A 144,179-nucleotide genomic window follows, 5' to 3' on the forward strand; every position below is an offset into this window, starting at 1 on the left:
TGTCAGTAGCATGGCACGTAAAGCAGTGAATGACCTAGAAACATTTTAAAACTACGAGTCATACAGAATATAGATGCTCCTTTTAAAAGGTATCTTTCAAAAAATGAATAAATAATTAACTACCGTATTGTCTACATTTTAATTGGGCAATTTAGAGTTTTTTTACATCCTTGAACAGACTAGTTCAAAAATGAAACCCTGGAAAAAATTTTGTGTGCTCAATCCAACCCAGGGGAATGTTTTGATGTAAAATTGGACATTCTTCTTAAAATACAAACACGGAACTCATTTTAAACATTTTTTTAAATCAATAAACGAGGTACTGTTCAAAGACAAATGTAATGCAGATCTAAGTTCGTGTTTTGTGAATATAGGTTGAAATTACCTGATCAAACTGCTGTTTAATCATCACAAAATTAAACAATTCAGGATGTTCTTTGATAAAAATAACGTGACCGTTTACAGAAAGTATCCACAGACATTTTCTATAACGGAGTTTGGCTACGTTCACGTCTTTCATCAGGAAGGAACTTGCGACAGTCGACAAAACATGATTCATACCATAAATAAATCTGCTTAATGCAGTATTTACGTTATAAGCACGAATCTTGCCTGATTCATCATAGAAGTTGAATGAAAAGAATAATATTTTGTTACAAAATTCCTTTCGGGTGAAACATTATTAAATATTTACGTTAATCCATATTTGAATAATTATTTTGCAAAGTTTATATTGTTTAAATCTTCACCCAGAAATGCACCCTGTCTTTGTATATATATCAAATAATAATAGTTTTTATTTATTAATTTTATTTATTTATTTAATTTTTAAGAAGTTTTTTTGTAGTTATATAACAGCTTTTATTAATTAATTTTATTTATTTATTTTATTTTTAAGAAGAAGTTTTTTGTAGTTGTATGATAATAATAGTTTTTATTAATTAATTTTATTTATTTATTTAATTATTAAGAAGTTTTTTTGTAGTTGTATGATAATAATAGTTGTTATTAATTATTTTTATTTATTTATTTAATTTTTAAGAAGTTTTTTTGTAGTTGTATGATAATAGTTGTACGATAATAATAGTTTTTATTAATTAATTTGATTTATTTATTTAATTTTTAAGAAGAAATTTTTTTTGTAGTATGATTTAACCGTGTTTCACTGGACTTAGTGTAATTTTTTTTTCAATCATTTTCAAATATGGATTGCAACGAGAAGGAAAAAAAGTCCAAATATAAATTACGAATGATGGAGTGAGGCGGTGTTCAATCCTCTTAAAAAGATAGTTCCTACTCTCGGTAAGTTGTTTTTAACGATCCGGATTTCGAGCTTTTAGCTCATCGTCAGTTGAAGGGGTTCTACAACCACGTCTCTCGACATGAATTGCAAAAGATAATAAAACTTTTGATTAACTAATTAAACTAATACTTTTGCAATTCATGTCGAGAGAGGTGGTTGTAGAACTCCTTCAACCTGATGATGAGCTAAAAGCTCGAAATCCGGATCGTTGAAAACAACTTACTGTCAGTAGGAACTATCTTTTTAAAAGGATTAAAAGCCCCGATGACAGATTTTGGAGAAGATTTGAAGTATAAAAAAGGACCTTAACCCTCATTATTACGATTGTGTGAAATAAAACACTTTCTAATTGTAATTAAGGTTTAAAAGCTCAGATCCACTGGAATAAATCTCAAATAACCAACAAAAACGCCCCTTAAAATTGTCAATGTTTTAACACGCCATGTCAGGAAAAATAGACTTTACTTTTTCACTTTTTGAAAAAGATAGATTCACAGAAGTTTTAGCCAGCTAACAGGATTTCGTGTATTAGAAAACTGATCATCAGAGCATGTCTCTCGACGTGAATTGTAGGAAAGGCTTGTGATTCCAGAAGTGGAAGTAATCAACAGTCAATCAATCTCCCTGCTTATACTCCGACAATTTTTAGTAAGAAGTATTGTCATAAAATTGATATGTTTAATTATGATAAATGAAAAGGGAGGTTTTTCAAAATCCCATAAAGGGAAACAACATGAAGGAATCAGTGTCTTGTCTCTCCCTGCTTATAACCCTGACATTGCTTCTGTCTACATGTACGGTAGATGACTCATTGTTTGAACATAACCCTTGAAAATGTCTAATGAATGAATGAAACCTAACCCAGGAGTCTTTTTCCCTACCGGTTGAAAAATTAGAAAAGTGATGAAAAGTATAGTTAAATATTGAAGTAGAGAGATCAGGGATGAAGCCATGTAGGTGAAAAAAACCAACTTGTTTTTCTGCTGTCGAGCTTTCTGATGTATTTGACGCCTTCCTCAGGACTTTGAAAAACTATTTAAAAAAAAAAAAAGATCAAACCATAAAATCGAATCTTATCTGTGTAAGAAAAGGAAGATTTCGATGTAAGGAATCAATGTCTCCCTATTTATAACTTTGATATTTGGTAGTAAGATGTAATATTTTCGTCAAAGTTAGATATTTTACTAAGTAAAATATTAAGCCAGTTGTTTTTCAATGCAGCCTACGAAAAAACAAAATCCCGCAAAAAGAAACTGCCAACCTGGAAGAAATCAGTGTCTTGCCTCTCCCTGTTTATACCCTAAACCTAACTTTTTGTAGTAAGGAGAAGTATTATCACTAAATTCAAATGTCTTACTAAGTGAAATAGAAGCGAAATGTTTTTCAATGAAACCAAGTTTCTGATGATCGATAAGGAGAAAGCTCATGTTGTAGGTAAAGACGTAATCAATAGCCAGCAAATAGAAATTGCAGAAATGAAAGGAGTATTTTGCCTCTCCCTGCTTATATCCCTAACATTTTTTGCTTATTGGCTGAAAAAGTGACGAAAAAGGATCAAACTGTACGGTTCAAAACTTACCTGTGTAAGAAAACGAAGGCGTTCGATATAAGGATCGACGGTCGCTTTCTTTCGAAGAATTGCAAGAACAGCAAATCTCTTCCTCGCATGCCGGTCCGTGGCGACTTTTGTCGAAAGCTGAAAAATACCCTTTGTAAAAAATCTATTTTCTAGAGGTGTTATATGGACAGTCGTACTTGTATCGACGTATTGCACGTATTTCAACGGCCTTTCCAAAGATTTTGGCGCTATTACGCAAATATCCGAACCCGTTTGTAACGACCTCAGGTTTCGTCTTAACGACATGCACTTCGTCCCGGGAAAATAGTATACTTCCTTTCGACACCGCATTATAAAATTCTACCAATACTATCAATCAATTCTTACTCTATCTTAAAAACCATGGTAACATAAAAAGCTTACGGTTTATACGATCCTTGATCATCCTGATCTTCCCACTCTCGTTTTATATTTCATTAAACCTTCAGAAGATGTCCGCATGTTGTCTCTCGCTCTCGTTCCCTCTTTCTTGGATTCTTGGGCATTTTTATTAATCTGCTTCCTGCATCTTTCAGGCTTTGCTATCATGCGGGCATTTCAACTTGGGATTGACAGAAAAAAGATGTAAAATGAACCATAGAAATCTGGAAAATAAGGTGGGCGTGAAAGGATAGGAAGCAAAAGAAGGAAGTAGAAAGCAAATTAGTCTCAAGAAAAAGAAACTATATCAAAACTAAACCATTAACTTTAACTTCAACTTGCACAAAATAGTAAATTAAGTTTCAAATAATCAAGTTGACCTAAGGAAAGGTCAAATCTTTAAGCTGTTTGGACTTTGATCGCTTATTACTGATTCAATAACCCTGCTATTCTTCGTTCAGAAACTTAGTATTTTCTCAGGCATATTCAGTAAGGCAGACAAGTGGTTCAAGATATGCTTATCTTTTGAAAACAAATATCTGAAAACATACTTTATCACTTCTGTGAAAACAAAAGCTTTCCAGAGCTTTGAAAAAATATTGGGGATAATCAGTCTCCCATATTTCATACGAAGATTCTAAAAAGAAACCATGTGATGTTATTGATTTATTAGACGGCCAATGAAAATGTTTAATTTTTGCCTGTTCTCATTTATATAGATTTTTAAAAGAATGTCTGTGTAGATATTTTGTACCAAAAGCTGGTCGTTATCTGGTAGCACTCAGCATGATCCTTCAATGTGTCTGTGAGATATAAATTTAGCGAAAGATGCTAACTGATAATTTTATATATAATGAATTATGAAATCCCCTACTTTGGTCAGATGGAAAAGGGATTGAAATTATGAACTAACATGTGCACAAAGAACCTTAAGCTTACCACCCGCAGTGCTCACAAGCTATACATAGAAAAAAAGATTTAAAGGAATGCCTAGTTTTATCTTTAGGTGATCCGTTCATAGAACATTGTTCGTATTAGGATGATGGGAAGTTCCTTGGGTTTGACATAATTTCTAGCGTTACACAACATCCATTTTCATGCGCCACGTGTCAGCACGTAAACTGACTTGCCACTCAATGTTTTCATATGCAGATTAAAGTGACTAATGCTTTCTGACTTAAACCTCTTTTTTGTTAAAAGAAGTAAATGAAAAAATGCAAAACTGTATAATTGTCAATTCAGTTACACTCATGGAAAAGAAGAGAGGGGGGAATTTTTCTGTGAACGACAACCGTTTGGGTTATGGCAGTCCAGTATCAGACCTTGTTCTTAACCGTCACGCTATCAAAGGTAAACAGCCCATTTCATAAAAAATCAGAACAGGGGATCCAAATACTCCTAAAAGCAAAATTCTCATATCAGGTGGTAGTCCTACACTCTCAACCCTCTTATTTTTGCCAAGGAAAGCCATCCTTCAATTAAACAGGACACATCAAGCAACCCCTCTCTACATGCTAGACAAATACTTGCTTTGCTTAAAAGTGTCTGTGTTAAACACCTTACATCGCTTATTCTTAATCGGGTGAGGGTGATCCCTCTTCTAATGTTCAGATCTTACTGACCATGCTTTTGATACATAGTTGCTTCTCTGCCAATCTAACCCACTGACCCCATTTCCTTTTGATTACATTTTTAATTGTATTTTTAGTACCAGAGGCTCAGCCTTCATCCACCTTTTCATTACCCTTCAGACCTGTGTGTCTTCCGGGGACCCATACTACCATCGTATTACCCTCCCTTATATTTTCTAGATAGTAATTTGTATTACTAAAATATAAAAAAATTGTTATTAGCATTTTTACCCCCCCCATTATATAAAACAACATTAAACTATGAATATTTCACTTAATATTCATCAAACAATAAATAGCATGTTTAAGAATAAACCCAATTAATCAAAATAGTTAAAGGAAAAACAATTATTCACTGAAAAAAATCATAAATAACTCTAATGACAAATCATAAGTATTTTCTTATAAAAACTTTCTTCTTGTTTGGTTAAATTTGTGTGAAATTTTTAAAAAACTGTTTTAACAACCAAGTGGTGAAAGGTTTGCTAATTAGATAGGAGATAACATAAGTAAAGGTCATAGTTTACATTCATAATATTCTAAAAACTAGACATTATCAAGGATTAATAATAATAATACTTAGACTAGTGAATGTCGATTTATTACAAAACAGTCTTTATTTACACTAAAAATTCAAATATTTACAAAAAACATATTGATTTTTTTTTAAATGGCTATCAGCTTTTTCAGATAGTCCATCTTGTGAATTGTGCTCACCCACGGCCACTCCATATAATGAACCTGAAAAAATACACTTCAAACACTTAGAATTCAGAACAAGTCACTTTCTTTTCATGCTGATGAATAATCAACAAGAGTCACAGTTTATGTTTATGTGCTGTTTTCAGCATCCTGGCCTGATAAGAAGAACAAGTTTACACCATGAGACTATCGCAAGCAAAAAGTTTATAACTATTTGTTTGCATTTATTCAATTAACACGTCACTCCATGAGGGAATAAAGTTGAAATTATCAGTTATCACAGAGTACTTGTTTTTGGATAAATAAGAGCAAGATAAGATAATAATACCAAGAAAAGGCTGCGTTATATTCAATAATGATTAAAGGTTTGCATTTTAAAGTTTACAGTTAAAAAAATTAAAATAAGTTCATTGAACGTCTTTCATTTTTTCAATCTACATTAATGATTGTTTTGTGAATAAAATTGGCTATTCCTTATATTTGCACCTTACTTTATATATCATTTTTCAGTCAAATGAAACTATTTTTCAATCAAATGAAACCTTTTTCAATCAAATGAAACAATTGTCCAAGAAAATGAAACTTTTTTTCAAGAAAATGAAACTTTTTTTCAATCAAATGAAACTTTTTCAATCAAATAAAACCTTTTTTCAATCAAATGAAACCTTTTTTCAACCAAATGAAACTTTTTTTCAACCAAATGAAACCTTTTTTCAATCAAATGAAACCATTTTCCAAGCAAATGAATTCTTTTTTAATGAATCAATCCTTTTTTAAAAAGATGGTTCCTACTCACAGTAAGTTGTTTCACAACAATCCGAATTTCAAGCCCTTAGCTCATCATCAGGTTGAAAGGTTTCTACAAACATGTCTCTTGACATGAGTTGCAAAAGTGAACCCGCTGATACCCGGTTGAAAAAAAAAAATTCATTTGACTGAAAAATGCTATATAAATTTTGAAGAAATATAATATAATTCATGTCCTATGTGAGTGTGAAATACGTAAATAAATATGTGTGCATTGATAATACATTTTTAAAATTTTAGTAAAAAATTTTTTCCTAGAAAATCTTACAAAGTACAAAGTATTGTTTAAATTAAAAAAAAAAGTCAACAGTGTTTACCTGGTAAACACGGTTGCCAATTGTGACGAGTGATGCAATAACTAAATTATTTTTATTTCTGCAAATAATGTCACAAGGTTGTTTTCGAGCACTTTGATATCAAATGAATGAATGTGGAATATGTATTTTTACAAAAATGCGAATAATAAATAATAATAATAAAATAAGATTGTAAAATAAGCATATAAGTGCAGTGTATTTCCTGGCTCAAATTTACTCGTCAGGCATAACAAAACAATTTTTTTACGTTTTGTTTGTCAAACATTAATTGCTTTAAATTTGTATTTATGAACTGAAATTTGATTAAATTGTTTTTAAGGAGCTACATCCTGCTTAGTCGATGTTATTTGAGGAAATAGTTACACAATTTTGAAACATGTGTGACAATTAATTTACTATATCAATTAAAAGAATAAATAAAAATTTGCTTCTTGGTTGAAGAAGTTGTAGTAGATTTTGTTTTTACACAAAAAACAATGTTCAGAAATTGTTTTGCTAATAACTTGAGAACGGTTGTTTCAAATTAAAAACCTTTATACCGTTAAATTCATTGTCAAGAAAAACCTTTAAAAATAGGCATTGATGAGTATCTTGCTTAAATAGTTAAGCTTAAAAAAAGAAAAAAGAGGGAGGAACAAAAGTGAAACTCATCTTGTATATTTATTTTGAGCACAAATAATAAATCATAAGTAAAATGTGACTGGCTAATCACTTAATAAAAATTCTTTGGCACATTCATTAGGCTTTTTAATTACGATGGCTTTGACATTATTCCAAGTCAATGATAGACAGATGTAAAACCCATGCAAGGTGCTGTCTTTAAGCAAAATCTTGGCCTGGATTTGTAGGACATTAATTGCTTTTTTAGGGGCGTCGGTGGCCGCAACGGTTTAGGCGTTGACATGGCGCTCATAACTGTATGGTAAAGGTCCCAGGTTCGAATCCAGTGGCCCTGCATTCGAACCTGACATACAAATGGGCTTTTTTGCAAAAACACCGGCACCCCAAGGTTGATATAACCTCTGCTGCTGTTGCGAACCCTCGTATTAAAAAAAAAAGTTTTGAATCATTATTCTTATTATAGTTTTAATTAATACCTGATTGTGTGATTCAAACAGTTTTTTTTTTTTTTCAGTTTCATACATTTAATATGCATTTTATGATATTCCTCGCCTAAATTATCTTCTTTTTTTTTAAATTATTTTTATTATAAAGGTTGTTTCTTTTTAAGGTTTAGATTACTTTTTGTGTTAAGAATTTATAAGTAATACATATTTTGAAGCAGCCCCGCTTTCTTTTCAGCATACAAAATCTACATAATTAAGTATTAAGAGGAAAACCAGGTAATAAATTGTTAGTTAAATTTTAATCTTCAATTTTAAACCATAAATAAGTTTTATGGTGTTTTGGTAAAGTTTCTTTCAAACCATCATAATTAAATATTTGAATCAAAACTCATGAATATCTGATCTTGATTAATTTGGTTTACGTTAATATAAGTATGTTGTAACTAATAAAACGATTAAAATACATATATATAGTTTGAAATAAACAACAAAATATGTATGTTTGTTTTTTGTCTTTGAGTGTACAATAAAAATTATTAAATTAATATTTGTCTGTTCTTGTTAATTTTGTAAACTGTAATTAATTGTATTTTCATAGCTGAAAGAGATTTACTCCTTGAAAGCTCAATGCACAAATCGAGTGTTTTATTTCTAAGTAGCCTTATCCCCGGTTTTTTAATGTAAAATTATATTGAAAACTGATATTAATTACATTGGAGATAGTCAAACACACTTGTACCACGCATAATTTAAGATGAGAAGACAAAGACAATTAAAAAAATATTTTTATGACTCTAATGTCAATATGTCAAATATGAAACTTTGATGCCTTAACAGCCACAGACTCGGTGATTCCCGTTTCGTAATGAAAGAAAACTGATCTGAAAAATGGTCACTTCTTTAAAGTCAGTGATTTTTATATCTTTTTCTAAAATTGAATGTTAAAAGCGCTCAAATTTCATCACTTAAATTAACAGTTATTATTGATTTTTCCGATAAATACTCTGTGAATACAATTCAGCAATAAAGAATGACTCTTTATTGGAGATAATTAAACCTGTACTGAATTAAGTATAATTAAGTTTTTGGAGGAAAAAATATAAACTTTTGTTACTTCTCATTATACGTAAGTTCCTTTACTTCTGTTTTAATTTTTGTAATTTTTTAAATTTGTTTTATTGACATTATTGATCGTTTTTGGTCTGCCTACGCTTGCTGGTTTGGCCATGGTTCATCACCTTACAGACCACATGGAGAAATTTTATCATTTATTAATTTCAAGATTTTAAGTGGATTTTATAAATTGCATTTATGATAAAATTGACCGAGCATTATAATTTGCACTTACCAACAGTGGAATGTATCCTAAAAGTTTCAACTGTCTCAGCTTTAAATTAGTCTCGCCTGATGGGATGTTGGAGTTATGGGAGAACATATTCCTGCTTCCGACCACAAGTACGAACCATTTTCCCTCCTCAGGTGGTGGAATTATTCCGGTAAAATTTTCGCTATTTGCGATGCTGTCGGGCAAAGGAAAGCTTATGCCGTTCTCATATCTGAAAACAAGATCTGCAAAACAAAATTCGCACCGATTTAAATTTTATTAATTGGAAAAAATTAAATACTAACCTGCTCGAGGGTGATTCGGTAATAAGTATTTGCAAGCGTAGTTTTTACCAACCATCGCTTCTAGAGTTTGCTGCACATCCATAAAATACTGCATATGTTTCGATGGCTTGTTTGCTTGTATAGGCTGGGAGTACCTCTAATAATTAAAAAAGTAAAAATAAAATAAAAGAAATAACAAACAAATAAAATTAAATTCAAATCAACCAGATTGGAGATAATACCTTAGAAAGATAATTTCTGGTTTTTTCGTTCAGCTTTGGTCCCTTGTAATTTGGACATTGCAAGCGAACAAATGTATCAAGGCAAAGAATTTCTCTCCCAATATTGAATTTGACTTTCCCTACAAAACAGATAAAGTTTAGTTTGATTGTTTGAAATTAGTCAATGAAAAATGATTAAACTGACCGTAAACTTTTAAAATGAAATTTTCATCAAGAACCTTGGCGATAAGAGGTTCGAGAACAAAATTCCTGATGCTCAAATAGTGCAAGAGTGCTACATACGTCTTTGGATGTGTTTCAATTTCCTCCTCCCTCTTTGGGTTCTGAAGTTCATTCATGACTGTCTCAAATATACAAGGATAGGTATGTGGGTCAAAGCTAACCAATACGAGAGGGTAAATGACTTTTTCAATGTCCTAATCGGAAATTATACATTAAAATTATTTAAAAACATGAAAATCCTCGTTAAACTAGTTATTATACCTTAAGTCTAGCATCAGTTATATTATCGACTAATTTTTGGGCGATTTTTGTAAGAGAACCTTGATGAAATGTAAGACCCCTTGAGACTAGAAGTGATACGTGAACACAAGTCGTTACACTAAGCCTGCTTATTTCTTTCTCCAGGACATCCAGAGTAGGTGGTACTTGATCAAAAACCTCATAAGTCAAGCTGAGACGTAGTGCCTGTCAAAAACAAATAAAGCGATTATTCATGCAATGAATGTACACAAGGGTCGACTAACTTTTAGTATCGCTGCGAGCGTCACTTCAGGTATTGTGCTTGCTTGTTCCCTCAACCGTTCAAAGATCAAAGTCATCAACTTGTGATTGTGTAGTACATGTTTTGTCTTGAAAAACCCCATGAGAGCTACGCCGATTTCCTCGATGGTAAGAGTGTTGAACACCTCTAATAATCGGTGCTCAAGATCGTAAATGGATACTCCTGTCATTACTGTCCTGAGGGTGTTGAGGTAAAACAGCACTTGCACAACTGCTTGAGCATCAAGCCTGCAAAAAAAAAAAAAAAAAAAATACAAACAGAAAACAAAAACTGACTGAAGTTTGATAAACTTCATGAATGCATCATCTCTGTTGGCCTGACCATCTCAGACGTCCCAACTGCTATGCCATTGTGGTTTATTCATACCGATTAGTGTGATCAATTTGATCTATCCTGTCAAGGATATGTTGTTTATCCTTGCTATCATGGTGTTCCATTTGTCAACCAAAATTACAAGGCTAGGCAGATTGGTCAGAAATGAGCAAGTGAAAAAATTCTTACTACTATAAAACCAGGCATGAGACCTAGGCAAGTGACTATTGTCGCAACAACTTGAAAGAATTGTGAAGGCTTCGAATATACAATTAAATATAAAAATTAGGGGTTTAGACAAATAAGGAGTACTTACTGATATACAACATCAACTAAACAAGATGCATTTATCAATCACAGTAATTTCTCAAGGATGGAATACCAGAGATACTAACAGCCCCAAGAAATACTCATATAACTGCTCCGATTCTTGTGTAAGCCCAAGGAACCTAGTACCACATTATGTTGGAATCACTGGCATTACAAAGAGGCTACACGCAAATCCATTACTTCCTGCTCCTACACCCCCACTAAGTAGATGGAAAACTCTCATCCACATCAATAAAGGCCAAACCCATTACCCACCAGCCTTGCTTATACATTACAGACTGTTCATCAATACACATTACTTAGTCGACACTGGTGCGGCTGTTTACTATTGATAGATATGACCAACTTCTCTACACCGGATTGCGAAGAAGCATGGCAAGGCGTTTTATAATGGTCAACATCACTTTTCCAATCTTGGGGCCAATTTTAAAAAAACTTTTAATATAATAGTAGACCTTAGAAATCACTGACTCCTTGAAAGGACCACTGGGTTTACATCTTAAGGAGGCTCCAGACATGTGGTGAATGTTTTCCAAGTTTCGAGATGATTGTGTTGGCATTTGCCAAATAGGGTGCCTATACACACATACGGGGTTTGTATAACCATCCAGTTGTGCAGAAACAGTGAATACGTATTTGACTTGCTGAAAAAGGCATTGCCAAAACATCCTGTACTTCATTTAGGATCTGGTGGGCACTATGGAAAGGATTCTGTCTTGCAGCAGTGACAATATTTCTGTCCTCCCTTAATGTCGTAATGCGCTGAGATCCACTACCAGGCCTCCTTCTGGCACTTCCAGTCTCTCAGAATTGGGCTAAAACCCGTGAGATCATGCTCTAAGAAATGCCAACTGCATCTGCAATATCCACTTGCCAGTGACCTCGATGACTCATTCTCACAATAATATTGAAATCTTCTTGTTCAAGATGATGTCTTTCTATAGTTTAAAGAGACTACAACTGGATTAAAATGGAGAAAAGACATTTTACAAAATGAAAAACAGGAGCCCTTGAAAACCCAGGGTCTGGTAAAAAGCCTCAAGCATAGCGAGGAGCTCTATTTAAAAGAAATGGAGATGCACAATACACCAATACTGGTCATGGTGCACAGGTCGTAAAGTAGCCAGCTCCTATATAACCTAATCTAATCTATCTAAGGTCTTGGTTGAGAAGAAATGTTAGTGTCACGAGCAGGATACGAACCCATGATAGTTCAAGTAGTTAGAGCAGCAGTGTATTGTGCCCAGAGTTGGGCAAAATCTAACTAATTCAATCATGATTAAGAATTTTGACTGAAGTTTAATCATGATTGAATTAGTCATGAGTAAATTAATCATTATATGATTTAGTCATGTTTAATTCAATCATGAGGTATGACTAAATCATACAATGATTAATTTACTCATGACTAATTCAATCATGATTAAACTTCAATCAAAATTCATAATCATGATTGAATTAGTTAGATTTTGCCCAACTCTGGCTACAATGAACAATTTATCAAAATCCAACAGACTCCGGATAAAAATTTTGAGATGAGAGTCGGCCGATCCTCAAAAAGTGTTATCATAAACGAAAACCAAAGTTACATAATTATTCTACATGTCTATTTTATTACAATCAAGACCCCTAGATGGTGTATTTTTCCAAATAATGTAGAAATCTCTCCTTTCAAGTGGAATAAATTTTAATTCAAAGAAATATTTTTTCCATTAATCGGTTATGTAAACATATTTACTTTTCAAAGCATAGCTATATAGTTCGAAGATTTTTTAATTTTATTATATTATTATTATTATCATCAAATTCACTAATTTTGTGTCCGCTTGACCAATTAATATTTTACAATTAATTAAGGATTTTAGTTGAGATAAAAAAAGTCAATGGCACGAGTGGGATTTGAACCCACGATCTTCGGCTAGATACGCTGCTGCTCTACTGAGTGGATCGAGTTCACGATAGCTCAAGTGGTAGAGCAGTGGCGTATCTAGCCGAAGATTGTGGGTTCGAATCCCGCTCGTGCCATTGACTTTTTTATTGGTCATTAGTGACTAATGATTATATTAGCCACTTACTACCAATCATGACTAACGGTCTGAGTGATCAATCAATCATTAGACATGACTAATTTTTGCCCAACACAGATTGTGCCGAAGGTCGTGGATTCGAAACCCTTTAGTGACACTAACTTTTTCAGCTCAACCAAACCCTTAGGTAAAAAGAATAATTAATTGAAATAATTAATATGGTAAATTATGACCGATAAACATATATGGTATAATGAAACATTACTTTGTTCTTGTAATTTGTTTGTGTAGTTAAACCAAGATTTCAATGTAGTTGGCAGAGAAGGGTATTGTCAAGACCAGTGATGACAATGATAATCGAACCCATGACCGTGGGGGTTTATGAGCCGAGAGTCTATCATGCTGACCAATAGGCTACCGAAATGATCCCATCATTCCAAGCAGGTGTTAGTTGGGTATTTTTAATAAAAGATCACTTACTTGTCAGCCTTATTTGTTAATTTCTTGATGGCGAGGTAGACGAAATCGCTCGGCCTGGCCAGCCGTGCGAAGTACCAGAGGTCGATGAAGTAAAGCAACTTCTTCGTGTCCCAGTTTGTCCGGCGTTCCATGCACCTCTCGTCGAGGGCCTTCCAGTAGTCGTGGAATCCCCTTTCTATAACAGAATTGACGAAGGGCCAAAGGGCGATGTTGGAAATAAGCCCGGCCAGCTGGTCGTCGTCCAGTTCTGCACTTCTCTCTTTCACCGCCTGGAACATGGACTTGAATCGCGGGTCGTCCATGTCGAGGGAGGACTTGTGCGCTTCGTGGCTCATCGCCTCTACTTTGTCGCAGAGCTGTTGGATCGTCATGGCTTTCCAGTCGGGCACCTCGTTCGGCGACTCGACCGCCTTCGCTTCGTCGAACTTCGGCAACTCCGCTAAGCAGTATTTCCCCATCTTTTCGAGGACTTGGTGAGAGAAGTTGTTCTCCCGGGGGATGAATTTAGAATCGGTGACGCGACCCAGGCATGTAGTCAAAGCTGAAGTCGACAAAGAACGCGGGTCGCTCCTACAACGCCAATTAAGACAGAATTGCCGGATAAAAATCGTTCTAAATGCCATTTCGGCTTAATTAAAAACAGTCAACAGTTGTTTGTCAGTGGTTAGCGGCACACAAATCGCGTGGCGATAACTCAAGAGAAGGTTATAATCTTTTATCAAAGAAGGTTACTGCTAGGTTACTGCTATCAATAAACTTACAAAACCAAGAGGAGCTCAACATTTATTACAATAAAAATGTTAATTTCATCCTGTAAATCGCGAACAAACAACAAATCTATAGATTTTACAACAAAAAATCTCTTTAGTAAAATTGATCAATTTTTCATTATATGAAACCGTTGTTATGAATTAAAACGCAATCGATCCGTAAATTATTAGACGGCAGTTCGATTTGTTCATTTTTACTATTGACCTTCGTAGACTTAAACTTGAAGATTTCTGATATCAAATGAGTCAAGTTCGGATTTCCTGAGTCCTCTCCTTTTATAAAAGCGCACAAAAAGGTAAACTGACATCGTTAAGTTAATATGCTTAGTTGTAACTATGGACGACCTCACACATTTATTCGATTGGGTTTTCTCCTTTTTTTGCTTCTCTATTGCGAAAGAGCATTCACAAGACGTGCTGCCTCAGGTTCTGACATTGTACTGAGCTCCTGTTGGAATAGGGGATGATGATGATGATGAGGATAGTAGGAAGTGGGTTTTTGTGCTCAACAGCCTCTGCATCCTTCTGGCTTATTGTACCTTCCTAGTACCCTAGTTCAGTGCTATCAACTCAATTCTTCTTCTCAGATGTATTAGGTCTTGGACTGTTCCTGATACAAATTCATTCCCTAGGTTTTTCCTGTATGCTAGGCCATATCCACATTGAGACGTTGCTTCACATTCAAAGATAATATGGGTGGCTGTTTCTTCGCTGCCTGGGGTTCCAGAAGATTCTGCGCAAGAACTTGGGAGTTTGTTTGCTCATATTTTGAGCTTGTACAGAACACATCCGATCTGGTTCCTTTGTTTTGGAGCCATCTGTATACCATATAATTGTATCTGATGTTCTCCTGAGTTCTTCCTCTCCTTTATAGTCTATTGTGTCTTAACAGGATGTTGTAAATGTTTCCAGGATCATGTAGTCAGTCCCCATAATAGAGATGGCCACAAGGCCTCCTCCTGTATTTTTCTGTAACTCACTGGCCAGCTTTGAAGAAGATACAGTTTGATTCGGACCAATCATTTTGGTCTGTCTGTTGTCGATGGTTTGGTCTGTTTTCTGAAAGGCAGACTCAAAGATCTGTAACGGCCAAATTAAATTGTTTAGTCACTGTGCAGTAAGCCATTTATCTATAAAAAAAGTTGATAAATTATAGTGCAATTATTCAAAAATTTTGTCAAACTTCTTCAAATTTATTGAGTTCATATTTTACCTAGTTACTAAGGAAATCTACCTATAGAAGACAAATACAGTATGAACTAGGGGTCAGTTGGAATCCTTCCTGGCCAACCCTAGCCACATACAAAAAAAGGGGGGAAAGTAAATACCATCAGGCGGAATCCTCAATGAGTAAAATTACTGGTTGATTAGCGCCCCAGGAATGTAACAAGTGATGAAATTCTAGAAGGACCCTAGGCAAAACTCATAAAAACTGGGGAGCAAGTGAAATGGAATTAGAGTTCTGCTAGGCCTGCAGAATAGACACTGCCACTTGAGAAAGCGTGCACTGTTGTAGTCTATCCAGGTGCAAGTTTTTACAATTAGATGAGGAAAAACCGTAACCAGTCTCTAAAGGAAAGTTAGGCTATTGGACCAGATTAAAAAAGATATACTGAAAGAAAAACCAATAAACTTTATTATTCCGGGGCTTAAAACTACCTTGAATAAAAATACTACATAGTAGAGCTGTATGTAGACTCTTGCCCAACACAAATACAAAAGGGTCTGTTTATAACAAAATGTATGTATTATACTAAACATAACCTAGGGATAGGGATAAAAGAGGTGGCCACAAGCCTACACCATGGTGTAGATCTATTGTGCTCCTCCATTTTTTTATAACTCACTGGCCAGCTCCAGGTTGTTAATCAACCTTCGTAGCCTTGCCAGCGGCTCCTTAGTGTAGGATCTTCCTTGTAGTTTTTCCTCTCCTAGTTGTAAGAATCTGCACCTACAAAGAATTTCACAAAAACATAAAATGTGTTCTGTGATCTCCTGCAAAGCGTTTCTTCTGTCTGTACTCCTACCAGGTGCATGTGCCTTATCAGGTGGCAGGGCCCTGTCAGGAATCCAACCAGAATCCTGGCTTGGTTGCGGTTGCCTTCCAGTAATTCTCTTACTACTTTAGCAGATGGCCTTCTATGAACTCGATCCATTTTAAGATGTATCCTCTTTTGTGGCAAAATGCTAGGCCACAGTAGAGTTCAGGACCTAGAGGGTCCATGTTGGCTCCCTCTTTGACCTACATGTCAACCTTTTCATTGCCTTTATGCCTCAAATGCACAGGGACCCATGCCAGGGTAAGGTCACTGGTGTCCCTGACTTCTGCCAGAGCCTTCATGCAGTTCCAAGCACTCATTGCCTTCACTTTACATGAGGCTAGGGCCTTTAGAGCTGCCTTACTGTCAGGGAAGATGGCTATCAATTTATACTTTTTTAATTAAAAAGTGGAAAATTGTAGCATATTTACCTAAGTTTAGAGCAAGTTAAGCCATGGATTCATCCTGAGGAATCCAGCCCCTGCTCCCTTGTCAGTTTTGGATCCATCAGGATACCAGGTTGGTGGGTCATGGATTTGGTCCAAACATTTTTGTTGATTATAAACTCCAAAATATCAAACACATATACACTATTACTTGGGAATAGGCCCAGGTTTCGCCTTTTTTTTTTTTTTTTTTAATATAAAAGTTGAAATTTTCCATTTTTTAATTATTTTTATTTCCCCTTTCGACTTGCCCAATCAACTATGTGAATAAATCATTTTACATCTTGTTTTATGTAGATTGCAATAAAAAATTAGTAAACGCTATCAAAGTTTAGCAATCACAAAATATTTCTAAAAACCAAATATTTTTCAAGTAAACTAAATAATTTTTTTTTGTGAAACTAATATGAAATTTTGTTTTAGCACCTGACTCATAAATATAAATTTTGTTTGAATTTAATTTTTTTAAAATTTTGCTTTATTGGCTTTAAAAATATATACAGCCATATTATTTGAATTTAAATTTACACATTTTTGACCCCTAAATTTTTTCCAATTTTTAAAAATTTGTTATCATAATATCTGGTTGAAATGGCTTTAATTTAACAAAAGCTAAAAAGATCTTAACGCCAAAGAGACCATTTGAAAGAAGAGGAACACAGCTGTTTAACGTCTTTGGGCCATAAAAATATATAACATATTTCTATAAGAAAATTCACAAAATAGAAAAATTATTTCTCAGAAATTAACCTCTTTTTTTTCTTTTTTTTAAAATGAAAATAATAGTCTGATTTTAATGTTTGATTCAGTTATGAAATGCACTTGACAATTCCTTTTTTGTTTTTTACAATTTAAAACGAATTCTCAACTATGAAAATTGGTCCACTAGCTTTCGATAAAATCTTTTGATTCTTTACCATAAAAATAGTGGGTCAAAAAAAAGCATTCATATACTTGATTTTTAGAATTTTCTTCTTTTCTTTTATTTTATAACAATTTTTTTTTACAATAAGCTAGACTAGTTTTAATTGTTAAAAAATAATTATGTATTAATTGAAATTAAAAAAACGAACATTTTTGAATAAGAAAAAGTTATTTGCGAACTGTTTGGAAAAACAGTCTTTAGAAGAGTTTTTCACGAATTTCTGCAATTGTGCCTTTTTTTTTTTATGGTTGTTTGGAATTTTTCAAAAGGGGTTCGGGTTCTGAGTGCTCCTGAGGTGCCCTCCTTGGTTAATTTATCAGCTTCACCATTTCTGTTTTGCTCTGGGTTCCCTGGGACCCAGAAAAGGAACAATTTGTTCTCTATTCCCACTATAATCACACAGGCTCATACTGTGATCTTACCTCAGCTTGACTATCAGAATAGAATGTAGTCCTTTTTTCTTCTATTTCTAGATTTTAAAAAATCCCTTTTGCCACAATTTTTGCCTAAAATAACCAATTTTTCATGAGAAATTTACATTTTAACTCCAGATTTCCTTCCTAAAAATCTCTTTCTTTGCCTTGTTTGGTTTTTGAGCTGTTCATAAACTCATTTATATTTGGGCATACTCATTCATCATTTACACTCCGTAAGTTCATGTGTGAAACACTAACTTTTAGCAAGTGCACTGCAACATCTACAAACCAGGTCAGTTTGGGGAGTCAGGTGTTTAAACTTGTCATATCGTTTGCACTCCTGCAACATTTAACACTATTTTACTTTTAATTAAAAAAAGTGATAGTATTTGCTTAACTGCATTTTATGTATAAAAAAAATTGCGTTTTTGACTCATGTAGGCTGTTTTTCCATGGCTGAGCTTGTGGTAAAGTTTTCATACTGAGGATTTGTGAAATTTTTGTTATGTTGCTTATATTTGCAACTAATATTAAATTTTGTATCAAATTTATTAAATTATTGGTTGTTATTACTGAGGCATTATATTATTATGACATTTTGTAAGCCTCGAATACTAGAACGAGCAAAACCAAAATTTTTTTTGGTCGTTATCTTAAGGAGACAATTGTTTATTATGCGCTTTATCTCTTGCCCTCAATTTGAAATATTTACGTTGAAAGTATGCTAGAAATAGTGAGGTAATTTTTGACAAATCAATGAGAACTTTTGTATGAATTGATGCACATATAAAACTAGAATGTTTTAATTAACTACAATTATAACTATAACTCACACAATACATTGAAAATTGTAATTTTATTTTTCAGTGATTAAAAAAATGATGACGCTCAACTTACGAAGCCTACGGAAGCTGGCTGGTTTGAGAAATATTCACACAACACCTGTTTCGAGAATCGACGCGACAAAAGTTGAAGAAGTGCGAATACCTGTGCCATGGGGCCACATAGCAGGTTCGTTTTGCTCTGTTTTATTTCTGAGGAATTTGTTTAAATCGATCTTTCTTGATAATTCGGACATTAGACCATTACTGTTAGACGAGAATGGTCTGACTGCGTGTAAATGTTCAACTAATTTCAGGCTGATTAACTATTCACAAGGTTTAAAAAAAAAAAAAATTACTTTGACCAATATTTATTCAAGGCATTTTAAGTGAAAAATATTTAGGATCGTTTTAAAATTGTAGTTCTTAACTGTATTCTTCTTGCCCCAGATTGTGGGATGGATGCGGACTTTTCCATGGGCCCTAGGTGCTGTGCAGATGGTTTTTATTCGCATCCATCTGAAACTATCCGTGATAAAGTAAAAGGAAGGTAGGAGGACCAAAATTGGTGGGGTGCCCTGCCCTGTCGGTGCTTGCGTGGCCTTGGTCTCGGCAGGATCCAGGGTCAAGCTGTGAACTGGCTGTGGGACCAATTAACAGGGGTTAATANTATAATATATAGAATATAATTATATAATTCTATATAAAACTTTCTCTACAAAGACAATAAAATCTGTAAAGATCCGAAATTTAACAAAACGTTAAAATTTAATTTTTTATTTCTCAATTTAAAAGTGAGTATCGTATTTGTGTTGAAAGGCATTGACAATAATATACATGCTTATATAATAGGAGACTTTTTGAGCCAGTATTTATAACAAACTAAGTCCTGAATTTACAAACAGAATTTGAAAACCTACTTTTTTTTGAGGTGGTACGGCTTTTTTTTCTGTAATGTGTTTTATTAAAATAGGGAATAATTTGGAACATTTTGTGAGATTTGACTTCTGTGGGGTGATGGACCTGTAATTTGATCGTTTTTGATCATTTTGGTCTGCCTGTAGGACATTTCAATTAAAAAGGCTTACTTTTATTCGATTTAAAATTTAAAATTCAGGGATCAGACTTTTCTCTCAAAAATTATGTATTTAATACTTAAATTTAGAATTTTTAAAGTACGATGGAAATTAGTACTGATGGCTTCCTTTTTCTTTTTTCTTCTCATTCTTGTTTTCCTTTATTAATTATTAAGTAGGTTTTTTAAACCCAAAATAGTAGGTTTACTTTTTTTATTTATCTAATTAATTAAGGTTTTTAGTTGAGATAAAAAAGTCAGTGTCATGAACGGGATTCGAACCCACGATCTTCGGCTATATACGCCGCTCCTCTAGCACTTGAGCTATCGTGACCTCGATCCACTCAGACACCAACTTCCCATCCCAACCCCACCTTTTGAATTTTCCCTCCTTTTTGCCATTTTTCAAATGTCGTGTAATCTATTTGATTCTCGGCGACAAATGAAATAGGCACGGAGAGCTTGAGTGAAGATGTACTTCATTTTACTTATTAAATCCATTAGATTTCGTGGTCCAATTGACCAAATAACTTCTTTCAATTAATTAATCTTTGTGTAAGGTATTGGTTGAGATAAAAAACCAAATGTCACGAGCGGGATTCGAACCCACGACCTTCAGCTAAATACGCCGCTGCTCTACCATTTGAGCTATTGTGACTTCAATCCACCAATACCTTCCCTCCTTGAAAAATGGCAAAAAGGAGGGAAAAATTGAAAGGTGGGCTGAGGTGGGAAGTTGGTGTCTGAGTGGACCGAAGTCACGATAGCTCAAGTGGTAGAGCAACGGCGTATTTAGCCGCAGGTCGTGGGTTCAAATCCCGCTCGTGACACTGACTTTTTTATCTTAACTAAAAACCTTAATTAATTGTAAGATATTAATTGGTCAAGCAGAACGAAACTAGTGAATTTTTTTATTTATAATGACGTTTCAACAACTTTTGTGCCTTATTCGTGCGATAAGTAATATTTAATAAAATAAAAAAATATATCCTCATGTTATTTAAATTATATGCATAATAATTTCAATTAATTTTTTTCATCTCAACAAAGACTTTACATACAAATAATAACTAATTGAATTATTACCGCTAAACATATATCGATTATACGCATAATATTCAATTGGGTTCTGTCGATAATAATAATAGGGTGATCCATTTTTTCAGACACCTGGAAAATATTTTAGAGCATAAAAAATTTATTGATCAAAAGCCATTAGAAAATGCGTTTAATTTAATTTGTTAAAAATAATGCTCATATTTCTATTCAGGGGTAAAGAGAAGTTGCCAAATTGGGAAAAGTGTATTGAGAGTGATGGAAGGTATTTTAATTAATAAAAAAGGTTTAAAATGATTTATTTAATTCTTTTTATTTTATAACCATAAGCCTGCATTATTTTCCGGTAAACCTGATATTTTGGATTGAAAAAAAAAAAAACCTTTATAACATATAAAATATTTATTTTTGTTAAAATAAATATTTTTGTTTATTTTTGACAAATAAACAAATTACAAACGATACCCTAAGAATTTTCGTACTGACTTTTTAAATATAAAAGGGGAAATAATATTTGGTTGTTCAATGTACTTGATGGATTTTATTTATAAATTTAAAGGCTTAAAGTTATTCCCTTGTTTCAGGGAAGTGGTGGGGAAGCAAAGAAAAACAGCCCATATTAGCTATCCATGGTTGGCAAGACAATGCCGGATCTTGGGACCCATTTACTAGTGCCTTACCAGAAGAATTTTCCCTGCTGGCAATCGATTTGCCCGGAAATGGGCTTTCTTCACACATCCCTCCATTCCAGAATTATTATTTTATCGATTCGGTGCCGGTGATGAGAGCTGTAAAATTGCATTTTGGCTTTGACAAATTACATTTACTTGGCCATTCGGGTGGCTCTGCTTCTTGTTTCCTCTATTCGGCCATATATCCTGAGGAAGTTTTGAGTTATTTCGGAGTCGACTATCTTGCCTATGCGTATAAAAATGAGGCGAAGAGGGTTGCCAATTTAGGAAAACTTATCGACAAGAAACTTTCCTTGGCACTCAGAGATCCAAACAAATCGAAAACGTATACATGGGACGAAGCGAAAAATATATGGGTAACGGCGACTATAGGTTCGATTGGTCCTGCCTCGGCAGAAATTCTCATGAAACGTGGAGTTCATAGAATGTCTGATGGAACTGTACTCTTCAGTAGAGACCAACGGCTCAAGGCAGGAGACATGTTCCTCTTCAATTCCGCCCAATCCTACAAATTAGTTGAAAATGTAAAATGCGATGTCGCTCTGGTCAAAGCTACAAAAAGTCAGTTATTCGAAAGCGGGTTAAAAAACATACCAGATATATTAGACCTTTTGAAAAGGAGTGCAAAATCTTTTGAATTTCATTCCATTGATGGAAACCACCATGTCCATATGGATTTGCCTGATGTAATCGTTGATTTATACTTAAAATTTAGACAAAAAATTGAAAAAGAAGCATTAGTTGTGTAAATAATTTTGAAATTCTTTAAAATATAGTTTATTTAAATAGAAAACTTATTGTTCTCCTAATAAACAAATTTTAATTTATTCGTGTAACAATCCAACAATCTTTGGAAAAAAAAATTGCCTAGAGAAGTACCTGTGTAATTTTAATTTTATAATTGAATAAGTAACATTAAAAGCCTAACACTATTATTGAATTTACCTTTCTGTTCTTACTGTTATTGTTTAGTGATTTACTTTTTTCATCCAAATACATATGACAAATTATAAAAATTTATTTTTTATACTGGTTAATAATAAAAAGTATAATGTAATTAGACAATTTCATAAGATGATAAATCAGTCTTCAAGGAAACGCATTGAATCTTTTCTATCCATTTTATTTTTTCACGCAATTTCAGGAAAGTGGTGGGGTGACCAAAATAGTCAACCTCTGTTGACTGCACACGGTTTGCTCGATAATGCAGGCAGTTTTGACAAATTGGTACCAGAACTGGATGTTGAAAGTGTCCTTTGCCTTGATTTGCCTGGACACGGACTCTCATCTCACAAGGCCAGAGGCGCCGGTATGTTTTTCTTAGACAGCGTCTTTGTCATTCGGTATATAATCAAGAATCACTTCAATTGGGATAAAGTCTCACTTCTGGGCCATTCTTACGGTAGCAGTATTTTTTTCACTTATGCTGGCTGTTTTCCCGACGGAGTGGACAAAATGATCAATTTAGACTGTGCCCGGGTTCGCAATGCCGACGGATTGGATAAGACAGTTCAGTCCTTTAAAAAGACAGTCGATGAGATTTTTGCCTCGACCAAGAAAATCCCGAAGGAGTCGAATGGATATTCAATCGAAGAATGCGTAAAAAGAATGTTCGATTTGAGGGTATCTCTGAAGCTACCATTGTCTGAAGAAAGCTGTAGAATTCTTTTAAAACGAGGCACGATCAATATCGGAGGGAAATACAAGTTTTCACATGACTATTTGCTCAAGATTAATTCACTGGGAAGAAACACACACCAATTCTATTCCGCTCTTACTAAAAACATCAACTGTGACGTTCTTAATGTAAGCGTCTCCGAAGGAGGTCTACACTTTGGCCAATATCTTGCTGAAATAGAAAAACAAATTGATACACTAAAGAAGAATGGCAAAAATGTTATACATGCAGTTATTGGAGGTGGCCACCATGCTCACTTAGAGCATCCTGAACTTGTTCATCCTATTATAAACAGTTTCTTGAAAACCTAAATTTTGATAAAAATTGTGGGTTAACTTTTGTTTGTTCTTAAAAGCTTCTTATAACATGGTTATATATTGTTTTCATGACTTTTCTTTGGAAAATTGTTTCTTCATTGAATGCCTGAACATCAACAAGATATTTGTAATAGAACGGCATTAACAATACTTAAGAATGTTTGGTTATAAATAAAATAAAATAAATTCTGTGTTTCTTACTTTATCTTTCCATGTAAAATCCATTGTAAATAAAGTTCCAGATTAAATGTAAATAGTTTTCTTTAATAAAATTTATAGTAACTTATTGATATTTGTTGTAAAATATCTGTTATATTTTTAATTGATTAACTTTGTACAATTGTTGGTAATAAATTTTCTATTCTCCCTCAGAATGGGGTTTATATTATTAAAATGAAATGAAAAAATGCATAAGGCAGTAATAAAAATAACTGAAAGACAAAAGAGGCACTCCACTCTGAAATTATTATTATTATTTGACAAAGATAACTAGATTTTTTTTTTTTGTGATGAAAAGTGAAATAATAATAATAAGTTTATTGCACACAAGAAGAAAAAAAAAAAATACATATAATTCACGCAAGCAAATAAACTTAATACGGCAAGGTAACTGGAGCTTGGATTAATTATTGACTAATCCTGTAAAATAAAGGTACAAATGCATTAAACTAAATCTATGCTAAGTGTAATATCTATAACAAAATACTAAATCAAAAGGATACAAAACTGAGAAGTAAAAATCAATGAGCGGAGCTAAGGCCGGAGAAACAGAAACACCAAATATCATGGGAAGAGCGTGGGCAAAGAGATGGGCAGTAAAAGGGGAAAAGAAAAGAGAATTACTAATTAAATTCGTTTACTATTAGCCTTCGATAGGCCCAGGCCGCTTTAGCATAATTTACCAAGTTTGTCCAATCTGGTCCGTTGAGCAATCTGATGCATCTGTCCATTGATACGGTTCTTTCGCCGAACGCAGACAAATGATAGGGGGACAGAATGGGGCATACCGCGACAAAATGTAATATGTCTTCCTTTACCCGGTAATTACATAACTCACACTCCTGTTGGCTGAGGAGATCATACGGCTTATGCCGTAGGTTCAGCAATTCTCCCCTCAGTTTTAGGATCCAACGTATGTCTGTAATTTTCTTATTTGGCTTTTGGTCCCCAACCAAGCTGGCACATCTGACTCCGTGATCCAGCATCCTATATATACGATATCGATGGGAGGCTTGCACTCTCTCTATGTTGCTCACCATAAAACTATCTTTCAGTCGACTAATAATAATAATAATAATAATAATAACTCGCTTTGGCGGTACATATACTAAAATTGGAACGAAAAGTGAAATAATTATAACTTTAACTTAACTTTAACGTTTGTAACTTTAAATTTCGTATACTGTAAAATTAAAACAGAGATGGTTCAAAAGATACAATAATCAATGGAATTTCAACAGACTCATACATTTGCACAAGTCATGTTTCCTACAAATAGTTTCATGTTAAAAACCTATCGACCCGATAAGAATTTGGTCAAATATCTACCTTAGATTTACGTATTAGGTTACCTCTACTTTATAGATGATGACAAAATGCCGAAACTTGCTAGAACTGTTTCTGTATTTTTTGTGTTATTTCATACGTTTATTCACTTTCACATTCACATTACAAATGTATAAAAAGATGCCCATGACAAATTAATAAACATGGTGCCTGAAGACTGGTATACCAAGAAAGACTTTTTCTTCAGACTTCAGTATCCTGTTGCTTTTCGGTTTTGTATCTATCGAATACTTGGATGATTGCATTTTTTATTAAAATGGTAATTTGGTAGCCAATTAGAGAAATATTGTGCAGTAATATAATGCAGTGGTTACATTTGAAATAAACCATAATCAGCTTTGTAATATTAAATTGTATTCAGTAAACAAACAATGGAAAAACAACAAAAAATCAACAAAAATACCCCACTAATTTCAGTTCCATTAAGTTAAATAATATGGTCCCAATATTTTTTGGTTGAATCTGGGATTAGTCAGGGCTGGTCTTAGCCCTTTTTTTCACTCTTTATTATATTCTCCATGATGCTCTAGATTTCAAAAAAATTATGCTCTAATGTCTTAGAAATTGAAAGAATTACATTAACTCAATTAATTATACACAATTTTTTTCTCGAAATGAAAAATTGTGTATAATTAATTGAGTATTTATATATTTAATAGAAGCTGATAAAATTTAGTATTAATCTAAAATCACACCTGTGAATCGTACACAGTCCCGCTAATCTAGAATAATCGTTAATAAAAAGTGTTTCTATATGAAGCTGCGATTTGCTTATAATTAGAATAAAATCGGGTAGTCGAAATGAGAAGTTTGTGGCATGGGCGATCGAAGTCACGGTAGCTCAAGTGGTAGAGCAGCGGCGTATCTAGCCGAAGATCGTGGGTTCGAATCCCGCTCGTGCCATTGAATTTTTATCTCAATTAAAAACCTTAATTAATTGTAATATATTAATTGGTCAAGCGGACCACGAAATTAGTGAATTTAAACCCAACAGATTTATGCAGTACACGTGAGCCGACCAAGTGCCTGACCTTTTAGGGATGGGGTACGAGTCTACCCAGGCATTTAACCCCTCGGGTCATGGTCGCCTACCCTGCGTAATATAGATAACAAGTAAATTTAATATTAAATTTTTTATTTTATTTCTTTGGCTCTGAAGAACTGAAAGAGTAGTTCTCGAGTTCCTACATTGACCCTTATGTGCTAAAGGGCCAATAATCATTTTATGAGAACTTAGATTGATGGAAAAGCAAATTATTGCTTCAAAGGGGTTGGAAAGCTGATGGTTTTATTTTCAGCGGGGGCAGTGTCATGGTTGTGCAGGGATGATCCTTGAACTCGGGGGGGTTGTCTCTTTCTTATCACGCTTCTAGAGCTCTCGGCCAGAGCCCAAAACTAAAGGACCTACTGTTATCGAGGTACTCCTAATATATTGAAAAAAAAAAAAAAAATTATACAGCTATATTTTTATGTTGATATTATTTCTTCATTTTCAACCCTAGCCAGCCATCCCAAAACACAGGGAAAGTCACTAAGCGGATGAACCTATTGTTCTGATAATTTATCTGTCCATTATCGCTGAATCAGCTACTCGCTATCTTCATATTTTCAATTTTTAGACAACCTCAGACACAGTTATCACCTTACAAACCTCAACACAATAAAAATTTATTTTTGTTTTACCATTTAGTTTCTAAATGTACTATACTTAATAATACCTCTTAGATATAAAGTGGCTTAAATGACCCGCAAAAAAACCCAACATATCGTTATTTTTGCAGAAAGATAAAGTAAGAATTGACTTTATTGCTTACAATGGTTGGCTTGAGAACCTTGAGCTAAATGCATCAGGTACCAAGGAAGCAGGTAAATTGAGAAGATTCATTATGACAAGTGCTGAAAAACATGTTCATGCGAAAGACATCACTCATTCTGCTATGAAAGATAGCCATCACCACCATGAAATAATAATATGCGATGAATGTCTTGTTTTTCAAGCCAAAGGGTAAAAAAAAAACTTTATATCATTTTAACGTTTGGCTTTAACCAAATATCAAATTTCAGGTTTCATTTTGCTTATGAATCCATCCTGGAAAGGCCGGAGATGTATTCGTGGGGCACAATTGACCAGTACGGTCCGATTTCCTTTCCGTTGAGCTTTCACATGACAGTAATGACAAGCCACAACAAGACAACGCTGAAAAAGGACTGTACAACGACGCTGGAAGATATTAAAATTTCCAATGATCCCAAAATATCCTCAGGCGAAATGTCAGTCCAAGAGCTTGGATCAAAGTCGGGTTCGTTTTCATTCTTAGCGGATGACATTCAGTCTTGGTTCGGAAACCACTTCAACACAACAGTTTTGAAGCATCTCCAGTTGAAAGTCAATGGTTTTGCAAGCACGTTGATCAAAACTAACAATATTTGCAAGGATTTTCTGACAGGAGGGATTTTCATCAATGTAGATGACAAGTACTGTAACTGATTTTTCAATTTGTTATAACATTAAAAGCATTAACTTTGAAGTTTGCATTTTCCTTTTTGTCCTTAAATTTGTTAAATATTTAATGAGTTGATCACTGTATTATCACTATTATAATGAGCTTAACTCTTAAGAATTTACAGTTTCAATAAGCTTTTAAATTTTGAATTTATAATTATCGAAATGGACAATTAGAGAAAAGAAATTCCTTTCATAGTGATGATGAGGAGGATGAGGATACTAGGATGTTAAGGTTTGTATTCCAGTGGTAAGACAACTTGACAATACTTTTTTTCTTCAAATTATTGGAAAATAAATATCGATGGATTTGAAAGCAAAATCGCTGACGTGACAAATACGAGTCGGACGCCCTTGACGTCTTGACCACTGCAATCAGAGGAAATAATTAAAAACTTATGTCACAAAAAAAAGATAAGCTTTAAAAAAACACAAAAAGTTATGACTTGATTTAATTACATCTTTTAGTCACAATATAAAAATATTGTATAAAAGCCATTCTAACAACAATGATTTATTTTTGATTATAAATTGTATTATTAAATGCAAATATTAAACAAACATTTTTATGTATATATATGTTTTAATATCACTAAGATTTAGACATTACTTATATTAATTCTGAGATGATATTTATAAACATATAAACTAACAGTCACTATTGATAGTCATTAAGTGCTGAACTAGTTCAGATTTTGCAATTCGGATATTAATTTGTCGACAAATAATCACAAGATGCAAATGTGTAAAATGTATACACACATAAACCAATGGCAGAAATGGAATAATACATTAAAACGAAGAACATTTAAAATAAAGACGTTCCCATTTGGCAAACAAGACCATAAAGATTTGGATCTTAATTTTAAAAAAATAACTAATAAAATAAACAAAATATTAAAATATATTTTTTTTTATTCAGCACATATTCATCCCTTAATTATTATCACCAAATATTAATGAAATATCTTGAGCGAATAATGCAATCTATCTCTTTTTTTTCTCTTGATACTTTCCAAGCAAAACCGNTTTCTATCACAGAAAGTTGTCGCTCGCTCAAAAACACTTTTCTATCCCACTTAATTAAACTTCGACGGGGTGGATGGAGAAAAGTTTGATGAATACGGATCATCACAAAAAACGTTCTTGTACCTAAGCCTTATGATTCAATTATTGTAATATTAATATTGAATCATCATAAAAATTACTGTTAGTACTATAATGTCATTAGTTTATTCCTCTACATAATTATTATCATTACGTTTTAGGTTTCATTTGCTTGAAAAAAGGTTTCATTTGCTTGAAAAATGGTTTTATTTGATTGAAAAAAGGTTTCATTTGATTGAAAAAAAGTTTCGTTTGACTGAAAAATGCTATATATATGTGTGAATAATTAAAATCATATTATTTTAAATCTTACATTTTTAGGTTTTAAAATTGACAAAAATACAATAATTTATACTATTGACATTGCCAACAAAAGGCACGTAATATTAAAGAACACACAAGTTTCAGATTATACTTGAGGCTTTGTTAAAGGCACATAGAATGAGAGAAAAGAGATTTTACTTCTCCAAAGAAACTTATATACAAAAATTATACTATGTCAAATCTAAAGGAAATAATAAATTAAAACTGTAACATCAATATCATTCGCACTGATATGATTTGTAGAATAATAATCACAAATTGTAAGTATAAAAATAGTTATTTCCCAGTGAATTCTGAGACAGTTGAAATAGAACGATCTAAATTTTGTAAAGTTGAAAAGATTGAAAATTAAATCCACAATTGGTGTTTGTTGATTGTTAAGGGACTTCCCAGACAGTCGATGTGTTGATCGTTTTGTGCCTGGAGGTCTGGTCCGTGTCGTCCGATTGCTTGCTGAGCCTCCTGCCCCACGAGCCACGCTTGATCACATCGCTAAGCCTGCTGGTGTTGTGAGTGTCTCTTAAAGCTGTAAGCATTTGGTCATACTCGTCTTCTTCTTTCGCATTCGTGCCGTGTTCATACTTCGCTTCTTTCTGCAAAAGGCGCTCCCTCTGGATCTGCGTGCGAATTTCCAAAGGCACATCGGGAATTGCATAAGCCATAATCCCAGTCAGAGCGAAGACAATATGCTTCAAATAAAATTTTATTTAAAATTGAAAATTAATTATTTAATTTGAATCAAGTGGATACCTCGAATACGACAACGAAGGCAAGTCTGGCTGCAAAAACATGCCAATATTGAGGAGATAAACCGTAAGGCTCAATAGGATGGTCCGGCCCATTTCTGTATCCTCTATACTGGCAAATATCAGCCTCAAGATCATCATTTCTGTCCTTGTCCACGCCCATATTATCAGCGTAATCAGATGTGTTGAAAACTATAAACACAAAGAGTTATTTTATAGGCTATAAAATTAAAAAGTCATCAAATAACCTGATAATGAAGAGTCAATGTATCCAACCAAATCATTGGTTTTTGAATAAACCAGCTTGTACACCATCCTTGGTATGTAATCACTGGTATAAGCGATAACAAATGCCTGAAATAACAATTTATTACAACAGGGAAAAAATATAATATTAAAATAGAAATTACATTTGAAACAACTGCACAGTAAGTAACGCCTTGAAGGATGCCAAACCATGCTCCGATGTCCTCTACTCTTTCTGCCAAAGGGCGTCTGGATTGTGCGACCATTTTAAATGCGTCCAATCGTATTTCCCAGATGTTGTTGAGCAAAGCAAAAAGAGGCGCAAGGGGGAAAGCAGCAACAAATAAAGTTACAAATCCATATTGAAGCACTGGAAACAACAAATATAACAGAAAAACAGCTATCAGAGAACTTGTTTCTCAATAGACTTGAGCTTCATAAATATCCTCTTGATTTTCTTAAACAGTTTACAATTAAGTTATTCACTTTGTGCATATTACCATGTATTATCAGACATTGGGGAAAACAAAACTTGATAAATTGGCCAAAGGAAAGTTTGATGAAGACACCTATTTGCTCTGAGTTCTTAAAAAAAAGAAAAGAAAAGAAAAAAACCTTAGGTTTAATTTCACTAATTTCGTGGTCCGCTTGACCAATTGAAAAATGGCAAAAAGGAGGGAAAATTCAAAAGGTGCGGTTGAGATGGGAAGTTGGTGTCCGAGTGGATCGAGGTCACGATAGCTCAAGTGGTAGAGCAGCGGCGTATCAAGCCGAAGGTCGTGGGTTCGAATCCCGCTCGTGCCATTGATTTTTTTCACTGAACTAAGAACCTTAGGTTTAATGAAAAACTATAGGTTATAAGCTCTAGAAGCACGGTTATAGACCAATAACTTTAACATCCAAAAGTAAGACAAATATAAGGATATTATACCCATTTCTAAGTATTCTTCGAAAAGGGCAAGCCTCCCAGGGTCTTGCAGTTGGTAGTCTTCTTCCCACCTGGTATAGGCTCGAGTCCTGTCTTTTGTCTGCGACCTGTGACTTCTTTTCCGCCACCAGTTTATAATTGCCCTGTTTCAAAACAAAACGGTCAAACTCGCTCATATTTCTTTGTTTTTGGATCGATTGTGGACCTACGGGTAGGCCAATTCTAGGAAATTGTTGAAGAACTGCTTCCCCACCATTATAATGGCGAGTTGGATGCACAGCTCGAATAAACAGCCCGCAGGGTCACACACGTCGCCTTTTATCCTCGAAAATTCCGAAGATCTAGAATCCTGATCCCCGGGGTAGCTGAAGAACCGTCCCTGAAAATAAATGCATACTCAATTGTGTATTTCGTTAAAAATAGTTTATTTTTACCTTGAAGAAAGCAATGTAGATCAGTGATGAGTAGAAGTTCATAAATTCAAAAAAGTATATTTTAAAAGTGTAAGAATCTTCGTATTCAATTTGCGTTCTCGGGTTTTCTTGGTTGGTGAGCCATATCGCAATTTCATGGTAACACTAAAATAAAATTTACTTATTACATTTAAAAGTATGTTTTTTTTTTTGTTTTAAATAACTTACTCTTGTCAGAATCATAATAATTATAAGATTGATCAATGCACCAGTAATGGAAGTAAAGATTTTAGCGTGCCTTTTCACGAACATGTTGCCTCCTTCGTATATGTAAGTCACGACTGAAAGCCGGTACACGATCGTACCCAAGACAGCGCTCAGCACAACTAAAATCTGAAATTAAGAAGTGAGTTAACTGAGCTCTGATTGAAACCGGGTTAATTAGGCTACCATGAAAAAGACCGTAGAAGCTGTGATGGCCATCCTCCACGCTTTCTGGGTGGGCGGCATGTACGGCTCCTTCTGCCTGGTCACTGGGTTCGTCCTGTACGTGTTGACAGAAGATTCGAATTCCGGCCTGGGTTCTTCATCTTCTTCCGTGTACTGGAGGTCCCACTCCCAGGCGATCACCGCCTGCTTTCTTTTCCAAAGCTCGAGAAACGTCGTCGCTGCAATTACCGTGGTCGAATAAATTAAATCTTTTTGAGTTTTTTTTTCGTAAGGGAAAAAAGTGAAACGATTGCAAATTTTACACGCGAGTTTGTTACACTATAAAATTAAAACTGAGATGGCTCGAAAGATACGATAATCAATGGGATTCCAACGAAATCGTGCAGTTGCATAAGTCATGCTATCTATAAATAGTTCCATGATAAAAACCCATTGACCCGATATAAATTAGTCAAATATCTACCCTAGATATTGGTTTTAGGTTACCTCAGACACCGAAGATGGTAAAATGCCGAAAAGCGTCTAACAGGCCACTGCATCATTCTGCGTTTACTTTGTCAATCGTGAACTTTTATAAGTTTGCTCATTTTCATATTGATAATTCAAATTAATAAATGGTAAATGCCTAGCTAATTACACCTAGAAATGATCCCTGCTTTTCCCGTTTATGAATAAATTTGTTACAATCGTGACCAAATATTTCCGATCTTCTTTTGAGTTTAGCAGACATCCTATTTACAATCTCACGAATACACCAAGTGGGTTTGGATCACCCATCATCACAGACACACGCCTGGCAGGCCAAACCAGGGAGGAATCTGCCTATAATAGCCGTGGGCTGTTAGACACGTTTCGGCATTTTACCATCTTCGGTGTGTTTGTTTGAAATAACCTATATTTGATCATCTTTCACCTACAACAATTTCTCGTATATTGAAACTATTGTGTCTGAGAGATCTCCGAGAATGAACTAAAAACAAAGAAATCCGAGCTTAGTAGTTGGTTTTTGTGTTAAAGATCCCTCAACTTTGTGTTTGGGTTATTTAAAAGGTAGGAATTTTGTTAAGGTTGGCAGATATCCAAGAGGCCCTGAGAATAATTTACTGATAAGGCATACCAATTTTTACCTCCTCAAATTGTAAAAAAAAGGCTCTTACCCCAGAAAGACATGAAAATCGCGAAGAACACTGTCGCCGGGTTGTCGAACAGATAGGTGATCTTTGAAAAGACGCACGAGTCGACCAGCCTCTGGTACCTGCAGACCTTGTCGCACAAAGGGCACAGCGTTATATTCCCAGGGCCCGTCTCGTCGCAGATCTCCTTACTGCAGACAGAGTTCCGTTAAAGCCTGTACATCGACAATCTCAGCTGGTTTACCTTGGTATGTTGTCTGTGGAATCCATGGATGAAAGGCCGTAGAGAAAGCATAGAAGACCGACTATGGCTGGAGGGATGAGCATTTCGGTGTAGAAGCCGAGCCAGGCGAAGTACAGTGCTATCTTGTCGCCGAAATACTTCCTGACGAGCCAAAGGGGCTGTTTCTTATACCACCTTCCAGGACGGGCCCATTCCAAGTATAACAACTTCAAAGCAAAACGTAATAATAATTATACGTTAAAACGTAATATTTTTTTTCTGACTTCATTTATTTGTATTTACAACTGTACATGTATTATATACAACCAGCAGATTGGGTAATTTGTGTTTGTGGTATTACGGGCCTTATAGAGAAAGCTACCCATTGGCAGCCGCTCTGGATTAATGAAAAAGTAATCGTATTTGTGTGTTGGTGTGATTTTGTAATTTACTATGAAAACGTCTGTAATATGTTATGATGGATGAAAAACTGTTTGGATTTGAAGATCTCTGTGAAGTGTGTTATTATTTACGTAAAAAGGGGCAGAAACAATTAGTCGTAAAATTTTGGATCGAAAACTTTGTAATCTTTGAATATTGGAATACTTGGCCGATCCATGTACTTGGCACCCGTACATCCAAATAAGTTTGAGTAGGTATGTGTATGTCGAAAGTTTTGATTTTAATGGTAATTTTGATTGTAGGTTGAGTAGGTAATAAAGCATTTAAAATTGTTGAGTGTCTGTTTTTTTAATCGTGTGTGTGGATTCCAAGTTAGTCTTCTATCAAATGTAAGTCTTAAATAGTTAACTTTGTCGGATTGAGGAACAGGTTCATTGTATAAGTAGGACAAGTCTCACGACGGAGTGTAAAGGTGGTGTGTTGTGACTTTGAGGGATTAAACTTTATTTTCCAAAGAGTGCTCCATTTCTCAATTGCTGAAATGTGGTTTTGTAACATGAGTGAAGCTTGTGTAGAAGAGAGATGGCTTGTTAATATGGCGGTAAGTGTATTCTCATTTGTGGGCATATCAGAAGTAAAAATTGTGTACAACAGCGGAGCGAGTATTGACCCTTGTGGCACACCTGCAAGCACTTCTTCCATCCCAGAAGTCTCCGTACCCTGGTTTACTGCGAAAAATCTCTCTTAAGGTATGAATGTATAATCAGATAATAGGCCTGGGGTAAAAATAATTTTAATTTGTATAATAATCCCTCATGCCATACTTTGTCGAAGGCCTGAGAAACATCTAGAAACACTCCAGTCGCGTACAGTTTCTGCTCGAGACGCGAAGTAATGAAATCTGTGAAGTTGATGAGTGGTGGAACGATGGGTTCGAAAGCCAAATTGATGGTCTGGTAAGATGTTGTTGGAAGTAGCAATTCATTTGTAAATTAATTTTTCGAATTAACGGGTAACAAACTAATAGGACGATAAGATGATGGATAAGATGAAATTTTTATGGGGCTTTGGGATCATTTTAATGTAAGAAAGTTTCCATTGTATGGGAAAGTGTGTAGTCCTCAAAATTGCGTTAAATAAAGAAGTCAGAAAGACGACTGCTTTCTTGGGAAGTTCTTGAAGAACTTCAGCTGTTATCAAATCATGACCAGTTGATGCTTTTAGGAAGCTGTCGTATTTCTTGTGATACTTGTTTTGGAGTTATTGGTTTAGGTGGCAGATCTAGTGGTATAGGTGTCACAAGTGAATCTATATAAATTTATCGTGTTCGGTATTCATTATGTTATGAGGTTTGAATACCTCGGAGAGATGTTTCGCAAATGTTTTGGACTTTTATTTACCGGAAACGATCTAAGTTCTATCATCATTCCTGAGAGGAGCTGAGACAACGCTATGGCGCAGGATACGTTTAGTACTGCGCCAGAGGCTCCCATCCTCTGTTGACAAGCTTTTTAAATGTATTTCGTATGATTGTTGTTTAAATTGTTTTATTTATTTTTGATGTAATGTACCAGATTCTCCGCCTTTCCGAAAGAAAATCCCCAGGCCATGATCTAATTACCCCTAAAATCCTCCGAAATCTACCCAAAAAAGCAATAGTGTACATTATCTCTATTTACAATGCAATATTTCGCACAACCTATTTCCCTATCCAGTGGAAACTATCTTTAATAACTCCAATACAAAAACCACACAAATCCCCCAGTGCCCCATCCTCTTATAGACCAATAAGCCTTCTTCCTATTTTATCCAAAATCTTTGAACGTATCCTCCTTAAAAGATTAATTCCTATATTTGACTCTGAAAACGTAATTCCGAACCATCAATTTGGGTTTCGACCTCTCCATTCTACTGTTCAGCAGTGCTTCAGAGTAGTCGACACGATATCTTCGGCTCTAGAAAACAAACAATACTGCTCAGCCGTATTTTGGACGTCACGGAAGCATTTGACCGAGTATGGCACCCCCGGGCTCCTCTATAAGTTAAAATGTATCCTCCCTCAGGCCTACTACCTTATCGTGAAATCCTTCCTCTCAGATCGATGGTTTAAAGTAAGAATCGGCATCGAGTTTTCACCTATCACACCAATCAAAGCTGGCGTTCCACAAGGAAGTATCCTAGGCCCAATCCTCTACACCATGTACACTGCTGACATACCCACACATCCAAACACACAAATCACAGCCTACGCGGACGACACCGCAATCTTATCAACACACTCCAATCCTATCCTAGCAACAGAAGCACTCCAACAACACCTGAACCTTATTACCAACTGGTGCAATCTGTGGCGGATCAGGTTAAACGAACAAAAAAGCCAACACGTTACATTTACGCTCAAACGACAAACCTGTCCACCAGTGCACATTTCCAACAAAATAATACCACCATCGAACCAAGTCCGCTACCTTGGGCTTTACTTAGATAGTAGACTTACTTGGAACCCACATACACGATTAAAACGGCAAGAACTTAACAAAAGATATGGACTACTCAGACACCTTCTTGGACCAAAATCAAAACTAAGCATACATAACAAACTAACCGCTTACAAAACACTCATCAGACCTATTTGGACCTACGGAGTCGAGCTGTGGGGCTCGGCCAAATCATCCAATATCCAACGAATTCAGTCTTTTCAATCTAAAGTTCTCCGCCGTTTCCTCAATGCTCCCTTCTACGTCACAAATCAAACGATCCATAAAGATCTTAAAATCCCTTTCGTGAAAGATCTTATCCATACACGCTTCTTCACTTTTCACTCTAAACTCTCCCTCCATCCTAACCCACTAGCCCTAACTCTTTCCTCAACATCTCACCCTTACAATCCTCCACGCCGTTTAAAACGACGATGGCCTCGTGACCTTCTATATAACCCACCAAATTAACTTTTACTCCCCCCCCAATTAAATAAAAGTTGGTTTCTCTCCCCACTGCCTTCTGGTCTGACAGGTCTGTCAGATTAGTTTATAACTAACTATTTGCTCAATGTATATTATGTACAGATAGCAATAAATAAAATAAATATCTTTAAAAAAAATAAAATATTTTTTCAATGTATTCAAAAGTTTGTTGTAATTTTGTAAAACGTAATAATAAATTAAAAATTGTAATTACTCTTCTGTCCAATTGGAGGTTGTTGATGGCATCTCTTTCATAAGCGCCTTCGTGCAATGGAAACACTGAAATGTAAGTTCCGTTACTAAGGAGCCTCCTGATTCCACCCTATAAATAAACACAATTAATTTGTTAAGTTAAAAAAATACAGTGAAGTAGTCAAAATGTTTGTCTTCAGAAATATGTGAATTTCGTTTATTATCCTTCTTATAACATTTTTTAGTGTACAAATAATGTGGAGATTTCAATGTCAGATGCATTGTTCGATAAATAATATAACATAAATGAATCTTTTTGAGTCTAAACGGACGAACCTTGTAATTTTCTGTTCAATGTTGCAAAATATACCGTGTAAATTTGCTTGAAACTGAAAATTGACCCAATAATAAATTTCCTTTAAAATACCGTTTATCATATACAAAATTAATGAAACGACTCAAAAATTAAAAAAAATTCATCAACCGTCATGATAAACAACCGTGTAAATTGATTGAAATTTTGTGAGACATGAACCCAGGAGACCCAAATATGTTATAGGATTCACCCAATATCACATTTCCTATCAAATCTTGCTAATCGATCTACAAAATTTAATGAAACTAAAAATGTCTGATAATCAACCATGTAAATTTGATTGAAATTTTGTGAGGGACATTAATCCAGGAGACCCAAGTATGTTATAGGATTCACCCAATATCAAATTTCTCATCAAATCTCGCTAATCGATCTACAAAATTTACCGAAATTAAAAATGTCTGATAATCAACCGTGTAAATTGATTGAAATTTTGTGAGACATGAACCCAGGAGACCCAAGTATGTTATAGGATTCACCCAATATCATATTTCCTATCAAATCTTGCTAATCGATCCACAAAATGTAATGAAACTAAAAATGCCTGATAATCAACATTGTAAATTTGATTGAAATTTTGTGAGAGACATGAACCCAGGAGACCCAAGTATGTTATAGGATTCACCCAATATCACATTTCCCATCAAATCTCGCTAATCGATATACAAATTTTACCGAAATTAAAAATGTCTGATAATCAACCGTGTAAATTTGATTCAAAATTTTGTGAGAGAAATGTGTGGTACTGAGTGACTGTTAGGCAATGATTATTTGGAGGTCGTGAGGTGCGGTGACCTCAAATTTTGTAGAAATGTTAGCTTCTCACAGAACCCAAACCGTGTATTAAGGGATCCCCAAACGAAACAAATTTGAGGCCCTCCGATTATTATCTTCAATATCTCGTTTATTAATCGAAAGATTCTGAAGAAACGTGTCGAAATTTTCTGTTAAATGTTGCAAAATTTACCGTGTAAACCCCGAGGCTCAAAGGTGTGTTGACACCCATCGAAAAACCCAAATCCGTTACATAGGCAAAGCCCTGGGTGTGCCGCGCTCTACCTTCCACGATAGTCTACTGCGGTTTAAGGCCATCAGAAGTCACGGTCAAAGAAAAGGTAGTGGTCAACCGCGAGGTTTTATTGCTCTTACCGCATACGAAACCGTCATAAACGACTTCCTTGATAGGTAGTCAACTCCAAACTGTACGTAATGTAAAAGTGAGCTTCAAAACAAAGCTCAACAACAAATCAGAAGGCTTCGTGAAAATAGCCTAGCCTCTAGACGTCCTTCATCAGGTCCTCTACTACTGGTTTAACTTTAGTTTAAGATTTACTTACTCGATGCAACGCTATGCGACGCTATCCGATGCTACCCGTCAGCCTTGTCACGTTTCGGTAGGGTGTGCTCATCTATGCGACGTCAAGCACACGCCACGTAGTCACACAGCGTGTATCACAAATCAGTATCACAATCGCAACCCCTCATTTTTTCTTAATGCATTATTTTGAGCAATACCATGTAATAAATTGTTAGTTAAATTTTATGAGCTGTTTTAAATAAAGTTATTCCGGTGTTTTGATAAATTTTCTTCCTAACCATCACAAATAATTTTTATAAAAACATGAATTTTTGATCTCGTTTAATTTGTTTTACAGTAAAATAGGAATGTTGTAATTAATATAACGACAATATTACATGTACTTAGTTTAAAATAAACTACAAAACTATGAGTGTCCTGTTCTCAAGCTACTCGACGAAAATGGCGTAATTCTATGAACAAAACCATGAAATAAATTGTTAGTTAAATTTTATGAGCAAAACCGTGTAATAAATTGTTAGTTAAAATCATTATATCAAAAAATGGAATTCCGATGTTTTGATCAATTTTATATCAAACCATTAAAATTAATTTAAAAAACTAAAGAATTTTTGATCTCGGTTAATTTGGTTTATATTAAAGAGTTATGTTGTAATTAATATAACGACAATAATACATGTAGTTTGAATAAAAATATGAGTGTCCGGTTCTTTTGTCTTCGACTGTACTCGATGCGACCCGACGAAAATCTGGACAGTAGGAATCGCAGAGCGTAGAGTAGGGTAGCGTTGCATAGCATCGGGCAGATGTGCACGGGGGTAATACGAACTTATGGAAAATTTGGACTTTGGATTTGCGTCGGGTAGCATCGGGTAGCGTCGCATAGGGTAAGTATGTTCCGGGCTTTAGACACTTGAAAAATGAGGGCTGTTCTCTTCACAGATGAGTGGCGGTTTAGTTTGTGGAAATCATATGACCGGGACCGTCTGTGGAGAAGACATGGAAACGTTTTGCTTCATGAGTGATTCACAGCCTTTTTAAAAACAGTATGGTATAGTATATAAACGTCCATGCCCGTACCGAACTAATTATCATACAATTGAATCTTTACTGCAATAACGTACGTTGAGGAAGTTCTTCTTCAAGGTGTGATCCCATTCGCTCTATTTATTGGGGACAACTTCGTTGATAATGCATGATAATGTTCGACCGTATGTAACACGATTTGTCACATTGCTTGGAGGATGTAGGGATTACTACATTGAATTGGCCAGCACATTCTACTGACATGAATCTTATAGAACAAATGTGTTAGAAAAATGAACACGAATGCTACGAAAGAAAGTAGCAGAAATAATGAAAGCAATCTTTACGATTTATTTTACCATCATCATCTAATATAGCTCGAGTTATTATTAATGACCGTTATTTTCAGCATATCTACAGTTCAGACCACTATCTCTAACAATGTTTCTTTTATTATTGTTATTTCTTTTAAAAAGGTGTTTTACTTTTCGTTCTTCGTCGTATTTCGTCCTCAGGAGTATTTGCCAGGCTATCTGCGATCTCTGGGCCGATGTGAAGAAAGTCTCTCTATCTTTGACGACAAACTGTTCTTCACGGTCTCGGCTGAAAGTGGCCGTGTAGAAGGACGGCTCTTCTGCGATCTTCGATGGGTCCAGTTCGAAGATCTTCGACAACGGGAAGGAGTAGGGCTCCGCATCCGCGACCTTCTCTTCGCCCTCCTGGTTATAAATTTATGTAGTCGCGGTTTTTTCTCGTTTAAATCGAATATAAGACTTACCCAAGCTTTTACGGAAATGGAGAGAAACCTCTGAAATAAAAAACAAAAAAACAAAATTAAACACGAATGATACCGTTGAGTGAGATTTTAAAAAAAGTTTAAAAATATATATGTCAAATCAAAGATCACTTTTAATTTTCATGCTAGAAACGTTTCAAAGAAAGAAAAGACACACAATAAAACATTCATTTTAGAAAAAACAAAGTAAAAAATCTGTTTAAAATGGTTTCAAAAAGGACCGTAATTTCGTTCTGACCCAACTTCGTACCAAATAGAAAAGTGCTTTACATGCTTATAATCACACTAAAAAATTTAAACGTGTTTTCTCAAATATAAAATCTGTCAAAAGATCGTGCGGCCACTTTTTTGCTTCAAGTTGCCATATGCAAAATGTAAAAAGTAAGAAAACAATACCAGGCCTTTCGGACAAAAATTGAACGTGTACAAAAGCGAGAATTTTGTAAAGCGATAATAAAAATATTCTTTTCGAATAGTTCCGTTAAAACTTTATTTCTTTGTCTGGTTTTTGTTCGTCTTTTACCGGGCGTTTGTTTGATCGTCTTAAATACTGGCCAGAAGCCGGGGTATCTGTGCGCAAAAGGCGCTTGAAGCTCTGTAAACAACGAGACGTATTATGTATAACAGAATTTTCCTAAACGGGCTTGGAATGAAAAGTTTACCTTTATGGGCATTTTGAGGTTCATGACTTCAGCGTAACGTGTCAGCACTTTCCAGGGGACGTGGACTTTCAGGAAGGAGGTCTTTTGATCGAACGAACTCTGGAAGAAGATGGCATCAGTTAAAACTTAGATAATGTTTTGTATCTTTGACGAGGCGTTTTACTTGTTTCCCCTCCAGTTCTAATTCCAATCCTTCTTTTTCCAGGTTTTTCTGGAATTGCCTTCTCGCTTCGAGTCGCTGGGTGTCCACCTCGGACAGGACGCCGACTTCGAAATCTACTTCTTCGTAGACGATGACCAGGTCGATCCTCCTCTTGCCATCTCTGAAGAACAAACTCTCTCGATCCTTTCAGGACACAAAATAACACGGTTTTTAACAACCTTCCTGGAAGGAAAATGAGACGTTTAAACAAGATTTACCGGATTTTTGTCATCTTCAGGAATCCCTCCGGAGGAGTCTTCGAGAATGGTCTCATTCGACCTGTCGAACGATTTGTAATCCGGTAGTGAGATAGTATCTGGCATCGGCGTTTCCGGCCATATCTCTGCCTTAGAATTGTTATTTCTTGAGCCTGTGTTAATAAATTATTTGATTGGAAATGATCGTAACGCAAATTGATAAAAAAAATCCGTAATTGAAAAAAAAAACTTACTACGAATTGAAGGTAAGAAGAAAAGAATAATAGTAAAACATAAAAAAGGTGAAGTGAAAAGAATGAACAAACCACATAAGTGAAAAAGCGACATTAAATGCTAACAAGTCAAATACAAAACAAAACAATTAATTTTATAAAATTCATACGTTAAAATGTTAAAATAATTTAAATAAACCGATCCAACAGCAATTTGATTGATTCGTGTACGCTAAATTTTGAATATAAACGGATAGTCTGTCAAAAAATTATTCTTAAACTTGTTTTTGGGAAATTTTCTTTTACTTTTATGTCCTTAAATTTCATGTAATTATTTGTTGAAAAACCTGTATAATATCCTCAAATTTAGAGATCTAATGCACCCAGTGTACAGAGACTTAAGGTAAGGTGTAAAGAAAAAATAATATATCGGGAAAACACTTGTTTTTTTATGTCTTAACCTCATTTTCAACCTGAAGGAAAAAAACTCGTGAGAAAAAACTTAAATACATTTGTGTGGTGATTAGTGACCGTTAATCGATATTTATTTAGAAATCGTGAGATGCGGTCTGGTGTGATGTAGGTTTCAGAAAAACATTTTCTTTATCGTGCCAACGTTTCGATCTTTATTGAGATCATCTTCAGGGCCTGGGATTTACAAACATCACAACAAAAACACCTTACAGTGATGAGCGCCGTGTCAACGCCTAAACCGTTGCGGCCACCGACGCCCCCAATGAATGTTTAATTAGTGAAAGCTGTTTGTATTTTACAGGTTAAGATTAAAAAAAACTGACCTCTCTCGTAAGTTTTCCAATGCTGATGCATTGGTGTAATCAAATTTACGATAGGTTTAACATTTTATGAGATAAGGCGGAATTTATGGATTAAATTTGTAAAAAGGTTGAAGTAACGTGAAAAAGTGAAATATTTCGATTACAATTGTGAATCTGACTTGGGACAATAGGAACTTTTCAGTCCAGTTTGACGTGTAGGATAGCCTTCTCAAGAATTGACGTCTGTTCTCGAGACAATATATATATTGGGTTGTCCGGAAAATAATGCAGGATTTTGGTATTAAACAAAAAAAAAGAAACTAGTTACTTTAAAGCAATGTTCTTTAATCAAAATAANTGAGAATATAATAAAATTTTATTGTTTTATTGTAAAATCTGACTATGTAACATGCGCGATTTGCAATCTTAAAATCCAAAAAACTCTGCTGTATTTATTTTGCCAGTCATGGATCAACTTATGAAGACAATTATTAGAAACAATTTATGGAAATATTGTTATTTTATAAATTAATGTGTGGAGTTTAGTGACCGTTAGTTAATGGTTATTCGGAAATCGTGAGATGCGGTCTGGAGTGACGTAGGTTTTAGAAAAACATTTCCTTTATCGTGCCAAGTTTCGATCTTTAGTTAGACCATCTTCAGGGCTCAAAGTGTTTGTTTTCCGTGTAGATGTGTCATTCTTGTCTGTCGTGTTGAGAGATCCTGAAGATGATCGCAATAAAGATCGAAACGTTGGCACGATAAAGAAAATGTTTTTCTAAAACCTACGTCACACCAGACCGCATCTCACAATCTCCGAATAATCATTTATAAATTAAGTTGAAATTGTTTTTCAATATCTTTCAGAAATATGCATAAGAATATTAACTAATTTACATACAATCCAATATAACGATCGTTGTTTGTAAACATCATATCGTCCTACAATTTGTCATTTATTAGGTTTCGTCGCAACCAAGTAAAAGCTGATTGTGTTTATTTGTTTATTAATGTTCGCCGGTCGATGATTCAGAAAAAAATATGCACTAAGTCAGACTGTGACAATCGATATCAATCGTTATTTCTCATTGCCGACGAATACAAAATTCTTAGCGTGTCAGACTTGTGATTATTTGTACAGCGGGGGATCGATGAGGTCTTCGTTTTTTTCAAACAACAGATTGTCATTTTCATGAAAACAGTACGTTTTCACTTTTAGTCAAGCGGTCCTAGAAATTGTCGACAAAGAGAACTAAGTTGTAAAGTCGGTGGGAACTTGAGAATAAATAGTTTTTGCATTATCTTCAATCTTATCGTATTCCATGATAGTTTTTTAAATTAATGAACTAATTGCTCTAATATGATTTTTCAATCTTTCATGTGCTATTTAATATTTTACGACACTACTCCGTAAAAATTATCTTTATGTATTGATGATAGAGCAAAACCAATTAGACCTTCCAACCATTTTCAGAAATAAAAGTCCTGGCTATCGCCAGCTATTAAAATGGAATGTCACAATTTGTTCCTTTATAATTTTTTTTTCGTAAAGAATAAAAAATACAATAAAATATAAATTTGAGAAATGGAATATTTTTTATTGAAAAATATATCAAGCAAAGTCAAAGATAGAAACATAATTATGGAATTATTTTTGATCCTAAAATATTTCCTCAATACAAATTTCAAAACAAGTGAAGACTGTATAGTGATAGTAATGATAACTCATAAGAGTTCGTGGTCCGATTGACCGAATAACATTTTTCAATTAATTAATCTTTATATAAGGTATTTGTTGATATAAAAAATGGCAAAAAGGAGGAAAAATTCGAAAGGTGGGGTTGAGATGGGAAATTGGTGTCCGTGTGGATCGAAGTGACGATAGCTCAAGTGGTTAGAGCAGCTGCGTATTTAGCCGAGGGTCGTGGGTTCGAATCCCGCTCGTCACACTGACTTTTTTTATCTCAACAAATACCTTATATAAAGATTAAGTAATGATAACTTTTCTTCACTAGGGAGGAACTCGCGAGTCCATGGCGTCTCGGAGAATTGTCGGTTAGCGTTCAAAGTTTTATGAAGGCGTCTGTATAGATTTCTTGTGGTTTTGAGAACAAATGGGGTTGGAAGGTCTGTGTAGAAAGGTTGGATAGAATTTATACTCACACCTAATCTTTCCTGATTCGTACATATAGGATTTTTCAGTCAAATGAAACCTTTTTCCAAGCAAATGAAACCTTTTTACAACCAAATAAAACTATTTTCCCAAGCAAATGAAACTTTTTTTCAATCAAATGAAGCCTTTTTCCAAGAAAATGAAACTTTTTCAACCAAATCAAACTTTTTTTCAATGAAATGAAACTATTTTTCCAAGCAAATGAAACCTTTTTTCAAGCAAATGAAACTATTTTCCCAAGCAAATGAAACCTTTTTTCAACCAAATGAAACTTTTTTTTCAATCAAATGAAACCTTTTTCCCAAGCAAATGAAACCTTTTTCCAAGCAAATGAAACCTTTTTTCAAGCAAATGAAACTATTTTTCCAAGCAAATCAAACCTTTTTTCAATCAAATGAAACTTTTTTTTTCAATCAAATCAAACCTTTTTTCAACCAAATGAAACTTTTTTTTTCAATCAAATGAAACCTTTTTCCAAGCAAATCAAATGCCTTCTCCACATCTAGCTGCGGCAAAACCAGTCCATCCCGACGGCCTCAGTTGCGTATGCTTCGCATTAGCTCGTCCGGGATGAAACTGTTCTCAAATGTCCCATTTATCGGGACAAAGGCCTCTGTCTGATATCCAGATTTGCCACGCACGATATTCTTTTAGCAGTATGCTGCTATAGAGTCTTACCGTCATGGGGGCGAGCGTAATGAGTCTCCATGAGCCCGGACTTGTTGGATCTTTACCTAGCTTAGGTATCTTTACAGTCATATTCTCCAGCCATTTGCGCCAAAAGTGGCGAGAATTGTATATAATTTAGCAAGGGTAGCCCTCATACCCGCTACTCTTGACAAGTCCTCGCGCAGGATCCCCTCCGTCTCCGCGCTCTTCTGCTTACCGGCATCATGGCCGCGTGCACCTCCTTCGGGCTTATGCATGCAAATGCAAAACCCTCAGAGGTGTCGCCAACCACTTCATATGCGTCGTCAGACTCTCCGGGGTTCCACAATCTCAAATTTACTTGCCCTAATTTTAAAATCCTATCATACCCCATAATCTGTTCTCAGTATCCTACCTTGTAAAGGTAGTCTGTAACTCATGCATTTCTTATCCCCTAATCTATGATTGAAATCCCTAGTCGTCCTTTTGCATGCAGGACACTTGTTTCCATCCTTATCCTTACAACTTTTAATCATGTGGCCTTCTCCACATTTTCTGCACGTCCTCTCCTTCCTTCCATATACAGCCTGCATGTGCCCATATTCGTAAAGAATGTTGCATCTTATCACCCCCACATAATCAGTCACTCTGCACGAATAAAATTTAATAAATACCCTTTCTATCCTTAATAATATTCTCCTTATATCTGCCGTAACTTCTATTACCCAATTTACCACATCCCTATCCTTCCTTCCCGTTTTAAATCTGCATATAAATTTATTTTTAAATTCCTCCCAGGTACCGGTGTTCCACAATCGTTCAAAGAACGACTCTACTGACTCCGGAGAACTGTTCATTTCTTCCAGTCCATTTCCTGCGAGCCTTTGCAGGTCGCCGTCTTCCACCAGCGTGGCCAGCTTCCGAGGACAATCTTTATACATATTTTGCGTGGCAGTGTACTCTTTTCTTAGTCGGGCCCCACGCCCTCTCGCCGTTCTATCCGTGCGACTTCTACGAGTCGGAGGGATCTCCCCCTTCAGAACGCCATTGCATGTTTTAGCTGCCCACATAACTTCCTCTACGTCCCCGGGCACATCGATCTTCAGAGCATAATCGATGGCTCTGGCTCTCCAGTCGGTCAACGACGATCTGCCGGCGCGCGGTTCCTGGACCGGTTGGGCGGGCGACGTTGCTTCTGGTGGAGGTACGCAGGCACTGGCTCCGCCAAGTCCAATCCCTCATCCGCGGGAAGATCTCTGTCAGTGAGAGGCTCTAAAAGCGGCGCACCACCCTCCCCGCATGCGGCCCTCCCACCGTGCGCCTTAGCCCAAGACCGGGCCTTCTCCCGAATTTGCTTCGAGGTCCGGCCCGGCATGAGCCCGGCAATAACGGCGGAGTAGCCGCGGGTCGGGTAATGCACCGACATCAGCCGGTCAAACATCGCCTCCTCTTCGACGGTCCATCTTCCACTGGCCCCCCCTTATACAGATGTGACTGCTCCGGGAGGCCCGTGAACAGCCAGAGGGTTGCACTTCTTCATATGGATGGACCGTCCAGCCTTCGTCGTAAAGCACCGAGGGCAGTTGGTACAGGGGAATTCCCTCCGGACAACATCGGAGGGACCTGACACAACCGGCCCTGGGCAACGACTCAGGTGGCAGGAGGCCGCATGCGACCCGCCGAACCCTGCCCCACACCTAGCACAGTTGAAGCGGAGCTCAACCGTCGGATGGGATCGCTTGAAGTGTTTAGTCAGGCCTCCCGATGCCTCGCCTACACTCGTACACATCGACCCGCAAAGCGGCCAGATTATACGACAAGGTTGAGACACCAAGCAGCCCACCGTCGTTAAATCAGGTGAGACGTCAAAACCAGTGTTATCCTGCGCAGTTGGAACGGCACTATCGCTCATGGTTACTACCTTAAAGGTTTCTTACCACATTTTTTTTCATAAGCGATATTGCCAGTTTCCAACCTCACCAATACTTTCGCCAATCTCCCCTCCGATCAAGCCATGGATACATTTCAAGATCGGAAAAAAAGTGCGGTGGTAAGCCGGCGGTATCACGAGGAGGTGGGGTTGTCTTGATCGAGAGAGGCTAGGTCATCAAAGATGATATATTCGCATCTCGACCCATTCTTTACCATTGGACTCTCTTTCTTCTGACCTCTAAAGAGAGTCTTAGTTACTCCCGCCGTTGACCAGAGCTTTTTTGAATTTCTTCACGTTGACGTCCAGAGCACTGGGCAGAAATCACATTGCGTCAACACCCGTTAGGGCCATCCCAATGCTTTGTTTTAATTAGACAGTCGGATTCCCCTGGTCATCAAAACTGTGAAGGGTCTCTTGACCACCATATTGACGCTCAAATCGTTGGCGCGTCCGAACATCCAACAATCGGAGCGCATATGTATATAACATGAATCCTGATGGATCCTGCAAGCCAAGGTTTCTAAATGACTGCGGTCCTTTCAGTACGACTGAAATGAAATTTTACAAAGAGGGCAGATCATTTCGTGAAAGTGGTTTGAAATTGTAAATTTTCACCAGATAGTTGATAGCGAGAATCCGTTTGCTATCATACAAGTTAAGAAGTAGGTTCCAGGCTTGGGGATATTCTAGCTCTGTAATAGGAATGGGTGAAATGGCTTGGAAAGCCTCTCTTGACCATGAGTCTCGCAAATAATGGAATTTTCGGATAGTGTCAATGTACTCGTTAGTATGCACAAGTGATAGAAAGGTATCTTTAAACGATGGCCATTGGTTGACGTCACCATCGTAGATTGATGGTGGGGAGCCCAGCTTCCGCCCGACGACTCTTAGAACCTGCTGAGATATCTAGGTTTGGTAATTAGGTGGTTTCGTTCTGCTCGGGAATGTTATGAGACAGAGCTTCATAATAGAACTCACGAGTTTCTTGTCTGAGCTGACCTAACTCATCTATGTTAGTAACCTTAGTAACAATGACCTCACTGCAGACCGTTATAAAACGATCGTGTGTACTATCCAAACGCGAGAGTCTGGCCTTAAACTTGGGAATAATTTCAGGGTCAAGAACCTCATCTCTCAACTTCAAACCAAGATCTGAGGTCGTTTTAATGTCGTTAGAGAGGTCCATCAGGTCGTACCTGTATGCATCGAGATCGGCAGTCAACTTTGCTCCAGAATCGATTCCAAGTCACCTAGTAAGGTAAGGAACGAAGTGGTTGAGATGATGGGCAGAAAAGGGACAAAATAAATAAAAACCCAACTTTAAAATCGACAAGATCCGGCCCGGAGGACCAAAAATCTGGGGGGGGGTCTTTCTAAATAATTGAAAGGACAAATCTATAAAGTATAAGGCGTCGGCTTCTTTGAGGTGAAAGGAGCCGACGAAGGGAAAAAATGTGTTGGTAACGGTTCGGCCAGATTATCCTTTCAGGATTATATAGAAAGGGATAAATAGGAAAAGGAAAGCTGAATTGTTGGGAAATTAGACTATGTGAAAAATATTGGATGTGTGGAATGTAATGTGATGATATAGGTATGTTATCTGTATTCAATTTGATTAATGATATTGGCGTAGCTGCGACTGAGTTTACATGTATCTGTTCTGTAATTGATGCTGTGTTTATCTCGGTTGATATAAACAATTTCTAAGAAATTACGTTTATATTTGTTTTGTTCTGTATGTTTTTCTGAAACCTACATCACACTAGACCGCATCTCACGATTTCTAAATAAATATCGATTAACGGTCACTAATCACCACACATTTCTAAATGAAATTAATAGTGAATATGACTAACAATTTATTAATCCTTGTGGAAATTATCTGAAGCAATGTAATGTTATCGTTTGACGTGAGAGTACATAGCAAATGAAATAAAACACATGCAATATATTCTACCGAATAAAACACTCAAATTAAAATAACAAACTGGGTATAATCAAACAAAATAATAAGTAAATTATAATAAATTAAAATCTAACCTGTAAATCAAAATATTGTAATCGATTGATTAACAAAAGTTGACCACGAAAAAATACCGGATCCGGATAATCTTAGATCAGATTTGAATTTAGTCCATTTTATCGAATATGAACAGAAATTAACAAAAATAAGTGTTAACTATTAAAATTTTGTAGCAAAACTAAACAAAATAATCTAAAATAAGGGGGTGAAATCCTTAAATTATCCCCTGAGCACATTTGAGGTGAAAGAAAAAAAATGATTAAGCAAGCTTGCATGCAAAAGTATAAGGAAAAAATAAATACAGATTTTGAAGTACGATGTCGATGAATGGTGGGTTCACGTTGATGGATCGATGGACGAAGGAGATTCGAAGTCCCTGCGGTGAAATTCCAGATGTCCTGTAGGCGAAGATCGAACGAAGTTCCTGCTTCTGTAGGTCGAGCAGCGAGATTTTCTGCCAGTGATTCTCACTATTTTGGCTGATTCGAGAACAGGCGATACCAATCACTCGGGACGATGATTTCCCCGAGTATCGACAAAGTTCTCCCCTTTTTCCGAAGACAAATGAACGAAAATGATTTAAAAGGGTGAAGCCGAAAAAACAAAAATGGAGTCGAAGTGGTCAAGGCCTGGGAACCGAATGATCTTACAGCCGAGCGGAGTGTTATTGTTGTTCGAAGGCGGATTATTTCGGTCAACAACTGGTACATTTAGCGTTATCTATCTCTCTCTACGCCCAACGATAAATTTATAAGGTTTAAAATAAATTGAAATGGAAAAAGGGGAATGAAAGGAAAAATTATAAAGGAAACATTTTCTTGAAATTTTGATACCCTTAAATATTAAGAAAAATGCACGAGTTCAAACAAGTGCCGCCTACCCCTCCGCCTGAAAAGTTCACTCCCTTTCTGTCCTGGTAGGTGTAAGGAGCAGTGGGAAAAAATCAGAAAATAGTCGGTGTGCAATCACATATCACAAAAATTTTGACCTCAAAATAAATATCAAAATGCCGAAATAACAAAATAATCATATAAAAAATATTGCATTTTAGTTTTAAATGAGGGATTTTAACAGGATTCTTTCATTGATCTTCTCTGTAGAAGGTGAATTTGGTTTGACTAAAAGGGTTATAATTTTGTGGTATGAAATGTAAAAGGATTTTAATTTTAGTTCTTTTCTTTATAAAAAGTTAAATTAAATCTAATTTGAAATTTGAAATTTTCATTTATTCCAATTGTTTTTTTATTTGTGCCTAATTTTGTTAACTTTGGTTTTGGTTTGAATATTTATTTAGTAAAAAAACGATGCCTGATTGATAGATTTTATTTATTTTCAAAGAACTTATAACAACTGGGACCTTGTTTTCCTATCTTCTGGGCCCAAAACAAATCGTTTACACATATATTAACCGATTTTAACGTTTCTAATTTTGAAAAATGCAGAGGGAAGTTGTTATAAACTGTTTATTTTATGCAAGACTGCATTAACACTTCGAGATATTTGCTTTGCTGAAGTTTCCAATGACAAAGTCGTAACACAATAGGGTTTAACTTACTGTGAAACCTTGGTTGTGTACATTAAATGAACTTTACACATCTATGCACAAATCTTTTAAACTTTGCTCCGCGGTTGCCGATTTGTCGTAGTGTGAAGTGTGAGTGAAATTCCATGTTCTATGTAGCGAGTGAAACACTAATTGTGTTAGCTCGAGAACATTTGTAATAAAAAGTAATGTAATGATGTAAAAATAAGAAGTGGCTAACGTGTATTTTTATGTATTGTTTTCCAGTCCTCAGGCTCGCTGGTTTTTATTTATAGTCGATTTCAATTATCCCGGGAAGGCAGGTGCAACATAAAATTGGCACGAGATGGTCGTATATTTCGTTCGCCACTTACTCTATTTGAAGCAGTATTTTATACGTAAAATACTCAATTACTTTTGGTTTCTTTTTTAGTGTCTTTCACGCCTATTTTTCAACCTGCAGCCATTTGAGCGTCTCTACCAGTAACTGACTTTTACATGTGCACTAGCCTCTCTTTTGTACCTCAGGTTGCGAACTGTAGAATAAAAAAAAACAATACATATATAATATATATATTTATTTATTTATATTTATACATACATCACCATAAACATAGAGGTCTGGTCACATTCACTTCCCCATAGTACTGATATTCCTCGGGTAGGGGTTGAACCCACTCCATTCTCGCTAATAACTTACTTTTACTTAACAGACGTCACACTCACCCCAGTGTACCCGATATTCCTCGGGGCTGGGTTAAGCAACCACTATGGTGTTATAAATTGTCGCACATTTTTCCTGTTAATTCATGTTATTTTTCCCGACCAGTATATTTTTATGCTTAATAGTAAAAATTGCTAAGGAGAGAATATATAAGCATGACATTGACAGGTTTTTTTATTTTTAAAAAGCTGTCTATACAAGTCGCCCAGGATATAACACGAATAGTTCATTTTTGAATTAGAAAAACCTCGTTTAAGCGTGATCTACAGCCCCGAAAAATCAATCCGTAAATGAAGATGGACAGGAAACAGGTCGTATAAACCACTGCTTACATACGCTCTTGTCAACCGGCTGAGCATCTTATGGCAAAACAAAGTAGGCCGAGTTTAGGTTGTAATTGGAAAATTATCCTCCCAGTCTACAAATCAAATATTGTAATTAAAAAATGCTTTTCAAATTGATTCTCCTTTCCTCTACAGGTATTCCTTCTGATACTTCTTGATTTTCATACGTTATTTTTCTTCTCCACCCCCTATTCATTTCTTCATTATAAATATGTATTGAAAACGTATGTATCTCAGTTATTACACCCATCTTAAGAATGACCGAAGACAAAATAAAATTAGCGTATTTTTCAGTTTTATTAAACTTAAACAATCCGTAAGATATAACATTAGATAAACTGAAAATCTTCAACAAAGAGTGCACATGCCGATTATCATATGAGGCCGGGCCGACACAATCGTACGTAAAAGAAATGTTTACATGTGCAATGAAAGCTCTCGTCCGACAGCTTGGTCGAAAAGCGATTGCCGCCGTCCCACATTTTATGAGGCCAAATTTTATCACAAATAAAACCCTTGTTTTTATTGGTGGTCGCACCGTAACAGAAGATGACGGAAAAGTAGGTTTCCCTGTGGGGCGGGGCAAGGATGTGGCTGATTGAAGCCGAATCTAATAAGTTTGATCATTCTTGATACGTAGCGGACGTAAAGCCCTTGAGAGAAGTTCTTTTATTATTATTTCCTGCTCCTAATTATTAATTTGGATCTCTCTTCAACGCCCTATCCCCGACCAGGTTATCAAGGTGAGCTAATAAATGCTCCTTCCTCACGGAGACGGCCTTAATTAAAAAAATTGCAATCGACAAACTGAGGCCTCACAAGTCCCAAATAATAATAAGTTTAATTAATTAATGGGTAAGCATCTCTAGTTTGATCGTCAATGTTTTCTTAATCATCCAATTGCAATTTTTGCTTTAATTAGTGAGTGAAAAATCTGAAGCCGATTTTGTTTTGCTCTGGTCTCTCAGTACGAATTGAAGTAAGACGATTTCTATTTATTTATTGCTATCTATACAAAATATACATTGAGTAAATAGTATAGTTATATATTTCAATTAATTATTCTTTCTATGTAAGGTCTTGGTTGAGATAAAAATATATAGAGTATAGTTATGTATATACAGATCTGACAGATCTGTAAGACCAGGAGGCAGTGGGGAGACAACCAACCAGTGCTGTAACTCTCTTTTATTTAATTGGTTGGGTTGAGACAGAAAGTCACGAGGCCATAGTCGTTTTAAACGGCCTGGAGGATTAGGGGGTGAGTCGTTGAGGAAAGAGCTATGGCTAGTGGGTTATGGTGTAGAGATAGTTTATAGCGGAATTTTAGGAAGCGTGTTCGGATAAGATTTTTCACGAATGGGATTTTACGATCCTTGCGGATCGTTTAATTGGTGAAGTAGAAGGGAGCATTGAGGATACGGCAGAGAACTTTAGATGAAAGGATTCAATTCGTTGGATGATTTGACCTAGCCCGATAGTTCCATTTCGTAAGTGCAAATAGGTCTGATGAGTGTTTTGTAATCGTTAGCTTGTTATGTTTGAGGAGTCCATATGTTTTGTTAAGTTCTTGTAGTTTTAATTTGTATGTGGGTTCCATGTAAGTCTGCTATATAAGTAAAGCCCGTAGTAGCGGACTTGGTTCGATGGTGGTATTGTTTCTTTGTTAATATGCCCTGGTGGGCTGGTTTGATGTTCGTTCGCCATTGATTGCACCAGTCGAAGGCCACTCCCTCTCTGCATATTTACCTATCCATGCTACATATTGATATATGTAGCGTTCTGCCCCCCACACTATGCCAGGTGTTCACAGCTGACATGCTATCACATCCCGAAACCACCACATTCACATTTGCAGACGATACAGCAATTCTCTCTAGCAACTCCAACCTTGTCATTTCCACTCGAAACATCCAACAACGCCTCTCACTACTAGAGTCTTGGTGCAAAACGAAAAGGATAAAATTTAACACAGACAAAACCACCGACATCACTTTCACTCTCCGTAAAAAGATCACCCCCCCGTTTTCTTAAATAATATTCCCCTCCCAACTCGGACAAGGTGCGGTACCTCGGACTGTACATCGACAAACGCCTGACGTGTTGTAATCCTCACTCAAGACTGACACGATATAGACCTCTTGCATGAATTCTTGACAAACGCTCTAATTTACCTCTCAAAAATAATAGGCTGCTTTACAACCTCATAGTTAAGCCAGTATGGAGTTACGGACTGTAAGTGAGGGGTTCAGCCAAGCATTCCAACATCCACCGCATTCAAACTGCCTAGTCGTTAATCCTACGAAAAATACTAGATGCTTTATTTTATGTATCGAACCTAACTACACATACAGACTTACATATCCCTTTCGTTCAAGATTTCGTTCCCGTTACCGCACGTTTCATAAAAACCTCCCACTACCGTAAATCAGCCCATCAGAAACCTCGCATCCCGACGAATCCCTCCCCGCCGACTGAAGAAACAATGGCTTCGAGATCCCCCAGGAAATGGGAGGTGATGATAGTGAAAGTGACAATGTCACAACTATCAATTAAACACAATATTTTAGTAACATTTGGAGTAATACCAATGGCTATTTTCTCCACTCTTGTTTTCATTTGCTCATTGTTTCTTGTTACTTACTTGACGGTAGTTGTAATGTACTACAAATTATATTTTAAAAAATTAAATGATTTGATTTTTCAAAAGGAAATGCCATACGAATGGTGCACTTATCTGTTTAATAGTTTGACCATGATTGGAGCGCAGAGATTTTGGCAAGAAGAAGTTGACGTATTGGCAAAACACAAAAATGCGTTGATAGAGTTTATGAAAAACCATTTATTAAGTTATGACTATGACTGTATGTTTAACTGCAGAGTCAATAACTACTTCAGGCATATACATAACACCAACTTTGAAGAAATACATTAACCTTAATGTCCCATTAGAAATTATAAAAGATTAATATCAAATCGGAACAAAACCAGCAAAAAACAAAACGTTTCCAAGGCTTTACCTAACAAATTCATTCAGTAAAATTGAACCATACCATGGTCCCCATCATGGCAGAATATTCCGGCAACTTTAGTATAAATTTTACAAATCGATTGGCTAACTTATACCAAAGTACGTGAAAAGTTTGTCCTCTGGGCTGAATTCAGTTTTTCTTGGATCCGACTGCATTAAATCGTATTCATAATTTCTACCATCCAGGTTCAAGTGCAGGTATGTCGCTTATCATATTCCAGTGTTAATTATTTTGCAGCTGCAATCTTAGGAATATATTGCATTTTAAATTTGTATGAAACGAGCCCGTTTTATAAGCATTCAAAACACACCTGGTGTACTTGATATATCTGGGAATATCATATTCGGCGCAATATACCTGAAAATTCTGGCAGTGAGATTGGAATGTATTAAACAAATAAAAATTCAGCCTAACAAAAATATTAATAACCACATAAACTTTCTTTTTTGTACCCTATATTTGTTATTTATCCAATTATTTTTAACCCTTCCATCCGTTCAAATGTACATTCACAGCGAGAATAGGCGGACAAGGATAATCAGGGACATAACTGCATACAAATGCACAACAATTCACAGAATAATTAACAAAAAGATAAAAACATACTCATATTATTTAAAACAATAAAATATTTGATGTTAACATATATTACTAATAAAAAATAACTTCTTGATTTACTACTTTATAATTTCTGTTGAATATTCTATTCATTTAACTTCCTCGGTATTTCAATAAAATCAGCTTGATTGTTTTTGAAGTAATTCGAATTCGAATAATTTCCAAGGCAATTTTAGTTGTGCCAACTCTTTTTGCAGCATACGTTTGGAAAAGATTTGTAATCCCACGATATCCTCTGAAGCCTTTATTACATCTCTAGAGAAATTATCTTTTGAACTAGAGAAACTGAACAAATTTTGTTCAAATATAGTAACAAACCAAAGATTTTTTTTTAAATATATTTTTTTTAAATATTCAAATATAACGCAATATTGATTTTGTCTCAATCCGCATGACGTATTGAAAGCAAGTATGAACCACAGATTTAAGCGTAAGAAAACAGTAATTTTGGTATGTTTGTTTGTTTAAACGTTTGCAAAATGAACATTTATCATGTATCATACCCTATGTAAATGTTGAGTTTTATTTCTGTTGTCACAACACGTAAACATAAACACATCAATTGTACAACATGATTAGCCTTATCAACTTCAACTGGACATTACATTCAACAATAGTGCGCATAAAATCATCTCAGTGTTTGCCTTAGCTTCTGTGTTAATTTTGCAAATGTTTGTTTATTATCTCGGTTCTACATAGCATAATATGTAGAAAACAGGCGACAGTATTGATCAAAAGTAATTACAGTTTGACAGTCCAATAACAAAATGCTTTTCGAAAAATTCCTTCGCAAAAATTAACTCTATCGGTTCATTTCAAGATTAAATCATAAAATTGTAGGTTTTGATGGGGAGTTGGTGTCCGATTGGAATGAAGTCACGATAGCTCAAGTGGTAAGAGCAGCGTATTGAGCCGAAGGTCGTGGGTTCGGATCCCGCTCGTGACGCTAGCTTTTTCATTTCAACCAAAACGTTACATAAAAAGCTTAATTAATTGAAAGAAGTAATTCGGTCAATCAGACCACTAAATATAATGGATTAAATCATAAGGTTGAGCAAGTGTGTAAGTTGGGTTATTGAATTCCAATATTCAAGCCCTAGTATACATTTTTTCCAAGTATGGCTAATCTCGTTTTTAAACGTTCGGGAATCTTCAGTGGAAGCCCGCATGTTGTCAATTGCGTTATGTTTTCACCATATGAGCCTTCCCCAAAAAGCTTTTCATCCTTCAAAGGTCCAGCATATTATCAAAAAACTTTCCAAAAAGAAAAATCCTGGAACCGACCTTATAACAGCTCAAATCCGTCGAGTTATAAAACTATTGATTTTCTCTTACAATAGAAGTTTTTCATTATCAAGATTATCTACCACAAAAGCCCCATAAACTTCACCACCTACCTCAAACCTATCGACCGATAAGCCTCTTACCTATCCTAGGAAAAATTCTAGAGAAGAGCATTTTTAAAAGAATCCTTCCCATTCTAGAAGAACAAAACATTATCCCAACCACCAGTTTGGCTTCCGTAAACATCACAAACCACTAATGCCACCGTGTTAGACGCTGTCTCTTCCTCTCTTGAGCTGAAACAGTACCTCTCGAGTGCTTTTCTTGATGCATCTGGCATCAGGATATGCTGTGGAAGGTAAGGAGCATCTTCTTTGGCCTACTTCCTTATTCCCGATCTTACCTGACTGGGCACTTCTTTCAAGTCAGCCAAGGTACATCCGTCTCTGACTACCGTAATGGAATAATACCACCGCTATACTTATATCACATATCTATTCTTACAGTTAACGGCGTCCGCTCTCTTGGGCTGTACTTACAAAAGATTAACTTGGAAGCCACATATAAATCTAAAAAAACAGGAATTGACTATCCATTAAAAAACACTCCTTACGACTATAGACAAACGGTTAAAACTGTCGCGTCACAACAAACGACTGATATACGATAATAAAGCCAATTTGGACGTACGGCATTGAACTGTGGGGTTCTACCAAACATTCCAACTGCCAACTTATACAGATTGCCCAATCCAAAATCCTCCAAAAAGAAGTCAATGTGTGTCCCTTATATGTATCCAATCCGTAATGACCTTAACATTGCTTTTGAGAAAGATGTCATAACATTTCGTGTATACAAAATTCCACAAATCCCTTTCCTTGCATCCCAATCTGTTTGTCCCACCTTACTATTACTACTATATTACTTACTATATCCGTACTATATCCAATAATCCTCCCTGGAGAATACAGCGGCAGTGACGTCGCGACCTGTTGGGCAGTGAGACTAAGCCTAGAAAGATCATCGGAGGATGATTGTTCGCATTCTAGTGTTAGATTATTTATTTCATTTTTTCTTCAATTACTATATTTTGTTTTAATTTATTTTTAAATTTGTACATATAAACAATTTTAATTGTGATAAGTTCAAATAAGTACAGTTGTAAAAAGAAAAAATGTCACTTTTGCTGTTGCTGTTGATATTTAAGTCATGTCGAATGCTTATTTATCACGTTTATGAAGTTAATTCGTCGTTTTCTCCTTTGGTGTGGACCGTAATTAATTTTATCCGTTCGTTGATTCATGATATTGTTAAATCTGTGTAAACTATCTCTTTGACTTTACTTGTGTTTATTTATGTTAAAATGTTAATTGAAAAATATTGTGTTACAGAATGCCAAAGCAAGCTACGACTTCAGCAGTAACGATCAGTTTCCTTATCCGCGATACACGGACGACTGGTTTAACAGGTTAGTCGAACAATACATAAATTTTGTTTTTATTGTTTTTGTAAATTCTTTCATGAAAATATATGATTTTATCTTAAAAATATTTAATAAACAGGCCAATTATTTGTCGAAAACTATGGAATTCCAATGACTTTTATTAAACAAAAATGTTTATGCGTGTGGGCGGCCCTTTTCTCTACTAAATTAGTTTATATATAATTCGGTCAGCAAATTGTAAATGAGAGTATGGGCGTTGCTTTACATTAAACATGAGCTTGTATCAACGCGTAAACAAATTGACGCCATTTCTGAATTAATGAGTTGAATTGGACCACATTAATCATGATTCTGATGAGTCCATCCAAACATAGATCTATAATTAAACACGCTGCAATAATAATGATTAATGAACAGTAATAAGGAGGGAAATGTTATCCTGCTCAAGTAGAGAATTTATTATTATTAACATCGTTATTTTCAAGATTCATATGAAATATAAAATAAAATATTATACAGGGAGACAGAAAAAACCACATAAAACTTGGTCCGATTCGCAACCCTTTCGCAGATATTCAACTTTTTTATCCAACTGTCTACGGTTTTCCCCACAAATCTACTTATAGCTCTTGAACTATTCATTTGCGTGGAAGTAAAAAAAAATCATTGAAAAGAGCGTTAAATTTCCTTTAAAAAGGCCCCCCCTTCTAGAACTTCCCATTTAATCTTTCAATTAATTAAGGTTTTTAGTTGAGATAGAAGAGTCGGTGTCACGAGGGTGATTCGAACCCACGATCTTCGTCTAGATACGCCGCTGCTCTGCCACTTGAGCTATGTGACCTCGATCTACTTGGACCCTAACTTCCCATCTCAACCTCACCTTTTGAATTTTCCCTCCTTTTTGCCATTTTTCAAATGTCGTGTTAATTTTATTAAGGATATTCGACTCGCTGCTGTGCTCGAGAATGTTTTACGGATGTATGACGTATGGTTCTGCAAGGAGGTCCCGCAAGGTCGACCGTTTCTATTATCAGGGTCTTCGAGCGGTGTCAGGCGCCTTCAGGACCACGCCATTGGCCAGCCTTTGTTGCGAGGTGGGTGTTCTCCCGCCGGACCTGAAGCGGGAGCAGCTCGCCTACGGATACGGCATCCATGCTGGCCGAACCAGGCAATCCGCTGGCGGTAATGATCACGGGCAACCCTCACGAGGATAAATATTCCAGGCTGCCCACCCGGACGCGACCTCTAGGGATCCGCTTTGCCGAATCCCTGGAGAGGGAGGGGATGGTACTGTGGCCGGAAGGATCTGGCAGCCCTGCCCAAGTCGCGCACCATGCCGCACCAATATAAAGCGGAGTTCCTTGAACTCCGCTCTCAGCTTCCCGGATGTAAGACCGTCTTCACGGAAGGCTCTAAGACCGGGGCTGGTGTGGCATGCGGGGTGTACACGCGGGAGGAGAGCTCCTCCCACCCACTCCCTAGAGAGTGCAGTGTGTACACCGCCGAGCTAAACGCGATTTGGCACGCAATGCTGGGGGTGTCGGGCATGGAGGACGAAACTGTTCTCATTGCACTGACTCCCTCAGCGCGGTGAGAGCCCTGAGAGACCTCTATACACGGGATCCACTGGTCGGCAAAATCCAATTGAAATATGTGGACATTGTGCGCGCCGGGAAAAGGGTGGTTTTAGCCTGTATTCCAGGACACGTCGGACTGGAGGGGAACGAGAGAGCGGACCTGGCCGCGAAAGAGGGTACTCTCTTTCCTCACAGTGATGATGTTGAGACCACCCCGATTCGGCCTGACAACGCTAAGAGAATAGTGAAAAATATGATATTAGACAAGTGGAAGCGTCGTTGGGCCGACTCGACTGACGCGCTAGTGTCCGTTAAGTTGACGATCAACCGATGGAGCCCGGAGGGGATATCTCGAAGGGAAACCGTTGTCCTGACCCGCCTGCGGGTCGGCCACACACGTGCGACTCATGGGTACCTGTTGGTTGGCGCGAGTCGACCTAGGTGCCCAGCATGCCAAGATGACCGACTCACGGTGTCGCATGTGTTGGAGGGGTATCGCAGCTTGGCCCCGTATAGAGACCGAAATGGAATATCATTACTCTATACTTGTTCTATTGTTGTTATCAGTGTCCGGGGACTTGGATAAAATCATTTCCATTGCATCCAAGGCACCATGGAATAGTCGATGCCTCCCACTGTCCGGGATAAAACGCGCCTAGATACCCATTCTAGCGGCCCGCGGGAAATTATTTTCCATAGAAACATAGGTGTTTCAAATTATAACTGTATTACCCGGAATCGTCCCTCTCTGTCTCACAGGGTAATTTCATTGTTGTGTGTTGGCTAACCGGAGGGGTGAAACAGGATATGGCGCCCATGTAAATTCGAAGAAGCTAGTAGAGCTTCCATAGCCTAGGTTTGAGGACTCCAGTATGATCATGCGGTAGGTACCTATTTTGTAAACAGTAACGGGATCTCTCAGACCCAGATTGTTGAACGCGCAGTATATTTTGAAAGTAACACTTTTCTTCTGGGTCTATTTTAATTTTCTAAATTTTCAATGTGAATATCTCTTTTCTTGATATATGCAGAGACAATGGACCAACATGATCCAAGGTCCAGATTTTTCCGAACGAATTTTAAAATTGATGAATGAATTCAGTGAGGAAGAAGCTGGTTTTGGCGATAATTCTGATGATGAAGAGACCAAACCAACTGTACCTACCTGCGTTCGCTTTAGCGACATTTGTGGTTATAGGAAATTTGTAAAAAGCTAACAGCACACCCATGACGGAATAAACTAACGTATGAGGGACGGTACGGATTAAAGAAGAAAAATCAAAATTCAATGGAAGAATAATAATATGGAAAGATTTTTTTCACTTGGTCATTATGGCGGAGCTTAAGAATAAATATGCTAAATAAGACGGCATTTTAGAGACCACGAGTTCCTATCTGAATAGTTTAATATATAATAACTAGAGACAGGATTTTTATGGAGTAAAAATTGCCAAAATATTCTATAAAATATGCAATTGAAAGCCCTGAAATATGCAATAATATGCAGTATTAATACGTTAAAATATGCAATGATATGCAGTGAACCAGTTTTTTACTGTCATAATAACTTTAAACAGAAATATATATTAAAAGTCTTTAAAACTAATAATAATTAAAATTAGCAAGTATTTAGAGTTTATTTACATTTAACAAAAATATTTTCTCACTTACATAATTAAACTAGATATTTTATACTAATTGAGCATAATTGATGTTAATGAACAAATACTTCTCTAAATTGGCTTCCGTGAAATTATGCCTACGGTCAAATAAAATTTGGGATGATATTGAATATTAGACCTAAGAAGGGTTTTATATTCTTTTGTCGGCATTTCTAGAATCTTCTCTTCCCGTCGTTTCGACCTGTTTCAGTTTTCTTTGAAATAAACCTACTTTTCGCCAAATTTTTATTTTTTACAGATTGTTTTATGCTTCCCCCCCCGAAAACCAATACATTTTAAATATTTGGCGCGATAAATGTGATTTTACATTAAAAAAAATATCCAAATATGCAATTTTATGCGATATTCTTCAAATATGCAAAAATGGGCTCTTTAAAATTTAACCTTCGGCTTCCTAGATGCATGATTCGGATATGTGATTTCCTCGATCGTATGTGGTGGCAAACAAAATATGCAACTGCATAAAAATCCGGTCTCTAATAATAACCCTAGACAGAAATGTATTTATTATTACATAGTACATGTAAATGCGTAAACCTTTTCGAACTATTATAAATCCTGGTCAAACGATAATGCTTGTGCTCCTAATTTGTACAAATTTGGCTTCTTTTTTTCGTTGGCCCGAATGGCTTAGACTGATTAATTTTGCAAGTCGACGATGTGAATGTTCCGCGCGAGACAAATATATTGGCCGGGGTGACAAACACGTCCCAGTACAACCACGAAATATTTTTTTTATCTTGAGCTCCTCGTTAAGCTTGAGGCTTTTTACCAGACCTCAAAGCTTTTTCAAGGGCTCCCGTATATCCTCCAGGCCCTGGATTTTCCTCTCCCAGGATTAGGAATCTCGGCCTACATAGGCCTTCGCACCAACACAGAATATTGAAGAATTTTCTTCTTCCTGGCAATATCTGCACAGGCCTGTTTCTGCCACTCCGAGTTTATACATATGCCTCCGGAGTCTGCAGTGTCCAGTTAGCCGTCCAACTATTATTCTAGTCCTAGCACGTCCGAGCTTTAGTAGTTCTGCCGTTAGTTTCTGCGATGAACCTTTGGTAAACTTTTTCGCATGCCTCTGTCCCGGGCTACATTCCCATTAAGCGGTGGACTTATTATTGATCCATTGTGTAATGGATCGGCGTTTTGGCAGTTTGGTAACCACAAAAGGGTTCAGGGCCAATAGGTGTCTTCATTAAACTTTCCTTGTTCAATTTATAGGCACCCAGACAAGGATAATTTTGTTATTTTCTCCAATGTCGGACAGGGCTCTACTGCAGTCGCAAACTACTCTGCACTTTACCGAGGATGCGGCGATTGCCTTCAGTGCCACCTGGCTGTCTGTGTTGGTGCCTTTTCTTTTTTTTAACGATACCTAGTCTTTGAATCTACTTGGCACAGTGTTCAATAGCCACAGTCTATGCTTGACCGACAGTGATATATCTTCCCAAGGCTTGATTTATTTTTATAAATACCATTTTCTGACCCATACCGCTTTTGGAGCCATCTGTAAATCAGATATGATCGGCATTAACTGGGATTCCTTTCTGCCCTACAAGGTATTTTGATTAGGAATTTTTTCTCAAAACTGAATTTAGGGGTCATGGCATCAGTAGGCATCCCCAGAGTCATCAAGCTGAAGCTCCTCTCGAAGCTTTTCTTCCTCCTTGTTATTTGAGTAGGGTACTGGAGCCTGTCCCTCCATTAGCATGCATGAATTGTGGCTCTGGTCTCTCCCTGGATAAAGTGTGTAGTGGTACTTTTTGAATGAAATATAAAGTGAGTATGTAGTTATAGGGCAAGAAAAAGTAATTAATTCCCGTCATACAGGAAGGCTTAACGTCCGGAATCGAACTCAGAGCCGCTAGCGTGGCAAATACGAGTAGGACGCCCCAACCACTCGGCTACCGCGTTCCCCCAATGGCCAGTATAAAGGCATGTTTCCTTAGTTATAATAATATGATACAGCATTTATTTACCCCATAATTATCATAACAACACAGTATGCATCCTCTCTTTTCTAAGCTGAAGTGCGAAAGGCAGCTGTGCTTTATGACCTTCAACTGAATAACTATGACTATGTTACATTGGCTTTTTTACTTTATTTTCTTTGCTGGCAGTTCAATTGGGGAGGAAAATTAAAGAAAACCCCCACTGACAATTGTAATCCAACTATTTATTTATCTATTTACGGGCATTTGCCCATTTTATTAGAATATTTACAAGAAAGACAAAGAACATTTACAACAAGAAAAACATTGAAATATTAAATATTAATAATAATAAAATTATAACTTACAGTATAATTTAGATACCCAAATTTGAATAGAAAAATAATATTTGGGAGTAAATAAAAAGAAATGTTAATAATATTAGAGATCGTCGCATGCGGTCTGGTGTGAGGTAGGTTAGAAAAACATTTTCCTTGTCGAGCCAACGTTTCGATCTTTAAATTCACTAATTTCGTGGTCCGCTTGACCAATTAAATCATTACAATTAATTAAGGTTTTTAGTTGAGATGAAAAAAGATAATGGCACGGGCGGGATTCGAACCCACGACCTTCGTCTAGATACGCCGCTGCTCTACCACCTGAGCTATCGTGACCTCGATCCACTCGGACATCAACTCCCCATCTCAACCCCACCTTATGAGTTTTCCCTCCTTTTTGCCATTTTTCAAATGTCGTGTAATCGGTTTGGATTCTCGACGACAATTGAAATCTAGCCGAAGATCGTGGGTTCGAATCCCGCTCGTGCCATTAACTTTTTTTCATCTCAACTAAAAACCTTAATTAATTGTTTCGATATTTATTGAGCCATCTTCAGGGCCTGGGATTATAAACATTGTTTAAATTATACAAATACATGAAGGATGTGAAAAAATGGATTTATACAATAATAGAAGTTTTAGACTCAATCAAATTATTTATACTCACTCTAAGTGTTTGTTTTCTGTGTAGATGTTTCATTATTGTGTGCCACGTTGAGAGTACCAGTGAGATATTGTTGTTTTTTGTTCATATACCTTGGATTTTGAAGGGGTGAGGAAGAAAATCGAGATAGAAAGACATTTTTATATGAGGAGTCGGCTTCTTTCAGGTGAAAGGAGCAGACGGAGCGGACAATAGGAAAAAATGGGGAATGATTCGTCCTGATTATCCTTTCAGTATTATACAGACGGGGATAATTACGGAAAGGAAAATTAAATTGTGAAAGAATTAGATTAGGTACAAATGTTTGATGTGAGGAATGTAATGATTGTTTTATATGTTAAATTATATGTTTTGTGTGATGTTATGATATTTGTATGTTATCGATATTTAATTTGATTAATGATATTAGCGTAGCTACGACTGCGTTTACATGTGTCTGTTCTGAAATTGATGCTATGTTCATCTCTGTTGATGTAAACCATTTTTAAAAAGTTACTTTTATGTTTGTTTTTTTCTGTGTATAATATTTTTGGATTGTTGAAATCGAAATCGTGTTTGTGTTCGAAATGGTGGTAGCGAGTGCTGTAGGATTTTGTTTGGGTTTTTTGCAGTCATGGATATGTTGCTTTCCTCTCTTATCCAGATGTTGTGATGTAAGACCGATGTAAGTTGCTGGACCAATTGATCAAAACAATTGATTTTGTAAATTACGTCATACTTAGGTTACTCACACTTCTCCTGACTTAGCGAAACGAGCCAGACCAGTAGAAATAACTGACTTGAAGAAATGGACCTGGCATTGTTGCTATTCAACTTCCACAGGCACACATAATAGATAAATTCTATACATTCATACACGTAACTAACTTAGATTAATATACACGAGATATAATTAATCACAAACTGAACGAATCAGCCTCACTTTAGGCACTATATCAATACACAAAAAAGAAATTTGATCATTTAATTAACAGTGAAACTAAAACTAAAAGGTCAAAACGATGGCTCATTAATGGTTTAGGAAAAGCAATATCTTGGATTACCGGAAATATGGACTACGGCGACATAGCGATAAACACCATCCAAACTAATTATTTTCATTTACAGCACAATGTTGAATATCAGATGGCCATTAACAAAATTAATGGACCAATTTAATCATGACATTCAGACTATACAAGACAATAATAGAAAAATAAAATCACTAACAAATCCTATATTAAACCAATGAGAAATAAGCAAAATTTATAATACTATATTTGTAAATCTAGTAATGTTAGACAACAAAATTAATGATGTCGAAAACTCTATAGAATTTTGAAAACTTAAAACATTACATCCTTCAATCCTTATGTATGATGATCATGCATCATTAAAAAATACGTGAAATATTACATTTATATATCCCATTCTTAATACACCCTGGCAATTAACCAAAATACATTGCTCTTTTATGAATAACGAAATTGATTATTTCAATGACGTACCGTTACAAAGCTCACCCTTGACACATATTTCCTATTATACTATCCCATAAATAAAAAGGATCATGTAACAACCATATATACATACCCACTTTTAATCCTTAAACCGAAGGATGACCTATTTACTGCTACTTGCATAGAGATAAGTAATCATAATTATTGTAAGCAACAAATCAAAAATTAATAATAATTGTATTAAACAAATTATTGCAAATGAAAACCGTTTTGATTGTAAATATGTCTACACATCATTTATTAAATATGTACCATTTATAGACTAATATTTAGCTTTTAAAGCGAAATCAATTTTAATGAAAAAAAATGATGTGAACAATACAATATTTACATCTAATACTAGTTTAATTAAATTGGACAAAAATGAAGTATTGTTTAAAAAACTGTACTGTACATGTATTTAATGAATCGAAAGTCATATTAGAGTGGCGAAAGCTAATATAGCTTTTGAATTACATAAGCTAAATTTAGAAATGCAACCATTGGAACTATTAGATGTTCCCTCGACGTTTTCAACAATTTATGTTTATGTTATAATATGTTTCTGCATTCTGTCAATATTCTCCATGTTCGTTGATTTTCGCCGTCATCGTAAAGAAGACAAACCACTTCCACGAGAGGCACAACTAAGTCATAAAGAAGACCCTCATCAAGAAGTGGCGTCTCAGCCGACACCTCCGTCTGTGTACAAGACTGCCTTTTTTCTCGTAGGAGCTTCAAACTTAGGGGCGGAGGAGTTATGGAATATGAAAATGCCCCTCAGACCAACACGTCAGCAAAGTCTGGCTGGTCCAGAGGCCCGCCCATCATCTTAATCAGAAGTTTTGGCCATAGCCTTCTCCTGTCACTCTGTCGGTTTAAACTTAAAAATTGTACAGTTTTGACAATAAAGTTTCTTCTTTTTTTTTGTAAGTTTTGTTCGAGCGACTACATAACTTCCCCTAATTACCTTACCTATGTTGAAGACGTAGTGGCTGGCGCTGCAGACATAGTTGAAGCAAAATCTCTTCACGAACAACTCAGTCAATTATTAGCTGTAGGCGGTTTTGAACTCAGAAAGTGAGTATCAAACGGTGATGATTTATTGACTGACTTGCCTCCTTCCTATTTGGAAACTTTCTTAATGTTCAATAATGAAGAAGAAGGATTTAAAATTTTAGGTTTGATGTGGTGTCCGGAACTTGATATTTTTGCCTTTTTTGTTCAATCCTTTCAAAGGTAAATTTCCAAACGTTCTATACTCTCCTAGGTGGCTGGTATCATCGATCCTCTCGGATTTCTAGCCCTTCTTACTTTGTGGACCAAATGTTATTTACAACTTTCGTGGCTGTCTCACGTCGATTGGGACGAACCCCTTCCGAATGAACTTCTTTCTCGATGGCAGCTCTTCATTAGTAAAATAGATATGATCTCCCAATTCCGTATTCCTCGACTTATGTTTCCGCCCTCACCCTCAGTCTATCGACTAGTGGGCTATTGTGGTGCGTCGGAACGTCGATACGCAGCCGTTGCATATTTAAACGCTCACTCTCCCAAAAGCGAACCTTTCGTTTCAATGTTCAGAGTCAAAAGTAAGGTAGCCAGCCCCTATCAAAATTCTTTCAATCCCACGCCTGGAACTATCTGCAGCCTAGCTTCTCGCAAAACTTGTTAGGATACTTCCAGATTTAAATGTTGTTGAACCTTCTAGATATGTTTACTCTGATTCTCGCACCGTTTTGTCTTGGCTTAGGCTTAATCCCCTCATGCTCTAAAGATATTTGTCGCCAACAGAGAAATACAAATTTTAGACATCACCTCCCCCACTGAATGGCGTCATATACCATCGTCTGAAAACCCTAACGATTGCGCTTCGCGAGGTTTGGAACTCGATGCATTTATCCATGATCCACTATGGTGGGCGGGACCGCCATTTTTTAGGCTCGATCCAACTATGGCCCTGGGGTTTTGACGATCCCCTACCTATGTCTGAATTGGATGACTTCAAAGAGAATTAGGTTTGTCTACCGCAGAAATAGAAAATCCCTTTCTGAATAAACATTTTGTAATTTCTCTTCTCTGTCGCACCTACTGCGAGTCATGGGGCTCTGTACTGCTGTTTATAGACACTTGCAAATACAGTACTAACAATGACGATCTTATCAACGGCCCTCTTTCAGTGGTCGAACTCATAGTTTGCAAGTCTGTGTCAAAATTACCCTAGTCTGGCATTTTCAAAATAAGATCTCTTTCCCTCAGAGGGAAAAAAAGTGTTCCGCCTCCCTTTTACCCCGTCATCCTATTCTGGATTCTCTGGGATGTCACAGGGTGGGGGGCGGTTAAAACATTCTCTTGTTCCCTTTCCTACCAGACATCCCCTACTACTTTCAAAAGACGCACATCTATCCACATTAATATGTGACTATTACCATAAGCTTTCTTTACAGTCTGGTTCAAGCTCTGGGGCGAATAAATTTCTAGATCATTTCCTCTCGAACTTTGATTGGCAAGAGGATTCGGCAATGCCTAATTTGTTACAAATATCGGGCCAAGACCATAGATGCCCCAATCTTCCCCCGTGCATCCCAATTCAACTGGGTCATCCCTTTCTGAACGTTGGGACCGATTTGGTAGGTCCGTTCCAGGTAAAGGCAAGCACACGCCGCAAGGCTAAGGTCTCAGGGTACCTTTGCGTATTTGTATGATGACGACTAAATGTGTGCATATAGAGTTTTTTTGTTTCTTTTCGAGGACTCCCTTCCAACGTGAATTGCGATTGCTGTCTCAACTTTCTTGTCAGCTGAAGGAAATCGATGTATTTCTCAAACACAACGCAGATAAACTCTACTCTCATGCTTCCTCCAAGGGTATTGAATGACATTTCAACCCCCCCACCAGTTTTGGTGGACATTGGGGGTCTACTATAAAAAATGTTGTTGTATTCTATTATCGGTGAATCCTCAATTACTTTCGAGGAGTACTCGCTTCGCAAAAATTTAGGCTGTCCTCAATAGTTGTCTCTTATGTTCTATTCCAGATTCTGATGATGACTTAGACTATTTATCCATCATCGGGACATTTCCTTGTTGGAAGGCCGCTCTTAGCAGTTCCCGAACGCATAGCACTGACGGATATCACCCCTCACTCAAGAAGGCATAGAGTGAAGCAATTGAGCCAAACATTCTGGCGTCGTAGGTCGCATCAGTACCCGAATTCCTTGATACAACATAATAAGTATAGAAGCGCCACAAACTCAATTCAGGTGGGCTACGTCGTTTATGCACACCTCCCCCCCCCATTGTCGTGGCCTGCTAATTTTGTGTACTAGTGTTAGTAATTTAATTTCAGTTAGTTTTCTTTATTAATGTTTTTACTTTATTTATTCACATTTTTAGTTTATGGTTGTTTTTATTTTTCTTTAATTTGAGTTTCTTCGTAGTTTTTCTTTTTTCAATCCACATTTTGTATTATTCTGCACTTTTGTTGCCCTGTTCATGTTTTCAATCACCTCCGGCAGACGGAATTTTCCATGCCTTAATTGTGCTTATTTAGTTCCTGTAATTTAATTCTGCATTATTAAATTAAAACAAACAAAGGGTCTTTATTATATTATATAAATTGGTATATTTGGTTTAGTTTGAATTTAAAATTAATAAGTTGAATTTTGGATTTGGATTTATAGGCTAAAATCCGCACATGTGCGTATGTACATACAAACGTGCCTATACTTCTCGCAGTCCACCGGCAATTCCAGCTTTTGTAACTTTCAATAAATTATCTGCAGGCCTCGAGATTCGCCGACCCCAGGTGTTGGCAGTCCGGGGGCAGTCCTCAGTCTCCGTCCAGCCGCCGAGGTTGAGCTCCAAGGGCTGCCAACAGCCTAATAATTTCAGCCCCAACAAATACAAACCCTTTCACACTCTCATTCACTTTTAAGTATGTAAATTATTTCATATTTGCATGTCATTTTCTCACTTAGGGTTGTGGAGTACTTGATATTCCTCCATCACCCTTTACACATATTATACAACAAACATAATTGAGGGTCGATTGGGAACTCAATATTCCGCCATCGGCCTCTCATATCACACATTCATTCTCTACACACACTAGGGACACAAAACTCATTACTATATAAAATAAAACAACCCTGTTTCCTCCGTGAATCGGAACAGAGGACCCTAGTTAGTTAAAATAATTTTTAAACATAACATCTTTCTTATTAATTCAATTTTGCGGTTTGTCATTTATCTTTGAAATCTTGCAAGGAAACTGTTTTTTCGTTGTCTGTCTATGATATTTTATACGATCATTATCTAATTGTCAAATGACAAATAAGAATATTAGGGAACGAATTAAAGAAAAAAGAAGGCATAAAATTAAAACTGATAATTCAAACTTCCCAATATTTGGATGTTAACCGGCTTGAAAACAAACTTTGACCACGCCCAACCAGCCCATACCGACAGCCTAGCTACGCCCACTTTGTCGACATTGGACAATTGATCAATATTTTGATATTGAATTGATTAATACTACTTTTATAATGGTTTTAGAGCGACTTAGAATTGTTTTTATGAATCGTTAAAAAAATGGTTGAAATTGGTTTAAATTGTAAGCAGTCGTTCAACGAGGCTCATTTTAATTTAATCCAGTGTGAAAAAATATACAGTTGGTAAATAAAAAGTAGATGTTGAATTTTTAAGGAATAAATGGCTTAATGACTTGTTTGTTTCTGTTTGTTCACTACTTTGCCATTTAAAGTTTAAATATTTATTCATTATCTATCGTTTTTGTTCAACTGGCGCCAAGCTGAGCACCGCTTAATCAAAAGTTTTTTGAGAGAAACTATCTGCGATAACTGCCTCACGAATTTCGTAAGAGGAAAACAGACAAAGGAGAATGCTACCATGAAATGTAATCAAATCGGAAAGCGGAAATCGGAAATTTAGAAGCAAACAATGAGTGGAATGAATCCCTTTCTCAATTCCGAGGGATGTCACTTTGTCGTTTCGACCGTGAGAAGGGCCACTTTGTTAAAGGATAGCAAGGTTAATTGCCAACTTACTGGGAAAATTGCTATGGAAAGGTAAATTCGAGTGACAGAAGGGCATTTAGGAGCTCATTTATAACAGGACAAATGTAATCCTTCCAACGCCCCCGGCAAAGGTAAACTGACAGTGATGTTGAAAAAGGCAATATTATAAATTTATAGGAAACCGGTCATGAAATTCGACATAACGAAGCAAAATGAATTTAAAAAATTTTAACTATCGAGGAAATTGCCGACATACCCGTCATTATCACCCTTTTTAAACCGAATTATCGTGCAGAGACAATCGATCCAATAAACCTCATTACAACATCCGACAGGAGGACAATTAAAATAAATTTCCGCTCTAATTGAACCAGTGACAGTGAGTAATATCCAAGAGCGTTAACGGCAAAGAAAGGATAACCGTTGACAACTAAAAGAAAAAGAACGTCCTTTGATTGCGTCCGCCCCTTTTCATTTTCTTTTTTCATTGTTCTTCTACACGACACTAGAATGAAGCATGAATTAGAAGACAGTATTTGTTCTCTGATTTCAACAACAAAGGAGATAAAGAGGAAAGATGTTACATTTTACCTCGGAAGGTCGAGGGCGGTTTTGGTATAATGTCCGCCTACCTGCTACCATTGAAAAAAAAATTGTGGGAAACTAGCGAAAACAAATATTATTTCCAATTCAGATTGTGCTCGGAATCTGTTTACTAAAATGTATGTCTAATTGTTAATTAGGGTTGATCAGAAAACAAATCAATAAATAATTTTTTCTTTGAATTTTAGGAGAAATTAACGTTATGAAATGAGAGAGCTCATTATGCCATAGGTGACGCGAGAAAAATTTATGACACTTTCACCCGAACTGTATCTCCGACCGTCACACCTTCATGTACAAAAGTTCCATAGTGCCAAGTCTCCAGAGATCTAATGAGAAGCCATCAAAAAAATTCAAGAGGGAATCAAAATAAACGAGATGGCTATAACGGTACCTCGTACAAGTTGAAGCGGCATTGCAAAGAAGAGGTATAGACCATTAGCAATGTTAAGGAGTCGGAAAATAAGAGCTGAACTTGATGATCGGACTATACAAATAGCATCTACTCAAGGATACCCCCAAATTGCCATTTCTATGGTTGATGCTAATATGTTCAATGAGCTTGACAGCATTCAGTGCCATACCATCGGTTACGTAAATTGCATGGTAACAACCATAAAGAGGTGTATTCATGGGACTCTTTTACATCAGATGCGCTAAATTTGCCTAGTAGGACGATGGGTTTAAACAGAAACCCTAAAAAACATATCTCTTACTTTTTACAAGAAAAAGAAAGCTGAACAACTGCTAAAAGCACCTACTATAAAAGATGAAACATTAACTTTCTCTAAAAACATATAAGCACTTAGGTAACACAAAACCGGAAACCGCACTCGATCTCCTACCCTTTCACATTTATATACGAAAGGTGGCTTTTGAAAGTGCCAACGGACAATTCAAGGAAATAAAACTAGATCTAAGAACAAGCCGTCACAAAATTCTGGAAAAAATTAAAGTAAATGATAACGGTACCTGACAAAATAACAGGAAAGCTCAACTATGACAGATCCTTCCAAGTGGTCTTAGATAACAGAGATCTTTGCACGAAAGGCCCCCCGAGATTAATTAAGGTAATAATATGGTATACTGATGGATTAAATGAGGGAATAGGCACGTAGTATTTAGTGCCCTTTGGCCTGGCGTTGATCTTCTAAGCTGAGGTCCATACTACGCTCTGCACAGGAGGTAATAAAGAAAAATCTGAAAGGAAGCTACAGCTTTTGAACAGTCAAGCATGTAAAGGCACTAAATTTGTATGCTTTTAGCTCCCAAACACTGGGAATGCATTAGGGGGGAAAAGAATAAAAGGAAACACTTTGACCAACTAGCCAAAAAAGGGGGCATCTCAACCATTCCACTTGAAATTGTTCTAAAGTTGGAACTAGAAAAATGGATTGAGAAAAACTGGACGAATGCATCAAATGTGAGGCAGGAAGGTACTCCCAGAAGGACCAGTTTTTAAGTTAAACTAGAGCACTCGACCCCCCTTTAAACATTTATGTATGCATCGTGGCTTTCGAGAGTGCCAACAAACTCCTGATAGGGCACCTCATAGGAGAACCTTTCCTAGGAAATAAAGCCCGATCTAAAGAGGAGCCACCATAAACCTCTAATAGTACCTGACAAAATGAAAGAAAAACACAACAATGACAGACCCTTCCAAGTGATCATAGGTAGGTAATACAGACCTTTGGAAGCAAGGTAGCCCCAATTTTCAGGAAGGGGCCATAATATGGCACACAGATGATCAAAGATAAAAAAGAGAAATACGGGTAAAAGAGACCAACTATACCCTAGCAAAGTTATTATTATTATCTATATAGGTCGCAAGGGAAGAAAGGATTTTTAAAATGCTTATTTACCCACCAAAATTTCAACAAGGAATAAAAGGTGAGTTTGAAATTAAAAAGGGCTAAATTAAAACTAAAAAATGGTCTAAATATGAAATACTTGCTCACTAGATAAATTATTTTATATTTAAAAATAATCTCGATTTAACAGAACAACCATTTGTTTTTATATCCAATTTTGTTAAACTTTTAATTTTAATTAATTGTTATGTGGTTTGCTAGATTTTATGTTTTAAAATTTTCTCAAATAAATAAAAAAAAAGATAAAAGAATCCTTTATTTTATACTTCATTTTCGATCGTTTTTAATTTCAATTTAATTAATATTCATATGGCCTTCCAAAACATTTTTAATATAAAAAATGCAAATATACTGGAATTTTTCTTTAAATGCTTATATGTAATATCATCTTCTAAGTTTTTTTAAAATAATAAAATATTGCTTTATAAGAAGGGTTAATATGAAATTAAAAAAGGTTAATTTAAATTTAAAAATGGTTAAGTTGACGGAAAAAGTTATATATTCAAACACTTATTTATTCATGTATACGTCTGAATATATTTAGGCATATTGGAATTGGATTTATTTAGGCTCAAATCATGTACATACATACATTCAAATAGGGGCCGAGTTGAGCCTATACGTTTCTCGTAGTCCATCGGCTAGCTTTTGCTATTTACAATAAACTGCCGGTAGACCAGTAGACATGAGAATTACCCATTCGAGGTGTTGGCAGTCCGGGGGCAGACCTCAGTCTTATCGGTCCAGCCATCGAGGTTGGGCTCCGGGGGGTGCTCTCAAGAGCTAGGTCGATTTAGCACACCACGCATGCAGTTTCAACCCATTCGAACTCGCGTCCATTCTTAAATGCATTCACTCCTATTTACATAACATTCGTTCAATTAGGTTGATGAAGTATTCAATATTTCTCCATCAACTTTTGCACGTATTATGTAACTAATCTAATTGGGGGTGTTGGACCTTTGAAGGCGTAACAGGTGAAGTGGTTCTACCTTGCCTATGACGGTGGGTTAAAGTGGTTTTATAGATAGCTTCCTCTAATGTTTTCATTTTGAGGTCACGGTGGAGGTCTCCATTTCTGATGTTGCAGAGTGCATTGGCCATGCTTCTCATTGCTCTATTCTGAACTCTTTGTATGACTTGGCAGTTGGTCTTACTGGCACATCACCAGAGCTGGGGTGAGTACACGTAGACTTGAGGACTTGTTTATAAAGTAAAGACTTGCTTTCAATAGGCAAAAGAAAGTTTCTGCCCATTAACCAGTACATTTTCCGGAATTTGACGGCTAGCTGTCCACTCTGTTTTTACTCGTTTTCTATCGCAAGCGTGCATTTAATGTCATACCAAAACTCGTTGATTTACGGAATTTCAAGACAGTCAAATTAAGCTGGTATGTATCGATTTTTCTTTATTTGGCTTTATTCTTCATTTTGTCGTCCATTTATACGAAAAATGGAATTGTTTTATTTATGAGTCGATTGCTAGTAGCATCAGCGGACGTTGCCGTGACATTTCCTCGTTTTCTTATATATCGCTAGTGAGAACAGATATAGGACAAAGCCTAATACACTGCTTTGTGGCACTCCAACATGGATCGTTTTGGGATCCAAATAAACCTTTCCTTGCTTAATTCTGTAAGATACTAGTGACAGTACTAATGGCACTGTTGTTATCCCTGATACATATGATACATAAACTGATATCCACAAACAGTGCCTACGATATTGAGCGTTTTTCTCTTTCTTTATATAAATTCCTTACAATTGTATGTAATTCTCAGTATTCTAATTAATAAAGATAATTAAAAATTAATAAGTGATTCTTGTTATACAACTGCAAAGGCTTAACAACCAACTACCGTTATTATAATAATCCGTTCCGCGGGCGTTATTATCATATATGTGTTATATCAGATAATAAATATAATGTATATGTACAATACGTCAGCGTAAATTTTAATTGATTTTTTTTTTTCAGCCACGGGACCAGGTGTGCTGGGGAAGTAGCCGCAGCGAGAGACAACGGGATCTGCGGAGTAGGTGTGGCTTACGATTCGAAAATCGCAGGTACCATTTATCATTATTTTATATATATACATATATATATTACGCAGGGTGGGTGACCAAGACCCAAGGGGTTAAATGCCTGGGTAGACTCGTACCCTATATTATTATATATAAGACAATGAAAAACAAAACACTAAGAAACAACTTTTCCTCCCCTGTTTTATTGATAAAAGAAACTTGCATACTATTTTAAAGAATAGTGTGGTTTTGTAAAGAGTTTTATATTTAAATGGTAATAATATAAAAAAACGTAATAATAGGAGGAAGACTACTTTCAATGACCATAATCATGCTCAAACTACCATAAAGGCTTTAGAAAATGTAAGTGCAACGGAGATTAAAAAGCGATAGCCATCTACGCGGACAGGCAGGCGGCAGTGAGGGAAATTATGCAGCCCCGCGACGAGTCCAGGATTCACTGCAAGGAAGCGGAGATGGTTTCTGTACCCCAGCAGATCACAGACTAACTACTCACTGGTGCGAGTGCAACGACGCCCACTGATGACCTGGAAGTCCCTTTGAAACAACTACCACGACACTTCTTTATCAATGGAGAGGCCGGAGCAATACATAGGCTTACGCAGGGATAGGCTCCAATAGCCTTCCCGCATAACAAAGAGCAACTAAAACAATGGGGGCAGCTTTAGGCAGACAGGGTTCTGAGGATGCCTGTTGATGCTATGACTCCTAAATTCGGATTTGATAAGAAATTTCCTATTAAAATGCCTAGTAGAGCAGACTTGGAGAAAGAGATCCCATTTAATACCAACTATACAGGGGGCTCCAAAACCGAGTATCTGTCAGGAGCTGGTATTTTTCAAAATAAATCAAGCCTTGGATATGCCACTGTCTTTTAAGCGAAGACTGTGGCTATTGAACACTGTGCTAAGTAGATTAAAAGGCTAGATATCGTTAATAGAAGAAAAGCCACTTACTCCGACAGACAAGCAGCATTGAGGGCAATTCTAGCATCTGTAGTAAAGTCTAGAGTTATTTGGGATTGCATTACGGCCCTATTAAACATTGGGGAAAACAGCAAAATCACCCTTGCTGGGTACCAGGGGACGAAGAGGCCGATAAGTTTGCCTCGGAAAGTTCGATGAGGATACCTATTGGCCCTGGAGCCTTTTGTGACTGTTATTTGAAACTGCCAAACAAATTAAGCAATCAGACAATGGTTTAAAAACAAGTCCTCCGCACATGGGAATAGAATAAATATGGCGACGAAAGGATGCGAAAATTCATTAAACTACCATCGCAAAAACTAACGGTAGAACTATTAACTCTAGGACGTGTTAGGACTAGAACTATAGTTAGACTGCTAACTGAACACTGCAGACTCCGGAAGCATATTTATTTACTTACAACTTCAACAGATTATAATCCAAAAGGAGGTAGTCCTTATGGGAAATGTATTCCAGGCCACAACCTGGAATGTTCATTAAAGGTCCATTAAACTAACGGCAGAATTACTGAATCTCAGACGTGTTAGGACTGGAACCATCGTAGGACTGCTGCTTAGACATTGTAGAATGTATTGCAGAATCAAGCATGTTTAGATATCGCAAGAAGAGACAGCGGAACATGTCCTCTGTTAATGCGAAGGCGTGCTGTTTTCCGTCGAAAGCTTCAATGTGAAATTATTAACAGTCAATACTTGAATTTTTTTTCAGAGCACGCTTCACCCTTCACATGGGATCAACCACTTTAACAAAAGTGGTTACATCAACATACTTTTTGTCGTATATGTTTTATGAAATTATTCAGAATCGTGAGATGCGGTCTGGTGTGATGTAGGTTTCAGAAAAACATTTTCTTTATCGTGCCAACGTTTCGATCTTTATTGAGATCATTTTCAGGGCTCAAAGTGAATCATCATCTACCTACATCACACCAGACCGCATCTCACGATTTCTGAATAATTATCGATTAACGGTCACTAATCACCACACGTTTTATGAAATATTACACAAAGTGATAGAAGAATTCTCCCTGAACTATTCTCGTTATGACTTCATTCTTTTTATCTTTTATGATTGGAACCTTTGGATTAAAACGAACGGGAAACAATTACTCTTTCGTTCTATCCTTTGAAAAACATCCCTAATTTTTACTCTCGCTTGGAATGGCAAAGAACTCGCCATCCTACAGATCCTGACCTGAGTAGATCTATTGTGCTCCTCTAATTTTATTAATCACTGGCTAAGGTTGTTAATCAACCTCCACAGACTTGCCTGCTGTTCCTTAGTGTAGGAGCTTGCTCTCTATTTTCCTTTTCTGGCTGCAATAGTCTACACCTACATATACACTCAAAGGTGTTCTACACAAACATATTAGGTGTTCTGAGGTCTCCTCTTCTTCCTGGCAATATCTACACGGTGTTCCTTCTGTCAGTATTTATATCAGGTGCATACGCCTTTTTAGGCGGCAGTGCCTTGTCAATAGTCCAGCCAGAACCCAGGTACTGTTGCGGTTACCTTCCAGTATTCCGTTGTAAGTTTTGCGGATGTATTGTTCTACCAGGTCTTGGACTGGCAAGATGCTAGGCCACCCTTCGGGTTCGGGGTCTAGATAATTCATATTGGTCCCTATTTTGGCCAGCATGTCAACTTTCTCATTGCCTCTATTTCCCGAATGCCCGAGGACCCATTCCAGGTTCAGCTTCCATACAATTCCTTACTTTTATTTACCTTTACCTCGCATATGGCTAAGATATGCTAAGATCTTAAGCATCGCCTGACTGTCATAGAAATGGTTATCTCTTCCTGAAATGTGTTCCCATCCTTTTCGTTTATATGGCACAACATAACCTGAATTTACAAAAAATTTAAAGAAAGAAATGGTTGATATGAGTCCAATTAGTTCCAAATGATTTTCTTACGTCTGAATCGAAATCGACCACAAGCATAATACAAGCAATCATAAATAACGCACATCAGTCTACTTTCTCACAATATACCATATTATCGTGCTATTTGGTAATAAATTTTCTCCAGATCGTTGTAAACAAAGCGATTCCGTACTTAAGTGGCTTTTCCATGCCGAGCAAAGCTGGCTCGTAAACAACTATTGGAGGAAGTAGCACGAGAAAAATAAACAAGAGAAATAGCTCAGCCCAAAAAAAAAAAAAAAAAAACCTTCAAATCGTCAATGCTTGATGCTATGAGTATAGTTTTTTATTGTTTGAACGAAAGGTTTGATTGAAACACTATGAAACCGATAAATGCTCATTTTGAATCTAATTTATTGCAGTCATTAATCTATGTGCCTTTTACAAAACCGCCAGTTATTACTACTGCGATTTTTCTTTCTCTGCATATTAAAATTGAAAGTATCGTCGGTTTTAGTGGCCGCAAGATCATGAAAAGGGAGAGCTGTTTGTTATATTTGAAACGAATTTTCTGATTCCCGGATTATTGATGCATTTGTTTTATGTTTTTTGGTGATTTTGCCAGTTTCCATTAAAACAAAAAACTCAAGTATTTTAACTATATCATGATATAGCTACATTCGTGCACAAAATGGCTAATCCTGTTACGTTTTGTAAAATCGATTTTTCTACGTCGTAATTTTTACTCATATATTATATTCGAGATTAATTCGAGAACTAAACTGTTCTTTGTTGAATTCGAAATCACTAAAACCCACAATGTCCCCAAAAGTCTCTGCCAACAACTTATCAACTTATTTCGTCCTGACACTTGTAACAATTTCTTCCCTATAATTCTTCTCCTCCATTTCCCATACTCAAGCCCCCGCCATCTTCTAAAGGCTTTACTTACTTTAGCAAGCAAACGTAACATCTCAGGTCCTAAAGCATATATGCTCAATTAAATCACACGCTGTAGACAGGGATGGAGATGGTATACAACTCCCATTCTTAATACAAACTCTCACGCTATTCTAACTTTCTTAGTTCATATTTTTAATACCTGTCTTACACACTATGAAAACGTAAAGCTTGGATCATCGTCCATTTTTTTCTCTCTCTGGTGTATCACTAAAAAACTATCCCGTAGTCTTCATCTGATGGGGGTGCGATAACCACAGCTGTGTTTCTGGACCTACAGATGAAGTCCCTATTACCTATAACAAAAGAAAGTGCGTCACACAGGGTGGTCACACCAATTGGTGACACCTTTTAAATATATTTGGGAAGGTTTAGCAGGTTTATTTTCTGCTCCCACTGTTGTTTCCGTTTCGTTTTTCGTCGTCTCCTTGTGTAGTTAATACTGCGAAACGGTTTGGTGAAGTGAAGTTGATAGGGGTCTGTACAACGATTGGAGTTCGATGTCTGGTCGGTTCCTGGGATGTTGTGGGAACCTGGCTACTCATCTTTACTATGTCGGGTAGTTTGTGGTCATGTCATTTTGTATATGGACTTCTTGTCGTTTTCCATATCTGGCGTATTTATTAGCCTCTTACTTTTGGGAGACACACCTCCACTTGACAAAGGTCTCTTAGTGTTGGAAATGCTTTTCCGTTTACTGTTACAAGTATCTCCCATGAGGGTACTTCAATATTACCGTCAATAAAATCTAACAGTCTTTCGTTTTATTTTTCGGTCAATAAATAAAATCATTTAATTTAATTTAAAAAATAAAAGTAGTAAAAAAACTGATTAAATCAACTCACACTGTGCGCATGCTCACTGAGCTTAGCTGCTATCTGTTTACTTATCACTTGCACACTAGGCGTTTACACTGAGCTGTCGACACATGGGTCCGCCTATTCCCTCGTGTGCTGAAAAAACCAGTTGTTGATTTAAATAGGAGTGTGCTCATTGACCTGACAAGACGAGGGAACACGGGGACTGACGGGCTGACCCCAACGCTTCCTGATGCGTTTGGTACCAATCAAACTTTCCAGATATCCTCAGTGAGTGTGAAGGCGTGTTGCAAGAAAAACGGCACGAAAATTGAATAACCGCTGATTGAGTATGTCCGGAGCAACCCTGTTTTGTATGATCCGTTTTCGAAGGAGTACAGAAACCAAACAGTGAGGGGATTTAATGATGAAATTCGCCATGCTCCCTCCTGTTCTCATTAATTGGCTGGATCCATATTCGAGTAAATTCAATCGCTGTAATCAGGCATACAGACACGGCGATTTCTCCTTCTTAATCAAGCCCGTATAAAAGCAAGTTCTGGTAGCTCTGCATCACTCCTCTGTGCTAAAGAGAACAAAACATCAACTGACGGACTACGCTCATCAGTGTAGTGTGTGCAATGTACACTCATAGTGTCAGCTGACGAGAGACCATACTGCCTGACGTGTGTCCTCGTGGTCCCTCGTCACGTCAGCTGAATGTAAACAACGTAAAGCTTAACCTTAAGCACCAATTATTCACCAGAATTAAGGCAATAACTCACAAAACAATCCTTGTGTTAGATTGTATTCCGAAAATTATTTTTTAGGAGAAAATTTTAGCCGTCCGATCACTAACGATTCTCACAGTGGACTCTGTTGTTTTTAAGCAATTTAATTTGATTTTTGATTATTTTTATAGGCCTTTAAAAGCGATTTGACAGCAAGTCACTTGTGTTTTTGGAAGGGATGTTTTATTGTGTTTTTAAACGGAATAATTATTGTAATATTTTGTAGGAGTAAAATGATGATTGTGGGAACCCATACGAATGGATAGGAGTTCTGTATACACTAACAGACTGTTAAACCTTTTACATTCTTCTTCAATCGAGAATTGGTCTTGTGGTTTATACCAGAGACATTGCTACTTAATACATTTTGTTATATTGAGTCTGAACTTAGCCCAGTTAGCCCTGCCGAAGTCAAGCGTCATAGCTATATAACTAGAAACAGGAATAATTTAAAGAAGGCAGGGTTATGGTTGCTAGATAAGATACTGTGGCTGGTTGGGGTAGAGAAGTGACCGATATTTTAAGGATGGACGTGAACACTGCTGTTACGGGTGGAAGGATGGAATAGGGTAGGCAAAAGTGGAGTGTTGAGGATAATATTGCTGGCAATTGACAATTCCAGCACGCGTTCCCCAGCGGAGTTATTGGACAGACAATTCCATGCAACATGTCTGGCATTGAAATCACCCATCAAGATGACTTTGTTATGCAATGCGAGCAATTCCAGCATAACTGAGGTATGCCATCTTCTATTCGGAGGTCTGTAGCATGACCGCCACGTTAGAGCTGAGGCTAGGGAGTGCTATAATGCATGCTGAATGGCGCTATTGACGGCAACTGCCACACCTCCACCTTCGAGTCCCGGTTTTGTTTGTACATTTTATAACCAGGAATTTCAATTGCTAGTTAACTAATGAGTCCATCAATTTTATCTTTAATAGAGTTTGCATTCCATTGAAATACACCTCGATGGGGTGGAATCATTAAAAAAGAACGGATTGCTTCTTTGATTACGGCCAGTTTTGAGATAGCATCTGAGGCAATGTTTAATTTCAGTAGCGTGGTTTTACTTTTTGATATTATGTTTTTAATAAAAAAGGAACTTTTAAAAAGCTTGAAAATGGATGATATTGCGAATCTTCATCAGTTGGTCAATATTCTTCGCTGTTAGAAACATTCACAGAGTCTCGGGAAGCATTGTGAGTATATAAGGCGGAAAATACCTTCTATCCACCATTTTAGGCACAGGCGATAAAGTTTGGTGACGGTATATTTTCTTTGCTGCAGCTGGGATTAGAATGGGAAATTCAATGTCGGATGCCTTATGACCTCCTCCGTAGTTCGCACATGTTAATTGGGCCTGTGCCTCTTTATTAGGATAGTCCTTGGTTTCGTGATTGTTAGCACATGTCTCACGCTTTGGATTGCGATGGCAGTGTACAGCTAAGTGCCATAGGCTTTGCCAACGATAGCACCTGATTACTAGGTCTCTTGTATTTTTGCCCGGAGACACTATAATAGGCAACAGCTCTGATGGTTAGTGTTTCTTTGTAACATTCCTTTTGCGAATGTTACCCCGAAAACAGGCATCTTTCTGCGGATTTATTGTCTTTTCCGGTGAACTGCTCCACTTTGTCGGTTAAAAAGCCCTGTCTAGAAAGATCTTTCTTGATCTCTTCAGGGGTAAAGCTGAAGGCAAGTGTACAATCATTTTCGTTCAATTTAGGTGTATAAGTACGGAATTCAATACATGCTTAAACTAATATATTCTTTGAAAAATGAGAAAAAGGGAGGTTTTGCGTGATCACAAGCACCCTGTCTGTTTTAAGGTTAAACGCTATTTTTACTGTGCGTTTGGATGTAATTAACCTCACAGATTTAGTGTGATTTTTGAACTAAGAGTAAATTGCTATCAAGGTACAATAAGCCAGAAGGCTGCAGTGCCTGGGGAATACAAGCCCCGCTTCCCGGCATCCCTTCCAAATTGCTATCGATGGCATGTCCATTTTTTCTTGGTAGCATTTCTATCAGAGAGAGGGTTAGGTTAATCCCAGCAGGTGGGGAAATTAGTTGTGTCGTTCGTTTCCTCTGACAATATCTGAAATTTATTGTGGGTTTTAATTCCATTCCTCGAGATCCCGGAGATAGTTTCAAATTTTCTTCTCTGCGCTCGCGCCTGTGTGTGTGAATGAAGGATGTGTGATTTCTGTGTGTGAAATGTGAGTGAAAAAGTCGCCATGGTCTTTATTGTACGCTCAGCTGCTGAACGACCACTGCTGGTACTTGGACTCCGTCCAAGCTGTAGTTAGTAATAAATGGGGAACATTCCCATCATAGATATCGCCTTCACCGCTGTTATCGACACACAACTTATGCAATCTTTGAACCTCTGTATTGTTTCCAATTAGGCAATTTTTCTTCGGAAGAAAATGATTGTCACCGTAATCAGCACGCAGATTTATTTATCTAGAACACTGTGTAATGTAAAACTGAATATACATTGGGTAGGTAATGTTAAGTTCTAATGCAATTCGAAATCACTAGATCAAAGTCTTTTTCGGAATCAGAAACTAATTATACCAAGAGCGAAAATCGCAATAGGCAGTTGTAAACAACTTTGCAAGAAAAGCAGGGGGTTAAATCCAAAGACAGCAGTTATTATAACCAAGCTAACCTACGGATCGGTGGTTTGATGGACGAATTTATAGCAGGATACAGTCAGAATCCTCAGCACTGTTAAGAGACTAGCTTGGTATCTGGGCATTACTGGTGCTATGAGAACGGCCGAGGCCGTCCTCGTGACTCTTCCGCCACTTCATCTTCATCCTGGGAGAGCCTAAAGCCACAATTCACAGGCTAATGCTGGGAGAGGATCCAATAGTCGAATCGCATAAAAAGAAGCAATTAAAGCTTCCTTGGGACTTCAGGCAGACAACGTTGTAGGGATGCCAGTTGAAGCAATATGCGATTGTCTTCTAGGTCGAGGCTATAGAACACTGTACAAATGAAATCAAACGTATTATAAACAAAACCAGCATTCTACCTAATCAGTAATAAAGTTCAGAGCCGTTTGGGTTACCAAATTGTTTGGGTACTATGGTGTGTTTAGCAGAGAGGCAACGGGGAATCAGGAAAGTTCAATAAAGACAGCTACCGGCCCTGAACGTTCCGAATCCAAAATGCTGTCTCGCATAGAAAAGAGCCATTAAAGTTTCTGGAGGAACTTCAGGCAATTAGGGTTTTGGAGATGCCTGCTAACGCCTTAATCCTAAAATTCAGATATGATAAGACATTTCAAATTAAACGCCCGATACAGCAGACTGAAGAAAGGGATACTAGTAATGCCGACTATATCTGGTATACCTATGGTTCTAAGATGGTCTCTGTGGAATTTATCCTAGGACTAGCCATATAATCCTTGCCCAATATGCCACTGTTTTCAAGCAAAGTCAGAGACTATTAAGCACTGCGCCAAGGAGATCAAAAGGCTGGGTAGTACTAAGAATGGAATGGGCATCTACTCATACAGCCAGGAGGCATTAAATGTAACTACCTCATCTAGTAGTAAAGAAATTCATAAAACTATAAAACACGAAGTAGCAAAAAATAAAGACGAATCCTTCCTACTTTCTCCCCTTTACTTCGGAGGAAGTACGAGAAGGAATGTTCTCTTCAAACCAACGAAGTACCTGGAATCGATGGATTTATTAGAGTTGCAATAATTCAAGTCAAATAATGTCAACAAGATCAATATCTGTAGTTTACATGGAATTCCTTACGAAGGCTATGCTTCCTGAAAATAGGAAAACATGCAAATATTAAACTATTGATAAAAAACTAAGAAAAAAGAATTACAACGACTCGTCCAAATATCGCGCAATAAGCATGCTGCCTATCGTGGGAAAAGTATTAGAAGAACAATGTAATTCCACAACATGATTACCAAGCATCATCTATCGTGAAATTAACACGGATTTTTTCCACAAAAAGGGACCATGGAGGCTTATGGGATGTTAAAGAGTCTCATCGGTAGTAAAGTCCAAAGCCATGATCCGACTACAAAAATATCATTGTTTGGGTTGGGTAATATGTCATACATAGCAGAGGGGCAACGACGAGGCAGGAAAGTTCGATGAACTATCGGCCCTGAGCCTTCTGCGGTGAAAAGTTCATTAAAGTACCATAGTAGAAACTAACGGCAGAACTACTAAACCTAGGACTTAAGGACAAGAAGGATAGTAGGACTGCTAAGTGGGCACTGCAAATTCTGGAAGTAAATTGTATAGACTCGGAGCAGCATAAAAGAGACAGAGCAGACATTGCTTGGAAGAAGAAGAAACAGCGAAAACTCTTTATCAAACCCTTCTACCAAAAAATAAATATAATATACTACTATGTAATGTATGTACTGTAATATTTAAATGTTTTTTAAAAGGGATTTTCTAAACTATAATCCGGGGCCTGGACCCCAAAAGGACATATAACGTAGTTGCATCTGGTTGCAGTAACTAACATCTTAACTTTGAACTAGTAGTGAACAAAGCAGTTCCCACAATAAAGAAAAAACTGCAAACTGCAACATTTTAGCCCCTACACTATACCCAAATATCACTGATTAAGGTAAAATCTCAAATATTACAGGTTCCAAAGAGCATATTTAGCTTTTATAATGTGTTTTTAATAAATAATATAATTCAAGAAAAGGGTAGGCGGCTGAGGTCAAAATGTCGATCCAATAGAAAAATTTCCCTTGAATTCTAGTATCGATGTCTCTTTCTTGCCGTAACGCTTGTTTCTTTTCTGCAGGCATCAGAATGTTGGACCAGCCGTACATGACCGACTTGATAGAGGCGAATTCCATGGGGCATGAGCCAAACATGATCGACATTTACTCCGCATCTTGGGGTCCTACAGATGATGGAAAAACTGTCGACGGGCCGAGAAATGCTACGATGAGAGCCATAGTGAAAGGTGTCAATGAGGTAAGTAGATAATTTTTGTAATAGCACAGAAGTTCACATGTAATTGTGCTGAGATATCATGGGTCTAAATTGTGTAGAGGATAAGACCTAAGATACTAAGTACTTTGGGGGACACCAGCGTTAACTTGGAGGATGGGAGAGCCCTCGAAATGTGAAAATGTATGTTGGAAGGTTAGGATTTGAGGAGAAGATAGTAGGTATTGGGGAAGGACGAACGTACGTTTAAATTGTATTCCATTGTGATATACTTTATCCAATGCTTGCACGACGTCTAAGTATATTCCATCGTTCCTTGATCTCAAGTGTTAAGGTTAAGAGGAGTCGTCCAATTGAGACATCTCCATTATATTTTCATATTATATAGAACTCTTCGTTAAGCTTAAGATTTTTCATCAAATCCCAAAGTTTTTCAGTCCTGTGAATTTCTTCAGGCTTTGGATTTTGCAAGGAGTAGGAATATAAGATTGCATAGACATACCCACTGACTGAAGATATGTTCCCCAGTTCCGAATCTATACAATAAACCAATGGAGTCGGCAGTTTCCAATCAAAATTAAGCATAGGGACGAGGCGATGACGTCTACAACACGGTGCTGTTATACCGACCTTTTCTGGGATTATGTGCTGAATTCTAGACCAGGATAATGACGTTTAAGGAGGAGTTCCTTACGAATGTTGCCAGGAACGAATAATAAACAGACGGGAAAATAGGATGTAGGTAAAATAAAGGGTTTTGTTTGGTGTAGAAATTGTTAGGTAGAATAGAGCTTTTAGGGGAATGAATTTAGGTAAATTCGATATTATGAAGTCGAATCCGGGAGATTTTCTGAAAGATATATCCTATATTATATTATCCTTCAGTAGTCAGAAAAGACCTGATGGATAGTAAAAAGTATTCTAATTCGGTCGTCTTAAAAATAGTCATCCTTTTCGATATAGGGTCTTCTAGTAAGAGTTAGGACAGCAGTTGTCTCGTTCCACTGTGATTTGCATTAATACCTTGACCATAAGTGTCCATATTGCAAATAGATGTTCATATTTACAATATGATGGGTAGTTCTGATTACGGTAGTTCTGATTACGGGGGAAATATTCCTCGAAATCTTGACAAAAGTGTTGTGGCTTTTTTTTTTGGGGGGGGGTTATGATTTCATTTTACTCACGCCTTAGTGATAAGAATATCCCCGCCAAGCACGGCAGGAGGACCAAAGCCTGAAGGCAGGTACCCAACCCTGACGGCCCCCAGCCTACAGGGATGGAAGGGAGAGAAACTCCTTTTCTTTCTAGATCATTTTTCCCGACAGTCTCCTCAGTTGGAGGACCTGGATAAAAATCATTTACATCCCGATATCATGGAACAACCGTCCACGTCCTCAAGATAGCTGGGGCTAATACGCCCTCTCCCCTCCCCCCAATCGCACCTGCCAAACCCAGTCACCGCAGCCCCGACACAAAGCCAACCCGGCAAACCTCACACTGCAGATTCAGTTCACACATCATTGTGGCAATCTTTTATAAATCGATAAAGAAGATAGCAGATGTCACCCCTACACATCGGAACCAGGGATTCCAAACTAAAAGGACTTTCTACTCCGTTCGAAGTCTGAATCCGATCAAAAAGAGCTTGTCTTTCTCCTTCGTATTCCGAACATTCGATTACAATATGACTCAGATCCTCTATGCAATCATAAATCGCGCGATTCGGAGTATCTCTTAACCCTATTCTATATTTATGTGCACCCCACAAACCGTGATTTGTTCTCATTCACGTAATTATTGAATAAACCTGCCGGGAAGCGCTGTAACCTTGAAACCACGGTCTGTTAGTACCAGAGCTATCTCTTATTAAGAGTCCGTTTGCTATCACTTTTCGTGATTATGTAAACGCTAAGTTTTCCGTTAACTACCGTATTCTTTGCTTCTAGTATCAACCAACTCGTTCTCGCGAATGCGAGCGTGCCCTCTAGCCCAACACAAAGTGACATCTTTACCGGTGAAGTCTATCTTGACAAACGTTTTGCTATAACTTTGTCATTTTTTGGCCAATTTAAAATCCGATTCACCAATGTTTTCAGCACAAAAAAAACTTTAAAATGTTGTGTCGTGGGGATTAGAACCCCTTGTTCCTGAAATATTTGGACCATTCAACCTCATTCATTTTTTTAAGTTCTGGCATAAATTGTGCCAATTTATAGCTACATTCTGTGATAGTTCCCCCTTCGCGTAAAGGCAAATGTCATCAGTGTACTGAACTGTTAGAATATGATCAGGGATTATACCCATTAGATCGGCAACATATACAGCGTACAACATAGAGCTTAGACTTCCTCCCTGTGGAATTCCTTTGTATGTCCCATATGGACCTCTGTTTGTATATCTAAATTTTACGGTCCGCTATTACAGCAATTATGTTTTGTACAAAAACGTTAGGAAGACCAGCAATTTTGTCCCTACTATGTATAAATCCAGATTGTTTTAGGCACCGCTTATGTCCAGGAGGAATCCAAATACGCACTGATTTATGAAAAAACTGGTGTATATATCACCAATCAGGGACAGCTGACATTGTTCCTTCTAAACGCGAATTGTGTCTCAGGCTGTTTGAGGTTTGATTCCAACCAACATTCGAATGGCGTTTTTATTATCCGTTCATAGGATTTAAGCGTGCAAAACAACAAAGAAATGGGACGGTACGATTTATGATCAACTGATGGTTTACCCTGTTTTTTAATCAGAATAAGAGCAGTGTCCTTCCAGCTATCTGGTATAATTGTTTAAAATCAACATGTTAAATGTTCGTAACATAGTTTCTTAGCGGAATACTACTGAAAATCGTGCTATATGTATATGGTCTAGTTCTGGAGAAGAGTCATTCGCTCTTTTTAAGGTTCCTTGTAACCCCGTCATCGTAAAGGGGCCTGTTAGAATTAGCTAGTTCTAAGGGGGAGGGAACAAATTTTTCCATTTACCACAGACCAGAGGAGCTTGGTGACAGCATTTTCCAGTCTTTAGGCCTTCTGCATACTCCATATAGCTTTTATTGGAGTAGTTCTATTTAGGGAGGAGCAGTAGTTTTTCCACGAACTTGATTTTACCGTCCAAATTATTCTTTTAGATTCCTTCTTATTCCTACTAAATTCCTTTTGGAGAGCCTTAAATGCTTCATAGTTCTCAAATGAACGAATAACCCTATAGCCAAAGTACGTTTTTTAATAATTAACTCACACTCAGAGTTCCAACACATCTTCTTCAGAGATCTACTTTGTGGGTACCCTGGTTTTTTTTATGGGAATAATTTTCTTAGTAATGTCCGATATAACCTCGACAACCATTCATTACTTATTCAATTATCATCAAGATTTGGGCAATCTTTCTCACAAAGCCTTGTAGTTTCTTTATTTTGCCTATTCTGTTTTCCATTTACGAAAACGCACGTTAGGAGGGCCTGAAGTACAAGATGGCAAAAGAGACAATGGGGGGATGGTCCGAGCCCAAGGATCATGGAGTACTTCGCTTGTTTTGACTAGAGACATGTCATATGATACAAACGTAATGTCAACTGCAGAATTTCTAAGAAGGGTCATTGGCGTCATTACCCTAGTATAAGATCTGTCGTTGGCGATAATAACATTATTCTCTTCAATCGCTTGTAGTAGGTACTCCCCTGTTCACTTTCTTATCATTCCAGTTCAGGAATTTAAGCATGGAAAAGCAATACTACATGCATGGAAGAATTGGTTCCATTCCAGTCGAGATACGTTTTCTGATGGGGGGGGGATAAAGCCACAAACAATTGTTTGTGGGGCCGAGCTGCCTTTGCCGATTTGGATACCAACCATAAAATTATTAAGTTAAGTATGGCTGATTTTGAAATTTAGGGAATGAAAGTGATTTCTCACTAAAACTCCTACGCATGTTTACCCGCCGTTTCTCTTTCGTTCCTATGAAAATAGAAACTCCTGAATTGAACGAGACAGAAGGACTTAACCAAGTTTCAGATAAAAGAACCAAATTAATCCTTCTCTTGTCTATTAAGGCGTCAAGATTTTTTTTTTTTTGCATGATTGATCAAGAGTTCCATTGTACGACCTATAGATTTACATTCTTAGCCTTGCTCACTGAAAACACAAATATCCTTCAAAATAATTTTGATCAGCTGTAAACGAAGAAGGATTCATACAAATATACACGGTTATACACAGACGTACCTATTCGAACATGCTCGCAGGCATATATGCATGCACACTGATATTTACATACCATTGTGTTTCTAAACGCACATACAAATATCTATTTTACGAATATCTATGCATACCCGTTCACTATGAACCAATTTGGACATGAGCCCCCTTTAATTTGAAAAAAGTCTCATTAGGCTGTTTTGAATGATATTTTGCAAATTGGAGGGCACAAACATATAGTCACTTTCCTTTTTTCTACTTAAATTGATTACACAGAATTCCGATTCCGATATAATCAAAAAATTTAAATTCTTCTTATCAACCTTTCATTGGGACGATAGGGTTTTTGAACAATTAATCCTCTTGGGGTATTTTTTTTTTTGGAGTAGGAATCAGAGGATTGTAAAGCCATTTTTAGATTTGGGACATACCTTTCCCAGGGGGAGAAGTACTTTCTCTCTCTTGAGGCGTCTTATTAGGCATATTCAAACTAAACGTGGTTGGGGAGAAAGAATGGGGAACGCTGAGGTGTCTTTCGCCGATGGGGCTATGGTAGCTTTTGCGTAGATTTTTATTGACAACCTAAATCGCATCATTGTAGGATAGATTTTGGGCTGCCATCACAATTTTAATTTTATATCCGGGTATTCTGTTTGAGCGAAATATGAACAGGAACTTTTACAGTGCAGGCATTAAACCAAGGAGTCTGTTTATTCGCAGTCTCTTTTTATCCTGACTCCCTAAGCAATGCGCACATTTCAAACTACCTTTGCAGTGCTCCTCGTCACATCGCAAACATTTAAAACATGATACCACATTCTTGACAAGACTCAATTTGCAACGCACATATTGAATCACGTACTCGGGTAAAATCTGTCCTTTAAATTTGATCAGAGCGGTTCCTGTATTTACCAAATTTCCGGGTGCCGTCGAAGGTTTTTGCTTACTTATTTGCCTTTTGAACCTTATTACAGATAAAATTTATTGTCGGACTTTCGATTGTAAAGTTTTGTACAAGTTCCGTATTGGTTAGTACTGGGTCCACCCCTGATTACATCCTCCCTCACTAGGAGGAAAAGAATTAAGCTCTAATATTTTTGCTTTTAATATAATCTGCTAGAACTAGGAGGTTCACTCCATGAAAGAACGCGAATATCACGCGTTTTCTATTCCGGGCTGCTTTATCGATGCTCCTAATTTCATGACGAAATTTCTGATGATTATTATGAATTAATTTTCTAATGGACATAGCGTGCAATTTCGCTAATCCTCCCGTAAGACTATCCGCTTGATTGCTTTCTAGGTACACGTGAAAAGGACCTTTGTCATTGACCACAAAAAGATTTTCCCCGAATTAATACATTACTACTAGGGTTGAGATTGAGACTAAGATTAACTTATTGCCTTTAAATAATTCTAATTAAGAATTTTCATCCCCTGGATTAGGATTTGCGGTCGTCTTTATATTCACCTTCCCTGTAAGAAGCGGATCGGACCACTTGTGACGGTCATTGTCCAAGAACAAACCAAAAGATAAAAATGAAAAGAGAAAAAGAGAAATAAATAAAATAAAAATTTTCCTTTCAGAACATAAAAAGATTATGTTGTAAATAATTACCACATGCAACAATTGCATTGAATTGTGCAAAATGAGTGGTAAGGCTGGAGTTTCATGTTGTTTTTTCGGCAGTTGGCCAAATACACCGATGTATGCGGAATTGAATGCTTTTTATAGAAAAATACCCCATCTCCAAGAAAGGTTTTTGGTAAAAGAACTTGTAATCCTATTTGAGATAAGCGGATTCCAGTTAGGTCAGGGAGGAGGACGTTGTGTGCAAAAGTTCGACATACGCCTCCCATCTTTTGATCATCTGCGTATGCTTGTTTATAAAGGGGGCTCTTCATAATATCTTACTGATCGCATTAGGTGTTCTCGAGAATTTTAGCCATTGACACTAATTCTCCAAAGAAGTGGATTTCACTGTCAAGGAAAACTGTGTGAAGAACATTCAGGGATGTAGAAAAATATAATTATTAGGAAATTTTCAAAACTAGGTATTATCGTTTTAAAGGGTTTAAAATGTCTTTGAATCATTCTTGTTGTATAACATTTTCATAAAATTTATTATGGATGAAGCGCTTCATTGACAAAAAAACTTCACCCTCTGTTGCTCTCTGAAAAGGTTTATGGCCTTTTTATAGGCTTTGAGACTGTTCGCGGTTCGGATTATCGTCCTAGACAATAGTTCTAGATTTTTTACAGTTTTTTATTATTTTATATTTAAAAATACTCTACATCAGAGGTTGAATATCATATGCTAAGTCTAAAAGATCATGGGTCTTCTTGAATCATTCCTCCTTCCCACTGTTTAACTTTTCGCTTTGGATCTTTCTTTTCTGTCAAACAAGCGAGCAAGTCCTATGAAGTTTCCATTGCACTTTTAACTGCAACACCACATTAAGTGGTTGTAAGCCTTACGAATTAAGTCCTAAGATGAAATTCTTGTAATTATCAGTAACTATTAAATCTTTTTGTTGGTCGTTTCTTGTCATATTGGCACAGGTTAAACAGGTTAATAACATTAGAGAAACCTCTAAACGGCTAAAACATTTAAATGGAGAGATGCTAATTAAGGAACATCCGATACTCATGGCCCCAAGGGACGGATGAACAGAATTTTCATTTAAACGATTAATTAAAATTCAGAAAAAAATTTTCGAACAAATCTATATACCAAAAAAAAAGGGAAACGGCACCACTTCTGATACACTGATGGATCTAGAGCTCAAGAAAATTCGGGGCAGGTGTTCAGTCCTGGAATCAAGCACTCGTGGGAAAATACACCAGTATCTTTCAGGCTGAAGTCCATGCAAAAGAAAGATGTACATACTCCAGTTTAAAAAAAGAGTTCAAAAACAAACATATAGCTCTTCTGCTTGATGAAGCAGCTGTCAAAGCAAATAAGTTCATACATCCTTAGTTCAAAGACGGTGCTGAATTGCAAAACCAAAAGGTAGGCAAAACAAAGTCACTCTCTGCTCTGTAGGAAACGTGGAAACTTTTAGACTTTAGAGGGCAACGAGAGAGCAGATGCCTTGCAAGGCAAGTTAGGAAACAGCGGATTTAAGTAATTCAAGAAAATCCTGTAGCAAATTTTGGAAGGAAAGAAATCACAGAATGCATCAAAAGAAGCAGGAAAACTTCGAATCATGACGGGATTCTTGTCAGCATACTACAACCTACATGGACATCTGAAGAAGATTAGCATAACCCAACACGGCATGTGCCGATTCTGCAAAGAAGCAGAGGAGACACCAACACACCTTCTAACAAACTGTGACGCCACAGGTGCCCACAGGAAGAAGTGTTTTGGAATGTACAACTTAACTTGGAAGAAATTCAACTACTGAAACAGGTTCAAGTTTCTGCTATTACTATAAGTGTATAACGGTGGATGCAATAGCTCTCAAAGGGCGCAGTATATTACACACTCCGAATATTACATCTTATATCTCTTACATACATAACTAAACTAAATCAAGGTACTTATACAAATAATTTGACTCATAGTTAAAGAACAGATATCAATCTTAGCTCATATCATAGTACAGAGTTTAACAAAAAATTATTTTACTACTTGAAGGATTACTTCGTACATTGTGAGAAAAGAAATTGGGAAGAGTCAGCCTAGATCTTCTGCGAGAGAGAGAAAGAGTGTGTGTGTGTGCGTGTGTGTGCGAGAGAAATCCGATTTCAGGAGAGGCAATTAGGTTAAAGCTTTCCGTTCACGGCCCACAAAGCAAGTAAGGCCTGTTGTGGTAAAGAAAATCCTTGGAAAAATCCTGAGAGGTAGAGAAAGCCTAACGCAAACGCTCTTTCTCAGAGTTCAGAAAATGTGGAAAATGACAATCCAACTTTCAATTACGTTTCAATTAAGATGAGGTAAATACGTTGGCAGTTTATTCCATTTTGAAATACTAATATCACAGAATCGCGATGTTTTACAGCCGTTTCGTTTTGGGAGTCTGAATTCAAAATTTATGATCGCGAGATGACATCTTGAGTTTGTGTGATAAACGTATTGTTTCCGGTAATAATAGTATTGTAATTTGTTCGTTCCTATCTATCGTTTTGTTTATTCATTTATTGATCATGTTAGTGTAGATTTCGTTATTTATTGTTTTTAGTATTGTATTTCTTGTTTACTGATTTCAATTCACACGTGCACGGAGTTAAACTTCTCACAGTCCGCCGTTAATTCCAACTTTTCTAATTTACAATAAATTACCGGCAGGCCTCTTGAATCATCCCTCGGATGTTGGCAGTCCGGGGTCAGACCTCGGTCATATCCATCCAGCCATCGAGGTAGGCCTCCAGGGGCTGTTAGCTTCGTTATATCGGCCCCAAATCACGCACATTTAAATACATTCTTTTCTAATTACATATTATACCGGGTGTCCTTTTTAGATGGACCGGCTGAATTTCTCTTCAACCAATGACGCTATCAAAAATAATATTCTTTAATATTTTAATACTAGTTTCAAATTGTAACCTATTTTGGGAGAAAAATTGTACAGGGTACCTAACGACCAGTTCAAATTAAAATCATTCAAACACGACCCTATATATCCTGACATATCATTTTGAAGGATTCTTTACGCTGAAAACAATTGTGCATTCGGATTTTATATTGGTCAAAAAATCACGAAGTTATGGTTTGAAAAGTTTGAAAAAACGCCTTTCGTTTGTTAATTCCAATAATTTGCTTCCTCACTAAAGTAAACAATAATTGTCTTTATTGTTTATATTCTATCATTGTTTGTCAAACTCGCATTATGAGAGCAAATCTTAATTCCTGGAAGTAAATAAATTTTACAACCGTACCTATTTGTTACATTCAGTATTTAGTTCAAAATGAACCGAAGAGTACATTTTTCCGATCAACAGCGAGTTGATATGTACGACTGCTTTATTGGTACTGGTGGTACTGAACGTGTGCAGTCGAGTTGTACACCCAGAAATTTCCTGATCGCCCCAGAGTAAACCACAAAACGTTTACTCGTGTTGCTCGCAACATGAGGAGATAAGAATCAGTTGCCGTCCCATCACCAAGAAACCGGCAGCGAATTTCGACGAGGGGCTGATTATTTTAGTGTGTGTTTGCGAAAAACCTTATTCCTCTCTCCGAAATGTTGTATGGGTTTTAGGTTTTTCAAAAAATAAAATTAGAGATGTACTCCGGAGTTACAATTTTAAGTCGTTACGCTCTTATTCGTTCGGGGCAGATAGAATTTTCCTTCCAGGGAATCCTGACATTTTTTCCAGTTAGCTTTTTGTTGCTGAACCTGGGAAGTACAAGAGTATAGGATATAATCTGAACTTAAAAGAGGGAGACTGTGTGGGTTTGTGTACTCACGTGTTTTTTAATATAAACATTTCTAGGATACGGAGAATTCTTGGGGAAGGAGGGAAGTATGTAGAACATCAGGAGTAACCAAAGCAAAGTTATTTTAGAGGGATTAATTGTACGATTTTTTAAGCACGGTTATTGTTATTGTAAGCACCGTTCCAGGCGGCGTGTTTTGTGTTAAACTCCCATAGAAGAATTACTTAAGAATGTGTATTTAAAAGTAGAGAAAGTTCTGATTCTATTAATCGTTTTTTGGGAAGCTTATGGCAACATATGATGGCAATTTGATATTTACTCCTACGTCTTCTACGGAATTAAGTGGTGGGAGTAGAAGAGGTTTGTGTTTACACTCTGTCTTTATTAAAATTTCAACTCCCCCTTTATGTGTGATTTGGTCGTTTCTATACATTTTATAGTTACGTACTCTTATTTTGTTTTCAAGAATTAATTTAGTTTCGACTAGGCCACAAATGTCAATCAGAAAATCAGACAGTTTGTCATAGAATTACAGTTCCAAGTTAGTAGGTTACAAGATAATATGGCATTGCTGTTTTGAGTACACATTATTCAAGAAACGCCTCCGCTAAAATGCAAACTTTGGTAAAAGAATGAGATGAACTTTTAAATTGATACAAGGTATTTTTCAGTAGATTTATTAATTTTGAAAAGTTAAGTATGCTCTTCAGTTCCTTTAACAGAGTGACGAGGTTGGATCCTTCATGGCCACGTTAGTGTGTTGATAACAGGCTGGATTGATGCGGGATTTATTAGGAGGGGGTAATCGATCAGGATGCATCCGAAACTTCTGTTGATTTGTCCTGACCGAGGTTTTCTTCTCTAAATCCTTTGCCTAGAAGTGTTTATAGAAGGGGCTCTCAGAGGCTCGAGGTTTTCGCCACAGTTAGCACATCTAGGGCAACCTAACCTTGACAGGATAGACATTTGTCTCATGACAGTTTGCGCAGATCGAACATTTTGGATTTTGATGGCAATAAGTGGAAAGGTGACCGTAGTTTTGGTATCAAAAGCATCTTAAATTTTGTTTAGTGTGAGAAGGCTAACTAATCTAATGGAAAGTCGATGGGTACTCAATATTTCACCATCGGCCCTCTCACACAGTATACCCACTCTAATATATACATTCACTCTCCGTACAAAAAAAAAGGAAACTTAAAACAATCTATATGCAATAGAAGGTTTCCCCAAAAATCGGAACAGAGGTTGCAAAGACTCGCTGCCGTGCTCAAGGACAATTCTCATATCGTATGGCATCCTATACGCTCTCGGGTAATCGGATCTCACCCTTATTCTACGAATCAGAACCTCGGGGGACCACCTATCGTCAGTGCTCTTGATACGTGAAAGTTTCTCGGCCCACCGACGCAGCCACTTTCTGGTCGGAGGTTGGGAGGACTCGACCTTAGCCGCCTCGTCTACTTTTCCTCACCCTCCAGACCCGATTTGCAGTATAACTATCTGCTTTTATGTACAAATTAAGTTTACATCCTAAAATGCTGGCTTCCCATTTGTTCCTCAGGTTGGCTACTACAGAAAAGATATAAAACCTACAATACATATTTCCGCAAACATAGAAGACTGGTCACATTCACTCCCCCAAGAATATTACATATATGGGAGTCGAATCCACTCCATTCCCGCTAATAACTTATTTTTACTCTCAAAACGAAACACCAGAGTACTCATTCTAGTAGAGTACTCATACCAGAGTACTCATTCTACAATCATGAAATATATTTTTTTATTTCTCTTGTTTCTTTAATATGTGGAAAGTTTAGTTACAAAAAAATGGCAAAAAGGAGGGAAATTTCAAAAGGTGGGGTTGAGATGGGAAGTTAATGTCCGAGTGGATCGAGGTCACGATAGCTCAAGTGGTAGAGCAGCGGCGTATCTAGCCGAACGTCGTGGGTTCGAATCCCGCTCCTGTCACTGACTTTATTATCTCAACTAAAAACCTTAATTAATTGTAATATATTAATTGGTCAAGCGGATCACGAAATTAGTGAATTCACTCATTTATGTTTACCTATAATGATTGATTACCTCAATTAATAAATTAAACTAAATAAAAAACAAAACAAAGTAAATGGAAATAATAAAAGTAAAAGTAAATAATAATAAATTATATTTTATACTACAAGTGGTAATAGAAAACAAATAATAAATGTTTACGATAATTATTGGGACTTAAGCCAAAAACAAACGACAGTGTTAATATTGGAACAAAGGTGGCCTGTAGGAAAAGGTACATATACGACTCAGCCAATGGGTTTTCACAACACACGAACAATATTAAGTCGAGGATGAGCTTTTCATCTATTCAGGGGAATCCGAAATGTGATGCCGCTTCCATCCTCACCAAGTGCTTCTGATTCTGGCTCTAAGAGAATAAGCCTCTTTACACCTCTTTACAAAATTACTAATACGGTCCAATCCTTGCGATTAATATATTCTAACAGAACCTAACTAGACTGAGCTTCTCTACAAAAATATTGTTTCCTTACAGAAGCAAATGTAGGGCAAATCACTAAGAAATGAAACAAATCCTCCCGCTCTGTCCCACTACAAAGTTCACAGTTAATGTCCTGCTGTTTGATAGTATTTAACAATTTATTTTAAATTTCCTTAACATAAGTAATTGTCATGTATACATTTAATGCCTGGCCACTATTACTATCAGGAGGATTCGGAGAGGATTCTTAATTAGTGGTTATCTCTCCCGGTGAGCTGGGTTGAGTTGTCTGGTCCCTCCTATTAGGACCACTAATCATAAATTTTTTTTTGTTTTGTTTTTAAATAGGTTTTCAACTACCTTAGTTCAATAATCATAATTTTATATGTGTAAGCTGTAAAAAAAATTGCACTTAATTAAACAGAGTCTTGAGAAAGGTATAATAAGTAAACGTCAAATCAGGCGAAAGAAAGCTCGACATCAGAAAATAAGTTTTTTTTAACTTCATCACGTCATCCCTGATCGCCTAGCTTTATGATGTATCATTGTAGTGTCGATACCATACTCAACGATATTATTATTATGTTTTAACCTTAATTTTTTTAATACAATTCATAATAATTTAATAATAAATCAATACTTTTGAAAATTATAGATATATAAATAAGTTTTTCTCTTGTCATTGCTATCGATTTGCACTCACAATGGAGCGTTAATGCATTAATTATACAACTATATAACCAATCTTGGGGACCGCGGTAGCCGAGTGGTTAGCATGAGAGACTCTCACGCTGCGGTCGTGGGTTCGATTCCCACCGTTGCCCCTGGCCCTTTTTTCCCAATAACCCCCCCAAATTTGAACACACATATACGAATTTGTCACAAAAAACCAATCTAATAATAAAAAGTCAATAACCATAGCATTATTATTAGCATTAGTAATATATCAGCGATAACCAACTTCTAATAATTAATTAATTAATAACCATGTAGTATTTTATAATCGTCATTATTTAATATTGTATAAATTGTTAAATAAATATGCTTTTTTAACATCTCTTGTTTTTTGGTATCTATTTGAAAGCATAATATAAAGCTAACGCATAATTATAACTATACAATCATATCGTTAATAATAGCCAGAAGGTATAAGGTAAAATACATATTATACTCTCACAATACACATATCATCAAATACCAGTATTCAATACAGACGTAGTTAGGATTAAATTAATAAAACTGAGGTCTTATATCCGGAGCTACAAAAGGAGGGGTGAATCCTTTCATTTCAATGCTGACTAACCTTCAAGAAATTCAAGAGGAGTCATTTTCAATTAAATGTGTACTAACTAATTATTAGTCATTCTCCCTCGTTTGTTTACGGAAACTTCAATATTTAATATACCCAGTTTTTTTAAAGCTTTCTTTTTAAATGAAAACTGACTTAACGTGTAATGTTTGAAAAGAAATACTCAAAGTTAAGAAAGTCTGATGTTGGATATTATAATTTTTTAAATTTATTTTCTGTCTGATTTCAGGGTCGAAATGGTTTAGGAAATATTTATGTGTGGGCCAGCGGAGACGGAGGCGAGGAGGACGACTGCAACTGCGACGGCTATGCAGCATCCATGTGGACGATATCAATCAACAGTGCGATAAACGACGGGCAGAACGCCCATTACGACGAAAGTTGCTCATCGACACTGGCATCCACTTTCAGCAACGGCGCCAAAGATCCAAATACAGGAGTGGTAAGGACATTCCAAAAACACAACAGCAATTTATCAATCATTACAGTAATCGATCTTGCCTACTCACTTGATTGGCATTGGCCGATGCATTGTACATTTGGCCTTAATGCCCATCGTCCAAAGTCTAGTCGATGTTAAATTTAAAACGCTCAATTAACTTCAAACGCAATTTTTTAATGCATAATACATTTTAACATTAATGTAACTGAAACATTTTTCAGCGAGTGAATCATTTGAATTGTACATCCGGGTTAGAACCAAAGTCTGCCATAGATGGAAAAAATTACCACATCGGGTATATGAGCAGAATGAGTCGTGAAGCTCCATTTTTTTAAGTCCATATATTTCATTTTAATGGAACAAAACATTTTTGCGAAATGTACTTTGCTGAACCACGTGCCCTCAGGATTTTTCAATAATATTCACTTTAGTAAAGATTCAGAATCGAGTCGTACCTTAGTGGTACTGTCAAGATACTGCATATTTCACCATCATTCACACGTACATACAATCGACCTTAGAACATACACTCCTTTCTCGCTAATAAATACATTTATCCACGAATACAATTAAAAAACAATAGGGGTTGGGATCGCAGTATTTTTAATTCAATCGGGAGACTCTGTTCACTACCACTAAGGTACGAACCTGGTTCGGGTTACACTAGCAGTGAAAGTAAATATTAATTTTGAATAGAAATAATAAAGAGAGTTAAATAAACGGACAGGTTAACTGAACAATTTATGACTTCTAATTAATACAAATAAAATTAGGGTAAAGAAAAAACAAAATTAAACTCGGGATTCGATAAGTCAATACAATTAAAATAAAATGAAAATGTCCCTCTGAAAAAATATTTCCTATTATTCCAAAATGCACCTTGTATGATAATATTGAAATTGTCTGCTTCACGATCAAACTAGTCTTTTGTTTTTAAATTAACATTTAGCCTGATGGCTTTTACAATTTGAAATACAAAACTATTCCAGTCAGTCGCATGATTTAGGTCTATTTTTTTTATCAACCTTTCATGTTGTATTATATGATAGGAGAGGGGCCTGAGCTTAGATCAAAATTTTCTTCAACATAAATCAAATTATGTAAGACTTTTCTTGATAGAAAAACTCTAGCAGATCAGGTATTTTATTACTATCTGTTTGCCAATAAGTTGGCTTGCCTGTGGAATGATAGTGGCATCCCTTCTGTCGATCTTTCTTTGTTCTTTTCCTTTTTTAGTTGTTAATCTTGAACTCTAGTCAACATGTTTAGCATTAAAGCCCTCACGTACAATGTACCTCTCTCCTAGATTTTTCAGGAAGTTCGGTTCGTATAGATGTAAGATTTAACGATGTGTTTAGGTGGACAATAAATTGCGCCCATTTTTAATTTTTGCTTGAACCATTTCATAGAAATGATGGTTAGCTCTTCGTTTTGTAGGTGTCGTTCTTCGTAGTGGTTAATGTTATCTTTAACTATGACCACACTGCCGCCTCTTGCTTTGTTATTAGGATAAACTGCATGATACCTTTTGTAGCCCCGTTTTTTAGTCCGTAATTTTTAAGAAAGACTGTTCTGCCATGTGTCGTAGGAAAATAAAAAAGCTTCCGATTCGTGATTTCTGTTTAGGACCCCATTTGCGTTCCACGTTACTATTTTCAACAATTCTTTATTCATTTTGGACTTTGAAGCACTCAAAGTTTCGAGTCTTGTCAGTCTTTTTTGAAATAAATTCAAACAGACCCATCATCTGCTGCATCATTTCAAATGTAGTTACTGGAAGATTCTATTCGTCATTTTATTTGAAGCCACTTGGGCAAGTAATCCTTCCTCCGATTTTCCAGAAATCACTTCTTTACTTTTGTACTCCATTTGATTATTGTTTACCTGTCGCCTTTTTTGTAACGCTTTTGCGATTTGGCACCCCTGCGGCTCGCTGGATGTGCCTTGGTACAATTTGCGCACACAACCAGTCTCTCGGTTTGGTGGATAGTCCCGTGAGGTGGTCTCCAGCATATTTCACACACACTGTAGTATGATTACAATATTTATATGTATGTCAGAATACCAGTTACTTTTTTCACTGAGGAAGTTGTTTCTCAGTTTGTTGCTCCCAGTGCTTCTATCTTAACTTTCATTTTACAAATGTATTGAATTTCATAACTTTTATTGATATTTTCGTTTGAACTTCCTTACCGCTGTCATCCTTAGTTTTTCTTATTGTATTTACAACTTCTAATATTATGTAGCTCTGTTCTTGGAGGTCGGCGGTTATAACTTCTGATTTGCTGGAGGAATGGAGATCACAAACCATTACTCTGATTGGTCTGGTATGCTTAGTTTCATAATTATGCCATTCCAATTTTCCTTCCTTAAGAGCGTTAGTGGCCCTCGCGTTAGTGCTTGATGTCGTCGCTTCCGACCCGCGGATCGGGGTGCTCTAAGAGGCCAACCAGGTGAGTATGCACGGGAGGGGCCCACCACTTGCGAGGGTTGCTTGCCAAACGGCATTACGGGGGGGGGATTATATAATTTGGCGGCTTTGGGTGCAACCGGTCTCGGAGTTAAGATCTTGCCGGCGACGCTGTGGGCAATCGTTGGCTCTCTTGGCGTTGGAAGGGCAGACACGAAAGTGCCAGCCCAATGAAGAAGTGGGGCCGACACAGATACGCTCTCTCACGTCCTCTCGACGTGCCCAGAGAATCACACAAAGATTCGTGCCTACAGGTCCTCGTCGTCGGTGTTCGTGACACAAGCTCCCAGGTCGCCGTGGAAGCTCCCCACCGGGCACCGGCCGGACTTCGTCGAGTACTAATCCTAGACCTAGCCATGGCTTAGGAGAATGCGGCGCGTTGGACACATGGGCAGACCTCAAGACACAAAGGTACGCGGTGCGGAGGGATATCCTCAAAAATTTGCACAGGAAAAGTTACTTTGTGGCGACCGGTGAAGTAGTGGAGACAAGAGGATGCATACCTGAGCCTACGAAAAAGACGCTCAAGCTCCTCGGTATTAAGTACTTGCTGAGTTGACACCTCATCCTCTCTCTTACAGTCATGAGGTCGTCACTGTCCATGCCTGCAGCCGTATACTTGTCAGCCATCCATCCAGCGGCGCCAACTAACGAGCATAGTCGCAGAACATGATGAACCCTAACAAACCGAGTTCTTCCAAATTATGATCAAACCAAGAGTTGTTTATTGCGGTGTCTTCAAAAAAATTAATTTTGAGTTTCGGCCATACATTGTGTTTTTAAGTTTACGCGACTTACAAACACAATGTATGACGAAAAATAGACCTTCATGTTCACCTTTTTCCAATTATAGAAACAACGGTCATCATAATGGAGATAGTCGGAACAATAATTATTTACAATCTCTTTAGCTTCTTATTTAGAGTATTTATAGAGCAATTTATTTTATTTCACAAAAGGAGCGTAAATATTTATTTTTCGTTTCGTTATATTTTATTTGGTGGATTCCTCGTGAACGAGATGTTTTATTATTTCCCTTGAACGGCATCGGAATGGTTAGGAAGCTTTTTCAAGCAGAAAAAATGAAAAGGGCGAAAACATCTAATTATCTGGAATTCCAAGTCCTCAATGGTGAAAGGCTGGCTATTTTGTTAATGGCGTGCTCGCCATTAACATCCTTTCTATAACAGGCCAAATTCTCCTGATAAACACGAATGTACGAATTACGAGGAAAAAATGAAAAACTTGGTAATTTTATATTTTTTGTATATTGTTTCATAGCTTAATGGATTTTTTTTAAATATCTGCACATCACACATTCATACAACAAATGGCTGGCCATCAAAATTTTCGACAATGTGCAACTAACTGACATGGCAAAAACAGAGAAAAATTAGAGCTTGATAAACTTATTGTTTCGTTGTTCTTTCGCCGATTTCTGCTTCCGAATAATTTTAGAAAGCTGGACAGCGATCGGTGCCGGGTGATTTCAGTTAATAATGAAGAGAAATCGGAGGACTCCTCTCTCTTAGACAGGGAGACATTAAATTTAAAATTAAAAAAAGAAACATAATAATAAATAATGAAAACTACGCTTATCTTCTGCGAATTTTAGTTTCGAGATTGGGAAGAGGAAAGGTAAAAGAAAGGAAAGTACAACCGGATTCAACGGTTAACGAAAATAAATGAAATTAATATTAACTCTAAGCAAAATAAGGATAGGAAGGTCTCTGCACAGGGGAAGAAAAGAATGAGCAAATAGGAAATATCTTCTTTCCTACTGTCCAGCCTGCTAGGACGTGAGGGCGAGCGCAACGACTTCTTTCCTTCTGGATCCTTTTGAAATGCAAAGGCGTCCGGAGAAGGCAAACGGAAAGAAACAACATAAAAAATAACAATATGACAGTTTGTAGTTCGGAGTTTATAAAAGACTATATTAAAACAGTTTTTAAGCGGCGGGCGAATGAAGGTGCGATGTCCTTTTATACAGAAGTAAGTTGATGAATCGAGTGAAAATAAATTTCAGTTATTTATAGTTTTATTTGTTATTTCAGTTTTAATGTTATAGTTCACAGACTACCGGAAGGAAAAATTTTGGAGATAAATTCCACTTCTCTACTTATCCAAAATCTAGGCATAATTTTGAAACTATCTTAACATGGTGATTTTTGCTTGAAATGATTAAACTTAAGAGATATTCCAAATGTTCCCCACCAAGGTTTCGTTTCATTCTAACCGTACGTCATCTTCAACGTGTCTCTGTTATTCTGTAAAGTCTAGTATGTGTTTTAATAGTCTGTTTTTTTTTTCCAATTTCCAGATTTTCTATGTTCATTTTCGTCCGTTTTGTATGTCGTGCTGTAGTTTCCTGTCTTTATTGTTGAGCGTTCTTGACGGTTTTCTGCAAGGTGAGTAGCGTAGTTTGATTACTCGCCATTGCTGTATGTTATTTGCATCGGTCTTTTATTTTTCGTTTTACTTACTAAATGATTATGTATGTGAGGGTTGGTCCTCTATTGGACATCATTTAAGTCTCCAATGTCACGGTTGAACGTTAATCTCCTTTGGACCGACTCCAATCTCATGACATGGGAGCCTAGTATAGGGCAGCCACACCAATGAACCATATTCTCAGATTGGCCTCACCATAGCCTTGTACAGTGTAGTTGGTGTGTGTATGTTTTAAAACTTTTAATGTTAGTGTTTGTAAAACCAAGAGAATTGGTAGAGTAATGGGTTCCGGACTGTTTTCCTCTTCTTAGTTAGAAAATTTTAGATAATATAACTATATAGAAAAGAAAATCACGAAAATGTAAATGTGCAAGGGGAAACAACAAGGGAAGACCTTTTGTTTTAGGTTTTAAAATGAAAATATTGTTCCCTCGAAAACCGACCAGCGGTCTCGATTGAAGGAAAGATCGTTGGGAGGTAATTTTATCCCATTTATTTGAAGTCCCTTAGATTTATAAATTCGATTAACTTAAAGCGTTTGTCCGCCGGTATGGGGTCTTCCTCAGGTACGGCGAGGTGGTCTGGGCACTATCAACACGACACACAAGAATAGCACAATTACGCAGAAAACAAACACTTTGAGCACTGAAGATGATCTCAATCAAGATCGAAACTTTGGCACGATAAAGAAAATGTTTTTCTGAAACCTACGTCACACCATACCGCATTTCACGATCTCCAAATAATTATTAATTAACGGTCACTAATCACCATACACAAAAAAATATTTTAGGTGTATGTATGACCATTAATTGCGTTCAGAAAGCTGCTACTGCTCACAGTTCTCCTAATCCATTTTAATTTTAAGGAATGTTAGTGCATCGAAAATTGAAGGCNATAATATAACTATATAGAAAAGAAAATCACGAAAATGTAAATGTGCAAGGGGAAACCACAAGGGAAGACCTTTTGTTTTAGGTTTTAAAATGAAAATATTGTTCCCTCGAAAACCGACCAGCGGTCTCGACTGAAGGAAAGATCGTTGGGAGGTAATTTTATCCCATTTATTTGGAGTCCCTTAGATTTATAAATTCGATTAACTTAAAGCGTTTGTCCACCGGTATGGGGTCTTCCTCAGGTACGGCGAGGTGGTCTGGGCACTCTCAACACAACACACAAGAATAGCACAATTACGCAGAAAACAAACACTTTGAGCACTGAAGATGATCTCAATAAAGATCGAAACGTTGGCATGATAAAGAAAATGTTTTTCTAAAACCTACGTCACACAAGACCGCACCTCACGATATCCAAATAATTATTAATTAACGGTCACTAATCGCCATACACAAAAAAATATTTTAAGTGTATGTATGACCATTAATTGCGTTCAGAAAGCTGCTACTGCTCACAGTTCTCCTAATCCATTTTAATTTTAAGGAATGTTAGTGCATCGAAAAATAGAAGGCACTTATGTAGGAGTTTGGTGAAATAATAAACTGAAACAACTCGCGGATGCCAGGTTATGAGATAGAATTACTAGAGTCGAGATGGAACCCAAGGTAGCGTACTCAGCCAGATTTTAGGATTATTATTGAGGAAGGGTTTGTGCTTCGGAGAGTACAAGTAATATGGGGAAGCATTTACTTCCATTTATTTTAAGGCGCCAGAATTTGCTCGATACGATTATTAGCAACACTGGTTTTCCTCCGAAGCAAGTGCAGGATAGAACCAGAGGATAGTACAGCTGTGTCGTCGTCAAAGGAAGCTAGGAGTGTGGAGGGTGTTGTCGGGAGATCTGAAGTAAAAATGAAGTGCAAGATTGATCCGAGCGCTTTATCTTACAATGACGAGCGCCATGTCAAAGGATTAACCGTTGCGGCTACCCACGCCCTATTATTTTATTATTTAAAAATTCAGAACTTCAAAGAAAAATTATTTGTTATTATATTTAGATTGAGAGAATTTTTTATTTTAATTAATTTTCATATGGGCTTCTAAGAGCCAATTATTTTATGTAAAAAAAATTCTCAAATATACATTTTTTTAATGCTTTAGCATTTGTTAAAATGTGTTATTTTGAAATTAAAAATAGAAACGATGTAGGTGTAATGTTTGGGCGTGTAAAATATTGCGCCCTTTGAGAGCTATTGTATCCCCAGTTCTACACGTATAGCAAGCACACCGGTGAGTCCTAGTTAATTAAGAAACTTGAACCTGTTTCAGTAGTTGAATTTCTTCTGCGTTAAATTGTACATCCCAAAACACTTCCTCCTGCGAGCAAATGTGGCGCCACAGTTTGTAATAGGTGTAATGTGTCTCCTCCTTTGCAGAATCTGCAAGTACCGTGTTGTGTTATACCAATCTTCTTCACATAGTCATTTAGCCAAGAATCCCGTCGAATTTTTTCCTGCTTCCTTTGATGCATTCTGTGATTTCTTAAGTTCCAAAAGTTGCTAGAAGATTCTTGGATTGTTTATGTTCTATAAGTAAATTCTATTGCTTCCTTATTTTCATTTTGTCCTTTTATCTAAGATACCGATTGATATTGTGAATTCCTGTGTTAAAAATGGGCTCAGGCTTTATTAGCGGTATAGCAGCGCCTTTCCTTGCAAGGGCATCCTTTCTCACGTTGCCCTCCACTCCCACACATCATGGGACCCAGCAAGGGGGGACTTTGTTTTGCATACCTTTTGTTTTGTGGTTTAGCATATCTTTGATCTAACGATGTTTTTACCTTAATGCTTTGATAGCTGTCTGGATATTTGACATGATAGTTATATGCCTATTTTTGTACTCGTTCTTTCAGTGGAACTGAGTACATATCTCAATTGCATGAACTTCAGCCTGTAAAATACTGGTATGGGTTCTGAGAATTTTGTTCCAGGACCGAATACTAGTCCGTCAGCGTACAGTTTTGAGGGGAGAAAGCAGCATATTGTATTTTCATTAATTTGCCCCCCCCCCAAAAAAAAAAAATACCACAGGTGGGATACTGTTTTCTTACGATGACTTTTAAAAATGTTTAGAAAACAAATGATTTTTTAAACAATAACGTTCGCATAGAAAATGCTTATATTAAAATAGAGTTATTATTTTTCAAATGTAAATATAAAAGTAAGAACTTTTACAGCGGAATTACGCCTACGTCATGTTTTAATACAGAAATAATAAATGAGAACGTAAGCCTTTTCCTAGTTGAATGCCCTCGGCTAACAAACCTTTTGAATTTTTAATTAAGAGAAATTATAACTCCGATAGCTGAGTGTTTTATTAATTAAACATTATATTAAATCAGGCCACAAACCTCTTTTGTAAATCTCTAGTTAGCAAAGAAAAAAAAAAAAAGCATATATATGTGAAATTGTTGCTGTCAAAGTTGTTGACTTCGATACATGATGTACTCAGTCTGGATAAATATGCATTTTCGGGAGAACAACACCATGAGGAAAAAATTGTGTAACATTTTTGACTCGTTTGGTTTCAAATTCAAATAGGAACCGGACTAGACTTGATCGTTGTTCGGATAATTGGTTATTAATTTTGAATTTGCAAATTCATTTGTTACTGCCAAGCTTTCGACCTATTTTAAGGTCATCATCAGGGCAAAACAATCTTAAATATGTCTGCACATGGGCATATTTAATTTTTTTACAGGCGATCTCAAATTTCCTTGAAGACCGCCTCAGTCTTAACACTGCCAAGGGCTGTAACAGTGAACACTATTTTAGCATATATTTAGAGAAACGAATTTGTCTGTCCATAAAACCATACTAATTCACTACGATAAATTAAAACCCAACCTACAACCAAATTATGTATGATACTATGACTGAATGGGTTATATCACGTGACTCGTCATTTGGTGATGACCAGAGTAAGCACATTAATCATAGATAGCGGATCTTTCATATATATATTACCATAAAATGTATCTATGAATAAGCAAGCGTTCAAACTTGCTTTCCATCAAGAAGGGTGAAAGCAAACATTTGTTTACCTAATAAATTTAAAAAAAGTTAGTTTAATACGAATCTGTGTAAAATGAAAAACCGCTTTGGACTTGCTATCTGACTCGTACAATCACACCAAAAATTCAAAGGTTCAACATATGAGATATAAGCATAGGAACAAATGCAACAAGGCACTGAATAAAGTAAAAATTGATTACAAAAAAAACTATGTGGCATATAGTTAACAAAAAACGTGTCTGTGATAAATCAAAAGAACAATCTGTGAGAAAACCTAACGACTTTCGCAATTTTTTATTAATGTGGCACTTAACTTGCCAAATAACAATAATTCAAAAGTAAACCCTCTTGATTTTACATGTGATATTAAATATGATAATTCGTACTTTAAGAGTTGCTCTAATCAGGAAATTATATAAATTACCAATAAACTAAAAAAATCGAATGTACCTGACAACTATGGTTATAAAACAGGTAGATATAAACAGCATAATATCGTATAAAGCAGAACCATTATTACATTAATAAATGAAAGTTCATATAAACCTATATTTCTAGACTGCCTGAAAACAGGTGTCATGCTCCCATTATATAAAAAGAGGGATAAAAATTTAATGTCTAGTTACAGACCTATATCTGTCTTACGAGTTTTTGCCAAAATATTTGAAAAACTCTTAATACCTTAACTACTGGAACACATTGAGACATATAACATGGCCAATAATAATCAATTTGTCTTGCGTAAAAACAAGATGTTAACTTTTCGTTGGACTTCTTCAAAGAGGGTTCATACTATTTAGCAATGTCGCTTGACCTTAGCAAAGCATTTGACTCAGTTCCACATAATATGCTTATAAACAAAATCAGAAAATACAGATTGTCAGAAAGCTCTGTTAAATTACAATCTTTATATATCTCAAATCGTAGTCGATTAGTGCGACTTGAAAACCGTTCAGAATTAGGCAATGTTAAAATAGGAGTACCCCAAGGCTCAATATGAGAGCCAATTCGGTTCTTAATCTATACCAATGACCTGTTTCAGAGTTTCTCAGATTTAACTATTGTTGGTTTTGGATAGGACATCACTCCTTCCATTAAGTGCAAGGATCTGAAGTCACTCGGGGAAAACAGTTCTAAGGCAATATTAAACACAAAAGACTGGCTTGATGCGAATGGATTACTTTTCAACCAGGCTTAAACTAAAACGCTCACCTTAGGTCTAAGAGATTTATCACAGACTTCTAACCTAACCAACCAGATTATATTGACATTTTAGGAATAAAAGTTGATCCTCTCCTAAACTGGTGTAAACACTGTGAATATATATTCAAATGTTTTAATTCGAATATTTATTTATTAATAGGGTTATTTAGTCAAGTGACTCCCCAAATTAGTGAAAAATGTCTATTAAGCTTTTATTTATTCACAAATAAATGGCTTCGGCCAAATACGTTTTTGCTGCTCAATGAAAGGCAATTAGAATGATTGGCAAACTGAAGTACCGGGGATATTGTCGAAATAGTTTTGTCAACTTAGGGATGCTCACTGTGCCATGTGTATATATTTATTACATATACATTTATGTATTTTGTATGTACATAGAAATAAGAATAATTTCAATTTAAACTGTGATTTTAATAAATACAGCACCAGAAATGGACTTAAATTATACGATCCGTTCACGAGAGTGAAAACTTCTCAAAACGGTACAAGGTTCTTGATGCTAAAACTGTGCAACTGTTTAACGGCAGAACTGTAACCAAAATGTTACATGTTCGAAAATAAAGTTCTTGACCTCCTGATGTCCAGGGCATTCAGGTCGATTGTAAAAATTTGTGATAGCAAACTACAGAAAAAAAAATCTTAACTAATTAATATCACCGTCGGTTTCTACAATACATTATTCTTATAATTAATGGTGATGAGAAAGTGAGAAATTGCCCCGCGCGGTTTTCAATGGCGTTATCAAGAATCAAAATTGCAATCGACACCTTTTCAAAAATATTTTGACATGATGTCAAATCAAAAATGTTAAATTGGTTGTTTTTTTTTTTGTTTTTTTTTTAATTAACAAGGGCATCCGACAGCTAGGTCATTTCAGCCCCGAGCGCATGCGAAATATAACAACACATATTCAATACGAATTCACACGAATAAATACAATTACACATATATACATTGCGCTCATTCCGTTCAGCAGATGGAGTACTCAGTATACCTCCATCGTTGTGCACACAATAAAAAACTAATCTAATTTGGGTCGCCGGGGTACTTTTATAAATATTCAGCCTTCGACCCAAGTCACGCACACAGCTCGAGGGGCGATGTAGATACTATTTCACCATCAGCCCCATTCACTCTAATAAATACACTCACTTATACAAAACACCGAAACACGAAACGCATATTTTGAAGGCTATATACAAAAGCGGAACAGGAGACCCTGAAACTCGATGCTGTGTCCGAGAACCTCTTTTAAATCTGGCGGCATGCCCACTCGCACCCTATAAGGAGCGAAACATGACACGCTTCAATTATGTGGGACACATCGAGCAACCTTTCTCTGCATTGGGTGCATCTGTGCGGGGGTTGGCCCACGAGCAAGTGCCCATGAGTTAACCGCGTATGGCCTATTCTTAATGTAGATAAATTTATTAATATTCAGACTGTTTTCAACCAATTTTTTTTTAATTTTATCTTGATTGACTTACTTTTCATTCACGTATGTATGTGTAATTTCTTTTTATCTGTAGTAAATAATAAAGTTTCCTTTGTATTAGCCGTGTGTAAAAATAGCGGGCATACGGTAATTTCTGCGCGACGACCACCTTCTTCCAGCAGCACATAGCGTGTCTGGGAGAAATCGATCGAGTTAAACGGTAGCATGGCAAATTTTAAAAATTGTTTTAAACTCATTGCATTTTCAGGCCACCACGGACCTTTACGGTAAATGTACAACATCTCATTCCGGGACTTCAGCTGCGGCGCCAGAAGCAGCGGGAGTTTTTGCGCTTGCTCTCGAGGCCAAGTATGTACAAATTTTTTATGCTTTTTTTAATGTGTTTAATACATTTTTTTTTATCGTTAGCTCACAGTTAACCTGGAGGGACATCCAGCACTTGACAGTGCTCACGTCGAAGCGGAATTCTCTCTTCGACGCGAAAGGAAGGTTTCATTGGACGATGAACGGAGTCGGCCTAGAGTTTAACCACCTTTTTGGTTTTGGTGTATTGGACGCTGGTGCCATGGTGGCGTTGGCTAAGCAATGGAAAACCGTCCCTCCGAGGTACCATTGCGAAGCCGGTTCCATCAAACGATTGCAGTAAGTTCTCCCTCCCCTCCATAAACGGCCAACACGAACGACAAACTGACCGCAATATCATTTCAGGCAATTTACCACCAATAAACCTCTCGTATTGAAGATAAAGACATCGTCATGTAAAGGGACAGACACTCAGGTGAATTATTTGGAGCACGTACAAGCGGTGATCACTCTCAACGCGACTAGAAGAGGGGATGTCGAACTGTTCTTGACATCCCCCATGGGGACAAGGTAACTATTTCTTGCTTTAACTTCGAAAATCGACTTATTTTTTAATGCCTTTTGTCGACAGATCTATGATATTGAGCAGGCGAGTGAATGACAACGACCATAGAGACGGATTCACGAAATGGCCCTTTATGACGACGCACACTTGGGGAGAGTATCCTCAAGGTGTATGGAAACTTGAGGTAAATGGACTTGGAACTTTGTCACTTGAGAATCATTTTATCTGAAACCTGCGACCAAACGCGAATCCACTTGAAAACGTTTGATCAAAACACCTGTCGATGAGTAAACCCTCGTGTATTGTGCAGAAATATTGCGTATAGTTGCGAGAAGCGAACTAGCGTACTAACTTCTTTAAAAGTTCCTACTCTCGTTTGTTGTTTTCAACGATCCGGACTTCATTGGGATTGGTGGGGTTTGAGCCCGATTGTTGCTTCTTTTAATGTTAAATTTTTTATTCTTTTTCCTGGCATATCGATAAATATTTCTTCATATCCATTGTTTTTAGCCAAGGCTTTAACAGTTTGTAATTAGTGTTTATAATTAGCAGGTGTTAATGGGAGTTTCAACATAAGGTCTATGAGCCAAATGAATCCAGCAGCTTTTTGGCCCTAACGGTGAGAAGAATCTGCTGGTTTCATGGTCTCCGTAGATGTGGGTTTTCTATATATGTCTATTTCAATTAAGTTATTTATTATGAACAGTTTTAAGTATAAAAAGTCCACTGCTTGAAATTAATCCTAACGGAACGTCGCGTTGGCGGTGGGTCGACGGGTTCACTCTTACAATTCATTTCGAGGGACGTGTTTTAACTCGTTCAACCTGATGATGAGCGTTTAATGCTTGAAATCCGGATTGTTGAAAACAACAAACTGTGAATAGGAACTATCTTTTAATGAAGAAGAACAACATACTCTTCCACCTTTATCATCTCTACTTATGTACTAATATAAGATGATATATCAAAACCCTTAACGTCTTAATATTGGACGTTATCATAGCTGAGAATGATCAACTAATCTTCTTGTCTAACTATAAACCAAAAGGCAGTGATACTAGTATGACCCAAAAGTTAAATAAAGCCTTTCGGATTATGTTAGAAACGAAAAAGCCCTTGGATGTTATTATTTATTCTGTTTTCAATGTTAATTCAAAGATGTTCGTTATTCTACTCTGCAAACTGGATATAAAGTAATCCTAAAAATTGTTTAATCATAAGCTGTCTCCATGGGCATATATGTTATTATTTAATTAGTTATTTGTTTACAATTAATTGTTATTTTCAATTTTTATGCAAAGATGGTTGAAAAGAAAAATTAGTGTCACGAGCAGGACGCTAATTTTTCGATTCAACCATCAATGCATAAAAATTGGAAACATATATGTAATGTACAGTGATGCAATAGTTCAGGTCTTTGTAATGAACGTCATCTACCACCAGAAGGGTCCACTTGTTTCCTTTTCAAACCATGATAAGAAAAACAGCAAAACAAATAAGACCTTTAATTAATAAGGCTCTAATTAATCACTATACTCTCAAGACCTATGACAAACTACTGGGGTGATGGTTTTTTTCCTATCTATCCCTAACCATTCCAAGTCAGTTTTTAATCTAACTAGCAAACTGACCATGAAATGATCCCAATATATATTCCATCTTCTGCCAAATCGATTGTCAATTTAATTGACAGAATTTTGTAGAAGTAATAACGGAAAAACGGTTAATTAAACACTATTTCCCCAAGGCCTACGACAAACTCCTTGGGTTAGGGGGCGTCGGTGTCCGCAATGGTTTAGGGGTTGACACGGCGCTCATCACTATAAGGTAAAGGTCCCGGGTTCGAATCCAGCCGTCCTGCATTCCATGATATACATACAAATGGTCTTTTTTACCTTAGGGTTCATACAACCTCGTAGTTGAAATACCCTCGTCAAAGAATAAAATAAAAAAACCTTGGGTGGTATTACACAAGCTCGTTCGGCAAATTTCCGTTTATTAGTAGGGACTTTTTGGGTTAAAAGCCGTGTTAAGCATTTTTGCCATTTTTACTTCTAGCAAAAGTAAGCCTAGTTTGGGCATGGGACACCACGATTACGTCGAAGTTGATACAACCCAAAAAAGCGACAAAGACTGTGAATATGTAGCATTATGTTACAATTCTAATAACTGTGCTAAATTTAAGTGAAGACAATTTAAATAAAACTCCATGAGTTTAATCTGTGCACCAAATTTGAAAAATTTCCAGGTAACCCTTAACTCGAAGACACCGCAGGCCGGTTTTATTAAGGAATGGACCCTGATGCTTCATGGAACTTCAGACGCACCGTACAACGGTCTTCCGGTTTCCGACCCACATTCAAAGCTGGCAATCGTCAAGAAAGCCCACGAAGAGAAGATGCACAAGAAAATGTAAGAATTGACGGATGAAAATAATATTGTCTCATACATCTCATGCTGTTCTGTCATAATTTATTATAAGTTAATTTTCAATCGTTGTTATTTGAGTTTGTACGTATCGTTCTTTAACTATATTATTAAGGAACCAAAAAAATTACAAAACCACATTTTAGTTTTTTCATCGCTTATGAAGGTAGTTATAATATATTTATTTTTTTATTGATTTCATATTATTAAAAAATTATTTTCCTGTTATGATCTTATGATCAGGATTTGGTTTATGAATTTGAAAATATATTTCAGAGTGGTAGTGTACCTAGCGAGATAATGAAGGCATATATTTTTCAAAACGTGCAAATAGCGTTTCTAAACACTGTGTAGACCATTGCTACAGATTTATAACCTAATTAAGTCATAATATATCATAATAGAAACCCAAATTTTATTCATAAAAATATATATTTAGATTTGATTTGGGAATTCCATATTGAGTATGTTTCAAAAGTCTTGTTTTTCCTTCTTCCTTTTTTAGTTAAATATGTATCTAATGTGGTTGCAAAACTATTGAGATTGTTAGTACAATGTAAGTACATATATATTTTTCAAAAGATGAAATATAAATATTGCTATATGCTTTTTTAATATATAAGTATACCTTTTGTTAAATTTTAGCGTTTATGTTTAAAAATTGCGTACAAAAGTTTTAAAACTGGGTAAAGAATTGACCATTTTTTAATGTACAAAATTGTCACCACGGGTTGTCTTTGGGCGTTTACACTACAATATATGTACTTTTCTCTTTTAAAACTGTAAATAATCCACAAAACCAAGTTGAAGTTTAAATAATCCCAGATGTGTAAACTTATTATATTTATTATCAAAGTTGTCGACACAACAAATAAGCTTTCAAAACAAGTTATCTCGTTATTAAAAAAAAATATATAAAAATTATATAAATGGTAATAATTGTACAAATTTTAAAGTTTCGACTTGTTTTTTTGTTTGTTTTTTTTAATTGTCTTCGATTGGATTTATTTATTCATGGCATTTTAGCCGAACTGTCTGGTTATTCAAAAGTGAAATTAACATTGTAGTAATTTTGTAGTGTTCCCTGTTATCATTTAGTTTAAGCAAAGGTTATATGTTTATTGTAAATTATTATTAAATAGCAGTATTGTTTTTGACTTTTTTTTTAATATAAAAGAGCAAAACGTTTAGCCAGAAAAGTGAACCTCTCTCTGGCTAACGCATTTTATAAAACTCAAACTTTGGAAATTGTTAAATACAAATATTTCACAATAATATTATTTTTCACAACAAAAATGCTTACCATTCTCTAATTTATGAACGCTACAACCGAAAATGGACAACAATGTGTTTTCTGAATTAAAGTTTTTTTTTTTAATAATTGGAATATTTTTTAGTTCTAAACACAAACTCTAAAATAATTTCCCCGTTTGGATCAGTTTATTGCTATTTATTACGCACTGAATTTGTCTGTATGATTCCTATAAATATTGTTTGATTTCTATGGCTCATTTGTTGCCTTTTAAAATTTTTGTTTATTTTAATTTTTCGGTAAGAGACCTTGTTAATCAAATATACTGTAGAATTGTTTCTCTCATGACATTTGGAGCACATACTGAAAAACGCATTAAAAATACAAGAGCTTAACACTTATTTTTAATTTTCTAATTTATACCTATATTGATAAACTTTACGTTTTGTGTGAATGAACGTGGGGTGAGTAATTTAAAAAATCTATCGTTTTTCTTTTGTTTTTGTAATTTTTTCCACATGTATCAATGAATTTTGAAACATTCATAAAATTGTCGCGTGTGATATTGAGCAGAGGATAAACGTTACGAAGTGTTAATGGTGTAATGACAACCGGTTATATTCTAGTAAATTGGGAACTTGTTTTTAACTCAACTAAATTATAACTTTAGCGGTAAATAATTTATAGTTAAATTTCCTAGCACTTGCTTGAAGGCCCTACTAGGCGAATAGAATATTAATTTTCTTCATAGGACACACGCAAATTAGCGACGTTCTTATACTGTATGGTACCTACCCGAGAAAAGAAAAAATCGCGAATTAGAGTTTAAAAATTGTATTTTAAAAAATATTTAATCATAAAATGAAATTATTCTAATAGATTCTCTTAATTAAAGATGAACTTTCAGTGAAAAACATAGGGCTTTAAGTAATGCATAAATTAAGAAATTTAGCAATAAATCGTACATTGTAAACCTCGAATTAAGATTAGAGGAATCTAAAAAAGTCCCTTGGAACGTGGTGATTGTATTGAATATCGTTACTTTCTAAAATCAGTACACCAAATATAAATACTACTGACAAAGAGAAAAAAGTATATTTTAGATTTATTTTTTAAATTTTGGTATGAAAATTTATTAGTTGAAGTTATACTTTTGATAGAATTTTTTTTATCAAAAGCAAGTGCAGTCTGAAATTTTACTTTCGACTTAAGAGAAAAAATTAAATATTTAAATGTTTCTTAAGAAAAACGAAGGAAGGGGTACAAAAATATCATTTATTCTTGTGTGGATACTTGTTGTATGTGTAAATATATAAGTAAAGCATGTAATGTCTCTCTCGGTATTTAAAAAAAAATCAATTCGATAGTTTTACATGTCATAGCATCAGCGGCTGTCTTTCAAAAGATAGAATATCGTATGTCTATCAGAATTATTATACAAATTACCTATAAATATTGTATATCAGTCAGTATAAAAAAATATACTACTACACTTCGATTTTTTTTCAAGTTAGAATTCACATTATTGAAAATATATTTTGAACAGTTGAACTAAATGTTAGTTTAGTAATTGCGAAAAAAGAGTTATATAGATTTCAAAAATAAATATTAATAAATAATAAGACAGATAATTGTTTAGGTATTAATGTTTGAATAGCTGGTTAATGACAAACTTGTGAAGAAAATATTGTATTAAGGCGAATTACCATACTTGTACAAATACATCGGGTCCAAATTAGATTTTATTTTAGTTCCACACTATGCGATTATCGTAATATACTGAATTTTGTATTAAAAACAAGTTTAATCTTATAGTGATTTGTTAATTATAAACCTACTCACCTATTTCACCTAATTAAAATTTCAAACAAATGGTCAAATCTTAAGCAGAATATTTGTTAATGAATTGTAACAGTTGATATATTACATAATAGTTATGGTCATAGGAACATTAGAAGAATTCGCCATTATCCATTTTCAGAAGAGTAAAATATGGATTTTTTTCTGTTTACTTTTAATTTGAGCTGAAAAGAGTGAGAACTATTTTCAATATATATTTTCATATGTGAGGAATATGTTGATTATGTATACTCTCAATTTAACGCTTGTATTGTCCCTCATATATGATTTTACATTTTAAAAAAAACATGTTTTATTCTTCATAAACAATTCTTAATTTAATTCCAATGGAATAGAATTGTTCATTTCATTTCGAAGATTGAAATAATTCTTATTAGTTAATAAAAGAAAACAAACGTGAGGAAATTCACAAGATTATGTCAACGGATAAGATGGAGAGTTAAAAATAGAATAAAAATAATTTATTATCTCGTAGACATTTTTCATTCTCTTTCCCACATCATTGTTTTTTATTTCTTTTTGAAAGCCAGAAAAACGGAATTTTCCTCCACTTCGATTAATATTAAAAGTAACAACGTTCGTCTTGGAAGCTTGGAGCAGCGCCGATTTATTGTACGACATTCCTTTCAACTTGTAATTGTACAATGCCGGAAATTTCTCAACTTCTGCCCCAAATTTTAAATTGAACACTTGTTCATTCATTTAGATATGCAAAACAAAGACACCCTCTGCTGGGTCCCAGGAGGTGTGGGAGTAGAGGAAAACGAGTGAGCGGACGCCCTTGCAAGGAAAAGAGTTGCTCTACCGCTAATAGAGCATGAGCCCTTCTGTAACACAGGAATTCACAATATCAATGAGTACCTTAGACAAAAGGACAAAATGAAAATGATGAAGCAATAGAATTCACTCGTAGGACAAACAACCCAAGAAACTTCTAGCAACTTTTAGATGGAAAGGAATCACAGAATGCATTAAAAAAAGGAGGAAAAACTTCGAACCCTGGCAGGATTCTCGGCTAAATGGGTATCTGAAAGGACACTGCAGACTGAATAGAAGAATGCAGACTGAAGAAGATTGGTATAACGTAACTCGGCACGTGCAGATCCTGCAAAGAAGCAGAAGAGACACCAACACACGTAACAGAGGTGTCACATTTGCCGTAGCATCCTGCACATCCTTTGACGTATCATTCCTTGTATTTTTAAATAAAGAGAACACCTTTTCCTTTTAAATCACAAATATTTTCTCCCTCAGATGCTTTCTTTCAGCTCATAGTATCCACCCTTTAAATTAGACTCCTGCTTTTAGCAAATTTCTTCTTTCTTACAATTCATTCATTTTTACATCATACATTAATATTTACTCTATTATTGCTATGTAAATTGCATGAATGACGTCTTCATTATCTTTACCCATACGAACCTCCTCGAACTTCATCTCTTTTATATTGCCCATTGTTGCCCTGGTGGGACAATTCGGTGGAGGAAGGGTGATGGTATGTGGTGGCATTAGTTACAACAGAAAAACAGGTATTGTTTTTGTTTCTGGTAAAATGAACAGTATGCCATATCAAAAATTAATACAATAAGGTACTCAAAGACAATGCTAAGTGGATAATTTGTATTCCAGAAGAACAATGTTCCTGTCCACGCAGCGAAAATGGCACTTTGCTAAAAGTTTTTTTCATAAAGAAAAAACCTTTTTTAGGAATGGCCAGCTAGGTATCCAGATTTTAGTATGAGTGACAATGTCTGGGGACATGTTATCATGGCTGTTTACAAGGGAAGGCTGCGGCCAATTCCAGAACACAGAGGAGACGAAACGCACGATCTGAGACGTAAAGGAAGAGAGAACGTTTTCACAAGTTGTTCGTCGCCCGTACAACCTAAAACCGAACATAAATAGGCTGGAGAAAGGAAGAACCTATACTAAATTAATTATAGAATTAATTTGTCATTATTATTATTATTATTTTNTTTTTAAGTTTTAATCAAAACATTCTGAAGATTTATCTTTTTGTCCCATCTCGAAATTAATGTTTACTATTATTTCCAGGGAGTAATACTTTACTGGTAGATAATTATTAAGATACATTTAAAATGTAACATAAAAAGTTATTTGATTGGGATTAAATTAAGGAAAATAATAAAAATTAACATCTAGACAAAATATTAGAGTGAGCTATAGTTCAATCCCGGACCTGATACCGAGTGTAGCAGATGCCACACAATTTTATTATATTTACAAATGTATTTTCATTTATGTTGTTAAAAGAAATTAACAAATAAAAATTTGCTTAATATCACGTTTTTTGGGTGATGTGGTTGATGTTTAAAGTTTTTTTATATTTTTTTTAATAAATTGTACATCTCTCCTTAGAAGAGAAACTTAAAACAAGTAGGTTCATAAAGGAATTGAAACCAGCCCGCAGATACCTAACACTAACCCTTCGTAAGACGGTTATGAAGCGAAGTCACTTGAGACGAATCCGACTTCGTTGCCCATCGCAATCCATGACTAAGAAAGCTCGTCACATTCCAGTCTTTTGACCTTAGAATCAAGTTAGTGAACCTTCTCTTCCAGGCTTGGGCTTGAACATAGTTTCGAACTTGCACGCCTTAGCATGGTCGGATGCAAGTTGGTCGAATTATCGCTAAATGCTTGATCATCAGTAAAATGTTTCAAAAAAAGAATTTATCGTATGGATTACAAGGAAGTTGGCATTATTTGTATGAACTTATCATTACTTTAAAAATAGTAAATTNATAAATTAGTATTTGAATTTTAAACGGATATTCACAATGATTATGATAAAATATCCGGTAATTTGTCTTTTGTCGAATTTACTTTTTAATGTTTCCTGGCTAAGTGGAAAATATTTCAATTTCAATTTTAACCAAACGCCAAATCATAGAATGATCTGAGTATGACAAAATTCAGGCCGTTTTTTCCTTATTTTGTAAGTTCAGTTGTTTTATTGCTGACTTGCTTTGGTAATAACTTGGGAACGGAAGTTAATGTAAAATAAAAAAGAATGCCAATATAATTTCACAAAAATATAAAATAAAACTACAAATATGTAAAAACAGAAACAAGGACAATAAAATAAATAATAAGTAATTTATAATAAAGTAATGACAAATCAATATTAAGGAAGCCCAAAAAATAAACTTCTTATTTTTTTAATAAAAATTAAAAGTTGGAGCTACCGTTTAGGCGAATTTTTTTCTGTAATATTTGTACAAGGTACAATTTGCAGAAGGTCTCGCTTTACATAGCTTTTTGTGTTTACATACACATGAAATCTGGATCTTGGTATGGACTTGATTAAAAAAAATTCAATTGTTACTGCCAAGCTTTCGACATATTTTAAGGTCATCAACGTGGCAAAACAATATTAAAGATGTCTACGAATTAACGTAATTAAGTAGATGATTAATTGTTAATATATTTTTTCCATCAGCCATATTTTACAATCAGATCCAAATTTCCTAAAATACTGTTACAGTTCTATCCTAATATCATAAAATATGTTGCAGTCCTACCCTAATATCCTAAAATATTGTTACAGTCCGATCATAATATCATGTTACAATCCTATCCTAATACCCTAAAATAATGTTACAGCCTTGGCAATGTTGGGTCTGCGTCTATCTTCAAATCAATTTGAAATACGAACATCTTAAATAACTGAAAACACTTATATATAAATAAGTGAAACAACATAAACAGTTTTCCTTTGCGGCATATTCATTTATTATACTACGTTAAAAAAAAAAACGACTGATATACAGGGTGAATTGCTACTCGTGCTACAAACTTCTCCAGTAGATTCTTCACCCTAAAATGAACAAAAAAGTTCATATTGTCCATGGTCCGATTCTNAGATATCGTGAGATGCGGTCGGGTGTGATGTAGGTTTCAGAAAAACATTTTCTTTATCGTGCCAATGTTTCGATCTTTTATTGAGATCATCTTCATGGCCTGGGATTTACAAACACATTTAACAATTACATTTAGGATGTGGAAAAGTGAATTGTTGTGAATTGTTAAATGTAAACATTGTTTGTAAATCCCAGGCCCTGAAGATGATCTCAATAAAAGATCGAAACGTTGGCACGAAAAAGAAAATGTTTTTCTTAAACCTACATCACACCCGACCGCATCTCACGATATCAGAAAAACTATCGATTAACGGTCACTAATCTCTACACAAAAAATTAAACTGAAGCACATCCTGCTACAATAAAATGTAAACCTTTTACTTAAGTTCACTCATTTCGTGGTACGCTTGACCTATCCGAAGATCATGGGTTCGAATCCCGCTCGTGCCATTGACTTTTTCATCTCAACTAAAAACCTTAATTAATTGCTTTTACTTAAAAAATTTTTCAACCCAATTTAAATCTTGTCTCAGCATAACTCACTGTAATGGCTGTAATAATAATTACACACCCGAGTAAGTGACCATGTGCTGGTTCAACATGAGTTCGCCGACTCACATATCAAAACCCATCATCATCTCTAATAATATTATGGGAAGTTTAGGAGCTGTCAAAAGCTGAGGTCATCGCCGGCCTTCGGCGGGTTTTTACTTCTTTTTCTATGTCTTTCACTCGTATTTTTCAGTCTGCAGCCATTTGAGTGTCTCGATCCATTACTGACTCTATGCTTTTATATGAAAACTAAGTCAATTTTCTAAAATGCTAGTCCTCATTTGCCCCACAGGTTTTCAACTACAGAATAGATATAGGACAAACAATACATAGAAATGATAAATGATGGAGTGAGTGCGGTGTTCAATACTTTCCAAAAGGATAGTTCCTACTCACAGTAAGTTGCCTTGCAACGATCCGGATTTCGAGCCTTTTAGCTCATCATCAGGTTGAAGGACTTCTACAACCACGTCTCTCGACATGAATTGCCAAAGTGTACCGCTGATACCTCCGCCAACGCGGCGTTCCAATTATCAGCTGATTTTTTTTAATGACGCTCAATTTGAACTTGCGAAACGCGGAAATTATAACACAAATAAATATTAGAATAATAAATACTTAATATTACTATAAATTACTATAAAAATAATAACAATTAAAATAATTAGATTATTTATTTGGGTGTTTGATATTATTTATGTACATATTTAAAATGGGAGGTAGATCAAAATCTGTTATAGTATTAATGCATTTATCACCATGTTCAGTTTTACATTTTTTAATTTCAAATTTCTCAAACCAATCTAGTTTTTTCCCTTTGTTGAAACTATGTACTCTTGTATTTAAATTTGAATTGAAATTATGTTTTGTTTCTTTTAGATGGTCCTTAACAATACATATGTCTGTACATCACCATAAACATACAAGTCTGGATACATTCACTCCCCTAGAGTACTTGATATTACTCGGGGCGGGGTTGAACCCTTGAACCCACTCCATTCTCGCTGATGACTTACTTTTACTCTCCAGACGGCAGACATTCACCCCAGAGTACTCGACATTCCTTGAGGCGGGGTTAAACGACCCCATCGTTTCACGCTAAAAAAATGGCATTCATTCCAGTATATTAACATAAACACAACACAAATACACATAAACTCTATACATTGGCAAGAAAGTAATGACGTTTTTGTGCATAATAAATTTTTATTTTTTACAAGTACTTGGTATGTTTTTAACCATCCGGAGATGTATTGTCTATTGTTTCCAATTATGTTTGGCCGTCTTTCCGTTAGTATGTCTTTCCTTTCGCATAAAAATTCCTAACTTTTGAGTCTAGGAACGTTGAAAACTTTCAAAGTGTTGGCCTTTTAAAAAATTTTGTAATGACAGAAATAAATATTAGACAGAAGGTGAAATGTTATGAGAGTATGGCGGGTGTGATAAAATTTCCCACCTCAGATTACTTAATAATTGTTTGATCCTCAAAGCAACGTGGGAGCGGGCGTTGTCGTGGTGAAACACTATACTTTTTGCTAAGCAGGCCGTTTTTGCTTTAATTGAAGGTCTGAACGGGTTAGCTGTTCAGAGTACAATTCACTATTAACCGTTTGCCATTATGATAAGAGCGTAAAAGCTCAAAATGCAAGGGACTGTTCCACAATTAATGAACAGCGCACTTTTTTTTTCATTTTTTGTTTTGGAACAACTGGAGATCGTTGACCGGGTTGGCAATAGGCTTTCGACGGACTATTTTTTTATGCGATCCGTTTTTCTTTACCTTTTACCACTTTATGAAGAAATGGTTCGTAACAGTGACGATAGAGGAGTGAGAGCAAATTGAGATGCGATCCGCCGCATTCCTTTCGCTGACTTCCTGTGGGATCCTTGTAGCGTACATTTTAACAAACCCAAGTTTTTGGATGTGTTTTCTAATGGTTTTTCGGGAAATATTCAACCTCCTAATTTTTGGGTTGTCAGAAAGGGATGCCTATGTCTCAATATGTTGTCAATCTCAGAAGGACGTCCACTGCGCGCATCATCTTCAAAAACAAAATTTCTTTCTCTAAATCGAGCAAACCACCGTTGGACTTACGAACATTTGCAGCATTACTACCAAACACTGCAGACAAATTTTAAGTTTCAACAGTTGCATTGATCCCTTTTCGGAATTCATAAAGTAAACAATGCCTTAAACGCGTTTCACCCGAAGACATGATTCGATACAACAAAAGAAGTTAAAAACAGAAACTGAGAAGAAATAAGCCTTTTAATTTAGGGATTAAACAATCGTATTTGTAAACAAAAATAATATAAACGAAAAATGAATCAATGAGCTAATTATTCTATAACTGAAAAACTACGTTACTTTTTTGCCAAACCAATTGTACATTTAAAAATCCCTATCTCCATCCGAACAGCGATCTGTGCCGTGCTACAAGACTACGCACTGGTCCGAAGGTTTACCAAAATATTATCTGTATGAGCCAATCCTTCTACAATTGGAAATGTGCTCGACCGTTATTTTATCCTTTCTTAACGGGCAACTATGTGGTCGCTTTCCGGCCAGAACGCGCCCGTGGGTTATTCTTGTATAACCTACGCTTAGTTTTATCAATATGGCTTTTTCCCTCTTCGACCCATTCTCCATGGAATGTAATGACTGTTTAACTCGATTTAATTTCTTCATTTAAAAAGGGAACATATAGATTGGAAGTAGAATGTGAAGATTTTGGGACTTTGTAGTGTTTAGTTTGATTGGTCTTTTTTTTACCGTTGTTCAATGGAATATAGAGGTGTCTGGAGGTCATCAGCGTATGTTAGGATAGTGATATCGACATTCGGGATGGGAAGGATCCCAGGAAAGATCTGCTCATTGTTTTATGCATACATAGTATTACTAACACATCTACACTGATGGTAGTTTGATTGAAAACGAAATTGGAGCTGCCGTAGTATTATTTAGTGCTAAATATGTAAGGTTCAAAACCTTAAATGAAACTGGCTTCATGTTGCTCTAATAACCCAGCGGAATTGCTGGCAATTAAGATAGCTTTACAATGGAACTTACAAAATGGAGTGGCTAAAGATGTATAAAGACAAAAGCGAGATATGTGCTAGCAAAATAAAAAATTGGAATAGCAAAAACAGGACAGTTTCGGAAAGTAAAGAATACACATTAATAATAAAAGAACATGAGAGGAAAATACACGTTATCTACCCATGACACATGAAATCAGAAACTGCAAAAGAAACTTAACCATTAGTATTAAAAATTAATTTTTATTTTTATGTTTTTATTTGGTTGAAAACAATTTATTTAAATTTTAAAAATAATTCACGTAATAATGGAAAATTTAGATAACTGAGACAATAGAAAATTAAATAACATTATTTACAACAATTAGAATTCTTAACTCTTCAAAATTTTGGCTTTAGTTGACTTTATTTTGTTTTGTGAAATCATTGATGATTCAGTCATTGTATACAATGTTTTCTTTTCTATTTTTTGTAAAATTTATAATAAATGTAAATTTATATTATAAATTTTACATTATATTTATAGCATCAAATTAATTATCGAAAATTTAAGATCATTTAGAAAAACAATGATTTTTTGTATCAGAATCTAATTTAACGTGTTATTTTTGTAATAGCAAACGTTTTTTCTTTCGCAATTTTTCATTAAAAAATTATGAGCTTCACGAGACGAATAAAATTGTAGATTACCTATTTTAAAAAATTGAAAAAACATTGTGGGTTTTTGAATTGTAATGTTTAACTGATTTTCAATTGTTTTCGCCGTGTATCATAAAATCGAAGCCAAATTCAAGGAGCCGAGATCCATGCAGAGAGCAAACCTGCAGAGGTTTCAGTTGCATCCTGACCAATTTCCCCCCATTAACCCATCATCAATATAGCCCGTTCCCGACACACCGATCTGGCTCAACAATCAAGCCAGAATCGTCCAACAACCAAGAACAATCGAAGACGAAGGAACCACCTTGTCACACTGCTAAAGGAAATGAAGAGCATGTTTAACTTTCAAAAACTAACAATTGTAATTAAAAAAAAAACATTGTGTCAATTTAAGAATGCACCTGACTCTCTAACTAAAGTTTGTATTTTAGTGGAAGCAACATTCTCATTTTTTGATTGATGTCTATGTATACTAACAACAACTTTTCTTCTTGTAACCTACTAACCTGTAATTGTAACTCTCTTAAAAACAAAATCATTGAATTAACTCATTGTCTGTCTAGACTGCAGGTGGATATTTGTGGTGTTGTCGAAACAAAACTAACTCCCTCAGACAACATAAGAGTATACAACTATAATATGTACAGAAACGATCGCACATCACAAGATGTGCACGGACAAAGTGGAGGAGTCGCATCTTAATAAAGGCCGACTGCAAACACGAGCCAATACTATTTCCACTGCTCTACTGTTAGCAGCTGTAGGAGTGAATATTAAATTAAACAGATTTAAAAAATAGCTATAATAAGCTGTTACAAGTCCCCTGGAAAACGTTTAATATTATCAGACCTTTCGGCGCTCCTAACCATCCGGTCTTCGGTAATACTTCTAGGAGATTTTAACGCCAAGCACGTTGCTTGGATCTGCGCTTACAACAATTCATAAGACAACAATCTATACGAATACTCGGTACTAAATATCGTCGTTTTGGCCAGCCCCGACGCCCCTACCTTCAGCCCATCCTCTCTTAGAATCCCCAGTGTCCTTGTCTTCTTCATAATAAAAAACTGTAGTGGTACAAGACCCCATACAGTATTTCGCTCCTAAACTCCATCACAACCCTGTCCTTCTAAGCCTATACTTCCAGTACAAAACTATTCTTAAGAATCTTCTATAACAAAGCACACTGACAATTTCGTAACATACTCAATAAAAAAATCAACCTCTCCCAACAGTGTCAACCACAAAATCACTCGAATCTGAATTATCAAACTTCACAAACACCCTTATATACGCAGCCAAACAAATAATACCACAAAAAGTGCCCAATTGGAGAGCTTCCATTAAGAATTTAAAAACTCATTACATAAAAAACAGAGTGCGCCATCTGTATCAGAGGCACAGGACAATCAACTGAAAAAGCTGATATACAAAATATAAAATATAGTTCAGAAGCTAGTTGACGGCTGGACTAACAGAAGTTGGAGCAATTATCTCAAATCTGTCAAAGCCTCTCTAAACAGTAATGAAACGTGCTAGGTCAAAGAAAGAGTCACTACAATTACCACTGATATCCAATGGAATCGCGAGTGTCTCAGATACAAGGTGTACACCATGGGTGCGTATTTCGAACAGTATATAAACTGACGATCCAACGAGGTTCTAAATTCTTGTGAAGGCATATACATGAGACAGTTACCAAGTATGTCAGTGATACGCATGCAACCTTCACAGACGGTAAGCTAATCACACCTATAAAGATATTGCAAGTAATCAAAACAAGACACAACAGAAAAGCTCCAGGCCTGGATGGAATCCCCAACCTGATCCTAAAAGATCTCCCGAGAAAAGCCACAGTAATTTTAATGCACCTGTTCAACGGAATGCTCGCACTGAGTCATTTCCCGAGGAAATGGAACTTTGCTAAGCTTGTATTTATTATTTTAAAATAATTAATTAATTAAATAAAATTTAAAAAAGCAATCGCATTATACGCCTACTAGCTATAGGCCCATAAGTTTACTAAGTCCGTTCAGCAAAATTTTTGATTTTCAGATTAGTGAAGCACATCACACACATATGCGCATCATGAAAGAAGCGCAGTTCGATTTTCGCCCTGGGCTTTCAACAACTGCTTAGTTGGCTAGGGTGGTCGACTTTATTTCTGGGGAGTTCAAAAAGAAAAAACATACCGGTATGGTTCTGCTCGATGTAGAAAAGGCTTTCGACACAGTCTGCACTCATAACTTATCAATCGGTCCTTCCGAGTTAACCTCAACGAAGCCATTTTTCCCCCTTTCAGCACAGCAATAGGCCACAGGGATCAATTTTGGTGCCATGTCTTTTTAAACTCTCATCCCATGGTCAAAAAAGGTAACCTACCTGGGCTTAATTCTGGATAGAAGACTTCACTTTGGCCCTCATATAATCAAATCAATAGGATCCCAAAAGCCAAACTAGCTATCAGAATTCTGTTCCCAGTATTGGCTAAAGAATCAGGGTTGTCAATGCAAAATAAGCGCCTTATTTACAAGGTGGTTGTCCAACCCATGCTATACGCTTGTCCTGTACGGAGTTTTACATGCAGAACGAATCTGCTAAAAATATAAAGGATACTGAACGAATTCTTAAGACTAGTCACATCATCTCGCCAACGGACCAGGTTAGATCAACTCCACAACGAATCGGACATATCTTTTATTTACGATGCTGTGAAAACCCAAACTATAAATTTTCAAACTCCCCTCAAATAAGAACCTTCCTCTGCAGACCGATTGGAAATTACTACACCCTGATTCCATGGAAGCACAAACGATTAAACTACTAAGTACTAAATAATTTGTATATACACATGACCACAAACGTTACATTTATTTATTTATTCTTAGAGTATAGATACATGTGTGTACATGTGTATATATGCAATTACTTTTTTAATTTGTTTATGCTTGTGCATATTTATTTATTAATGTAATTATTTGTTTATTCTCTTCATAACTATAATTTTTAAACATAATTTATATCAATGTAGCTGTCAGATTGAAGACACACTTAAACAAGTCTTAAGTTTTTCATATAATTTAAAATCATTACCATGCGTCAAAAGTTACACGAGTTTTTTAAATTTATTTTTCCTCGCTAACGGAAAAGTAGGCAAAACAAAAGACCACATTGTTACATTGTTAAAGTTGCAGAATGTTATAAAACCCAGTGTCAGAAATTACAATAAAATAATCAGTTTGCAATCTGTATGCAAAAATGATAAATAAATAAACGATTATCTATCTATCATAAAATCGATTCAACTAGACGAATCCGCAAATGAAAGTGGAAAACAACAAAACTATCATTTTTTTTAAACTTTGTTAAGGAATTTAATTTTTTTTAAACTATAATTATTGCAATCTTTGAAAGTAGAGCTAATGCTTTGAAAAGTACTGCTTATTTTTTTCCAGGTTGTGCAGTTTTTAAGAAACTAGAACGGACACTGGTGTGAATTGTGAAATTTCTTCTTTGGATCTGTGTGCTATTTCGTCGGTCGTGTCCGTTATTTAAAATAAATTCATCACAGAAGACGAAACGCGTCTGTCAGATCAAATCAGACCAAAATGATCGGAACTGTTTCTCGCCTTGCCGAAGTGGAAAAAAGCTTAAGGCTGTTCTCTATATTACAACCGATGAGCAGAAAAGAAATGCTCCAAATTTCCGAATATTTTACCATTCTGATATAAGATTTTCTGAATGATAACACGGTGGTCATCAGAACGGTTCGATGAAGCACGTTCTGAGTTTATAGAGATTTCTTCTGCGCCTGGGAAATATTGAGATGTTGTACCACTCCAATTCTGTCTTTCGGTGCCTTTGAAAAATACCAACGCTGTAAAGTTCAAATGTAAAACCGCTTATAAATCAATACGAACAACCCGTTGGATTTCTATAATTTCACACGGGGGCGATGGAAGAAAAACCGTTGACAAATCGTGTACCGGATTTCAATGGGTGCTTCGTTAAGCGAAAAAGGTTTATTCTGGTCGGCGGGATTTCTTTGGAAGGAAACCTGAATTCCGATTATTTAGTTCTGAGAAATTCGACGAATGTTAATTAATAACGTGGCCTAAATTAAATTTACATTACACAATGATTAATTCTTTTAAATAAAATGCAACATGTGCTGCAAGCACAAAACTGCAAAGGAATACACAGAAGCACACTTTAAATACATTTTTCATAAATATTCATAAGATAAGAAGTATTACAAATAAAATAAAACGAATTTATAAGGGAAGAATGGATAACATAAAACTACTAGTACTTTCAAAGTCAACTACACTGATGGACAAATTTAACGCACCACACAATTTGTTTAGTTTAAAATTAAATCCATTATCTTTCTACATTAGTTACAGATAATTAGGAGCTATCGTAGTCAAAATAAACAGTAAATAATGCTTTGTTTACTTCCTGTATTTACGTTTGTAATGGTTAATCCCAATTGCACAAAAATTAACAATATGCCTATATTTCCTTTCATGATTTTATTTAATTCTTATTCTTCCGTTTTCAATGGTTCCAAACATGCATTTCAGTGGGTATCACAGGGTGATAATATTATTAGAGGAAGGATACAGGCAGCGCGAAGTCGCCAGGAGAGAGAGTATAAATCACTCTACAATAGGAAGGTAGGTTCTTCGGTGCTTCAGAGAAACAGAGTCGACCTAGGTCAATAGACGGGAGAGACGATAAATTCATTCGTCATCAGGCTCTACGAAACCGCAGCATTACGGGAAATGAGATAAAAAATTTGACAAGTCCGAAATGTTTCTATTTCCTTCGAGAGTGTAAGAAGAAGGCTCAATGAAAATAACCTCAGGCTCATGGACGTCTTCTTACCATAGCTCAAAAATGGCCAGGTTTCAATTCGCACGGGAACATGTGAATTGCACATTGGAAGGTTGAAGACGAGTTTTCTTTACACATGAGGTGAGAATTGGCCTCCAATCTTCAGATGGGCGTAATTTCATATAGAGACGCTCAGGAGAAAAGTACGCCTCATGCTGTATGGTTCCTCAGGTGGCAATCCACGGTGGGGTCATTGATGTTTTGGAGAGGCATTTGCTTGGACGCCCGCATCGAATTGGTTGTACGAGAAAGATCTCTAACTCCACATAAGTACGTCCCAGACATAATCGAAAAAGTGTTGTGCCATTAGCCCCCCACACATCATGAGCGGTTCTCGCTAATGCAGGGTAATGCCAGGCCCCATGTAGCATGTATTGTGAATGATTACTTGAATGAGTTGGAATTGAATGCTTGGTGTGGCCAGCTCGAAGTCCAGATTTGAATCCGACCGAACACATTTGGAACAAACTTGCGCGACGAGTACGACGGCGAAACCTGATCCTAACACCCTAAAAGAGTTGTAAACGGCTGTTCTTCATGAATGGGAAAGAATTCTTCATGATTTTACCAAAAATATATTCCAAGGAATGCAAAGGCGTTTAACGTACGTGATTCGTGCCAGAGGTGGAAATACTCATTATTAAAGGAGACAAAAAGTTTTTGTTTACATTTTAATTTGTTTTTTATTTTATTTTATTTTTTTATTTATTTATTTTTTTTGTTCTTCTCATCAATAGAATCAAATCTTCAGTGTCCTTTTAAGGACGACCGAGTATGCGGGAACGTCATGTCCTCCACAAGGATTACTACTACTACCTACACTATTACCTTCCTTATCGTTCCTCACTCCTTTCCTTTTCCCTCCCCCTCCCCCCTGCTTTGGTAGAGGCTTCCTAGGTTACTGAACCCGCACCACTCAGGCAACGGGTGCATCGGTGGGGGTTCGTATGAACTCCCAGGTGGGCGATCAGTCCCACCTTAAAAATAGTACTGAACCACGGGAGTAGAGTACCCAAGCGGCTCTACTAATTGAGGTTGGACTTGTGGTTTATAAACAAATTGTACTTTAGCTGGAGGGTACCGGCCAACCGGAGCCGGAGATAGAGTGCCTTCTCTATTTCTCCGAGGGTGGTGAAAGGCACGGCTAAAAGGTCGTGCCGGAAACCACAAAACTGCCTTTTTCCCCCCTTTTCTCTTTTCAGGACATTTCTGAACTTGGTTAGCATTGCACCACCTCGCTAGCCAAGGGATGCGACAAGTCCATGATGTCTCTTTGAGAACACTGGACGTCTGAGAAGTCCCCTCGCGGATAAGTCCGGAAGTTAAAGATCCTCATGGGTCTTATCACCTTAAAGATGGGAACATATGTCCTCCACAAGGGAAGACCTCGTCCATTCACATTCACTGACTCAGTGTTCCATCCTTACTGAGTTCCGGATTCTCTTTTCCGGTACTAAAAGAGTTCAAGAGCTTTTCTCATCAATAAACTCAACTCTCCAAACTGCACAGACTTGAAGACTTGATTGGTTTTACTAAAATGTGCATTCGAGTACCACAGAGAGCTCGTGGAACAATTCAGTTATTAATTAATGTTAATTTTAATTTTATATTGAAAAGCCCTATGGTTTTTTTTTCTATGTATTGCAGTCACCAACATTTCATTTTCTCTTACTTTTTTGCTTTGTTTTATTTATCTTAGTTTTATTTTGATTTTAGTATGTATATATCCTTGTTTTCAAGCAAATTACCCGGCTACCAGTAAATAAATTTCTTGTTTCACTCATTCATTTGTAGTTAGTTAGTTAAAGTTTATTTAATGCATAATGTGGTACACACATTGTAAAAAAATAAATACAAGGGAAAATGACTAGAGACGTTACACTTTCCAGTGGCAGAGTACTTGAAATATATTTACAAGAATTACTAACTTAGCCTAAATAAATATATAAAAAGTGGGAAAAATTTATTTAGAAAAAAACACATTTGCAGTAGGATAAAAATAAAAAAAATTCCCACATCAGGTTTTGGACATCGAGCCCTTGTTTGACTAGACTATTATTAAAAAATTTAAGCTAGATATACATTTACTTTAATAAATAGATTCTACATAAAATAATTTAATAAATAGGTAGTGTTTAATAATTTAATAACTAAATGTACAAATAAATACAACAGCCTTATATTAAAATGTGTGTGATCCGTCTGTGTTTCCAATGTTTGGAGAGGTCATAGTTACCAACGTTTTTTACAATACTATCATGTTTGTACTCTCAGCTCTACGTGAAAAAAAGGCGAGAAATCTTTTAATTTCAACCGTAATGTATGGAATGTTTAAAATTTTATGCATATAGCTTATACGAATGCTCCTTGTAGATGACGTTATTAATCTTAAAAATTTATTTTGAATTATTTGTTTGCACTGTATGCTGGTGTTACTTGTATTACTACATACTTGAGTAGCGTTTACCAGCATGTGTCTACATTTTGTTTTATAAATAATTAACGTATTTTCGAGGCTTATCCCTGGTTCTCTACAAACAAAAGAGGAAATGGAGTCTTGATGGAACAATTCCCTATTTCAACCTTTTTACGAATGTTGACACCAAAGTTAAATTTATTAACGATGTGTAAACCAAGGTATTGAACCCTATTACTCCAGGTAACATTTGAGTCACCAATTTTTCTAGTTTCTCTGAGTTTAGGATATCGTTTTATGAAAAGTTGCCTGTTTTTGTAGTATTTAGCCTGTTTCCGTGTACGATAAAAAGATCTTGTGGAGTTTACAATTCAGTTTGTTAGTAATACCACTCACCCTCCACGACCACAGTTTTGGAAAGCACGAGGATTGTTTTTGGATATTCACCTAAAGGGCTTTTATGTGCCAGCACTCACTTAGTAATTTTAACGGGCATCATTCCATGAATACGCAATTATACCCCCGTCATCTGCGTATAGTAACATTAAAAAGTCTTATATTGAATTAATAGTTATCTCTTGAGCACCCCGAGAGCGGAAGAAAGATATTCTGCATGCGATAAATGAACAGAAAAGAATTGGGGAAAGTTTTTCGCCTTGCATGACTCCTTTTGTGACTTTAATTTCATTTGAGCAACCATCATCCCCATATTATTCTAGCTATTTCATAAATGTGTGGTGATTAGTGACCGTTAGTCGATGAGTATTTGGAGATCTTAAGATGCGGTCTGGTGGAGGTAGGTTTTAGAAAAACATTTTTTTTTATCGTGCCAACGTTTCGATCTCTATTGAGATCATCTTCAGGGCCGGAGATTTATAAACACTGTTTACATTTAGCATCCCAGACTCTGAAGATGATCTCAATAAAGATCGAAACATTGGCACGATAAAGAAAAGGTTTTTCTAAAACCGACGTCACGCCAGACCGCATCTCACGATCTCCGAATAATCTATTTCATAAAGCTCTTTGACAATTCTAATAAGTTTAGGACTCATTCCTATGCAATGCAATTTTATCAAAAACTTTTCGGCACGCAATAGAGTCAAATGCCTTAGTGAAATCCACGAAGATGATAAAAAAAACTTACTTTTCTCTTTTCTTAATTGATGTTGACCGCAGAGCACAAGTGAAAAATACAAATATAATTCACCCCTTCCCTTTACGGAATCCCATCTGTTCTTCGGGAGGAATTTGAAGAAGTTCTGCCCACTCAGTGATTCGATTGCAAAGAATTTGAGTAAACAATTTACATGTATTATGGGTAGTGCAATACCTCTGTAGTTAGTTGGGTAACTTTCTTAAAGAGACGTTTTAATTTAACGAATTGTAACCTCCAAAAGTCAGGTGTGGTTTCCAAAGAAAGAAGTTCAATAGATTAAACATGTAGTGTGTCCATGTTGTAGAAAGATATTTAACACATCCGTTGGGGATTAAGTCAATCCCTGACTCATTTTTTGGTCGAAATGGTCAAACGCTTGCCTGTAGTTCCTCTAGTGTTATTGAGTCTTCCAGCACCAGATAGTTTGTTCCTAAATACGTTATTGGCCCGCCAAATTCTTCTTATCTCTTTTGAAAATTTTTTAAAGAATATTTCCCATTCATACGAGCTTATTTCCTGCTCCTCCTTAGTTGTTCAGACAAAAATCGGTCCCATTGTTTGCATTTTTTTAATATATTTTCCATTTGATCCTTGAATTTTTTTCTACATCCCAAGTAAGAATAAAACTTTCACGTAAGTACAGGGTACGCTATGAGATGCAAATGATTGGGGTGGTTATAGACCGTAAATGGAGTGGAACGCCGGTAAGACAGTAGTTTTCTAACTCACTCCGTCGAAAAGAAACGATATTTTAATTTTTTTCGGAAAAAACCTGAATTTTACCACAAAAACTGCTACATCAACTGTGCATTTTCAATCAAAATTGAAGTCTAAATTTGCGTCAAATTGTTTAAATAATGAGTCCTATACCTCAACTCTTTCAGTCTAATAGATATGCGCTTTGCTGGCACAAACATATAAAATGAACATTTCAGACCTAAGATTTTGACAACATGCTGGAAACTAAGAATTGAGTTGGCCAAGACGCACGTAGAGACCGTAGGTAACGAGAAGGCAGACGGGCTGGCGAAGGAAACAGCCGCAGATGAAAATGCAGTTATGAACTATAAAGCTGCTCCGATTTTACTTGAAGGAGATAACAGAGAAGAAATGTAAGAGGAATGAAATATTACCACTAAAGAAAGATGGACAAAGAAATACTTTCCGACACTAAATTACAAAAAGAATCTAGACAATTTAACTCAGACACTAACAGGACTTGGAAGAACTAGATTGAACTACTTGTACAGATTTGGGACGTGGGTATAAATTCCCGAAACGTCCAAACAAACGTTTAAATAAATAATAAATTTGCGGTTTAAAGAAAACGTAAATTCATTATTCATTTAAACAATCAATTCGACATTTCGGGAATTTATTCCCATCTACTTTTTTGACAAGATTTTTTAAAGAGGTTAGCTGTTATAAAATATTGCAAAATACTAATATCCTTTGTCATATTTATGTATTTTAAAAATGTAGATGCTAATGATGGGTGTAAATTCCCGAAACGACAAAATAAATCTTTAAATAAGTAATTTATTTATTTTTTCTCAAAACCACACGGAATTTTTTAAACAAAAATCAAAAAAATCTTATTTATATAATAATAATAAATTATATAAGAAAATACATACACAGCAATGGCCGAAAACCATATTTAATCAAATTCAATTTTATTTTAAAAAAATTTCGAGTGGGATTGATTGGGAAGAACACTCGAACATATGTCTAATATTTTTGGATCTAGTATCAAAAATTTCAAAAAGGTTTCATTGAATTCATTGAAATCGGGGATCTCACCTTCGTCGTACCGTTAACTATTTATTCTTGGTCAGCAAGCTGTACACACAATAAAAATTAAGCCCAAAATCAAAGCTCGGTTGTCATAAAAAAGGTCCATAATTTTGAAAAAATCAATTTTTATGACAGTTTTAAAAAAACAGCGCCAAAAAAGTAAGACCGTGGTTCGGCGCGAGAAGGCGTTGAAGATGAACGAGCTTAGCCTTGCGGTCAAGCACGCCTGGTGGACGAGCTCTTAGCCCTGGACCTCCTAGGCTTTCCAGCAGCCGGACCGTGTGGACTCTCCTCTCCAAAACAGAGACATTTTGTTTATTTTATGCCTATTGTTGTTTAAGTTATGTAAAAATCAGAAAAATGAAGACACGCTGAAATTTGGTGAGGCTATCTTTATTCATTCTTTTGTGTTTTACAGTAAAGAACATTTTTCTTTAAATTTTTCATACATTAAAAATCACGTATCTTTCGCGAAATATATCCCTTTCATCGGGACATTGAAATTATCATTACTAAATAAAAAACTATTACATTTCAATTAGCAGGGGATAAGACAATTATAATGTCGAATGGACGGGTGGTAGATTTCGTCAACTCACAAATTCGTTATTGCCGAAGCGATAATATTTAATATTGTAAGTAAATGTTTATACGTGTTGACCGTGTAAATCATTAAAAATAATTTTAAAGTTCTGAAGAAGATATATTCGTAAAAAAATTTTAAGCAACTGATTGTCGGTCTTTCTTTCAAATTCGTCTTATCCTTGATTTTGTATACATTCATAATAATAATGGTGCTATCAATTATATCGACATAATTACACGTTTTTATAGTATTTTTATAATACACGTCCAGTTATTAAACAAAAAAATTGATTCCTTTTCCAGCTACAACCTTGGCCACGTGTTTTACAGACGTAGCGATCAGACGTTCTTTGTCATATTTAAACCTTTTTATCTATTAAAATTAGTTCATCATAAGATTGGGGTAAATGAATAATTTCAATAAAACGTTTTTAAAATTCCGATCGGATTTTATAGAATTATGCCATGTTTATTTGAAATGAAAATGCCATTGTTAATAAACAATTTGGCCATTTTTAGGACTACAGGCCACTGATAATCTATTTTTTGGTTAGGGATTATATGTTTTACACTAGGTTCAAAAATAAAGCTCATCGCATTTGGAACTTTCGGTCAAGTCAAAAAGGAGACTTTCAAAACCACGTGGCCACCTACTTTCCGGAGGTTACAATTTGAAAATTGTTACAGCCAATGGTATTTATATTTGCAGCGCTAAAATTTTAAAGGCAGGAGCACTGCCTTCTAAAAAAAAAGTCCAAAAAAACAATTTTCAACGAGTACGGAACAGTATGGCTTTGACTCTTGTAGCGACCACGTGCCCAGTTGCACATTGGAATCTGCCATTTTGCCGCGAAGATGGCTTAAGGTCAGTTTTGACTACTATTTCGCCTTGAAATATTACAGTGGCTCTTCTCTCAAAGGATGGAGATGAAAAATCTGAAGAAAATTGACAAAAGACTGTAAGTATGGCTAATAAATTATATATTTCAGGCTAGGAAAAATTACGAAGATGGTAAGCACGAGGCCAGCAACAAATAGGTTAGCAGCACTTTAAAAAGCCGTATTAGTTTAGATTATTGTACTTTATTATTTCGAAACAGTATGATATAATTGAAAAAACCTCATTTACTTTAATTACAAAAGACTTTTTTAATAAATGAAATAAAAATAAATTCACGCCAACTAAGCCGTAATACGACACAACTTCTTAGCCCTCGCCAACCGTTTCGATGTCACATGTGTAATGAGAATAAGACAAAATCGACTTGTAGAAAATTTATTGATTGAAATTTATTATTTATTATAATCACTTAAAAAGATTGTTTCATCAAAAGAAGCAATGTCCCCAGTTTTCATTTTATATTTGAGTTTTGTGTCAATACGAAGGACGGTTTGTAATTTTTGGAGTACATAAACCAGGAAACTTTTTAGAAAATGTTTTTTAGATTTTGGATTCGGTCAACTTTCCCATGGTCGATAAAACTAACATTTTGGTTTGAACTTAATATTTTTCATAGTGATGATGGCAATCGACCAACTACGAACATACGTTGATGTTATGGAGATCAGTGATGTGGTCTTTTAACAATGAATTACTATTATAACTCTGCAAAGTTTTCGATGGCATAGAAGCCAAATATGTCATTATATTATTCAAAATTCCCCTTATAATTGGCATAAATTTTATTCTCAAAATGTGGAATGCAGGCCTAATTTTTACGGTGAGCAATCAAAATGGAAGGCGGCATTTTAACCGTTGTCGTATTCGCCAACTTCGAGAGATTTAAATATCATAACGCCACCAATTTAAAATTTGGCCTTTGCCGTTCCATGCCTTTGCCGATGTTAAGAGAAAGGAGCTTTTTTCGTATTTTTTGTAGTAAAACATTAATAAAGACAGAGAAATGATGAAATTGAAATCGCTGCGTCGGTTTAAGGTCTTCTGACATGGGCGAAACCCGCTGACGCCGTGAGAACGCAATCTATGCTGATATGCACTCTTCGTCGCTAGCTTCGACTGGGCTCAGAACTGAATAGGAACTAATCTGGGCAACATCATTCATTCGGTGAGTTTTTTTACATTTTGTTTATTACACTGGTCGCCCCTTTTTTTCTCTCTTTTTTGTCTCTGTCATTTTGCCGAGGATCTGTGCTCGTCCACTTGCTCCAAGAAGTCATGGCTTTCGTAATTTTTGATCTGATTTGAATAGTTAATATTGTTTGAAACTTTTTTTTTTCTCAGAACACATTTGCACCCAATTTTATAAAATCGTTTCAAAACGTGATGCATCTCCTTTTAAGCGACTTCTGACCTGCATTCAACCAAGTTGTCATAAGTTTCCGTGAAATCTTTTTGCATACATTTTTCTCGTTTTTTAAACTATTCTAGTTCACTTTATTACTTTATTTATTTTATTTAATCCTTTTAATTAAGATTTTTTTCCAAATATTTCCATCGCTCAACTTAGGTTTAACAATTTTATATACATCAATTTAAATAAAATTGCATCTCTCACACNATAAAAAAATTCGCTAGTTTTTTATTTATTTTTTATTTGGTATTACATTGTTATTATTATATTAATACATTATATATATAATATTATTGCATTCTTAGTATTACATTGTTCTACCATTCCATTTTTAATTATTGTTTTCTTGTGCTTATGGGTTCATGTTCCCAGAATCTAATCAACTTTTTTCTTTCTTTCATTTTCTCTTTCTCTCCTGCCCGTTTCGTTTGACACTGATAATGGTAGAAATTGTTCTATTATATAAATATATTTTAAAAAATTCGAACCTTTTTTTACTACAAATTTTCAAGAATAAAATTTTACCGATTATCATATACATTAATGAAGATAAGCTTTATTTTTTTCTTTTTTGGCTTTCCGTTTTGTTTTTTCTCTCCTTTTATGGAGGTTATTTTTGTTGTTTTTAGGAAAAAATTCGAATGTGCAACGTTTGATTTTCAAGTACAGTGGTGATAAAATCATAATAATAATTAACATGTAGTATACTTTAATGAAGATAAACTTTTCTTTGTTTTTGTTGTTTGTCCGTTTTTTCACTCTTAATAGGATTGTTTAATTTTCGTTTTTAGGGTTTAAAAATTTAAATAATGTACAACTTTTCGGCATCCTGTGCCATTTTCAAGTAGAGTGGTTTATTTCTGGTAAAAATTATTTTAACTAAACAATTTTTCTCAATTTTTTTAAGTTCAAATTTTGAAGAATTGACAATAATACTTTACTAATAGTATACTTTAAAGAAGATAAGCTTTTCTTTGTTTTTCGTCGTTTTTCTTTTCTTTTTTTCTCTCCATTTTATGGATTGTTTAGTTTTTGTTGTTTTTAGGTTTTTAATTTTTTTTTTCGAATGTGCAACATACTGGCAACCTGTGCCATTTTCAAGCAGTGGTTCAATTCTGGAAAAATGATGTTAATTTAACATCATTATTATTATATTTTTTTTTACTCCAAATTTTCAACAATACATTTTTTTAAAGAATTTCTTTGTTTTGACTGTAATTCGTTTTTTTTCTCCTTTTGTATGGATTGTTTAATTTTGGTAGTTTTAAAGCCGTTTTATTGAAGGATTTCACCCTCTCTTCACCGGTTTCCAACCAGTAGAGGTGGAAGTAGAGAGTAGACAAAAGATTAAGGGAAAAATTATATTTAAAAAAAAGAATAATCCTCGGTTACAAACAAATTATAATTAATCCCTCCACCAATTAAACAAACAATATTAGCTAAATTAAGTATTTCTTAGGTCTGCCTTAATCTTATTCTACAAATTTTATTATCTCAGTTTACAGACAGTATCATACACGGATTGTTTCACTGCCCGAGCACCCTACCTTTTTCTAGCCCCACTTACACTTCCGAGGTCCCTCCAGCTGAAGGGGGTGTTGACATCCACGTAGATCGTGACAAGGTTTTTTTTTAAAAATTGTTGAAAAAATAAAATTTCTTTTATAACAAATTGCAGAAAGACACACAAAGTGTTATTTGAGCCAAAACAACGAAAAATTGATTAAATATATAATGCTTCAGTATCCTGTGGTATTATTGAGTACAACGGTTTATTATATATGTATAGAAAAATGTGAATAATATATAAATGATTAAGAAAAAGAACAGAAATTAAATTTTTCCAGAAATAAACCATTGTACTTGAGAATGACACAGGATGCTGAGGCATTATATATTCGAACAATTTTTCCTTATATAAACTACAAATTTACACAACGATTTACAATACACAACAGTGTAAAATTTTACTGACTTATTAAACAGTAAGCTATACTTTAGCAAACTTCTTTGTTTTTGCTGAACATGGTTTTTTCTCCTTTTTTTATGGCTTGTTTAATATTTGGTGTGTTAACCTTTTTTTTCTGAAAGTTTTTTAAAAAATTGTTCGAATGTACAAGTTTTGGCATCCTGTGCCGAGTACAATGGTTTATTTTTAGAAAAATTATTTTAATTTAACATTAGTCTTTTTCCTAATTTATATTTTTCAAAATTAAAATAATGTAATAATAAGATGATTACCTTTTTGTTAAAAAAATAAAGATAAATATTAATAAAATAAAAATATAATGTATAAACGATTAAGAAAAGACCATAAATTAATTTTTCCAGAAATAATCCATTGTACTTAAGAAAGACACAGATGCCAAAATGTTACATATCTGAACAATTTTTCTTTGTTTTTTAAATTCAAATAATACTCATATGTTAATGTGTTACAGATTTTATTTTTATTTATTTTTTGTTATTTTTTTACCTTTTCAATTTATTAAATCATTTTTAACAATGTAATATATTCCAGATTACACTTTTTTTTTAGCTGCAAATTTTGAAGAATAAAATTATACTATAGCATACTTTAACAAAGATAAGTTTTTCTTAGTTTCTCTTTTGTCTATGGTTTGTTTAATTTTTTTGTTTTTTAAGCCTTTTCCTTGAATTTGGTTTTTAAAAAATGGTTCGAAAGTACTTTTTGACATCCTGTGCTCGTTCTTCAAGTGCAATGGTTTATTTCTGTAAAAAATGATTTTTTTTCTTTCTTTTCTCAATTATGTATATATTTTATTAATATTTACCTTTAATGCACAAAACGTTAATCATTTTATTATTAAATTAAGTACATTTTTGAATGCATAAGTAATTAGGAAAAAGAATAATTAGAATATATTATTAAATTAGAATAATTTTTCCAGAAATAAACCATTGCTCTTGTGAATGGCACTGGATGCCGAAATATTCATTCAATTTGCCGTTGTTCTGATTTTTCAAAATATAATTTCGACATTCTTGGAATTTTGTATTTGATAATGTAGAATGTAGTTGTTCCTTTTCTCTACAATTTGTCATAAAGGCAATTTAAAATTAAACTTCCTTTCCTTTATTGAATCATTTTAAAAATATAAATGTTATAAANTGGTTTCAATTTTAAATTGTTTTCAAGGGGCTGAATCTTAATGTTCTTTCAAAATTGTAATTATTATTGTCTAGACAGAGCGCCATTATGCTTATACTTTCCAGTTGCCAATCTTTTTTGTTTCTTCATTCCGTTACACACATTACATTCTTAATAGAAAAGAATGTACCTGGAGTGAGTGTGTTGTTCAATTTTTTTTTTAAGATACTCACTATTCACCTTCAACCTGATGTTGAGCTGTAGGCTCGAAATCCGGATCGTTGAAAACAACTTACTGTGAGTAGTGAGTAGGAACTATCTTTTTAAAAAGATTACATTCTTAATGTTCTTCTAGAACACTTATTATTATTCTGTCTAGACACGCTTTTAGAAAAGTCTGTATGATTTTCCTTTTACTAATCTCATTTTCTTGGTTTACAGTTTGTTCATTTTTTTACACAACAGTCAACTTAACACAAGTACTATCAAGCACAAAGAAAACTTTTTAAAACAGAAACAACAAGAATAGTCAGATCAGGCTGGTCGGAGATGATCAACCTACATGTGTTATTGTTGTGACTGCAGATTCTATGTTCAGGGTATGCTCAGTTAATAATAGATTTTATTATTTACAATGATAAGTAATACAACATATTTTCGACATACAATAAGCAAATAAAATGAAAAAAAACCTTATTTTAAATTAACAAACCCTTAGATAAGTCAACAGTCAAGTAAAAGGAGTGGAATATATAATGACTATTTCGTTTTAGACAAATCTATAAACCATTACTACCTTTGGAATCACAGACGTATATAATATAGAGAAAATTATTTTCTAGTGTCAAAGAAATGGAAATTTCCAGATTTATTATTGCAAAATTACCATGTTTACCTTTTATCTCAGATTGCAAGGAATCGTTTAAAGTTTCTTACAGGTTGACAACATTAAATAGAAGACGTCAAGAAATTGTGAGTGTGATGTGCATGTGGGCTTTCTGTGCATAGATCAGTGGCCCACACTTACATCACTTCCCACAAGTTCTTAGAAGCTGAAAACAAGCATGCATCATCAAAAGAATATTAGCCATTACAATATCATGCATCCATTGTTACTTTGTTACATCTGTGGGAAATAAAACGGCCATAAGAAGCAAATTGTTTTATTGCCAATAAAAAGCATTTAAATTTTAGAAAATAAAACGTTTGATTACGCTTTCTTTCCTCTTACCTAATACTGTAAAAACTGGTTTGAAGATTAAATATTTTTTTAAAATACATTATTTTATTATTATTGCTTAATTGTATTATCTTTTAGTTAAAAATAAATTTATGTATTATATATTAGCTAACTAACTAACTTTTTTTTAGTTTTAAATTCAACTAAGTTGGATAAACATTAAATTGAACCAAATGAGTTAAAAATCTCATAGAGTGCCTTGTGGGTGTGATGTATTTGTGGGCTTTCTGTATGTCGAACCAGTGGCCCACACTTACATCGCTTCCCACAAGCTCTCAACTTTCATCTTTAATTATTTAATTACAAATACTGAGATTAAACTAACATAAATAGTAAGTATTAACCCTTTTTTTTTATAATATACATCTAATTAAACAATAGTGTTATTTTATGAAATAAACAAAAAAAACTGTAATCTGGTAATTTTTATTTCAATGCTTTTTTGTTTGTCATGACTTTTTATTTATTTATTTATATTGACTAGCACCCTTCACCTCAAAGAAGCCAACTCTCAAAGAAAAATGGATTTCTATCCCTACTTCCTTCCCCACTTTAAAACCCAACATATATACACAAAAAACACTATTATATCACTAACACTCAACACGACACATCTACACAGAAAACACACTTTGAGTGAGTACAAATACTTTAATTAAACCTAAAATTTCTATACTGTTTGCATCATTGTATAAATTCATTTTCACATTTTAATGTATTTGTTTAATTTAAACAATGTTTATAAATCCCAGGCCCTGAAGATGCTCTCAATAAAGA

General features: G+C 35.8%; 6 protein-coding genes across 11 annotated transcripts in view; 3 read left to right on the plus strand and 3 right to left on the minus strand.

Moving 5' to 3' along the window:
- The window catches only part of LOC106661723 (lipopolysaccharide-induced tumor necrosis factor-alpha factor homolog), an 18,180-nt gene extending 14,998 nt beyond the window's left edge, over positions 1–3,182 (minus strand). The window contains exons 1-2 of the mRNA XM_014385282.1: positions 3,059–3,182; positions 2,883–2,999 (exon numbers count right to left, since the gene is read on the minus strand). Coding sequence (XP_014240768.1) covers positions 2,883–2,999; positions 3,059–3,167 — 226 coding nt within the window. The 5' untranslated portion in view covers positions 3,168–3,182. The remainder of the gene's footprint in view (positions 1–2,882; positions 3,000–3,058) is intronic.
- Positions 3,183–4,480: 1,298 nt separating this feature from the next.
- Positions 4,481–24,021, plus strand: LOC106661720 (probable serine hydrolase). 4 transcript variants are annotated; one of them, XM_024225457.1, is made up of 3 exons: positions 4,481–4,631; positions 19,052–19,195; positions 22,973–24,021. In XM_024225457.1, exons 1-3 carry the CDS (start codon positions 4,496–4,498, stop codon positions 23,815–23,817), a joined length of 1,125 nt encoding a protein of 374 aa, XP_024081225.1. In that variant the 5' UTR covers positions 4,481–4,495; the 3' UTR covers positions 23,818–24,021. The 4 variants fall into 4 exon arrangements, with proteins under 4 accessions (XP_024081225.1, XP_014240765.2, XP_024081226.1 ...); XM_014385279.2 differs by lacking the exon at positions 22,973–24,021 and adding an exon at positions 21,721–22,602; XM_024225458.1 differs by lacking the exons at positions 4,481–4,631; positions 22,973–24,021 and adding exons at positions 14,343–14,654; positions 21,721–22,602.
- Positions 5,492–14,267, minus strand: LOC106661719 (FAST kinase domain-containing protein 5, mitochondrial). 2 transcript variants are annotated; one of them, XM_014385277.2, is made up of 8 exons: positions 13,589–14,267; positions 10,402–10,666; positions 10,139–10,342; positions 9,840–10,071; positions 9,656–9,774; positions 9,435–9,570; positions 9,154–9,374; positions 5,492–5,653 (listed from the first exon to the last, which is right to left on the minus strand). In XM_014385277.2, the coding sequence occupies exons 1-8, from the start codon at positions 14,209–14,211 to the stop codon at positions 5,579–5,581; spliced, it is 1,875 nt and encodes a 624-aa protein (XP_014240763.1). In that variant the 5' UTR covers positions 14,212–14,267; the 3' UTR covers positions 5,492–5,578. The 2 variants fall into 2 exon arrangements, with proteins under 2 accessions (XP_014240763.1, XP_014240764.1); XM_014385278.2 differs by lacking the exon at positions 5,492–5,653 and having other exon boundaries at positions 9,282–9,361.
- Positions 24,022–27,072: 3,051 nt separating the features above from the next.
- LOC112126417 lies at positions 27,073–27,917 on the plus strand. The gene is made up of 2 exons (XM_024225463.1): positions 27,073–27,394; positions 27,454–27,917. The coding sequence occupies exons 1-2, from the start codon at positions 27,276–27,278 to the stop codon at positions 27,875–27,877; spliced, it is 543 nt and encodes a 180-aa protein (XP_024081231.1). The 5' UTR covers positions 27,073–27,275; the 3' UTR covers positions 27,878–27,917.
- Positions 27,918–29,283: 1,366 nt separating this feature from the next.
- Positions 29,284–41,820, minus strand: LOC106661981 (anoctamin-4). Of its 2 annotated transcripts, XM_024225452.1 has the most exons (18): positions 41,618–41,820; positions 41,361–41,543; positions 41,198–41,296; positions 41,059–41,130; positions 40,518–40,547; positions 40,225–40,458; positions 37,042–37,149; positions 33,484–33,689; positions 33,264–33,430; positions 32,107–32,324; positions 31,885–32,049; positions 31,678–31,821; positions 31,453–31,622; positions 31,247–31,386; positions 30,480–30,685; positions 30,318–30,423; positions 30,074–30,261; positions 29,284–30,012 (listed from the first exon to the last, which is right to left on the minus strand). In XM_024225452.1, the coding sequence occupies exons 1-18, from the start codon at positions 41,720–41,722 to the stop codon at positions 29,701–29,703; spliced, it is 2,853 nt and encodes a 950-aa protein (XP_024081220.1). In that variant the 5' UTR covers positions 41,723–41,820; the 3' UTR covers positions 29,284–29,700. The 2 variants fall into 2 exon arrangements, with proteins under 2 accessions (XP_024081220.1, XP_024081221.1); XM_024225453.1 differs by lacking the exon at positions 41,059–41,130.
- A 16,471-nt stretch (positions 41,821–58,291) lies between these two features.
- Positions 58,292–115,267, plus strand: LOC112126413 (neuroendocrine convertase 2; the record flags this gene model as incomplete). Its single annotated transcript, XM_024225440.1, has 9 exons — positions 58,292–58,374; positions 75,507–75,595; positions 85,780–85,955; positions 99,556–99,768; positions 111,588–111,688; positions 111,749–111,982; positions 112,049–112,213; positions 112,275–112,392; positions 114,457–115,267. Coding segments are annotated over 9 exons (1,347 nt in total), but the record flags the coding sequence as incomplete, so codon positions are not given.
- Between the last annotated feature and the right edge of the window lie 28,912 nt (positions 115,268–144,179).

The sequence above is a fragment of the Cimex lectularius genome, unplaced genomic scaffold (assembly GCF_000648675.2).
Source record: "Cimex lectularius strain Harlan isolate CLEC.00 unplaced genomic scaffold, Clec_2.1 scaffold29, whole genome shotgun sequence".
NCBI lineage: Eukaryota > Metazoa > Arthropoda > Insecta > Hemiptera > Cimicidae > Cimex > Cimex lectularius.

What these genes read in the sequence shown, in the direction of transcription:
- LOC106661719 (XM_014385277.2), bottom strand. Translation starts at nt 14,211, where the DNA reads ATGGCATTTAGAACGATTTTTATCCGGCAATTCTGTCTTAATTGGCGT. An exon ending in TAACTGATGCTAGACTTAAG is followed by an intron (nt 10,072 to 10,138) that starts GTATAATAACTA and finishes ATTTCCGATTAG; the next exon opens with GACATTGAAAAAGTCATTTA. An exon ending in ACCGAATCACCCTCGAGCAG is followed by an intron (nt 9,375 to 9,434) that starts GTTAGTATTTAA and finishes TTTGTTTTGCAG; the next exon opens with ATCTTGTTTTCAGATATGAG.
- LOC106661981 (XM_024225452.1), bottom strand. Translation starts at nt 41,722, where the DNA reads ATGCCAGATACTATCTCACTACCGGATTACAAATCGTTCGACAGGTCG. An exon ending in GACGATCAAACAAACGCCCG is followed by an intron (nt 40,548 to 41,058) that starts GTAAAAGACGAA and finishes TTTTTATTTCAG; the next exon opens with AGGTTTCTCTCCATTTCCGT. An exon ending in TCCACAGACAACATACCAAG is followed by an intron (nt 33,431 to 33,483) that starts GTAAACCAGCTG and finishes CTCTGTCTGCAG; the next exon opens with TAAGGAGATCTGCGACGAGA.
- LOC106661720 (XM_014385279.2), top strand. Translation starts at nt 4,496, where the DNA reads ATGCAAAACTGTATAATTGTCAATTCAGTTACACTCATGGAAAAGAAG. An exon ending in TAACCGTCACGCTATCAAAG is followed by an intron (nt 4,632 to 19,051) that starts GTAAACAGCCCA and finishes TTTATTTTTCAG; the next exon opens with TGATTAAAAAAATGATGACG. An exon ending in GCCATGGGGCCACATAGCAG is followed by an intron (nt 19,196 to 21,720) that starts GTTCGTTTTGCT and finishes CCCTTGTTTCAG; the next exon opens with GGAAGTGGTGGGGAAGCAAA.
- LOC112126417 (XM_024225463.1), top strand. Translation starts at nt 27,276, where the DNA reads ATGACAAGTGCTGAAAAACATGTTCATGCGAAAGACATCACTCATTCT. An exon ending in CTTGTTTTTCAAGCCAAAGG is followed by an intron (nt 27,395 to 27,453) that starts GTAAAAAAAAAA and finishes ATCAAATTTCAG; the next exon opens with GTTTCATTTTGCTTATGAAT.